This window comes from Varroa destructor, unplaced genomic scaffold, assembly GCF_002443255.2.
Source record: "Varroa destructor unplaced genomic scaffold, Vdes_3.0 BEIS01000003.1, whole genome shotgun sequence".
NCBI lineage: Eukaryota > Metazoa > Arthropoda > Arachnida > Mesostigmata > Varroidae > Varroa > Varroa destructor.
Window position 1 is genome coordinate 49,213,492 of NW_019211456.1, and position 144,179 is coordinate 49,357,670.

Genomic DNA, 144,179 nt, shown 5'->3' on the forward strand with positions numbered 1-144,179 from the left:
TGCTTGTTCCGACCCCGAAGCAATCAACTGCTTGCGACTGTCATCACAACCTTCAGGGTTTTCGATTAAAATCCAGGTTTTGAGTTCCAAGCAATCGAATTTATCTGGGCATTCGACCTTTTCCCATGCTTCCCGCTACAAGAGCTTTCGACCCTATCGGCTATTTAAAATAGAGGTTATGTCTTGCTTTTCGAGTACGTTTAAGGCAAACAGGTTCACTCAGTAAGGAGCCATTTCCTGGCAGACCACTTAATGTTCTCACATCGGAAGATGCGAGCCACTTACAAGACGACTTGTCAGAGTAGATTTCTCTCGTTTACTTTCGTATTTACATCTTTCGCACGCACCTCTCACTTGTAAAACCGCCCGTAATCAGATTACATGATAAATAATTAATCTTTAATTATAGTAAAGATAATTATATAACATTTCTCACTGTTACTGTGTAACTAAGAATATTTTTAAAATAACATTTTTTAGCGTTTTTCAGAGCTATGTTTTTATACGCTACAAAAATAAAATATTGATTAAATTTTTTACATAATGGAATTGAAATAGGGAGAAGATTAAATGTGTATATATATATATATATATACATTTATTTTTTATAGAAATTTTTGTAATTTTATTAAAAAAATCAGAAAATTCAGTATAAATGTCATACGTAGATTAATACTTTCTAAGAACCATATTTTGCTTAAAAATCGTTTCAGTTTCCATGAGACCCGTATAACTGATTAATATTGAACGTAATCCAAATAATGTCCAAACTATGGACAATTTTCGCATATCATGAGCAGGCTTACACAACAGTTAGGCAACGCTATTTTTAGTCTGCCCATGACATAATCTATTGTAAGTATAACATGTGTAGACGTAATTTTTCGTAAAATTTTACGTGAATAAATATTATATAAAATATCACATTATCTTCATTCTAGTCTTCTTCATCTTGTTGGGGGAAATAAATCATTTTACCCCATAGGTCTTCATCAATACATTCAGGAGCGCACTGATCATCTATGATATCGCACAAAAGGTTCGCTACAATCACTTAGTGTTAGAAATTCACTATATATACATATAGAAGAATCATTCCCTGCCCGTACATTACCGAGTTTCGTCTAAGGCAATGTGCTGGTACACATTGGCTGGCTGCGTCCCCAAAGAGACAAAGTGCATGTAACATTGGTAGATTTTTGCAAAAATTTTTCTACTAGCCTATTGACTGTTGACGTTTCTATGCAATCCGCACGATATACCTTTCGTCTTTCTTCTGAGCGTCCAGATAGAGCGCGTTTATTGCTTCAGTTAGCATCGTTGGACGTTGGCTGTTTTCCTCTAGTTACGGAGGCAAACCACCGTAACAAAAGGGTAGCACCTGCACAGCGACAGGAGCCTGCGGCTCAAGCTGGCATCGCGGACAACAGCGCGAGAAGCAAGCACGTTTTTTTTCTAATATTTTGCTTTGTTCTGTTTTTGGCCCTTGGTAACAGCTGTTTGGATCATAAGGAAAAGCATGATGTTTGCGTTACAAAGCAGTTTTGTAGGCAGCGCCACCTAAACGCCTACCGACCATGTCTGCGGCTGTGTATTGCAATGTATATATAGATATGCATCGGTTATTATATATACACATATAGCACTTTCTGTTTTGTTTGCCGGTGAGATCTCTATGGTGAACTTCTATTCGTCGTTCTTACAATTGAACACCGCATATGTAGTTCGTAAATTCCACATAAATAGACTCGAGTGGGATTACACAACATAATAGAAAAATAGGGAATATATAGGTAAATAAAAATATTTAAAAAAATGTAATTTTTTTAATGGAGCAGTGAATGGTATCACGCACTTTGTCATATCAAGTTCCGATACAGCTGTCGCACACAAAGTTTATTATAAGTGACGTTGAAGATTAGAACACGAAAGCGCTCAACTGATGACTCCAGAAGCTGGGGGGCTTTTAAAGGTGATGTAATATAGAATAGTATGCAGAAAACTCGCATACATAGGTAATATGTATAAGACTCGCCGTTATGTTTTTGCATTTACGTAAGCAGATCTTTTCAGAACCTACAATTCGCAGCTATTGTATTATTGGTAATAGAATTCTATGGCAAAGCTGAGTTTGTCCGTGCAGTCTGTGCATGACGTTAATAGTGCCATATTATTATACGATGGCACGGTACCTTTATCATCAATAGCAGGCGCACCATCTTCACGATCACCAACGTCAACATGACGCTTACGCCATTCATTTCAGTGCTGCTATCGGAGGTTATTTTGTTTCTGCTGTTGCTACCTTCGAAATAAAGGCCCAACTTGTTACATAGAGCCACCTACAACAGATAGGCTTATGTAATTAGATCAGTACACATTAGATGGTCCATGTGAAGGCTATGGTCAATAATGATATCAGGTTATGACTGTGTTCGGCGCAGGCAAATTATGGACGCATGGAATAAACGTCACTACGATCACTACTCAGCAGGAACGCCGCCTAAGCCGCTGACGCGACTACTGATGAAACTCAGTTGCTGGTCTCTCGAGCCCCACCTACGACCGCCCCGTCGTTGAGCGATGACAGAAAAGTGTTGCCGGCGGCGTGGGATCACAAACACGTGCCGACTCCACAGACATCAACCATTGCATACGAGCGTGGCTTTCTCGTTTGTTCGATCGCCGCGCGCTGTTTGCCGATGGTTCGAGTTACCCTTTCACCAGCCATTGGGCGTCTTCCTTCAGCCTTTTGCATACGTGTCCCGGTTGGAGCACACCGTATGCTTTCTATTATACACTCAAGCTATACCCGTCAACACGGCAGTCACACCCCCCACTCCCCACGGTGGTAATCCTCTATAAACCTATGGGAGCCGTGCCGGCTGTACGTTTTCTCGTCACTGTCTCGTCTCCCAGCAAGTAGGGCTGTCCGCCGAAGCATATAACGTCTACCAGCCAAGCGCAGGACCGCAAGGGACACCTATGCAGAAAAAAAAAAGCGAACAAAGAAACATCTATATATCGCTTTAGTGTGGATGGCACACCTTGTAGACGAACGTACCGGGACAATACGAGGTGCAGGAAAGGGATAAAGGAACGACCATGTTAATACTACAAGGAGATTCTCCCGTACATTCGAGAGAAGAGTGATGAGTCAGTGATGAACGATTCTTATGGAAGCTTTCACGCTTCCTGCTCTTTCAGTTCGCTGCGGTCAATAACAAGTTAGGAAAAAGTTGATAAAAAGCAATTGCTGGCAATAATATTTGGCAGATTCATTGACGCTCTAGTAGATTCTAGAGTTTTTCTTCTATTTCGGTATTGCATGATTTTACAAAGTTTCACAGAAATAAAATACAGTATTAAGCCATAGTAAGGACACATAGGGATTCTTGCCGTGGGGTTCTTGCGTCTTGGCCAACTTTCGCTGACTTCTTGACGCGTAGCCCTTTGAGGAAATCGGCGCAGCGGTCTTTCGTTTGCAATAATTTTTTCAATAGCAAAATTGATTTGGCCTAATCAGCAGACCGTTCATCGCGGCTTTAGATCGCTTTAAAGAAACATTGTGGTAAGATCGTGAAAAAAATATATAGGCGACATATATGCCTTAAAGGGGCTAAAGGTTCTACGCAAGTGTGTGAATACAAAGTTGTTGAAATGATCAAAAAAAAAACATTTATAGTAGAGTGACCAATTGGAATATCATCTGAAAGCCTTCGAAAAGCCTGTTTACTATTTTTTTTTTAATTACCCGAGGTAACGTGCTATCAAAATACTCGATCGATTTACGCAGCTATGTTGAATTTAAGGGTACTGCTATGATATAGACATAACGCGGTACAGAGTCAGGAGAGCGAATTACAACGTCCAACGTTGACGCATTACTCATAATGCAAAAATATAACATACGTTATATACGTAAAAAAATATATATATGCAAAATATAAAAAAGAATATAAAGTTGTATGATACCTGCTTGACAAGCGATAAAACAAACATTTTATTGTGTTTGCCTACAAGAGCAATTCTCTGAAACACTCGCTCCCCTTGTATATATGTATACAACTATCTACGGTACGTGAACAGCGAGTGTACTGATAAAAGCAGAGTTTGATTGATTCACGTTACTTCCTCTATCAGGAAATCCCTTTATCGCTGAACACCAACCGTTAAGAGTAACTATTTATGAACAGCACGCGCGCACATCCTGCGGGAATAGACGCCAGTCATTTTCTCATAGCGAATATTCCATTTGTACGATACATCAAAGCTTGATTTGCGGTAATAAGTTATACGACAGACGATTCAATGTCACACGGGGTGTCCCTACGGAGTGACACGTATTCACGCCATCTATCTACTGTAAGGCTCTATAAAATAGAAAGTAATGCTTGTAATTCCACTTTGCTTTTTTCATCGAGATCACCGTGTGTGTGTGTGTGTGTGTAGTTTACGGCACTTATGAAGCAACCTACCGGTTACGAAGGCAGATTTACGTAGCCGAAATCGCAGATACTCGGCACTCTATATTTATATTATTAAAATATGGCGGTATTGGGACCATTAATTCGAAACTAAAGAGCCTTTGGTAAGTGGTTCATGAAAGCTGTTCAAGTACACTCAGGATAGGTCTGCTTGGACACCGTATCGTTGTGCACGGACTAGAGTGTTGTATTGCACGCACGTTCTTGCTTACTGTAAGAAGCGAAGTTGATATACAACGACTAGCTTCGATACGTTTGTACAGGCGTCCATAATGCATAACTCGAGTAACAGAAAACAAAAAAAATATAAGCCCGCCATCGGCCACGATCGTACAAAATCAAATCCTACCTATTCAGCCTGACTGAATGCATCAAGCAGTGTGTACGCGCTTTCCATCTAATGACTATAGCGCTTGACCCGCTTAAACGTTCAAGTAGCGGAATATTTGGATTGTCTCGATTAGTGCTTCCAATGACGCCGGCACGTGGGTCGATGAGGCAACGAGTCCCGGACACTCGTTAAAAAGATGGCCAATTATGTAGATCGTTACTGACAAAAGTCTTCGCAGTAGCAGCGGGAGCATCAGTAGCAGCGCTAGTCGTGGCGGTTGAAACCCCTATTGAATCTGTATGCAGTGCAGATACGATAAACTCAACTGGATTTTTGCCCCGCGCAGACGGACGTGCCGCTCGCACAACCTGCCTAGTCGAGCACGCGTCCTCTGAACCCATTCCAGCAGGTAGCACCGCACAGGTCATCGGTTTAAGGTTTTAGAAACGCAGTCTCGCCCACGCCCTCAAATTAATGACTAGAATAAACTGAAGACTCGACAAAAATAAAACATATATAGAAAGCTTGCCTTAAGGCTTAAAGTTTACGATTGGGCAGCGCACGTTGCGTATAAGTTTCATAGCTGTTTCTGTGATAAACTTTTCAAGTTCAGCGAATGGAATTCAAACATTAACAGCTACAACATTCGGCTTCAACTACGTCAAAGATAGAACATAGGTTAGAACGGGTTAGAGATATTAGCTAGTTACATAGGAAATGTCGACAGAAAAATACATGACGGCCGTACGACTGCTGGAAGTAATAGGAGTATGTTTCCGTCCTTGACGTCTAATTGCTTTGCCGAATAATACATCGATTAACGATCGTTGTATCCCGCAGCGGGTATATTCGTTAGTTGCAAATAAACAGCAAAAGTACACTACGAAGAGTACGGCAAAGCTTGTTCAGGGAAACACACCATATCTTAAACAACAAGCAACACTATCTATGTACCGCTTTGTCGAAAAGAGATTAATGGGCCAAGAGAAGTGCGAAGTAGGCCGAAGTGCGAAGTAGGCCGAAGTGCTGAAAATAGCCGAGTCTAACATTCAGTGAGCATTCTCAAAGCATGTCCAAAGATTAGATCGAAAATAAAAAACTATAATGTGCCAATTCAAATTTGGCGCCCTTATTGTCAACTAGTTGTTATATGTACTGAGACGCTGCTCTAAATCTTTACAGGAGTAAGAGCGTCAACCTAATCCCTCGGAACAAAACTTGCTGTGTAGCCTATCCAAACCGTCAATATTTCACTGCGAAAGGGTCGTTAGTCTAGTTTTGTCTACGTTCAAATAGCAATATGGACTCAGATTGAAAATAGTCCCACACCCAGGTTGGGATTCTTACGCTGCAGGGTAAGTCGTTGCGTATAGACAGTACAAATGTCGCTTCATACTATTTGCACCTTACGTCTCATATCCATAATGTTAAAACGTATTACCAATGAGTCTAAAAAAAAAGGAACGTTTGCAGTAGTCAATGTATTAGTAAGATTTCCATTATTTTCATTCCTGACAGAGGAGCATCGGAGAGAATGGAGCTTACCTTCTAGTTTCGCCTTGCTCGAAGCTTTGCCATGTAGGGCCGAAGCTACATTTTCAACAGTTCAACCTCCCCTTTGAATTTTGGGCGTCCCATTGGGAATAGATGACCATCTATATTCATTTCCAACGAGGCAAGCTTATTGAACCAGAATAGACTTTTGAGAGAACCCATACCTAGCATAGTCTATCACACGTTTTTGTTGTCTCCTTATGTGATATTAGTGCAATATCTCGTGCTGAAAATGCCTCAGGTTTTAATAAAATTGAAATTTTCTTCACCACACAAATCTTACTGGAAAAAAGCTATTTAAGCTTAGTTCATGATAGCTATGCACACCCATGTGATTACTTGAGCAGGTGTCAATTGTGAAATAGCAGCATACGACCCTGTTTCCATTAACGTTGATGTTTTAGCCCTATTTTAGAACAATTACATAAGTTAAAGATATTTCCGCCGTTTGCCTTGCCACGTTATGGTTTAAAGTTTGCTCAAACTGTTTACATACAGACTGTGCGAACTAGAAAAACTTGAGATCAAAATCTGAGAAAAGCAATTGTCATACTTTGTTTATTTCTCTTAGTACGTTCTTCGCGTCCCTTTGTGCATCATCTGAAATTTTACTTAAGTTCTCATACAAATACATTATGTATATATTAAAAGTTTAGTTTGTGACCTAATACAATGAAAAACTTAAAATCGTTCGCCTGCTTGTAGCTCGTTCAGCTGAATAATGACTAGCTCCTTAACAAAACAGCTTAGTAATCTTGTCAAATAAACGTAACCCTAAAGCAATGCGCCCGTGTACCCGAAAGTGTAAAAATAAACAGTATTATTTGCCAACTGTATTAAACTGCTGCAAACGCACAATCAATGTACGAAGCATCTAGGCTATCTTATTCTTTGTCAATTTTCAGGCCTAACCGACTAATATATCGCTCTATGATCGCATATGCTACAGAATCAAACTAGACGCTCTTATTAAATAATATTTCGTCTCATTAACTGCTATACTTAGTCATTTATTCGGCAATTTTTCTTATCGTACGCAGGTAATATATTTCAGTCATATAAAATGGATAATCAATTCTTGAGGACGTTTCGTCCTCACCATTGGAGTAACGCACGCAGCGCAGTGAAATTCCGCCAGGTAGGGAAAAATTGTTTACCGAACACTGTAGAGTAGAGAGAGAGAGAGAGAGAGAGAGAGAGAGAGAGAGAGAGAGAGAGGGGGGGGGGGAACAGATATTTTCGATAATACTAAGAAAAATTACGTGTTTTCAAAATGTTTTGAGTAACCGCTTTCTGTCTGTGAACTATATGAAGCTCTTGTAGATCTATCTACTTTGACAACGTTTACTAAATGTCAAAAAATAGGACCAGTGTCGTCATCCGCGCTGACCAGAATGCAGAAGGCATTCAGGGCCTGGGCGAGCATCGTTTGAGCAAAAGTTCATCCGTACACCTATTAACTGTCGTAGCTCTACAATGAACGCCCCGACAAGAGAATTACCCGTACAATTTTCGATTTGTTATTTTTCAACGCTTTAAAAACGCCAGTCAACTCTTCCAAACGTTTGCTATTTATAGATAATTGAGATTTCGTAGATGAATATTGGATTCTGCTAGTAAGTCTTTGAGGTGACAGTCGCAATCATAACGAAGAAAGTCAACAAAAAAGAAAGGATGAGTGTTATCGAGACAAGGAAAAAGAGATGTCGGAGAGCACATTGAAAAATTATACGTTTTCCTTTTTGCCTGTCTTTCACCTGTGTCGAACGAAATAAGGCCGGGAACTGGGCCCGACCATGGTCTCGAGAGACTTCTCACCCTTTTCACTATATAGCCGCTACACCTATAATATGTACCCGATCGGCTCCGTGAAGTTCAACCATCGCCCCCGTCCCCGCCGCCGCCGTCGTCGTCGTCGTTGTTGTTGCTGCTGTTGTTGTTACTGTCAGTTTAAGACGCCTTGTCGAGTAGAACCCGTCTTTCAACCTCTACTCCTCCACATATTATCAACTTTCATGATGCGAAAGGTCTCAAGTCTCAATCCTCGGCACACGTTAAGCCTTCGAGCCATTCCTGCTGCTCATCCAAAATAGCGAACGGATACAGGTACGTCAGCCCTCGATCTAACGTCTTACTGCATGATCGATGACAGCGTATGAGAACGGCGTATGTACACTGCTACTTCGACTACTGTTTATGAATGGCGCCCGGAACCTTGCTCATAGGCGTTCCTCGTATACGATGATCGGCCAGCAGGCGATCGGGACCTAGTACGACTTGTCTGTGTCTATATTTCTGCGTGTGTGTGTTTGTGGTCAGACCGATAGCTGGCGGATCGGAACAAGCATGAGCTCTCTTCACTTTTATTCATGAACCTCGACGGCCAGAGGAGCGCTTCTTTTCTAACCAGGGTTATATAACATTGCTTGTTTCCTTTGTTGGCTCTTTATATAAGACTCTGCAGTAAATGCCAGAAGCAAGTAAAGGAAATATAGGGTATTCGTGTACTATTATTTTGAACGGCAACAGAATGAGCTTTCGCGAAACTGCGCTACTTGCAGCGTTCGTATCATTCCTCAAAGACACGAAGAGGTATTCTACTGGCCAATGGGAGAAGGTTTCAGTAAACAGCCTTCGTTAAATATCCAAAAAAATGCTGGTGTTTCTCATCTTCGAAATTCTAAAATTGCTACGCCAAGCTGAAGCCACAAGATGCAGAAGTCCTTCTACCCCTGTTTTTCGTATAGTTTCGTAATAGTTATTTGTTACGATGAGTAATTCAAGTTCATTTAAGTTCAAGCATGAGAGGGACATTTTTTTCGCATTGAATCAAGTCATTTTCACGTTGTGCGAAAACGAAGCTTCCGCGATCGTCGGTCTTCCTTCTCCCAAGGTGTCATCCTTACGTTACAAAGCTTGGACTGAGCAAACAAAATGATGAACGCCTTATTATTTGAAGTAACACTTACTTGCATTTGCATAAACATAGGTAATTAAAAGATCATGACCCTACTTAACCTTTTATTCTGGCGTATGTACATGTACAATGTTAAACAAAGCACGATATTTGTTGTATAGATGAAATTAGGACAAAAATATTTTTATCATGCGACCAATAGTAGCACTCTATATATTTGGAGACTAATGCCAAAGCTCGGCATACCTGCACGCATATATATGTTTAGTTTATCTGGTAATTTCATCAGATGAAATTAAACGTTTTCGTTGATCGCTCGAATATATATTATACGGTTCCACGTTAGAGCTACGTTTTAAAATATATACTTATATTACTAATCCTAATGTCCGCTCTGCAGAAGATCAAAGACAAAGAAATAAAGCAGATTCGCGTCACGTCACGAAGAGCATGACCGCTTCTCTTTCGCTCAAGTCGTCATAATCGCAACCTTTCCGACAACACCTGCCACCCTAATGTTGGCACTTGTATATTACGGGTTATATATATATATAGTGTTTAAAGAATGTACGGTTTTTTTTACTAGGGTAAGCTTACTAGGGTCGTATTCGTAAATTATCTACCCGCCAAAAATTTTGTCGACGCCAGCGTTCGTCGATGTGACCTGTCCTTTTGTGATATTAGTGCATGTATAAACATACGTGCTCGTGCTGTCGGCAATTGAACACTAGACTCTTACAATTTAATGAAAGCAATTAATGTACATAATATGGTCCAAACCCGACCCTTTTATCTTCATTCATCAAGGTATAGATAAGTTTTTTTATATCTGAAAACATATTTAGTTACCGAAATCGATCCATGAACAGCCAGTTGCACCAGTCTTAAATTGCGATCAATTGCAAAAACGTTCCTTCGAAGCGTTCTTCGAAAGGTGGTGACTTGAATGGTTTTTCCGGAAGAGCTTCTCGGACTCAAGTTTGCTTAGTTCTAAGGATGTTGTTCATTCTGCAAGAGGATCGTAGCGTTTAAGCATACTTAAGCATACAGTGTCGTTAAAGCTTTCTGGGGGCGTTTGGGGCTGGGGATGGGGTGGGGGCAACCGTGGCAAATAAATTCATCCCTACTTTTTACTGTAACACGTGGTGGGTGTTATCTTGAATTATTATCTTGGCGTCCATAGCTGACTATGGATACACATAGTAACTGGGGCTCATCATTATGTCATTTGATAGTTCTCGATTAACATTGCGTTCGACGTTCTGGACCTCAGAATTTGTAAGTATTTTTAATCGCGGAAGCCGGTTTTTAACCCTGTACTACTTTTCTGCTACGACACAACGAACCTGTCAATAGATACATTTACACACCGCAATTCCTACGCACTACTGTCGCTTATGCCACACCTTTACGATAACGCCCAAGAGGCCAAGATTAGAAAATATCGCTATTGATGATTAAAGAAATTGATAGTAGGATGACTTTTTTCCGTCATATGTTGAACAGCAGAACGCTTGACCGATGTTATTATTGGGCCTATGGAGACCTGAGTGTACCTGGCATTTCTAATCTTTTGCGTTTGATAAATTGTTTTCTGCCTGTCAAACCATCGTCGTATTCATTAACGTCCTAATTGCCGTACTATCGTCGAATACGAAAGATAGAAGTGCTAACACGTTCAAATGGCTGATAGTGTTTTGAAGCACTAAAAGTTCTGGAGGATTACCTTACATTTTATTTGGGTAGTTAATACTATGTGACTATACTTACCGTCCTGCTGGCCGACGTACACGCTCAGTCCCACGTGGCGACACTGCCGTTTATCGGCTGTTGTTGTTAAATGACAACTTGGGTCGTCAAGCGAAACATGAACATGTCTAAACTCCTGGGTACGACAAGTGCGTTCGAGGCTAGCGTAAAGGTAAAATTGGCTAACTTTAAAATCATTTAACTGTTAATATTATAAATAAAATATGCTTAATGGAGCAAAATAGGCTGATTTTCAGATCGAATCGTGCAATCCATCAGTGAACCTAACTAGGGTTAGAAAACAGCGCAATTTCCTTCTTCTCGTTTTATTGTGTGCTATATATAAGCCTGTAAAGTTTGCGAGGATGAGCAGGCTTTGCATACGGATCGAACATAGATAAAGTAACGTTGAATAACCTTAGCAGCAGAGTTCGTCTGCAAATAATCGTGTTATAGCGCGATTATTTAAAATGAAATGTACGTGTTAGACTCGGACGCCTGGCTAGCGTATCATTGGACCGGCGCAATCGCTGCGAACAAGCTTGACCTGTTATGAATTTTGAGTTCACTGTTAAAAACATACATGAGAAAAACACAGCATTGCAGAATAGAAATACCTATAGTATAGAAGATACATTATATACTAATACGCCAATCCTCAACGCTTCACTTTATTCATTGAGTAGAAATTGCGTTTTCAGATAGCACAGTCTCTTGGACGGTCAGTCTAAGACGGACAGCTTAAAACGGTCATCGGTAATCAAAACAAAACACAATACCTGATTTTGAAGACACGATGATATTTCTACTTTATTCTGTACGAGTTGCCCGAGCGACTTACGCAAGAACATAGATTAGTTCTGAAATGGTGATGTTTTTTTAAAAAGGGGCGCTGAGCACAAGGAATTCGTCTGTAAAATGCTATCACGAGTTAAATATAAGACTACTCTGTGACAACTGACCCTGTGCAAATTAGCTATTGTTAGAAAAGGGCGGGCTTTAAGATGTCGAACTTCAACAAGCGTTCTATATTGATTTTTTCAGTGCTAATGATCGGGTGTATACGCGCCTGCATACGCACCACCTTCCCGCATGGGATCTTTCCTTACCGTAGCTTTCATCTCTCCACCGATTGATTATTTCCTGACTATTAGACAAACTCTCCCATCGTCCGAAAACTCTTAGTCAGTAACTTAATCATAACTTATGCTACTTGTTGTTTTCTTTATTCTTGCCTTAAAAGTCCCCTTTTCATTCATTCGGATACAGAAAGGTGCACTTGAAAGGATTACTAACCATTCGTCCTCTTTGCTAAGACCAATATTTTCTTTACAAGCAAAGAAGGCTGGCAAAAGAAAAACAGAAATTTAGAAAGGAGAACGCAGTCAATGCGTTCCTACCATGGCAGTCTCACGTGCATCATCGTCGTCGTCGCTACCGTCGCAGTATTATTATAACGATTTGCTCATCGCCTCCTCGACTCGTACCCCTTTTAACGCTGTCAAATTGTCACTTTCGATCACGTCTCGGGCGAGAAATCGAACGGCCATTTCCTCAACCGATCGAAAACTCGGTGTAGATGTAGACCTATCGATCCTTTTTTCCGAGATTACCGCCTATTTTTAACGTAGTCCCTTTTGGCAAAATATTACCTAGAACAACGCTAGTTTTTTTTTTCATTCTTGCTCTTTTTCGTCACACCATTGTTTTGCTTTGAACCGTTGTTGGCTTTTCCGCCCCGCCCTCTCTCCGTGACCACCTTCCGTTGCCAAAATTGTCATCGTTCGTCAAAAGACTTGGGAATTGCAGCCACACAAGCGTTCGCATAACCGCCTTTGCGGCAGCGGCCTCGTCCATACTGCTGCCATCAATTTGATTTCATGCAGTTGTTTTTCTCCGATCAAACAACGCGGACAGGGAAAACGTTTGTCTTGCCCAGCGACCCAAGCGGCTCGATATCTGCGGTAAACAACAATCAGTGCATTATCATTGCGTGGATGGTGAGAAATATAAATCTGATCTACCATTCAAAAGCCAGTCCAAAGGTCCATTCAATCCATCTGGGCTTCTTTTCGACACGCGCCCCTAATGAAGGCTGCTGCAAGGAACCATTTCTATATCAGGCTTGCTTGTATAGGATTCCCGAAAGGGTAGCTGGTTGGCTGGTTGAAAGAATTATGGGTAGCGGTAGAAATTCTCCTTTAGACGTTATAGCTTCCTTTCGATACGTCCCAGGTTGGTATCTTACTACATGTTAGTTTCAATACAGCTTTCCTACCAGATCAGGCAATTTTTTCCATATAATCTTTATAAAATGTTCATTATATCTAGTACCCATCAGTAATATTGAGTAGTTCCAGTATTACTTGTCTAGTTGCATATGCCAAATGGCAGACAGATGCACCGCGTACTACATCTCAGGGCCTTAACATACACCTTTCCGTACCTGTTAACAGTTATATCGTTCACATGTATTATTATGTATATTATGCATGAGGTCTCCGTTTGTGACTGTGCATATCTGAAAGAAAAAAAAATATCATTCATATGGAGACTGCCTCAATTGATCTATTTCGTTATAGGTGCCATCTGCACTGCAACTGGTTTCTGGCGCATTTTCCGGTTATTTCTGTTATCTCAGTGTTGAATACATGTTGTGAACGTTTTAGTCGTGTCCAACTACAGGGGGCGAACAGGACCGAAAGGCCAGAAAAGGTCCAATTTTGTTCGTAAGGCTTTGAGACAGCCGTGCCGAAAGAAAGACACCTAACAGTAACGAAGGAGCCACCGCGAACTGGCTGGTGAGCGAAAACACTATGTACACATATAGCAAAGCACGGTCATTCATAGTCACTCGCTGCCGCAGGCCGGAGGGACACTCAGTTAGGGGCTCAGCAAACGCAACTTGGCACACAAGTAGATAGACGTAAGAGGATACAGAAACGTCAATGACACTGGCATACCTTGCGTGTATGACGTGTGCGTTTGGGGTGGGGGTGTGTTCGAGGGGGAACAACGGTAGCGTGAGTACAAGGTTCAACTAAAATAGCAGCGAATAGCAACACGCTGAGTAAGTGTATTGGCTGGATCGCTGGCCGACTGACTGGTATATCTAGCCAAAGAATCCCTTTGTCAGTTATAGTATCAGCAGTAGTCAACGAGAGCAGACTAGAGGTACTCCATGTTAACGAGTGAAATCATTCTAAGGAGGAGGAATAAAAGAGTCGGAGAACGTCAAAGGAAAAAGAGATATAGCCTGGCACCCATTACAGCAAAGAGCCCTCGAGGGCAACCCATTACTATGGCTGGTTGCTCGAGAAGGATGCTAGCGCCGCATTCACCAACAGAAACAACAAAAACAATATGTGTCTCTCTAAGGACAGCGCATGAGACGCTGGAACATTTGTTACACATGTAGTTATTTACGGCATCTGAAAACATTGAAACAAGTGGAAACATCTGCACTAGAGTTAATATTATTATTCAATAACGGGTAGGACATGAAGTAATAAAATGACACTGTTCTATCATTGCCAAACGAAGTGGACTGGCGAGCGACAATGTCCTAGGTTACAAACAGACAGCTACTGGATTAGAATACACTAATTCTAACAACAAACGGCTAAAAACACTTTTTTCCATTTACAAAATAGGAGAAAAATGTTACTTTGAAAACCAGTAGCAGTTTTCCGCATGATGCAGCTCCGATATGTCTGATAAACTAATCAATGTGATACTTTGAAGAGAAAACGAGGTATTTATATCAGTGTCTACGAGAAATGATATATCTAATCATATCGTTCTCAACATAGTACCATAGATACCGTTTTACCATCCAATACAAACGGCTATAGGTACTTATCAGCAGAATACATGTAGAGAATATAAAAACTGCTACCCTATACTTCTCAAACAGCGTGAATACTATATTGATGATAATGTTCTGTTAAAGCATGGCCAGACGGACCAGGGCACTAACGACTAACAAAAAAACACTCCATATTTACCCCCAACAGCCGTTACCTCATGAATGGGATACGCAGAAGAGCCAGATGCGTATTCCAGCCGGCAACAAAAGCGTTAAGATGTCATCATTGTTCAGGCACGATCTGATGAAAAAGGCAGGAATGAAACAGACTGTCGCGTGCGTGGGAGGCGCCTTTAATACTACCGTTTGTTTAGTCAGACAGGGCAGCAGTTCGTTTACAAAATACTACGAACCGTGAAATTACAAGGTATTTTAATTTATTGTCAAGGAGAGACTGGAAAAGGTATAATTTTTTTTATTGCAGTTCTCGTGCTAACGTACTGTGCTTAGAAGATATTGCCTGAGCACACTCAATATTTTTTATGTTGAGTGAATTGAAATGAATCTTATTTCTACATTGCTTAATTTATTTGCGTAAAGCAGATAAAAATACCTGGTCAATTAAGTGTTGCATTAATTAGTTGTATTGCGAAATTGGCGAAAGGGGTACACCACTTAGAGGCAAGTGGGGTGATTCAAGAATAGTCTACCAAGGATCATCTTTCTGAAAGAGACTCTTTATATTAAGATTTAGTAAAAAAAGTCAAGCATAGCGAACAAATCGCAAAACCAATAGTTTTACACGTTATTTGGCGTGTCTATGTCAAGCTTTATGGTGGATAACGTTTTTTCCAAAATCAGCACAATTTTTAGATCGCTATTTGGAGAAAAACGTTATCCTTTACAACTGAAGTTATCTAAGATTTAACGTTGTGTGCTTCGCCATCTTTCACCCTTCCTATGTTTGTCGCTACATATAAACATACGGTGTCTTCTATCTGTTCTTTCAACACTGCGCCTCCGGTTCACTTCCCATTTTCTCTATTTTTTACGCTAACTTCCGTACGTCAATTACGATTTCAACTACAATTTCCTATCACGTCGACTATCGCCTCCATCTCATCGTCGGCTTGTCTCGTCACACGGTTGAACCAGTTTACAGCTCTCAAAAACACGTAATCCACGCTGTCAACGAACGGAACCCTCCCATTGAGTTTTCGTTCACTTACTCACTCGTGTGCGGCGCCTACGGCGAAGTCACTTTTCGAAGCGACGCAAAACTCGTACACACATGACTGTCGCGTCGCGCATACACACAGGCATAGGCGCATAATCGACGCAATGTGTTTCCTTCCCCTAGGCCTGGCTGCAGCAAACCTATGAGAGGCGCGACCAGTGGTCCCCCTGCCTACCGCCCAATGCGACGCGGAGGCGTGCAAACCTCAAGCGACTCTGCCGGCTACGCTCCTGTCCAGCTGTGTGACGCACTCGGCTGTAACTACTAACGACTGATCGTCGGCGTTGTTACAACTACTGTTACTGCGAACACCGCTACACTGCTGTCGTATTTGAAAAGCTCAAAAACTCCAACAGCAGGCGCACACAATGACTACTGCAGCAGCGGTCCCACTGGGGAGTAACGGTGAGGCTAAGCGACAGCATTGCGAGGCCGACTACCCAGAAGGAATAGCAGGAGCGACAATCAACAGCTATCCATTGGTGAACGGTGAAATAACATCCTGTTTAGATATTGTCATTATCGTTGTTACAGACGTTACGGCTGCAGTCAGGAACATTCGCTATAAATAGACGGGGCCTACGCGCGCTCCGACAGAAATACAATGACCACGCGCATGGACCCCGAAACGCGTCGGAATGAAGGCGGGAACACAGCATATGTATACATACATAGATGGAAGGTTATTATGCAGTTTGTAGTAGTAGCGGCAGCAGTAACAGTGATCAAGGTAGCTGAAGCACATTCTTTACTATAATTGGCCTTATTGCAAAGTGGAAACGATAAACTAGGCCACAGTAATTGGCCAGCACTTGCTGGTGAATTTCTAACTTGACCACTTTTCGTAAACCTCCCTCCTCACAGATGTAAACAATGCTACATTCAGGCGGGTAGCTTTGTTATTTGTTTTGTTGTATGTCGTGTCAACAAGAACCCTAATTGATAACAGAATACAAAACTATTAGATACAGAATGTCGTGCCGGGAATTGAATCCGCTCGAGTCGGAGTGACTAGAGCTGGGCACCTTTTCCACAGATGTTTTGCATAGACGAGGCTTGGTCATGTAATAGCTCAGTGGGTACCGTATTTGCATGCTAATAGTAGATATACTAGGGTGGTCTGAGCATTGGCACACTGCATTGCGCCAGGAAGACCCGAAACATAGAAAGCTATAGCAAGGTATATGGAAACACATACAGTGCCTAACACAGAAGCCGAGAGTATAATTTTGTTCCTGACAACTGACCAAGAGTTAGAACTATTGGCGTCTTTTTTTATGCTTATAACAGCAGAAAACGGGCCACCTTCGGGTCTGTTTGTAATGGCTCATACGGGTGCAGTTATTCCTCTCTAACTACCTGCTTGTGGCTCTGACTACGATCGATCTATGCGTGTATCTGCAATCCGCGCTAGTGACAACAATGGTAAACTGTCATTCATCGCACGATATATTGATAACTTTTACTAACTCGTAAGTTGATCAGTTCTAACATCTGCATTGTCTAACTAAGTTAATGAGAGTTATAGTTGAAGTACTACGCTTAGTTACACTTACGCTTAGTACTATACTTCTATGATGTGAAGGCACGTGACGTCCGTATTTGGCAGAGACAATTCTCAAAACAGAATCACTAATCTAAGTTAAGTGAGCATTTCGCTGCTAGCAGGAGCTCGTTTATAACAAACAATGTCGGCCGTAACCAAAGTCCATGAGAAACTTTAATGTGGGCGTTGAGCATTTGGCAATTAAGACGAGATCTCTAGAAAGCACGCGCTACAGTCAACCCCTCTCGGTTCAAATAGAAGCTATGTAATTTGTCTAAAACACTACTTGCACGTGACACACATGTAAAATAGCAGCAGGACTCATACACGCAAGATATCTTGCGTCTTTGTTATGTTTACAATGTAAAGTTTTCTGTCATCGAACATCTGGATCTGCGCCACAATTCTACTATAAAAAAAATTTTTTTTTTACGTACATTCTACGTTTTCTAACCTGTAATCAGTCTTAAAGAGGATGAGAGAAATTGTCTGATTGCACCTAACTTATTATATGTCTGGCCACTGTTAGTTCAAGCGCTGACTAACGCGCTGAGTAAGGCTACTTACAAGTTATTGGTAACCCGCGTATTGTAGCTCTCGGTAGTACTGCTCAATTTAGTACAAGTAACATCGGCAGCCTTCTTCTGTAACGTAAAAGCCAACATTATACAGCTTCTATTTTTTTGTTGTTTACAACTATATGCGAGAACTATGGGTAAAACTTCCCGACCGCAAGTAAGCCAGATGTTCAACACACGCTGATTCAGAAGCTTCTATATATTTAATTAGGCATAAGCATAAGCTACATATGCCATATATATTTTGACCTTCCCATCGTTTTCAGTAGAGCGCAATGAAGAAGCCTCCGAAGCTGGCTTGTGCTATATGTTTTCTCTTGATTTGGCGCCCAGGATAGCTACATACGATACGACAGAACAGTAGCACATACTTTAACTGGCAGAAGGCTTCTCTTTAGATAAGATAATTTTTGTGTAGTCTACTAATCCAGGTGCTCAAGCAATGTAACTAATGATCATATTGTTTGTTAATGGTACAATTATCTGTGGCTGACTTTTAGCCTTTGCTAGATCTTAGGTAAACCATGGACCTTCGACGGCCATGCTAAGGGGTCCCTTCAGAAGTCTTAGTCTTCGATACAGGAGATATCGTACGGTATTGATCACAGACTATTTTTTACATTTTTATTTATAGTTGATCTAGCTAGCGGGTTTGTTAAAAGGATTTGCATTGGCGCATGATAAAAGTAAACCTTAGTCGATTTTCAGTCCGCGATACATTCGTTGCCCCATCCGTCCCGGGTTTTAGAGAAGACTTTCCATAGTGTATACTGTATATTTGTATATGATTCAGGAGACGTACGGTGTCAACCACGTTAAATATGTGCTTGATCAATGTCCATAACTAGCTATCATCTGTTCCGCTTCCGCTATTCTAATACTACTGAGAGTTTCATCTATCTTTAACAAATACTTAGTTAATCTGAGCCTTTAAATTGGTGAGTTTTTTTGATAATTTTTCAATAAACAATTTTGCCTATACATTTATTCGTCGCAATGCTAAGAATGGATATTAGTGGGTAAAAATGAAGATCATGCCTTCCCAATAGTGACTCAGTAACACGTTGCTCTTCAACTGCCTGAAACGAAACCCATTTAGATATATAGTGCTTCAGTGAACGACATATTGGAGTACATATAAAAATAAAGAGTACTGACCTATGAATTTTGAAATAAGAACAAAGATAATAGAGCAAAGACATCAGTTCTGAGATCTAAACACATGCTGGATTGATCATTCACTAACTTTATTGTTTGGTTACTTCAACCAATAGTACCTCCAATTGTTTTCGACGTACCAGTCGTCTGCGATCATCCGCTGCTATAGCTAGCTACAATCGATGTTTATAGCCGCGTATCCTTGCATCGGAAACCGCCAGGGGTCAATTCGGTTCAGTTGCCGCGAAAATTCAAACAGATCGACTAAATTGATATACTTACGAATCATTCCGAACGCCGTAGACGGTGCCCGAACGTGTGTCGTCGCTTGTTGGCATTTTCTTTTTTGTTCGCGCCGCTCCCTTCAAGACAATCTTCAACCTGTACTCGTTGCGATCGCTTTAACAGCGAACACGTTACGCGACATACTGTGTGACATCGCTTGGCTATCATTCTCCTGTCTATAAACGTTGGATTTCGCGGCTGAATCGGTCGACTTTTTATCCAGTTTCTTGAACCGTATTTTTTTTCCCTTGCCTTCTTTGGCTCTCGCATCTAACATATGACATTACACACATTTTGAAAATAGAAACGCGACAGAAAATCATTTAGTCTTTCGTTTTGTAGAATGTTCGAGTTCCTTTGCATAGCTTTCAATTAATGAAATGGACTGTTGTTATTCTGTTTACTTTAGCAGCGACGTTACGGCCAGACATTAACATACGTTAGGCTAACTCTCTGAATCTGTGGCTCGGCTAGTTTAATGGAGTACCCGTTGCCAGGTATGTCATTGGGGGTCGTACTATGCCTGAGGCAAGGGACCTATAAGGAAAAAAATAGGCAAGAAAGACACAATAACCGCAGCGTACAGTACCGTCTACGAAGGCAGACATGTGTAATTCAACATTTTTTCTAGGCATTTGATGGAAATTCACGTTCGTCCACATGAAGCTCCCCACGTAAGGACATTAACAGCACTTCAAAGCATGCCCTATCGGCACTAGTCGTTTAGCTTTGTAGCTAGTTAGTGGGATTAGATGATCTTTTATAGAATGCGGCTTGGGTATGACTATGGTAGATTAAGGATAATGCCTTCGGATACGGCCACTGGATAGCGGCGCGTAAATCGTTGCAGACTCTCAGCGCTTAGAAAACGGTCCTATAAAAATAATAACAACGCATATTTAACGAGTACTAATTTTAATAGGGAGTGCCATGTGAAGGTGGCCGGTAATAAAAAACACACGCATATTTCACATTGATCCACGGTCGACTTTTGTCTTTACGGAAAAGCCGTTTATCCAGCTGATATATTGATAGGCTATGCACACAAACATAACGGCGGCATAGTCAGCCGCTGACATACTGCTACGGAAATAGCAGATCGTCAGCTAAAGAGGGAACTCGTTTAATAAAGACAAATTATTTCATTCGTTGTACGTTAAATACCTAGCAGGTTTTACTAGTTGTGTCTTATAGGACACTTGAACGCCGTCGGTGATCCTTTGCACAGGGCAAAAACCTCTCAGCACCGAAAACGACGATAAGAAACATTGCGTACGTTCATTTGCCAAACCTAACCAGAACTCTTAATCCACAAACTATATAGCCTATTGTTTACCTGAAATAGTCTAAAATGGAGTGATTAGCAAATATCTGTAGAGGCATTTAACAGTTAGTTGTAATTATAGGGAGATTTCTATATCGGCAATATCTGTTTGACGGCTGGTTTTCGCACTAGCCATCGATCAACGTTTTTAATGATTCCTAAATATACGTTACCATCACATGACATGTTATGTAGGACTTGCGTAACACCTGCCGTTTTCCCACTCGTAAACATTGTCAATACCCGACAGCGGATAAATAATCCGCAAGGAGCCAGCCAAACACAAAACGAAAGATACCACGGTTGCATTACTCCCGTACAGGGTCACCGTCGTCGTTTTTATTTGCGACACGGTCTAACGCCTCCGTCTGTCATCTTCGTCCAGCCATTTCTTCTTTAACGCCAATCACAACCATATCAGACCTCAACGGAGTCCAGTTTACTTGCCTTCATTGCAAATGATCCCTCTATGCACAATAACAATAATACGTAGTCATGGTAATATCGCCGTAATGCTATAATAGAACAGATGGAAAGCATTCCGTGAGAGACTGTTGTTGAATGGGATGAACGAATACTACTTTCTGTCACCGCCTTACGGTACTTTTCTTTTTTCAATTGCGAAACTCCAATGTTCCCTGAGCTCGTGACTTATGGCGTGCGTATGGTAGATGTTGTTGTCGTCGTTGAAAGGGGAACGGGGGTCTGACTATTTGTTTGGGGTTCGTCGGTTGGCTTGCTTCATTCATAAACTTTTTTACGTTAAAGAGCTCCGCACTAAAAGTTAGTTCGGCTCTCCGGGACAGTAAGTAAGCATTAGACTGGATCATTTGTGCTTAAAAAAACAGAGCAAATAAAGAGGTATCATAACATGACAGACTTCAATGTATATGTTAAATGTGCTTTAAAATAGTATGGTCCGCTCAATACCGTGCCAATGGCAAAAGATAGGCTCTACCTGTAGGGGACATTCAAAATGCCCATTTTGCACAGCAAAGCAAATTGCTATACTTCTGGTACTTATAAGGCAGGCTGTATGGCTGTCAGTAATCTTCTATCGTGTTTTCGCTCTCGGCTGTTAAGAAGTACCGATAATTGACTATAACAGTTAGAATTTGTTCCTACGTCATTCCGCGATAATTACGAACGATTACCAGCCGCTGATTCAAAAGACTATCATCTACGTGTATCTTCTTGAAGACGATATGAAGCAAAAGCCTACGGCTGCGTTTAGAGATACGCGTACTATAGTTCCGACAATAGCATTTCGAATCAATATTACGTACGTATTTTGCCGTGGCGGGCTATCGTTGACTGATAATATACATAACGGCGGTGTTGAACGCAAAAGTCGCGACGATCACTGATTTCGTTGATCATTGTCTCTCGTCGAAAGTCCATTATAAGTAAAACAATTAAAGAGCAGCCGCATGGAAAAATGGCCGTCTTTGATTTTAGCCGACTTCACGTTTTCGTTTTCCATCGTTCGTTGATATGTTGGGCAAATATTATCGGGGTAAAAGTTTATCTAGAGCCATCAAGATAGATAGATTCCCCATAGATCTCTGACCAAGTCCCATCGAGTTGATTTAAATCAAGCATTAAATATGCGCATAATGGAAACTAATTGGAACGTAAATGTAACAAAAAATTATCGAAATACTGTAAACGTTTATGCGAAATACTCTACGAAACGTAACCACTAGTAAAAGAACGTGTAGAGTAAGTTGCTCCGGATATGTTGTGCTAGCAGACTCAGAGTCTATTTGGACCATATTCGATATTATGAGGGATTACTACGAGTTCTCAATTTGAATAATGCATTTTCCATTTGATCATCTAATTTACTCTGATTTAGTGTTAGCTCGAACAGGTCTCTGATACGCGGTTATAGATGAATGGACAGTCTTGTGTGTCTTACTATATATCTAAATTTTTCTTTATTTTAGTCAACAATTGCGTTACGCATATATATATATATATATATATATATATATAATTGTGTAAAAACGGTCGACGCTATCTAGTGTATGTTAGGTTCAATTACCCCTTATATCATTTGTCCGTTAAGGTCATAAGTAGGCTCGTCCAAAAATTGATTGCCCTAATGTCATAATTACATATTTTTAAAATTATCTGGAAGGAACCTTGAGTAACATTAACCAAACTGCTCATGCTCGACCAGCTCTGATATAGATGTATGTATTGATCCAGCTGCTCTTAAAAACTTCATTGAATAGTTAAAACGTAGAGGATGCAAAATGTGCCCGAACGTCAGCCATACTTCAATATAAATTTATTAGAAGGCGACACTAAACACTCTGAAAAACGGGCCCAGAAATCAATTTATCTTCAAATCAGCCGATACACATTATTGAAACATTCTACCATGAGTTATACACAAAATCTTCGTTTACAGCTTAGTGCTCCGCTTTAATGTTGGACCGCCCCGTTTGTATGCAAACATCTATCCCAAATAGATTACCGGCTTTATTTAAAGATGAATTAGTGAAGATATCGGCACAATCAAACTAATTCAACTTAATTAACTTTGTTTTTCACACAATTACGACAGTTATGTAGTAATTGCCTTTTTACTTACCACACACCGATTGCTATTATTTATATAGTGACTGCTACTACCATTACTTGTCGGTTTTGCTTTACCGCTGCCTTTGTGGGTATGCCACGAGTATAAGTTATTTAACAGGAAATTTCACAATACCCATACTCGTGCGTGCTGTATTCGAAGCTATTCGTACCATAAAGCGTATCATAAGTTTTTCTCACCAACCCGCTGTAGCTTTCTACATAGCCGCGTCCCTGTAACCGTTAAATTAACTAGTCCGTCAAATTTTTGTCTCGCAGACATACGGGGGCCATTGTGCAGTACTATAGTTCGTTACGTTTTCTCTCCTATCCTAGTGGCTCTTTGTACTTGAAAATACCTGCATGTATTTCGCGAAAAACAGATACGCGTTTCCCAAGTGTTTTTTTTGTTTTCCTTCGTAAGTCAACGAGCAAAAATCAACGAACATTTATACGGTTAATTGCGTATTCCCGGCGCAGCAGCCGAATGTAGGATGCCTAACCAATATTGCCATTTTACAAGGCCTCATCGTTAATAGCTTTTGTTAGGTAAATAGGCCGATTTAATAAAAGCCTGTTAACAGAATTGTCTGATAAGCGTATTTATAGGGACGCTAGCGATCGAAAAAAAAAAAAACCACTTGTCAGAATATCAGTTCCTGTTGTTGAACAGTGATGTCCGACGCGTTTCGGAACCAGAACAACTGCCATCATTCCACCACAGCTACTCCCAAGACAAATTTGAAGTATTCTATATCAGTTTTACATAGCGAACATGAAACATGTAAGATACTCTATCCTTCGAATATCGCTAAATTTGCAAAAATCAATTCGATAGCTAAAAATTAAATTTCAATCGGACCCAACTAAGCTGGGGCCAGCCTATGTAAGAAAATTTTCATTTTTAAAAAAGTCGAAAAGTTATAGTTAAATCTATGAGGTTGCCCACGCTTGACGCTGGACGTGAGAAGCCGCAGTTCGATGACCAGTCTCCTGTGTGTTGCATGCAAGAAAAACACAGACCAGATCTTCCTAACGATAGCAGTTCTACACCTAGCAAAATTGCTTTTAGTTTCCAGCTGGATCCACGGGGCAGCTGCGTCCGAGCTCGGATTCAGGATTGATTCGGCTGGCCAATATTATATCGCCAAGCGTTACTGACCAGCAGCAGCAGCAGCAGCAGCAGCAGCAGCAGACGAGGCTGAAGCTGATGGCAAAAGATGACCTGTGTTGTTTCGTTTGTCTTAATAAAATCGAACAGAAAGACTTCTAGAAACTTTCGTTTCGAACTTGAGTGACTCAAATGGGTCGTGTGAATCATTATAGAAAGAGTACGATAGGAAAAAATCAAACTAACTAGTTTAGCTGAAGTTGGGATTGCCTAAAATAACCAAACGCTGATCTAGCCTGCTTTATTGAAGCGCGTGTATTAAGGACGCATAATCTCGGACTCGATGAGTGGATCAGGAATATTACCCTGACAAGGCTATACGCAAGTTCAGACTCGACTTCACAGTAGACATCGTATAATGGTCCGAAAAGTCGAATAGATTTCTCTTGTTATTATATACACACGCAGCGCTATAAATAATACTCATTTATTTCATGTTTATTTTGGCACCACTGGCAAACTGTCATTGGTATTCGCCACACCCAATAATAGTTCGATGGGTGGAAAAAAAAACTCAAAAAAATCACAATATATATGATCACACGCTTATGTTCCTCATAATCACTATATATCGACAGGCGAAAATATAATAAATGTCGTTATGGAGAAAAAAAAAATGTCCCAGAAGTACCAAAAGGGGTACCACCTCTACAGATATGTTACATTAGGCGGAATATACGTGTTATCATGCGATTATTGGGCATGTTTGAGCTTGTACTTGAGCGCTCGCACGTAACAAGGTATTTGCCAACGTTTTTTCGGTATGATTTTTCATTTTTTGTGAGCGATAATCTTTTCAGAAATTCTATATGTATAATAGCGGTGACAGATAATTTTCGAGCCCGATTCAATATTACACGAATAAAAGTTATAGTAATTAAGTAACAAGTAATAGAAGTAGAATCTTAACTCTAGAAAACTCTGGAATGGTTTGTTTTGCATACGATCGATATTGCTCACTTACGATGGAACTACTTTCGCCCGACACCTTCATCGGGCAATTAAACGCTGCAGTACAATCGAAGCCTTTTTGCTGAACGGCCGCCACAACAACAAACATCGTTATGGCATCAGGCCGTGTTTCTAGATATACAGACGATAGCTAGACCATAGACAGAACGTCATCCAATAGATAACACTCAACTTGAAACAAATAACAATGCAAACAGTTATTCTACTCCACAATAAATTATTGTATGAAGAGAGATACGCGCTCGAAGCGACGAGAGCGGTCGGACCCTTAATTAAGTGTCTTCATACACGTGCAAAGAAGAACGTATGCGTTTGTTCTTCCATATGAAACGCTAATCGCCAAGTTGTGAAGTTGCCAGTGGCAAAGTGCGGGCAACGCTTTTTTCCGTTGCGAACCTTTGCCGTACCATACAGAACCGAACTGACCAGGAGACAACACAAACGTGCCCGTTAGCTTAAAAGGTCTCGACACGAACGTCGCTGTTTTGGAAAAATCCTAGCTTTACTTACCTGTTTTCATTCATTATTATTATCGGCCACCATTCAGTTCTGTTTAGCCTATTTTATATTTAGGTATCTTGTTTAGGTCTCGCCAATACTTTACAGAAGCGCGAACAAGCTATGGCAGACTAAGGTACAGGAGAGTGTTGGCGTTCCCTTACAGTTTCGGCTTATTTCCTCATTCGTAGTATTTGCTCGAAAGCGCGCACGAATACGTACCGGCATTACAATGCGATTCTCTCATGACGTTCCCAATATAATAGAGCACCAAATGTATGGGGTGGGGAAAAACTACACATATTTTTCATGAGACCTTTTTCAGACTGTTAAAATACCCTCCGTAACAGAGAACATAGATTATTTAATACGTACAGAGCTTAGGTGAGCTAACGAATCAGCAATGGCGTTTAATAAAGCCAATGACATTTTATGATGATCTGATCATATAAGAGATCTTATATCGAAATAGGGAGTACGCCACAACTAGTCCGGGCGCCGCACGCGTGTGTATGTTCACGGTAAGTGACTATTTAGATACTTGAATGTCTACTCCGTGATGAACAAATCTCAAATCTATCAGTTGCTTTTGCCTGTACGTAGCAGAAGTAGTAACCTATTATAACGATGCCAGAGTATGGTGCATGTGTAGATTAGCAAACCAAAGAAGCACAGAAAGGCGACGCAGTATCTACAGACTGACTGCACCGGTACAAACCATTGTCGCTTACAGCCGACAAGCAAATATTGTTTCCACACGTCTAGTTGTCATCCGTCGATGGATGTCATCGAGTGGGGTTTTCTTTTGTGAAATCCCCATGATGAGATGAATTGATTTGATCGCTCCTCGGCCCCCCCTTTCGGTAGCTGCTGGGGCTGGTTGTGGCCGTTAATGCCGAAGTCCATTTGGCGATATTATACTTCCATGATGGCTTAGGCGTCCTTGTGAGGCAAAAAGACAAAAGTAGCGCCAGATCCCTTTCGCCGGTATAATAGCCGTTCGCTCTCAGTAGCTACCTAGCCATGCAGCAAGCTGCTGTGCCCAGCTACAGATCTGGTGGCAGACCTGGACAGAAGACAACAGACGTCTGCCACTGCTGCACCGGGGTAATCCGCTGAAGGGTGGTAACGGGACGGGGTAAAGAAGGAGCCTGGACAACTGTCATTACCGATGAAGTCAAAATGTGCTATTTCGTAGAATTCATCCGGACGCTGATCGGGCCAATGATGTTGATAGAGAAATCGACCGAGGGCAGGTAGAACTACCGGATATGCGACTACTATGAAGGATTGTGTGCAAGTAAAGATAAGGAAGTTGGTACAGAATAAAGGCTACCCCCAATTTTGCAAGGCACTGTAAAACATTGCTTGATCGTAACATCTACTATGTGGATTTGTCCATATGTTTCTATAAACGTGTCAGCAAATAGGCTTGCATACAGCACGCAATGCACCGACTATAGATCTAAGATGAATATGTTAATACGTCTCTACGATAGCGAAGCGATTGATGGTATACACTTACTATTATTAGGCCGATCAACTTGAAGCTTTAGGGGCGTATGTCCGGCCGCAGGACCAACTACCGCACATTTTCACTGTTATTTCAAGATCATTTTGTTTATATCTGACGAGACGCAACCTGAAAGCTATCAACCTGCTGCTTGAACCATGTAGGTCTGTCACAGATTTTCTGTGAGCCTTACAGATTCAGTACGGCGTCATCCTGAAATCGTTAAAACAGCGTTAATTTTCCATATCTTTGCGAAGCCTTTCGAAAATCTACGAAGCTATGTTTGAATCCTTCGAGCTCGTAGTCTGCAGGAGGCTCCGGCGTGAATCGTTCGTTATCAGACAGCGTTGTATTTACAAACCTGTCTCTTTGTTCGAGTTGCTGAAATGATGATCTGGCTGGTATTCGAAATTCGGCCAGGAGCGCTATACATAACTAGCTTAAATCGTTATAACTGCTACCAATCAGTATTTGGTTCCTTTTGTCCTTCGACAATTTGTAAGCTTAAAATATTTTACTCGCTGGTAACTGTGCTCTATTACAGTCTGTTCAACTATACTAGCCACTAGAGCCAACAGTTTTGTGTTCTGTCACACAGAATAGAAATTAGCCTGCGCTTTACTGTACAAAAATGGCCTGCTTTCCAATTCTAGCGTCGGCCACCTATTTATGGGTACGTAATTTAGCAAAGGCTAAATATACAACTGATATATGCGCAACTAGCCAATCTCTAGTTTGAAGGAAATCCGAGTAACTTTACGACAGATCCAGCGTGTTGATGCTATCTGTATGCGTAATATGCATCCTACTTCTTCACGTATTCAAGTTTCGTGCGTGACTTCTAGCGTGACACATTCTGTCACTGTGGCTGGTCACCACGTTTCACGTGAACGCCGCGGACATCGTACGCTGATTATGGGCAATAATATTTTACTACGGAGAGCCTCTGTCAAGCAAACTAATCACAAGGCCTCTCTTCTTTCTCCGGGTGAAGTTATGAAAAAAACGTTGGATACCAAAAAGAAGCTTGCGACCTAGATCAATCCCGGCGAACTGTTATTATTTTATTATAATAATTGTTATTACTAGTAGTTTTATAACTCTTTTATATGACACATAACAACTAGAAAGTAAGCAGACGGATAGCATTCGTGCCGAACGGGAATGATAATTCAGCCGTTGTTGCCTTGGGATTCATTCGTTCGTCGTCGTGAGCTCATTTCACGATTTGGCAACATCTGTTGGCCGACGTGGGATTAACGATGGTAATAATGGGACACGTGGAGAAAATTGGGTCCAGGCAGCCCCATGAGACAAAGTAGAAGAGCCTCAAACATCGAAAGGAGTATGACAAAATCAACGGCTACAGTATCGAAGACAATTAGCCAAGCTATTATAACCTAATAGGTATCAAGGAGAAGGGGCAGCTCGTTCGTAAAAAACGACATTACTTAATGATTTTGTCACTGATGTACTGGAATCATTATGCTTAATTAGTACGTTATCTGCGTAAACAGACTTGGTCCCTGAGAACTTGAGAAGAAAAAAGGCTTAAATAACTGTGGTGTACTATAACGCAGCTTATCATGGTCCAGTCAAATCAAATTCTTAGTGAGTTGAAATTAGATATAAGAAGATTTTTATGGACTCGTGTATATCTTCGTACGCGTCAGAATTGAACTACGTCACTTTGTACTGTGTATAAAGCAAAGACAAACCAATTTCACTTATCGTACACCTCTTACTGCATCGAAATTTCTTGAAAGCTCTGAAATGCTCGGAACTAACAGGTGAGCTTGTTGTTTTAGATTGATACACGTTACTTTCGACGTGAACTTAGCAGAATCTTAGCAGGTATCTTAATCATGTCATAGCTTGCTCCGGTCTGTCCACTAAAATTTGTAGCCCCAATCCAAGCTTCCGCTTAGAGTTTTCATCTATAATTTACCTAAAATGCACAGTACGGTGTAATAGTGCCATTTTTCCGTCTGTGGGCCAAAACTTTTTGCACCGCCTTCCTTCGATGTATCTCTGGGCCTGCGTGGAAAGCGACCCACGTTTACAAACCCGCACTGAAGTAACTTATTTCTTCCACAATCGCAACCTAGCGCCGATAGGTACTTATTTCCCCGTACCTGCTATCTTCACCGGCAATTGCATTGATGACGTATTGTTGTTATGGTTGTAACAACACACGCATCCAGATGCATACGCACCTGTTTCGAAACATCAAGTATGGACTGTTGCGCGGAAGATGTCTCCGCAATTAGTTTCAGTCAACGCGATGGACGAAGGGAAGGTCCCATTTCGTTCAACGATCGTTCGTTTGACAATACTCCTTATGGTATCTGTTCGACCAGCCAACGAGCGGGAAAGCTAACTCTGTCTAATCATCCATGTCCGTTTAGCGTCCGGGAACGATGAAGAGAGGAATCGTAGTCGAATTATAAGAGAGGTCTGAGAAAGCATAAAAGAAAGATGAAGATACAAAATAAACAAATGGTCTATTCTCTATTACTGTTGTCTTTTCGAGGTGCGACCGATAGCCAGCTATCGGCGGCCCCCAGTTGCTAGCAAAACACTGCTGCCGCGTTGTCGGTCAACGCAGAAGCGGTCGTAAAAAAATGAAATTTATGAAATATGAAAGCTAAGAAGCCAACAAGATGAAAGATAGTCGTCATATCATATTATGAGGAAATGGACATAATCAAAGGCGAGGAAGTAAAAGCGAGGATAGTATACGCCAAATTGATGCTTCTCATTTGTCATCCGCCGTTCGAAGAACCACCCTTAACTTGTGTGAAGACAGAATCGCCTTAGACAACGATTGCTACTTAAGAACAGATTCGACTGAAAAGTGGGCTAGTAACAAGTTTCTTTCTATATTATTAACGAGCTTGGCTACTGAACCATGATGTCCCACTTCCATTCTCCAACTGCGTATCGAACTTAGAGCTACTCGGGGCTTAAGTTATAATATTTCTATAAAATGCGATTCAGTATTTTGCAACCCGGAGCCTTTCGATCTCTTGCATTAGCTTTTTGCTAACGCCCATATACGGCGACAACGGAAATGAGCTACTACTGCTTCCAACGAGTCGCCACTTCTTCATATGAACTTTCCATGGTCAACAAAATACGTTACCCATTAATGTCACTATGCTCTAAGTAGGAAGGAACGCCTCTAAGTGCTGCACGAAACAGAACACAGTCACCTACGCATTTTGGCGAACACATAGATGCCCCTAAACAGGACTTGACCATCGTATTTCAGTCACTGCCTTACCGTATTGTAATACACTTTTGTGAGCCTCACGTTACTTTTAGTAATGGGTATCTGTAAATAATTGAAACTATTGGCATTAAATACTTGCGTTGAAGGTGCTCAGAAATGCCCTTGTGCCCCTGCAAAGTGTGCACGAAGCCTTTCTCGCCTATGTTGTAAGGTCATTTTTGATAGCATCTGGTGCAGGTTGCTGATCGTCGTCGCCATCGCTATGTACGGTGGATTCGTGCTTATAGCTAACTTTCCATTTCCCCGGTGGCTCTGATACGGCTACGCTTAGCTGGGAGAAAACCATTTGTTTGGCGCCGACTATAGAGTTGGAGCAAGCGGTGGGAAAACCGGGGCGACTAGCACGTTAAAGGCCGACGTATAAAAACACAGCAAGGCCCATTGCACCAGCATCGTTTTGATGCCATACCCCAGAAAAAGCGGCCCCGACCTAGCCTCTATGTGGTCCTACAGAAACGATCGAATTGGACACTCTTAGAAGAGCGATGAACGGACAGCTTATACAAATCTGTTCTGACTGAACAGGAATACGTTTACAATAACGTAATTTTTTGTGGTACTAAATCCATCTTATGCCATACGACATCTGGTTTCAACTGCACGGCTAAGTGGATCTCGTTGTAGGGCCTCACTTATTTTAGTCAACTATACAGTTCGTACATACGCCTTTACCGTTCGGATGCGTACATTAGATTTTCGCAGAAGCATAGACCATTCGTTCAGCTAGGTGACTTACGTACAATGGTATCTCACGTAGTACAAGTAGCGTTGGTGTCATTTGAAGGGCAATAGTAAGTGCGTTAAAATTGTTAAAATGCCTATAGTCAGAGTCAAGATAGGGTACCATGAAGATGAGTAAAGTTTCCATGAAGGTTCGTTATATTTTACCACGATAAAGGCATCGGCCGGACTGACGCCAGAGAAGTGATACTAACGTGTCCGGTGGGACTGGAAAAGAATCGCATGTTATGGCCGCTATCGGCCGGCAAAGCGATTTATTCGCAACTCTACTGCCAGTAATTAGCAGGATTGCAAAGAGTCGTTTGGAAAAATCCACCGGAACTAGTCATCATATAAGACGTTGTCTCCTGCCATAACAGTGCCGTGCCTCACACATATTAAGCTACCCGGTGAAGATTGAGAAATTTTCAATGAGGGATTCTTTTGCGCCCGTCATTTGAGCGGGGTCTTGCGCCATCAGACCCTCATCTATTTTCGGACTCTGTAGAACTCTTGAATAGAATATTCTAATGGTAAAAATTTAGTTTCAATAAAAAGACGCAAAAATCCTATATCGCAATTTTCCTTCCACAAGGCATGTTTTTATAGCAACGAAAAATTGCAGAACGCGATCGATGAAAATGGCGCATATTTAGTTTTATCATATTATTCTCACACTAGCTTAAGGATGGTTGATATCTTTTCGACGATAAAATGTATATATCTTTGTATGAAAGAGTTTTATGTCTCAACCCCTGGGTGGGTGTGATAAATAAGCTGTGGGTCCAAATAACATCTTCTAATGTTCCTCATTTCATCTTCTGGAATATACTTATTTTTGAATGAATTCCGCCTGTACAGGTCGACCTTCATCAGGTTAGGTTTGTCAAACATTCCAAAACAGTGTCTCACCTTCTCTCGGATTGCGACATACTTCTTTAAGTGTAGGCAACGGCCCTATATCACGGTCCTCTGTATCCTCTTTCAGCAAACTAATACAACATCACGTTGGAATGCCCTGCAAATTTAGGGGAGTTCGACAAAGTTATACCGATAGTTTCCTCTACGATGCTTTAGAAATCTATCAATGAAACTATTCGCGCACCACTGGCCACTCCGACACAAAGGAAAGCCCATTTTCGAATTCCATAGGAAAGGAATAGGCCGAGAAGGCGTCTGGACTTCGGCTGTTTAGTTCTGCCTTTAGTTAAGGCGGTCAGAGGCACAAAACAGAGAGAGGTTTTGCATCTAAACCCGGGATGACACAGCTGCCCGCAAGCAAAGCTTATTTAGAGCTGGCTCACTACAACTCAATGGATGCTGCTCTCTGAAGAGGCATTCAACTGGGCAAAACTCTACTCGTACACTCTAACAGCTCCATTTAACAAAATTTCGGTTAGATTTTTTAAAAAGTTCGAGTTTTTTTTTTATGGCTAGGACCTGGAAGTTAAAGTTGGTTCAAAGTTTTTAATAGTCAAAAGCGTTATGTTAGGTTTTTATGAACGGTGGAGTAGGACGCAAAGTTGTACTCGTTCTGAAACAACTGTTTATTTATCGGAGCCTAAAGATGCAACGGGCGAATTCGTAATACGTATATTTCCCGCTCAAACTTAAAGCATTCTCAGGCCATTTTGTAAGGTTTAAACCGTTAACGTATAGTTTAGGCGGAAAAATTGGCTGAACTGGAAATAAATAAATATATGAAAATGTGATCGTGTGTGATTTTGGTCGCTTCAATTTCCTCTTCTGCGGAGCTGGTAACAGGCTTAACTAACCTTAAATGTAATTGCTAACAGGTACAAAGGGCTTGCTTAAAAAGAATTATTTTAGCATCCCGTGACGTTGTAGTATGCAATAGTATTCTATTATATCTAGGAGCGCGTGCCTACGTCAAGCGACGGTTAGAATTATCTTGCGTTCGTCTCATCCAGTCGATATAATGGGTGGGCGCGCAAATAGATCAAGGTTCCTGGGTTTGGGCAGCTTGAGGGCACTCTGGCTATGATGGCCACCGGTTCTAAACGATCCCGTAGTTATTCCATAAGTAAAGTTTCCTAAACTGAAGCTGCAACCTAAAATTTAGTTAAATGCCATAGCGTCATACGTGCTCGTATCACATCAATGCTGCTTTACTCGGGACGCAAGCTAAACTACTATTAAAAACCTATCTTCAATTTTGCGGAGGCTCTACACATGTATTTCGAAACAGGACCGGACTGGCTTTTCTTTACTTCCCGAAATAGCCTAAATATGTACATTTGGTGCTTATAGTCTATTTGTCGTCTTGTTTCGTCACTTATTGCTTGTTCTGCGCGATTTTCATGCTAAAATTGCGCACGTATTTATAACACAATAGAATCAAAGGGTTTTTTAGATTGCTTTGTAGATGTCTTTTTTCATCATTGTGATAAATGTATTCGTACAATAGAAAACGATTATAAAAATAGTTCCTCTTCCATTAAACTACACTCACACAGCGCTGTATTAAATTTGAGAATTACTTAAATTGAGAAATACCATTACGCACTCAGGCTTACACAGTGCGGATAATCAGTTGATGAAACTAGGAAAAAAACCATAAACGTGTCACTTTCTCTAATCCTAGCGGTATCCTCAACAACTATTGCAATTTGACTCGAAACGCGCAGACATAATCGTCCTTATCGCCACCATCTCCGTACAAATCGGCTACGCTATTTCTTTTGTCCTAACTTTCTTTTGATGGAGAGGACAAAGGTGTTCGTCCGCCTTCTCCACGTGTCCCAGTAAGTAATCCGCCTCCTGCTCCTGAGTTTATCGACCGTCAGTTCATATCCACTTCAGGTCAGCCGTAGCGTCCTCTTTCCAAGCCGATTTTCGATTCCCCCGGGAGAGCTGTCGTTCCTAAAGGCCAACTTACGTCATAGGCAGTTAATAAACAGCGAAGGTGTTTGAAGTTCGATTGAACGTCGACGCAAGTTTTTGTCTCTCGCCTCCCGAAATCGAATTACATTGAATGAGACCGCAGTTGGCTTGGTAAGTTTGTATATCAGTGTGTGTTTGTGTCTGTTTAGGTGTCGTTGAAAGGAGAAGAAGTGTGGAAAGGCTAGAAAGAGCAGGTTAGAAAAGAAAAGTGGAACCGGCAAACTGATATGGGCATGAGTAGTCTAGGTCGGTTTGTATGCATGTATACGTAACGGCACCGCAGAGTTCAATGTCATTCTAGATATAATATCTCATATATTGTAACGCACTACTGTTTTAGCGAGTACAAATCTAAGGGAAAAATAGACCCTCAGATAATACCTGGGCAGCGTTTGCAAAAGTGGAAAAATACGGTGTTTACTTTGTCAACTGCTTTTTCCTTTGGCGCATTAGACTAGAATTGTACAGATCTACACGTATCTATGAAAATTAGGCAAAGCTTCAACCGTAATACCAACAGTTAGAACTCTAAATCGTAGAAACTTGCATAACAATTAAGAGTACATAGCAATTGGAGTTGCGAGATTTAATCAATCAAAACACGTATTAAAATGCTCTGCGATCTACCCTTAAAAAGGCTTGGCTTTATATAGAACGTGAATTAAGGGATAGCATAATGCATCCTTTATACAACTGCTATGCTATAGAAGAATGGCTGTATCTGCATGTTTTAGACATATGAATTTATAGAAGAACAGAAAACGAATTTCCTCTGAAGTGTAAATTATGATAACGATGAATATTTCTGCAGTCAAACTCGATAACGCTTGAAGCCATGTTTACGACGATCCCACACAACGAGGAAGTGTCTCCATCAAGAGTCGCGTGTAACCCCCGAGATTCGTAAGCCAACTGCGCTGGTAGCTACAGCCCTGGGAATCGGAGCGTTTGCCACACCAATTCTTGCCTATAATAATCATGATAACGCAATATTTGCACATCCGTTTCCGGAGACGCTTGTGAAGCGCCGAACGCTTAAGCCTCAGTTGAGGGGGAAGAGATGGTTCCCAGCTAGATGAGCGGAAGACGATTTGCACCGCTTCGGTGCCCAGTTTTCCTATTGAATCTTGCATCAACGAAAAGCGGGAGGAATATTCGTTACGAACCGAACAGCGTTGTGGTGTTGCTGCGCCCTCATAAATGCAACACACCGTGTGATAGAGAATCCTAAAAGTTGCCAAATTTACTCTCGTTGCCGTCGCATACGTTCTACTATTCGTTGCGTCTAAATGGCAATACGTTAGTCGACATATTAATTGAAGCAATAAAACGTAGCGGCTTATTAAGTAGGATATATAGAAGCTATTGGCTATGCAAGGCTATTGGTCTTTGCGAATGATCCTTGCGTTCTTTCTCACGACGTGTATAGGTACAGCATCGAGTCATAATTTGTCGTCACCGTTTTCTTCTGTAACTATCTATTACATATTATAGTTCTATTAGAGTTCACCACGTCGTTATTAGACAAAAAACTTCGGTGGTATAATCACGCCCTATTCTACAGGGTACGCGGTTCCCGCTATATTTGGTGAAGAGCTCTGTTCTTAGCTGTATTGTATGTGCCCATTTTTTTGTTGCAATCTTCAGCATGATCCTTCGCTTTTGCTGGGTACAACGCATGCGAACTATAATGTATGATAGATCTCATATGTTGGACAAACACAAGGCTCTTTTGTGTCACGTCGCATCGCGTTACCGATCCAATTTTGCTGCCTTTAAATTACAATCTAAACCACTAAACGGAGCCAAAAGCCAGCCCGCTAACTACTAGGTAGACTCGCGACTCTCGTGTTTATTTAGCATAGACAAATACGCATATATACATCATATAGAAGAAGAACAGAAGTAAGCGAAACAAGCCAGAATAAAAGCTAACGATTCTACTCGTTAATAAGTGGAGTCCGTCGGCGAAACTGAATCAAGGAGACCCAAGTGGTTCCTCGTTGTAGTTCCCTAAAAGTCGATTTGTCTTGTCGAGCACCTGAGTAGAGTACTCTTGGTCAGTAGATAATGCAGATAAAGCTTTCTTTTACCCTTTCTGTCCACTTCTCGGCTACTTCTTTTTTGCTTTCTTATTTTTCCTTTTGCCTATAGCACGAACTATCCAATAAAAGTCATTTAGTGCTATCCCAGCGAAGCAGTGTCAAGGGAGCAACTGGGGTTTGCGTAGCTGAAGGGGGCCAAGAGCAGTACGTTGGAGATAGATCAGTTAGTTGCAGTAGCAGCAGCGGAGACTCCCATGGGTGGGGTTGTGAGCCCGATCAACCACTATTCCCTATATCTATTGGCTGGATCGTCCAGAAGTCTTCGCTTTAAGATAGCTGACTCGTTAATTCCCATAATGAGTAGTTATTGGGTGCTGGCCAACCTTTTCCACAGCTTCTTTTCCCCCTTGATCCTTTCTTGAACGAACGACTGCACACAGCTCCAGCACTGTGGAGCAATTCGTCCGTTCGTTGGCCGACGTTTTAAGCGCCCTTTTGATAAGGTGATTGTGATGGCAGTGCTCCTGCTACCTATTTTTTAAGCAGATTTTCACTCATACACACCCAGTACACCCTAGAGTGCGATACCCTTAATGAAATAAAAAGATAAAAAACAAAAAAACGTTCTTTCAATCTCTGCAATTGCGGTAACTGTTGGGATGCTTTAACGGCATTCAACCACACGAATGATTTGTTGATCGCAGTTTCTTTGCTTAGAAGGCTTCATGGAAGACCTGTGGCGTCTCGGAGGCCATGAAGCATAGAACGACAATGAGAAGATTTGACATTCTGTATAATGTTTTTAATAATAAAATCACTCAATTTAAGAAGTCGTTTGATTTAAGGACTGCATCCGCTGTAGCTATATACAGGAACCGGAGTTCCATGACAGAGCTTAATAGAGCGTCGTTTCGTAGTTGCATAGACCATATAAGAAGCACCGGGCAAGTGGATAGGTGGGTGACTGGTGGTATGGAGACGCGCGACAGAATTCAAAATAGCGGCGCCGCTGATGACGATGTTGACGTCGGCAATGCAGTAACCTATAAAACTGAGGTGATTCTGCCAACGAAGCTTTGGACCACCAAAAGATGCCGCCGGCCTGCGTTTTGCGATGGGTGATCCCACTTGAATTTCAAAACAGGTCTCAAAGCCCAGCACAATGTCAAGTCATGGTTGGTTCTCTCCTCCCCTTCCTCGTATATGCTGCTTGCTCAATCTTCTAAGGCTTGGCGATCAAAAGTCTTATAGCAGACGACGACAGGGTTCGACGACGCCGACAACGAAGCACGAAGACGGAGCTGTCGCGACTGGGAAAACCGAATGTCAACAACGGGTGGAGCTGACGAGATAACAGCGGCCTGGTTGCAAATGGCGAGAACATGAAAGCCCACGAAGGATAGAGCTATGTCTTTTTCTTTTTTTATCTTAATAATAATATCACACTAACAGAACCACTAATAGAACAAGCGTGACACGTTGACCAAATGTCACCGTAAGGTCGATAGGTGACTCTAGCAATAAGCCCTCTTGTCCTGCCAGATTAGCCTGAAAAGATCGTACATTGATGCAATATTCTGGGTTTCTGGAATAGGGCCCATTCGGGTGGACCGGGAAGATAGATCTATTCCCAAGCGCATGACAATACGGCAGACGATAAGTCAAGCTGTCGGCTGTAGCAGTGACCAGGCGATGATTAAGATCACGCCATTTAGCTTGTACAATTTAAACCACATCCTGCCACATCAAATAATACTCACATCTAATCGGGAGGGCATTCTTATTTAAGTCGCCATTTCTCTTATGACTAACTTATTGTAAAGCTCAAAACTATATAAGGTAGCTACAAATGTTTCAATTAAAGTCGCTCCCTCAGATTTTCGCCACGAACTTAGATGCATATCTGAGCTTTTTGTCTATATAAGCACGTCGGTCTTTACTGATTTATTTTGCGGGTCTAGATTAAAACACCGATAAACAACCGAAAAAACAATGTAAAGATGTGAGAGCTACGCTAATTCTATAGGACCAGCGTCAACATCGGTCGTATGGTACAAAGGTCCGGGAAGGTCTCACTGGCAACAGCTTCATTTCATGTTTGGACGAAGCATTTCTGGCTGTCTATTGACGTTGAAACAACGGCCGTATCCATAGTAGCATTAGGAAGCTGTACATTGTGCGTTGTTGACTATAATAACACTTATTATCTTGTTCGCAAGTCAGCCAGAGCTGCAACAACTGTGCAAATCATAATGGTGGCGACACCAATAGTATTATAACGTTAGCAGCTCCCCGTATAGGGGGTGTATCCCCGTCTAGATTCGTAGTCGCGCAAGACTGCGCACGTTCGAACAGCTCCTTTCTCGCTCCATTCTCTGCCTTTCACCGATGCAAAACGTCTTGAATATTTAATAACACCGACAATCCGGTGCTAGAGATTCCCGTAATAGCAAATGCGAGCATATCAATGATAACGTTTCCCGTTATCTCGCACTTTCCCTCGGTCGCTCTACGGCTGTTTTGACAATGACAGGCAGGTAGAGCACTGACAAGCGCAACCTCTTTCCTATGAACTAATCATACCTGAAAATAAAAACCTGTCAATGTTGCTGATTGAAGATTTCGTCGCCACCTACGACATCCTTCTTGTTTTGTCTCGCTGTCTCCCTTTTTTCTCTGCTCGATGATGAATTTATCGCTGCACACAGTGTCTTCACGCTATTCTGCAGGCTGCACGGAGTCAGGTACGGTGGCGTGTCCTACCAGGGACACGGTCGTGGCCTCCATATACCCGCATTGTGGCCACGACGGCGCTTACAGCAAAACTCAACGATGACAACTACGACACTATGGATAGCTGTGATGATATCGGCTGTGTAGCAGCGGCGATAGGCGAAGACACCAACGGGGGCTGTAAGGAAAAGACGGCTTTTTCAAAGTCTTCGAATCACCTAGGGGCGGTCTGCGTAGCGCCACCGGCACCCAATAGCCGAGAACCACAGTTACAACCGCCCCCCTAAACACGTGCAATGTCACTCGGTAGGTACTGCTAACAAGTGAGGGCTATCGAAGTAGTAAGGATATAATAGTTGCATAGTAGGGGGCACACTACTAGTCACCTAAACTGGGCGGATGCACTGTAGACTAGGTGACTTTATCGCCAAGATGTTGCTGTTGATATTTACGGCATTGGACAGAATACAATAAAGAGTATAGTTTTGCGAGAAAATTTTTACCGAGGACTCGACTTACATGCAGATTAGACAGTGAGACGCTTTATCAGACAGACAGTCCCTCTGTTTCCAAACCTTCGGATCGTGTCAATATGAATGAGATTTAAAAATAGTCTTGAGGTCAATGAAGCTATTACTATACCAATAACTGTAATAAATATGCGTTTTATCCCTCCAATGAAACGGATGATGCTTCGTTTGCCCGTTAGACGCTAACCCATCTTTAAACTAACAAAAAGCCCGACAATTTTTGCGTTTAGACATGAATCTGTAAGCTAAGGTTCGTGACACTGAAGGACTGCAAGACAAGCAACTGTTGGAAGGGTCGTGCAACTCCATGACACCCAAAAAAGTTTGCAGCATTCATCAATAAAATGTCGATATGGTTGCTATTGTGTTTTCAAGCAAATTTAAGACTAAGGCCCATAAGCGATTCAAGCAAAAAAAAATTTCTCATATACATATTAGAAACTCTATAGAAATTTAAAAAAATATATTGGCTTTCGTTAACATTATTACATGTTCGTACTGATTATCAAACTTACAGCAATCATTACCTGTTACCATGTTAGCAAACCTAAAATGTTCCTCATCTAGAACCTTAGTTAGTGGTGCATCAAATAGAGTCGTGGTCCAGGGCACGTAATGTGGCAGAATCCACCAATTTAGAACATCACAATAGACTAATCAGAATACGTATGATATGCTTTGCTGGTTTCCTTCCAAATGATCGACCCTGGCACCTTCGACGCCTAGATATAGCGTAGATCTATACACGTAGACTGATGTGCATGTAGCTTATGTTCAAACATACGAGCTATGAAAAGGTGACGCCGGAAACCTTGTCGCCTCCTACGATTCCTCACTGATAGCTTCATCATGAGATAGGTATCGTCTATTGAACGATGAGGGACGACAATGTGTAAAAGGTGACAGGACTGACAAAGTTCAGGTACCGCTTCGATAATGGTCCGATATGTGACTGTACATTATACTAGCGTCTTACCCTTATTACGAAATACGTAAACGACCGATTCATATTAGCTGCGCCTTGTATATACATAGATATATATATATATATACGCCGCAGTTCGGCTAAGCGGCATCATTACTCGAATAGGCACATTGTGGGTTCGATGGCACAGTCCTTCGTGCGGTACGCAATACGGAATACTTTTCCGCGGTCTCCTATCAGTCGAATGACTGGACGAATGTGCATTATACAATGCACATATGCACAGCCAGACGAGCAGACGTACAAATACTCGTATTCACTGTTCAGCACTGTATGTAGATACGCTGATTGTTACCGTGACTGTTAACGGTCAATGTTGTTGGAACCGTCTTTGATATAGGCTGGCCAAGTCCTGCATCCGGCTCAACTGTCCGCATCACTTACGCCTTGACAATTTCAAATAAACTTTTATAACTATAAATGATATCGTATGCTTTTTGCACTTAGAGTTGCTGTTCCATCGTTCCGCGGAAGAACTCCACCCGCCATACGGTCAAGCAAGTATGATTAAAATGTGTTTTTCGAGCTTTTTTCTTTTTTTCCCTGTAACTGATGTTCAGATATTTACTGATACACGACAGACTTTCTCATCAGACAGTATTGCTTCAAAGACTTATCCGGGTAGGAAGCTTAGTATAAGCAGTTTGTAGCACGTAGTTGAACTATATTCATTATCTTTTATGCTCTTTGGAGAAACAAAACAAATTTGTGTTTCGATTCAAACATAGACCAGCTCTCTCAAGAGTGTTCTGACGTCTAGCAAGCTCCACGAACTTTTCAGAGTTCGTCAGATTTTAGGTCGTTCTTGCTGTTTGACTGTCTAAGTATACGGTTATAGCCTTTGATCTAGCCACTGTGGGGTACACCGAATGCAATTCATTACGAGATACTATGTAAACGGTTTAATTGGGTTTCAAATTGTCGGTGGGCATGCCCACTGCTGTTTGTAATACGAATTATTTAAAAAAAAAATACTGTAACATTGTTATATAAGGGATCCGAGTTGGGTTAGTTAGTCACTAGAAGATCATTCAGCATAAATTGAATATTTAGTAGATAATGGAATTGGATGTTATTACCAACGATTATTTTCTAAGTATGCAATTTATACGTAATGAGAGAAAAGCCAAACGGTATCAATGTGTGCGTCAATATGTTTAAGGCCTATAAATTGCTACTGCTTGGGTAACAGGGTGTCTTTACTTTACTATCGACAAGTATTCAACGCAAGTCTATTATTCTAGCCAACAAAGAGTCATCAGCGGATACATCTGCTGCCTCGACTCTTTTCGAGCATCTACAGGATCCTCTCGAATGCTATCAGTACACCATAGGAACAATGACTGAAAAACAAACTATTGAATATCTACTCTTATTAGAGAGTGTGGATAATTAAGTGTACACATAATGCGGAGATGAAGCCTGCGTACGAAGACTCCGCATAGAAGTAAAAGAGAAGAGCGCAGAAAAATAGGCCCACTTATGGTCGTTGTTGCCAATGCTTACCGGTATACGTGGGTACATTTAATAGTGAAATGTAAGGCATAACTTCACAGGCGATAGATCAAGTACAAGTCAAAAATAATGGCGGCAAAATAAGACTTTGTCAAGGGGTAACGTTGTTGCCCCAGTTCGAAAGATCGTTTACTATGATCAATGAACAGGTCGTTGCCACAACTGGGCAGAAAACGAGATCAGGGGCAATGGTATTTAGGTTTTTTCAAGTTGAAAAGTATATTACTCACTGGATCAAGGTCAGCTGAAATGATTTTTAGCTCCGCCTTCAACCTGTTTGTGGTCGTGTTATCCCTTTCACAGGAATTGTGCCTATCCTTCTTGTTGTAGGGAAGTCACGCGAGCTTGTATTTAACGTTAGGGTGTCGCGTGCTGAAGATACGTAGCGGGATCATTCGGATTTCTCAGACGCCCACTCATGATAGTCGGCACCTCCCCTGTGAGCTTACCTATCCACGTGGTGTGTATAAGCAGAGCACGACGACGGAAAACATAACCCTTGGGAAAATCTGGAGAGGTCAAAACTCGAGTTTACCTCGTATAGTTGCTATAATCTGACACATTATCAACTCTATCAATTGTTGCCCTTGTAGAAAGTTCGATTTAAGAGGAAGCACATTCTGGCAATCATTGATTTGGTCCGTCATCTCTTTACAGATACACATCGTCTGTTAGTTGTTTGTTTCAGTACCTTACAAATTTCGAATAATTCGCAATTTTCTGCATGCCAATCAGTCAGGTTACAGGAAGTAACATTAATTCCGCGGACCAATTCCACAGATCCTTCAGAGATTTTTTCGATATTTCTTTTTGGCCGTGGTCACAAAATTGTACACGATCATTTAACACAGCACCCCTCAGATAACGATCTCGTAGAACTGGCTAATCATTGTCCTTGTTCCTGATGATGGAGAAAGGGCAGTGATGTAATGTTATCACCTCAGGTCACAGCCTGAGTAATCCGTGGACAGTAAACACACACAGTGAAGAAAAACTGCATATGAGCACCCCACTCTAAAAATATGCTTATGCAAAATTCTTACGGCAACGTATACGAGAATTACAGACAGTAGCCGTTGTTTCTAAATGAATAAATGTAGATTGCAGTAGAGTAAGATACTGAGGCAAGCCTTTAAAGCTGGCACTCAGACCTCGCCTTCAGTCAAATCATAGAGAAATCAAGCTTGAAGAATTAATTACTATTTTTTTTTTTTAATAGACACAACAACTCGCATAGATTACGCTTAACCTGTAGTAGTATAGTAATGAAGAGACAATGACGTAAAAACAGATAACAAAGTTTTGATTTATATTAACGCTAGGCCTAGCATAGGCGATTAGCCTGAGCACAAAGTTTTTTTTAGATGTTCCTATATCTACCTATACCGTCCCTATACCCAGACATCAAAAATTTATGTTTAATTATAAAAGTAACAATTTCTCAAAAATCGATTGTTCCAACTGAACACGCTTCAAGTAAATATACGTCAAGGGACATCCCTATACGTCTCTTGTCTATGTTAACAACGACATAGTAAAAGACGATAATTGTTTAACGGCTTTTTTACGTGCTTGTTATTACTCTACATATGTCTAAGAGTAGCATTAAACTATTCTTCGATATAACTTTATTGAATGAAAGACTTTTTGATAACTTATGCCGCTCAACCAATGGTGCTGAGTGACGTACAGGGTATTTCACCAGTTTGGCAATTAAAATCAACCCGTATATCTTTTACAGCAGGCCTTGGCTGGACGCTCGGTGTCCCTAAACATAGCTAAAGTGCCGTATCAGTCTGCATATATTTCATAGTGGTTTTCTCACACACATATATATATATATATATCTATGAGCGTTTGTGAACCGTAGCTTCTGTTCAAAATAGAACACGACGTTGGAGGTATTCGTTTTCCTAGTCGGAGACATTGGGACTAAAACATGTCCATGATGGGATTAGGGCATAACGCTGTACGCGTCGAGGCTGTCGAAAGATTTAAGTAACCGCTTTATAGAATTTGCCAGTGGACGCTCGGGCACATTCGTTACCGTGTGATCGCCGTAAAATTCTGATTAAATTTAATTGGATAAATGTGCATCGATCATGTGTCGTGTGGACCTAAATCACTGACGGTATTCTTTCAAGTTGGGTCGTCAGATTGTTTCTGCTGAAATAGCTCATATCGTCATAGATCAAACATCATCGTAACTATTCATATTGTTTATTAAAAGAAGGTGGGTCACATATGATAATCTCCTTTATGGCTGATAGGAAAATGTTACGTGTTCCAAGGTTTCGATATATCATGCCTAAATATGGTGTATCAGCTTTTCCGGATCTGTTGGGTATTATTGTAAGTATGCCTCTTAAGATCGTAAGTAAATCTTGGCGGGAAAGAAGTGATTAAAGTTGGAATTTCCCAAACTTATAATTGGATAGCTTGGACAAGCGTATGGTTTAAAAGGAAATGCGCTTTCGAAGAATAATAGTAAACCAAATGAGATAAGATAGAATAAACAAGAATGCAATTCACGAGATAGTTATGGGTAGCTGGAAGATTAAGGAGCGAAAGTGTAAGCAAGGAACGTTCCCTTGAAGGGCTCTTCGAAAGATGGCGTTGGTGTCTTCCTGTTTGACGTTCGCTTCGATAGCGCAACGTAATAGAAGCAACAGAACAGCAATAAGTATGAACAGCCGAATTTTCTAGCCGAGTGTTTGCATGCAATATTTCAATGACAGTAATTATGCATACTATATAAGGGCATCCTGTGTTTGGACTATAATTGCCCCTTGGAAGGAATATCGCCTGTGAAAAATACTTGTATTTTTTTCGTCAATGCCTCCCCCAGGGCTCAGCGGCCGCCTGAGAAATCTAATTTTTACCATTTTATGATATAAGTGCAAGATATATTTCGGTGGAGCTATTACTATAGGCCATCCCTAGTTCCAAAAATATCTCAAATCCGGTCTATTATTTGTTACTTTCCTTTTTTTCATTGGCACCTGAATAATTCTTGCTGAATCATTCGTAGAAATGTTGTCCAAGGAATATGTTTGAGCCGGATGTTGACCGAAAAAAGGGGGTGCAGCGGATTGCATAACAACGGTAATGTACGTAGCATGTCCCATAGTTAATTGTGTCTCTCGGACCTAAACCCAGTTTCGAGTTTATCATAGGAAGTCGGATCAGTAAACCAGTATACCCTTATAATCCTAAGCCAGCTAGGCTTGACGCTCTAACTGCAAACTTACTGAAAACTTCGACATTATGCAAAGATCAGATGACGGTCGGTCCGCTATTTACCGCTTCTATCGGCGTGTAATGCATTTACGCTATACCGAGTAGCAACTATACCATACGTAGTAAGCGGGTAAGTAAGTTTAAATTTTAAACGAACGTTTTATTTTCGCTACCCAAATACTCGCATTGCATGAAGGGCACTGAAAACGTCACACACGAAAAGCCCAAAGCAGCGCTAAAAAAAATACGCTGACTGTCTTTGACAACGAAGGCAGTCGCTTGAAGTTACCAGCCAACACGAAACGAATGCAGCTAGGGTTGCTGCTACCGCCGATACTTCGGTGAGTCACATCCCAGATTTGGTCCTGATGGTTTGCCGCTGCTTACTAGCCTTCTTGGGGATGCGGCTGAGCGTTCGTAGCATCGCCAAGAGCGTCATCGATACCTCAATGCGATCGATCACTAGCACGTCAAGCCGAAGAATAAACCGACGTGGCAGTCGACTGCTCGTTCGCCTTCGTGGCCATCCTTTCTCTTCACCTCGAACATCGGTTCATCATTGTTCGAACGGCAAAAATGCGAAAGGACCTGATCTGTAGCTTTATGGTATCCTACGCTGGGTATTAATACGTTCATATCAACTTATTTAATACCGAATTGAGTTATTAATAGTTCTACCTTTTCGATAGGCGGTGATGCGTCTGCTTGAACAATTGTAATACGTCGGCCGGCAGGGCATTAAAAAACGACCTTCTGGTTAAAATGTAAACTACATTGAAATTTACTAACGATGATTTGGACCGTACTTATTTCTTGTTATAGGATATCTGTGGCGGCAAGCTCCCTATCTCTCGAATACGCGCTACAAGGCCGATCAGGTTATTTCGTGCTCAGGATGAAAGTATTTTTGAATCCTGTATACTGAATTTTCTAAATGGTTCGATTTGCTATTCTCGCCCGTGGTGTTGCTTAAGGCCTCGACACTCACCAGCGTTGCCTTTGTTTGGTTTCCAAACGTAGTCCAGATATATTACAGCTAGAAAATATGATATTATTGATAGTCAGCCAGAACCATCTTCCGACAGACCAACAGAGTAAAAACCCATTGATTTTTGTCATGGATTTTTTAGCTAACCGTTTACGGTCCACCGCTGATATATCGGTATTATAAGAATACGGTTCAACTTGTTTGCAGGATATAAAAGCGGGCATTTTTTCCCCCCGTCCATATCGTGTCGTGGTTTTTTTTTGTTTGTAACAAGTCGAACTATATGACGTTAAAGTAGTTTGATGAAATTCGGTCCGTTCTCACGGTAGTACTACTAATAAAATGGCGATAATAACAATGTTTGGGCTACAGCGAAGTATGCACGAAATGTGAGATATAATGGTAGTGAAGTACCGAATGTGATCTTCTAGCAGCTGCAGTGGTAACATTTTCATTCTGTGAAGATATGTCTGCTAGCTGACGCTGATACTCAGATACACTGTATGCATGAATAGAGTGAACGCGTATCAATTCTGTAAATAAGGAAAACTGGTTCAAAATATTTTCCTTTAGAGGTCTCGTTGTCTTTTAATTACAGCAGTATGTTGTATGTATGCATCTATCTTTTGGCGTGCTTACTGCTAAATAGCCTAACGGCTAAGGGCAGGATAGGCACAGGGTGCCTACGTAGTACACCTGGTTACGACTGCAGCGAACAGGATAATTGAAGAAGCATATTAAGAGATGAGCCTAGCATCCGAAAGCGGCCTACGAGTGACAGCCACTAATCGCCACATAACTCAATCCTGCGTAGGCTAAAAATCCTTTTACGGGTGAGTACATATTTGAGCGTGTTTTTAGACCGATATACGTTATTGTTATTATTATTATTAGCGATATATTAGTAGCGGTTTGACGAAAGGCTTCTCTGTAACTTGACAACTTACAAAAGATGCGGCAAAAACTTTTCTTCTACCTAAAATACTGAAGCTTGTTATTAGACATCAAGCTTATGACATAAGATGTAACAAAATCTATATCGTGTATTTATTTTTGTAATAATGTGTAGTTTTATGAGCCGTTCACCGTACCATGATGATGAAGCTGATTGGTACCGATTGGTGAACATGCACGTACATACGATTTGCCCATGCATCGATTAAGGTTCGCACAAAAAAGCATGCCAGCAGATCTTATTTGCAAAACAATGGTTGTTGGCTAGTTGTACTGGTTTAAAAGTCAGCAGTACTTCGCAGCCGTTATTTAATACAAGAATAAAATGCTTGCTGAATATTCAGCTTCAGGATAACTAAATGATTGTTTAACAACTTTCCTATAGAATATAGAATATATAGAATTCGTCATATAGAATGTTCATAGAACTTCGCATGATCAATAATCCTATCACTGTTCGACTCAGCCATAGTCGGTCCGACCTACTCAGCCTACTGTTTTATTGACCTTTGAAATGGAACTCGTTCGACCCCTGTTCACCTTATAGTTCCTCCGTCAGATCCCGATGTAGCCGTCACGTTTAACCCTCATTTAGGCCACATTGTAACAAGCCCGCCTACCGCTCAGAACCTCTTTAAGGCTGATGTAAATGGAAGGTGTCGCCAACGTGAAGTACTATAATTAACATTATCATAGGGCGATGCGTTTGAGCAGTTTATTAGCTTAATAGACATAGCGTGCGCTGTATGTATTCATATATCACGTCAGAATCATATAGCTCTGTAAGAGTAAGAACATTATCGAAGAGCAAGAAGAAGATATTAATAGACACGTGTTATTTTACTGCTTAACAATTTGTGCTTTGTATACCTATCTAGCAAAGGACTGATCTAGTTCATAATCGTGAATTACCGCCTATCGTTAATAGATAATTTCATAAAAGCTCAAGCTCAAAATCTATGTGACTATAGGGAAGCCAAGGTTGTTTTCGTCATATCACGTTAGTTAGTACCGTATAGAAAGCGCAATAATTTCGCCTTGACTTAGGTATTGCGTTACTCCTGAAGTGGCTTTTCATGTAAACGGCACTTTTGCACGGTACGCCCCGGTATGTGTAATTTTCCAAATACTTTCACCGATTTGAAGTAAGAACCAGGGACGCTTTGGTGTCCAGCGTCAGCTGCCAGCTCGACCAACGACTTGCATAAGTTCCAGGATTGTTCATTCACAAATGAGTTGATAAACTGAAATGACCTTTGTCACTATTATTGTTACGGTGTAGGTTAGTCAGGAGTTAGTTAATCTTTATTAATCTGACAGTACGTTGCTCTCAAGGCTTTATAACGAGAATCGATAGGCAGTTCTAGTCCTTCACACAGTCCATACGCATGCGCTTCCCTGTAGCGAAACATAGACCGAGTTAGTAGAGAAGATATGCAATTGTGTTGTCCTTCCTACGGGACGTCGTTCCGGCCAGTCGGGCTTTCTGCCCCGTCCTGGGCCTCTCGGTATAGTGATTGAGACAAATGGCAGTCCTAATGGCGGACGGGAAAAAGGGACGGCTCGCTGTTAGCACACTATAGGCTTTCGTTCTGACCTGTCTGGAAAAGAACGTGAATACGAATGCATATACGCACACGCAAACACACGCACGCGGCGATTGTCAGAGCATTGACTCACTGAACTGGCATTGGACTGCTGGACACGCTGAGAAGGGAAGCCGATCGAGACGTTCATATCCACGCAGTGGAGCTGGAAACGAATAATAGAAGGACGGACAGCTTTCTAGCAAGAAGTGATAGTCGACAGGCGAGGATACGACGGCAAGGGGGCGGAAAGGAGCCGAGTACATAGCATGCACAGCAAGCGCATATCCAGTGATTAAAACTCCCGACGAAAGGTACTAAGTAAACGTGTGCAACCTATCTTCGATAAAGAAGCTTTCTTTCGAGTGTTTAAAGAGCTTCGTCTGTTTGGAGCTACTTCGTCCTATATATACAAATTACGAAGAAGCCGCTAAAATACCTATCATAACTTGCCAGCTGGATATATTGATCTATAGTAGTTGTATATAAACAGGATATTGTGTCTGATTAAAGGATACTGCTGCTCACAGTATTGACTTCAAAAAGCCGCTAGCTGCTATTTAGCCACTGCTGCGTATAGACAAACGTTGCTCCCCTCTCAATAGCGTTTGGGCTCTGTATTGAAGAAGATATCGGCTTACAGATGTATCCCTGCTACATACGGTTACGGTCCGTACCAGCCATTAAATATTGGCTTAACAAATATCATTTGTGCCGGTGCTAGTGCGTCGTCATTGCAAGCCTAATTAGAATAAACGGTAAGTAATTAGATTTAGAAAGCTAAAGTACACACAAGTACTTTATTAATTCTCCAGACTGTATCAAAACAAGTACCCCGATTAGAGAACGATGTAGCGTTTCGGTGCGACAGGTAATACGGTTGAAAAAAATACGCGAAAATCTATACGGGACGCCGCTAGCAATGGCCTTTTTGGCTGTTGACTGTCTGTGCATAGCTAATCGAAAAACGTAGAAAATCGTAGATAACTACACATAGCTTAACTACAAATCCCTGTGAAAAAAAACGTTCCAGAGGATACCGTCGTACTAATTATTAGGTACTATCTGCTTGCTCTAACAGACAGAAGAGATAATACTGATTTGGTCTATCTGTTTCACCATCTTGGAACAGCTAGTCTTTTATATTTACGAGACAGGCATATATTGTTCGTTCTTTTTCCGTTCTCCCTCTGTTTTTGACCACTCTGCCCCTTTACCCCGACCCCGTTGCTCCTAGCCAGCGACTACACGCCCGTATTCCGTTCTTGTATTTCGCCTTGGTTTTCCTCTATTGTCCTATTTAGTCGGTGGGTTAGTGGACGCCTGTCGAATGGTGCGGCTATCAGGAACAACTACGATGATCGCAGTTTCTCCAACTGAAATATGTCGTTTCTGTTATTGTCGTTCATGCTGCTGCCTCTGCCGCTGCTATTTTCTATTGATGATGACGCCGTTGTAGTTGTCGCTACCATCCATCGCTCGCTGGCATCGTTCAGAAACCATGACAATGCTTGCCGAGTCATTGCTTCGTCGGCTTGTGGCTTCTGCTGTAGTAGTAGTAGTAGTAGTAGTAGTAGTAGTAGTAGTAGCAGTTGTTGTTGTTGTCCGTAGTCACTTTTGTTTCGATCGCCGGTAGCCGTCGTCGAATCAACGTTGGCGGAGCCGCCGTTCGTTGTCTATGTCCCCAAGAGCGTCGGAGTCCCCGATCGTCCTGCCCCAGCCACCGCAACGGGAGATCGACAATTCCATGGACAATTTTCTTATCTTCCTTTTCTCTGTCCTAGTCTCTTTCAGCCGCTGCTCCTTCTTCGTTTGTTCGTGCTCTATTCCAGCGCTGACGGGAGTGCTGCGTCGATACAATCCGATTCGATTGTCAACAACAAAGTGGGTCGTTGTTGTCACAGGAGGCAGAGAAGAGATTGACGAAGAAGACGAACAGAAACTTGGAGAACAAAAGGAGCGGCCTCGAGTGAAACGGTGAGCGCGTAACGGCGGCGGCAGTGCCGATGGCCACCATCGTAATCCATCCTATTTTCAACTGGTCTTTTCCTTCGAATTATTGCTTCTGTTGTTGTAGTAGTATTTGCTGGTGTTTTTTGAGATGATATTGCTGCTTCGTTGCTTTTCTTGCTAGACAGAACTCACAAGCTTACGAAGCATACGCTATTTATAGTAGATCGGCTGTAATCCATACGACCACTTGTACCTCGTTAAAACCTTTCGAGTAAAATCAAATAAAAAGAAGAGCTATTTATATACAAATTCTGCAAAATGACTGCAGTGTTTGCTGAACCATGTCAATTTCTGCCACGGGTCTCCCATTAGGTCGCATATTCACTATTTACATAGTATATTTGCTGAAGAATGATGTTCTGGGTTTTAAAGCTGCAATTATGGGCTGAGAGGACGGGATTCCACAAGCGTGGCAACGCCACAGATTGCGCAATGTAGTTCTTCGGGTATAATAAAATACTACGGCAACCGAAAAATCCCATTTGCTTAATATCAATTTAACAATTCAGGGGTTGCCTTTTTTAGCAGTACTCCGGGTGAATGATGAATGCATTACATTATACAATCCCGTAATGAACTGCCTGTGAGAGAAATCGTGCATTAATTATTGTCTTTAGAAGGTTATGGGATATCATTTACTGAACATAAATAAGTTCACCCCTCGTGAAAAATTATAAGGTCCCATGTTAAGTTTAGTATCGATATCTAATTTATCTAGATTCTGCTCATTTACGAGCTACCTGAGTCACGATAGTTGCTTAATATTATATCGCCATTCAAGAATGGTCATAAAATTGCTAGTGTTTACCAGCTTCCTCGTTCCTGCTACCCGGGCCTCAGGCCGGATGTCTCTGATATCCTAATTCGTAGAGTTCGATGAGAGCTTTTATGTCAACCGATAGTAATGATGGTCGATATTTACTTTTGACTACTGACAGTGCAAACACTTCTAAACGGGAGAACGAAATAGGGCTGCTAAGGCGTTATAAGTAGGAGTTGAATTGGTCACAGGCCACATTACTTCCAGCCTAATTGACAGTATTTCATTCATTCGTCTGGCCTGATTCAAGCGAAGCTCATCGACCACTTCGCTCACTAAATTTAGCTATCTACTTCTTTCTAAATTGAAATCTATAGCTTCCATAGATCAAGCTTACGTAGACGTATTTCGAAAACTATTACTATGTATCCTATCTTCATGATAGCGTTGCCCTTGAGTTCGTGTATGACATAACTGTAAATATCGCCTGTCTCTCGTCAATACGTTAACGGCTCTTATTAACAAACCCACCTGGTCAACGGGGAATCAGTAAACAACTAGCAAGCAACTTTATGTCATATATCCAGCCCTTTACCTATTTCATTATCTCGATACACGTACATATATATTCTACGTAGACGGAAAATAGCAGAAATGCATTGTTTGAACCTTTTATTAATTTACAATTAGTGGCGACGACCACAACGGCGATAATGACAACTGCCTCCATCTCGCTTTCAACATTTGTCTCTCCTATGCCTTTTGTGACCGTCATAATTATCATTATCATCATCGTCGTCGTCATCTTCCGTTTGTGTGTGCGTCCCCGTTGTGTTTTTGTCTTGTATCACAGCTTACAAAGTCAATGTACATTCGGCCTTCCGCTGCACGCGCGCACCACCTTTCCGAGATGATGGCTGCACGACGGAGCCGCGACTCTGCACCTCTTTCTTCCCCTCTTCTGCAGAACAGCTTCTTCCCTCGACCCAATATATACTCGCGTTACGCTTTTCTCAACTGGTCATCCGCTCTTCGTTCATTGCTACTACTACTACTACTACTACTACTACTACTATATATATTTATATACTTCGGTGTATTTTAATTCATCATCAGTTCACCATTATCATTAGCATTTAGTTAGTTCTTGATAATGTCTCCCCGGCCCTATTCTACAATCGCATTGCGAGAACGCGTACAAAATTCTCTTGTTGTCTTTGTCATGACCGACTTAAAAATTTCTACTCTGTTTCTTCGTCTTCTAGTTCGTTTAGTACAGTCCATCGTTTACTTCGCGTCAATGCCTTTGTTTGCGCTCGCGCAAGACAACATTCGACAATGTTCTCATCCCTATCCTCGCCGTCGTCATCATCATCATCATCATCACCACAGTCATCGTCCCGATCTTCCTCAGCGTCATTTCCACCGTCAGAATTAGTGGAAGGAACGTCTGAGGGAGGATCGTTCAGCAAGTAAACAATCAATAAGTCGGTGCAATGGCGAGCGTTACTGGTCTAACTATGGCTGGCAAAATGACAGCAGCAGAAACCCGAAAAAATGGAGCAGATCCATTTTGACCGAAATCGATTCTCGGGTGGTCCATCGCTGCCGCCGCCGCCGCCGCCGCCGCCGCCGCCGCCGCCGCCGCCGCCGCCCCTATAGCCACTACGACGTATTCCATTAGAAAAGAAAAACGCACGGAACAGTAGTAGTAGTAGTAGTAGTAGTAGCAGTAGCAGCAGCAGTAGTGGTAGTAGTAGGAAAAGTGATAGCAGAAATGACACAGGAGAGGGATTTCTGATGCGCAGATGGACGGAATAAAAATCGAGTAGATTGTGAAGAAAAACAGCAGAAAACAGGAGTATCGAGACGAAAAAATCGTACGCGCATGATGAGTACATTCATATCTACACAGCTGTCGCATAGACGGCGGCTTCAATCACTGCACGAACAGGTGTCCATTTCTGACGGATCTTCTACGATCGGAAGCGGAGCGCAACACAAACGCGACGAAGAGAGCCATGACTATCGATACTATACGATAGGTGTTGTACGCGAATGGCCGCTGAGCAACAGCATAGAAAAGCGGCAAAGTAGAATATTAAGGCAAAGTTCACTAGGGCCTCTGAACTTAGCAAAGGTAGACGCAAAACCGTTGAAAACATTCAACAAGCTCCACAAATCGACCTCATCCAAGCCCCTATTATCTTGCGACAACAGTTTTCCGGCGGCCGTTACGCTATCGTCGAGATTTTTTCGTATGCTATACCTCGAGCGTGGCGACAATTTAACGTTCGCATACACTCGACTTTGCAATTATCAATTACTACACAGTTATTCATCGTTTACAGAAATCTATCGATTTGTTGAGATATCTGTAATTAGTTGTGTGTCTGTGCCTCGGCCTTCAAACGATTTGCAATAATAAATACAGTCATATAGAATTCATCCCGTATTGGCTTGTTATTTTCTCTCTGTTACAAACCTTGTCGACCAATGCCAGCGGGCGTTTCTTCCAGCTCAATTATTATTAGTTATACACTTTTATCATAAATGGCCCAGTCGTGGCCTCTGTTAGTTGATTACGTTCGTCCCAAGCTTTTTTTTTTTACGTGAATTCTTGCACTTTTTCCATTCCCTGCCTTTGCGTCAACTCACAGCTTTTGTCTACTTCACTAGTTCTACGAGACGCTACGAGACTACGTAAAGCAGACGATTTTTGTTGGTACTGTCCCTTCTTCCTGTTTTTACGTCCGCGTTAAATCTTTTACAAAATAATGAGAAAAACCCATATTTACATATGGTACAATAGGTAACAAAGATAACACGGTCATTATCGTCGTAGAAAGATGGCTGGAACAAGAGAAACCTAACAATAATAGGTTTTTTTGTCGCCGAATCGAGAGAAAATTGAAGTAACTATACGAACACACATGCCACTAAATAGGTGTAGCTGTGAAAGTGTCATCGACCATTTTTGCTCCGTCGTATGCTGTGTTAGGTGATGTAATGTGTGAGATTGTCGATCAGACGAGTTTCAACGTACGAACCAAGAAAGTCTGACGTTGAAACAGTCATTTCGCACTGGTATACGACATGGTCTCTTCTATGTGTCTGGGAGGAGAGGAACAGCACAGGGCCTTAATAGTGTATACAGAACATCAAAAATGGCTTATTGGTCACTATTTACTAATTAATGATGAATAGGAAAGTGTGTTTTAGGTAGGTACAGACAAGAGAGTGACGTGATTACGGGTGAAAACTAAACAGGGGACACGAAGGGTAGTGGCTAGAGAGTTTGACTTAGATTCGGACGTTCGTTTTCTTTACGTAAAGACCTACGTAGTCTTTGCAAAGCTACCAGATGCTTCAAAGGAGCAAATGGCGGGCTAGGAATAGTATAATATTAATTCGTTCGTGTGTTCGCACAAAGGGCCCGCGTGCCCCTTGGATAGAACAGCGAAACACATATTTCGTTTTGTAGATGTTTTTGCCTCCCTCAGTTGGTTAATCAATCATCTTGGAGAGTACGGTTTGATACAATCACCATCATCTTTGTTGTTATTGTTGTTTTTGTTGTTTTTGTTGTTGTTGTTGTTGTTGTTGTTGTCAGCACTTTTGGACTACATTTGATACAACGACTATGTACAATGCAGGAACTCGCTGGCCGGGCGTATGCGGCGTCTTAGTAATAAATTACGCAATCAATTATTATTATTATTATTACAGTGTGTATGAATATGGATCTGTGTGTGCTTTAACCCTGCTGCAGATATCTCTGTTGTTGCTGTCATCTCCTGTCACCCGTCACGTGTTCACTCGTCCATTCATTCACTTATTCACGTATTCCAGCATCCTTCTGATAACAGACCACTGTCATCACGTCCGCTTCGCGACCATGGCGACTCTGACCATCCCAGACCCTACGCCTATGTATCTCTCTCCCTGTGTGCACACTCGTGTACCGTTGTCTTCGTTATATGTACAATGTGTTCACTCATCTTTCTTTCTCATATTCTTGCTGATTTGCCTGATCATAGCATCTACCCGACCAGCGTAGCTATTTGGCAACTGAACGCCGGGCGCCTTTCTGTCGACTGACATAGGTATCGTCTCTAAACGGTCGCTGCTGAATACCGCGTCGACGTCGGCCTCGGCTGAAACAACGCGATCGCAATCTTCTTTGCGGTAACTTCCAGATCTTTTCACATGATCTTAATGTGTGTCTCACTTTGTGTGCATCTGTGTCTGTTTATATGTACCCGTGTCAGTTAGCCCACTATGATTCGCCATTACCATGCGTATATCAGCGTCAGTGACTAACCAAAGACTTCTTCTTTCTTGCCATCTGGCTTGCTGATTTTTTTTATGGCTAGCTAGCTTCGACTTGTTATAAAGGCACTAGACGAGCTTGACAGCGGAGTGGAGTCCAGTTGTTGTGTTATAGCGATGTATCGTGGCATCGCTTGGTAGCATCACCTGCTGGCCGTGTGGGAGCATGACCTGCTGTTTCCGAGACGACGCCTGCGGATCAGGCAGGGCATACCGTAGTTTCTCCCAGAACCGTTTTTCGCCCCATTGGATTACTGGGGCGCCGCGAAGGCTCAGACGAGCCTCGGCGTCAAGGAGGCGCATCGCACCCTTATCCAACACGATGACGACAAGGGAGGAACCACCGTCGGTGCTGCCCCGCACATGGGCATCGCGAGCCGCCGACTTAAGCTCGAAACGGCACCACTCGCTGCGTAAAAACTGCTCGGACAATACGACAATTGATCGACGGCTGCATTCGATGGCTTCGCCGATCGCTTCGGCGACATAGCCCGACATTGGCAAGTCACGGTAGCGAAGACACAGCCGATACGGCGCCGTACCTCCTGCGCCACCGCTACCGCACTCCAACTCAGGTGCCAGAAGCTGCGCCACGAACGGCTCATCCTTCTTGCAATACGAAATGAATGCATCGAATAGCTTCTCGGGCTCTTCGCGCCGACGCTCAAACAGACGCACACCATAGTGCGCGTATATCCATACGCGAATGTCTTTGCGGTATGCAATACAGATAATCAATACCACGACGATGAGGAATAGGATAAGCCCCACAATGGCCCACCCAACTATAGGCAGCACATCTAGCTTCAGGTCAGGAATCACTCCTCCCAAGTAGTGAGAGTCATCGGCGGCTTCGATTTGATTGACTCCATTGGTGAAGCCACCAAGTGCATTGCCGTTGGTGGTACTGCCAGTTACCGCGATGCGGTTTGTTGCGCAGGCGGTGGCATTGAAGAGCGTTAGGGGTGGGCCGAGCGTGTCATTCCCTCTACACCTCGTGGCGCTCGCGTCCTGAAGAGCGTTAGCGCCAAACATTTGCGCCCAGTCAAACAGAGATTCCTGAAAGCGGCACTCGCAGCTCCATGGGTTGTGACCAAGTCGAAGTTCGGTAAGCAGCGGATTTTGGCTGAGAATCCATACTTGGAACTCGACAATGTAGTTGTTGTCTAGGTGCAGTACGCGAAGCGAACGCAGCTGCGAGAAGGTGACATTGCTGATGAAATTTAACCGGTTGTGGGATAAATAGAGTTCTCGCAACGTTGTAAGGTTGTCGAATTCATGCCCGTGGAGCGCGGTGATCTTGTTGTGGTCGAGGTGGAGAGCCTGCAGATTCGCCAGCCCGGTGAAGGTTCGATTTCGGATCACTTGAACATTGCTGTTATTGAGGTACACAACTCTCAGTTGTTTTCGACCAATGAACGAATGACTAGCCAGCTGAGGCATGTCGTTACCGTCTAAATATAGCTCGGTCACATCCATCGGCACTCGCACTGGAATCACGCTGTGGCTGGTGAAGCTGCAGTCCACCACGTTTGAATTCCACGTCGAATCGGCATAGCAACTACAGCCGTCGGGGCAGGTCATCTCGCAGTCGCACGCGTCGAATTCACAGCAGTGGCAAAGGGCGAAGCAATGGCTCTTATATTTGCAAAGAAAGTCTGATTGGTTTGCCTGCAGCAATGGTACCTTGGTTCTTCGGCGCGAGAACGGCAATTGACATTCAAGGCGATCCAGATCGACAACCCTTGGGTATTGCCTTGACTCGTCAAGCGCGTTGATCTTCTGCATCCACTCCATCGTGCAGTCGCAGAAGAATGGATTCTCGCTGATACGGAATTCAGGCAGCCGGTTGAGGTCTTGCGTAGCCTTAAGACGCAATGCGTTGATGTCAATATTTTGCAATCGATTATTACTTAGGTCGACTCGCGACAGGTTGGCTTTGAGCATGAACGTGAATGGGTGAATCACGCTGATGAGGTTGTTCGATAGGGCGACGCTCTCGACGCGGTGAGGGATTGATGCGGCGTTGATCTCGCGCAGGCGGTTATGCGAAACGTCGAGAATCTTTAGGTGCATGGCCGACTCCATTTCGAAATAGTTGCCAAGCACTTCGATTTCATTCGAGTGTAGGTCGAGATGTTTAAGTGCCGCCGGCACGAGCGCGTAATCGAACCACGTGATAGCGTTGCGAGAAACATTCAGTAGCCTCAGATGCGCAAGATTCATGAACAGGCCATTGATGTCGCGAAGCAAATTGTCTTGCAGCTGGATTGTATTTAGCGCGGGCGCATCGTCAAAGATCGCATGGTCCAATCCGCCAATCTGATTACGAGAAAGATCGAGGCGGCGTAATGAGCGGAACTTGGCGAAGGTACCCTTCGTCATGTTACCGATGCGATTGCGCGCCAAACTTAGGCTATGAAGGTTGGTCAAATTGGCACTGGTAAGGTTGGTGACATCGTCGATCAGGTTACCCGACAGGTCTAGTGCGCGCAAGAACCGCAGATGTTGAAGGCCACGAGGGATCTGGCTCAGCTGATTCTCAGACAGCTCAAGATCTTGCAAACTACTGCAGTTGCGGAACGCATCGGGATGCAGCGACGACAGAAGGTTCCCATCAAGCGCAAGATTGCTTAATACATATAATCCGTTGAAGGTAAATGCATCTAAACTCTGAAGTCGATTTCCACTGAGAATAAGCGTGTGCAGGTTATATAAAGAATTGAACGCATTGTCGTCAATCGTCTCGATCTGATTCCCATCTAAATGTAAAATCTGGAGGCTGTATTGGGAAGCAAAGGCCGTGGCATTAATATGCCGAAGTCTGTTGTTACTCAGATGCAGCACAACTAACCGGATCAGATCGGCGAACGTCTCGGGAGCAATCCATTCACTTGAAATTTGATTGTCACTTAGATTTAATACCACGAGCTGTTGCAATCCGCGAAATGTTGTCGGTGATAGCAATCCAATACTATTGTTCTGCAGATAAAGTTCCTTGAGGTCAGCGGAACCCTGCAACACTTTCGGTGGTAACGTATTCAGCCGATTGTTCGACATATCCAGAAGCTGAAGACGCGATAAACCTGACAGAGCTGTCTCAACCATTTGGGCGAGTTCGTTGCGTTGTAGGTAGAGCTTCTTCAAGTTGGACAAGTTCTCAAAGGCGCGATCATCGACGTACCGAAGCTTGTTCGACGATAGGTCTAACTCAAGTAAGCCGTTCAATTGGCAGTCGTCGCTGCTCAGGCCCACATTGTTTAGATCCGTAAGTGAGTTGTGCGTCAGATTTAGCGATTGAAGCGATTCCAGCTGGCAAAACGGTGCCCGCGGAAGAGCAACCATATTATTATGCGCCATATCAAGGCGTTCCAATGTTTTCAGGTGGTTTAAAGCGCCTGGAGCAATGGACAACGAGATGGCACCCCACTCGCCGTTGTGCGTACGTACTGTCAAATTGCTAAGCTCGGTGAGCCCTGAAAATGCGTGCGATGGCAGTTCTTCTAGTTTACACCGCTCGATGCTGAGGCTACGCAACTGTCGAAGCGTTTCGAATGTACCATTCGCTAGCTGGCTCTCGGTGAAGAGAGCGTCACAGACGACGCTCATTGCGCGCGTGGTGTCTGGCTGAATGAGGGAAAAGTTCGTGGCGTCAGGACCCGCACGAAGCGACTGGAAACGACAGCGCATGGCCACTTCAGGCGCGCCTGGCGATAACGTTTGCCAGTCGCAGTCATCGGCGCTCACGTAGCGTCCGACCGTTGGCGACGCTATTAGTGGGAACAGGACGATGATGGCCGACACGACGCCGGCCAGGGTGAGGTTGGCAGGTAACGGAGGGGAGGCCATAGCGGCCGTGGGCGAAAAAGGAAGGACTCCTACTCGCCCCCACTAGCGCATCAGAGCAGCAACAGCAGCAGCACTCACTCTGTAATACGACAAACAGAAAATAAAACATTTCGTTAATGGTCCAGCTAAATACGTGGCACTGTTAATTGTCATATCGCACTCCTATATTGTCATATTACGCTCCGATTGCTAGTCCTTACTCTAACTGAACGCTCAGATGCCCCGGGGGGCTGCTGTTACTGAAGCCGTAACCGCAGCAACAAGCCACAATAGCATGCGCTGTCGAGACAGCGAAGCATACCACTGAATTAACATACAACATTAAGGCAGTGTCAAGGTTGAGAAATACACTTATCACTATTGCGATGATGATCATCAGCCGATGTACCGAATTATCATTATTCAATGGAAGGACCAGTGAAGGCAACGCTGGTGAGAGCGGGCCCAGAAACAGGCGAGTAAAAAAAGTGCACAAGGGATGGAAGTATTTTAGGGATAGGATCAATGAGCATACGTAGCGGCGGAAAGGTTCCAATCAGTTGACGTTCTGCAAATGTTCGGGGAGTAATAGTGAGGACCAGCTTTGAGGCAGCTTACTATGACGCGCGAGGGACTGGTTCTACCAATTCCTTCTCGCGCTTTGCCCCTTTTGCCGAATCTTTTTATAATAAATAGCAGGAAAAGCCACCTCTAACACGAAGCCATTGGGATCGTACACTGTCAATCCGTTACAATCAACAATGTCAGTACTAATTTTACGCAGTGCAACGTACTTTTATTTCTGCAACGGCTGTTATTACTAGGTTCGTTCATTGCAGACGCTTTTTTAACCTAAGGCTTCAGCGCACGATGCGTCGCGTCCATCAGATGAACGGTTAACAGACAGCAGTCTGAAAGTGAGCTCTGCACTCCAAGCAATTAGATAGTCTCCTTCGTTTGACGCTCAGTGGCGAGGAGTACCGCGTGTTCAGTCGGGTACTTCATCGAGCAGACCATTCAAGCGGCTCCTCTTATCGGAAACAATCTCGACTATGGGTAGAAAGTGACCGAGAAGACTAAGGGGAAAATTGAACAAATCTAAGAGATCTTGGGCATGAAAGACTAAGGCGCTGGAGCGAAGGGACACTGGGCCATTAAGCGAAAAAAGCCTAATTTTCATCAGCGACTTTGGAGCCATCCTCATTTTATATCTCTCTGACGCTGGTCGTCACTCAACGCTCTCGTCGCCACTGTCGCTATTTTTCCGTGTACGTTCTCGTTCCTTCTCAATATCCGGCGGTCAACATTACTAATCATACTCACGCAAGACGCAAACGAACTATAGGCCTTGAGATGAGGTTCGAGTATTTCACATTGCTTGGCCGGTAGCTTGGCCAACCATGCATCGACACAAAATCCCACTCCAGAGTTTTATTATCCACAGACGATATACTGTTGCTATATCTACCTATTACAAAGTTGTCATAGTCTACTTTTCAATGTGTTTCATCCTACTGCCGTATTATGACCCCCGCTGGTCGTGGCCGCGCTATCTCTTCCCAAGACGGCGGCTCGGTGTACTGAACAAATGACACCGGCGGTTGTAAATTCGAAGCTTCTTGCTACTTCTAGCACAGCTGCAGCAGACGAAAAAGCACTGCAAAGCAGCCGTCGCCGTCGCCATTCAGAGAGGGACAAAAAAGAGCACAGACGAATCAGGGCGTCTCAAGTACCTGACTACTGGCGGCAGCTGATCGCCAGCGACTTCTTGCTTTTCTCTGATTTCTGTCCCCAGCGAGCAAACTGGGTGGCCAGCCTCGTCTAACCTGAACGATGGACGAGTTAGACTTTTTTTTTATAGTCATTAGGTGTTCGTTAGGATCAACTAGACTTGGAACAGATCTGCACCATTATTGCTAGCAGTCTTTCTATCTTCAACTAGATTTGCCGCCTCGCGAGAAACGTGAACGGTGAGAGCGTACGAATGGCTGAATTTGAATTCAGCTATATCAAATAAAATCCTAGATCGCGATCCTACCATCGTTTTAAGTTGTTGTTGTTGTTGTCGTGGTTGAATTCGTTATCGCAGGAACGCAACTCATGACCTGGCTTCCGTATTCCTACATCTGCACTGTCTGATCGCCCTCTACGTCGGTCGAAATGTCGTCATACGGCAAGCCAAAAGGGCTGCCTGCTTCAATTTCCTATCCGTTTTCATTCCACATAACTAAACCGGCCACCCTGGATGGCGTACTGCGATGAATTAAGCCTTCAGAAGACTTTTAGTCAGCATACGGTAGATAAATGTAGGGACTCCGTTTCGGGTATTGCATTTAGCGGACGCATGTCTTTCCTCGTTACTGCGGCCTGCATCGACACTACCACTCTTACCGAAATCCGGCGATACATATGAATGTCTCCATCGACTCCGGTGACGATATCGCCTGGATATGACGCCACTGTCCGTAGTAGTTACCGCTTGTCCTTTTGTACTGGTAAGAAATACTCAAGGATAGCATCGTCGTCATCGGAGATTATGTCGCGCCTGCCATCGTCTTGTCTGTTCCGTTTTCGTCCAACGTTGCCGCGTCGACAAGTAGTTAAGGGCATAAATTTTCCGTTAACAATACGAAAAGGGGATAACTGAAGCGACGAGAGACAAAACGTTGGCCTTTACTTAATAGTCTGAACATTCACACTCCTTATATGCTGTTAGCTGAATTACTAACAACAGAATTAACGATCTGACAGAATTTAGCTCGTGGACGCGCGCAAAATAGTCTATAATACAGTTACAATTGGTGATCGGGAGCGGCCTGCTGCAGCCACTACCTTTTACATAGCTGGGCCGCTATTGGTAGTAGTACAAACATGTGCGCTATGCTGATGGATCGGTGTTTCTGCCCAAGTGCACGTGTTATCTGTCTAGTCGTGTGTGAGTGGTGAAATGTGCTGTTTCTCCGTCTCTCGGTGCGCTGTGTCGTCGCGTGGAAGATTTTTGTGCTTGAACGGCCAACCCATAGTACCTGCTCACAGCAACTTAACTGAACGGGTACTTCGCGCCGCCGTTCTGCCCCTCACATACTCGCGAACAGGCGTGCACCCTCGCAGATCGTCACAGACGCACACATACGTATGTAGATGTACACGTAGATATCACACAAACACACGCCCTTATTGAAATAACAACAGTTAGTCAACCAGTCAGTAACACCCACACCGAGGAGTGGTCCGCTGTTCGGCCGTCCAGCGGGTCAGATCGAAACAGCGGCTGCTATGACGTGCGCGTCCATTAAAAGGGAAACAGGCCGGGCCAAGGTCCGCGTTCCTTCGTCGTCATCGCTTCACATAGCATTGTCGAAATAGCAAATGGCGAATACCAACCAGCGTGTTGCTAGCTCCAGCGCCGTCATTAACAGAATCATAACAATAACCATCGGCATAACCATCATCATCACCGTCGTCGTCGTCGTCGTTGGCGTGCCATAAATAACCCCATAGGCACACTACAAGTCTGCTTCAGCTGCTGATGCTGTTATGATCCGGATCCAACACGTACTCGGAGCAACAACATCAACATCCGAGCCTGTTAGTTCGCCATACTGCACATCGTAGATGTACGATAGGGCAAAGGAAAACGTCGAAGAAGTCAACTGTGCTAGGAATCGAATTAGTCGTAGACATGAATTCACAAGCATCTGCACACCCACAGGCACACACACATGTCAATATATTATACGAACACCGACGAATCCGGTGTCAGACGACCCTGCCCTTCGTTCTACCCCTACAAGTTCGCCATACAAAACAGATTTCGTAAAACAGCTACAAAGGCGGGAAGAGACAGGAAGTGTTTAAGAGCGGTTTGATCATTTCACTGAATCGCGTTTAGTTAAAGGGTTACATCCTTGAAACTTCCCACTTCGACGGGCTATTTCCCCGTTGGAGCTAAATGTAACAGAAAACCAACATCATAATTACAGACTATTTGCTCGTATTACTTAGCATTTTAGGTTCTCACGCGTATTCTCTATCAGGTTTGCTTAAAGCCATATAAGAAAGATTGCTCATAGTCGATCAGGGGATTTTTGAAATCAGTCGCGTGACACGAACGACTCTCTTATCATGCACCTATAGTTCTCTGGGTGAGATTTCAGGTTTTTATATAGCATGCAATATAAATAATAGATCACTAGCGCACGACTTGCAGGTCAGTTTCTCAGATCACGTTGATCAGCTGGCCCGCATGTCCTTATTTCTTGACAAAGATCTTTCCATCTGAAAGTAACAATAAAATTTAGCCCTATCTTGTTAGCGTAAGAAGCTGGTTTTCATCGACACTGAGAGACGAGGTACACTTTCCTTAATTTGTAGCGTTAGTTTGTTCGGTGACTGCCCACTTTCCCTTTTTGGTTTTCAGTCCTTAAAGATGCCCTACGTCGAGCGACGCCCGATACGTCGTACAGCTCCACCCAATTCACGGCCGAAAAGAACGTGACTCTATAGGGCCTGCCGCTGTATTATCATTACGAAAACCACTACGGGGAAAAAAGTGTTCAAATAAACGCTCATCGCGTCTTTTCCTCCTTCAGATCGTTCCATTCCACCTCGAATTTGCCTGTTGATATCTCTGCTGGTGCTAAACGTCACAGAATCTGCTTAGATATTGTTGGCGCCGCTGGATCAGTTACAGAGCCAGTCAAGAAATCGGTGGTCTGCCTGTCAGTGGTGTTTGGTCTAGTGATGCGGCTTCGCTATCCGTATCGTAGGGGTAGGAGCCGTCGTATAAACGCGGGAGGACCAGCCGCACAACTTGAAGTTGGACGACTTTCGGCTGCTACGGCATGTCGATGCTTGTCGCCGTGATTTCGAGGAGACTACGCCCTCGACCATCGTGATCATCATCATCGTCATCGTTACCAGCATTATTTGTAATGATGATACGTGAACGAAAAGCTAGCGAGGAGTTGCTGTTGGCATCGTTGTTGTTCCCTACTCTTCTTTCCACGTTCATCGTCATCATCAACGATGAGTGGTGGCAGTAGGAAGCTTTGTTTAAACTGGCTGCAGTGGCCGCCATAGCAGTGGCGAAAGCCGACTACAACCACAGTTCTTATGAATCAATGATGACATCGATGATGGCGGCAGTATCTACAACGCTCCAAAGCCAGCCACCGCCCATTCGCTCAAGCAGTCAGCTAGCCAGCCAATGGCTTTTGCTGCTACTGGCGTCGTTACTTAAAAACAATCGTCATCAAATCATAATAACACAACGGCTTCTATTGTTGCTACAGTTAATGTCGCTCTTCGTGTTGGTCCGTCCGACTAAAGGAGCTAGAAAGGTCAAAGAAAGATGGGAAAGAGAAACAAGTCATAGGTGAGTCCACAATCAGACCTACGCCGATATCGTACAGAGGCCGAACATCCCTCTGAATACAAGAACGCTACGAATACTCGCCTGGCCTTTCGTTTTATATCGCTACCGATAAAACGGTCGATCTTTTTTCCAATATGCTTGCAGTCCTGCTTCATATCTCACTTGCCGTTCCCTTAAGAAAGTCTCAAACGAAATATATGACAACATGTTAGCTATATTGGATGATAATCACGCGATGACTTTTTCCATCAACGGCACACATATTACAGAATAACGTCGTACAGCCATTGTGTTCCCGTGAACAATTGCGTTCAGTATAACTTTTCTCAATCATCGTTGTAGGCGCGAGAATCGTCTGGCTTCAGGCAGTTCCCTTATTTTTTTGTGAGACTAAGGTGAATGCATCGGCCGTACAGAAGACCATAGTTTGGTCGAGCATCCCTATTTTGTTGCTTAGCGAAGGCGCGCAACTCATATCTCCTTTGGACCGCATCGTGTATTCGGCCTTCGCCGGTGACTAATACAAGTGTCTATTACACACGCCTCGTTGTATGTCAACAATGCCCTGTTAATGTTTTGCCCCAGTCCGATTTTATGTTAAGACTGAAGCGGAGCAAAACGAAAAGGTGAGATTGCCGTCGATAGCAAAGGGCCCGGGCGGTTGATCAGTTGCCCACTTGCAAACCTTGTAGCGATTGCTGGTCGTCGATCGATAGGATCTAACAACAAAACAACACGGAGCAAGAGACCGCATAGAAAGAAGGGTAAAGGAGATCTATAATAGGCAGAAGCAATTGATGTCGCTGATCTTGGCTATAGACGCACACATATATGTATAGAAATATATATATATATATTGAGAGTATGTATGTATCATACACATCGTTCAGATCTTTATCCGTCCGGATATTTGTTTCAACAAAACTTTTTTGCCTGTTATACTTTTGCCGTGGACATCTTCCTTAGAAGCATGGCATCCGCACAACAATAACTGTTCGCTGCCATAAAATTCAATGGGACTATAAAAGATGTATAAGCAAACTCCTAAAAATATAATTATAGCGTTTGCAATAGCAAAAAGTAGAAAGAAAGCGATCGGCCGGGCATAATGGTCAAAAACGACGAGTCTGAATACAACCGCTGAGGTGGTTGACAGCTGCATCCAACAACAACATGTCGTCGTCTCGAATACAGTGCAGTCGGCTACGATGAATTCAAAGAGTCAAGCGGAACGACCGAGAAATGGCTTTTACAGCCTGTGTGACGGGCACGTAGGACAGATACGAGTACAGACGTTTGGCAGTCGTTGCGTCCTTTGTTTGCATGCCGCGGCCGCCGGTGTTTCTGTTCGCTCCACGATCAGCTGGCATAACGTAATAGCTCCCGCGGCGGGCGAGGCCACCGCTGTTGATTATGATGATGACTTTGCGGAGAAGAGCTCCGATCTTCATTGGCTATAGAAACAGGTACAACTCGCTCGAGATAGTTCGGACGGGAAGAACGAAGAGTAAGTTTGATAGGAGCCCGATGACGACGAAAGATGGGGCTGCACGTATGCCTAATGAAACTATCACCGTCACCGCTGTGGTGCCCGTCCGACGCTGGTGGCGTTGGCTCACCCATCACCAGCAATTCTGTCGCCGTTTCTCTATCGTGAAAGACACTGCTTCCACCGAGAAGTATGCAACGATTTCACGCAGAATATTTAGCCACTATTCGCTTAAGACGTCGTCTCGGCATGTTACTTACTGTCTATTGGCTGTAGCCGCCACCGTCTGTACGAATTCACTTCTGTCCTAACATGTATGCATAGATAAGTAGCACAAGGATAACTCTACACGAGACCTATTTACTGCCGAGAACGGAGATACAGAGTTGAGGTCTTTCATAGGAACGATACCGAGCCCACACTGGTCCAGACTTCGATTGCTCCCCGGCCGCTTGACATTTGGATGAGTGACATTGTCCTGAGAGTTAGCCGGCCGTCAACGGTACTTTGCCCGTCTGTGTGGGCAACGAGACGGTGCCGTGCTTAATGGGGATCGCACGCGAACTTCGACGAACCTTTTTGCAGAGTCTGCTTGTTAGAGTAGACGAAACATGGATTGACGCGGTAAGATATTTGAAAGCTTTGTAGATGGGCATCCTGTCCTATAGTTCATGGTTATCACCATTTTTATATTTATATCGAATGGTATCAAATATAACTAACGTATAAAATAATACGAAAATGCTTAACACTGAACGTATCAGTGACATACGGGTAGACAATAGCAAGCGGCGGACGTTGCTGCCATCACAATTTGGGGCGCAGTAGCGGAAGGTAGAAAGAGATGCAGTAGCGCCACTGTAGGAAAGTCACATTGTTACATCGCAACTTTAATAATAATTAAGACAAACGGCCGGGGGACCCCTATTGCCATCGGTTCTGCTTGGTGATGCTGCCTTCGTCATCGCCGTCAGGATCTACTCGTTCTGGCTCGAAACTGCTTTAAACGGCGGAAGCGATTAGCCGCAGAAGTAACGGCTACAACACGAGTCCAACACGGTTCAGGGGCGCAAAGTTTGAAACAGCGTCAAACGCAAAATTACCTAACTTTTGGCTTGGCTTTAATATTATTTAGCTGCCATTTGTTCCCTTTGCTAAAGCTTCTAACGCAGTAGGTCGCGGTACGCTTTACCTAACCTCTCCGTATAGATCTGTATGTGTATCTGCATGCGATGCTTAGCCATTCCCTGCAGACCGCGCGTATCTATTGAATCGATTGCCAGAATGAGTCGAATCACAAAACAGGTTGGCTGACATTGGTCGACGACTCGGAGGACTCTGTGGATGCAACCGTATATCGGTTCAGGCGCCTAGGTGTCTGCTGACTTCTGCTCCTCGTTTTAGTGGACAGCGGCATACGTCAGTGGCCACGGCCGCATCAACATATGAGACGACAGGAAGCATTCTGCAGAGAAAGCAGCTGAAGTAATTCTTCTGCAAAAGCACATGAACAACTCTGTCGTGTAACGTTGTTGCAACATATCGGTAAGTCAGCAGTGGCTCCAATTCGACCATAGCACTACAAAAGCGTGCACTGCGACGTGACCACCATTGGTGCCGCCGCTGTCCGCTCTACAAATACAGACAGACCAACAAATCAAAGGCAGTAGCTGCAAAAGAAAGCGACGACGAGGAAACGTCACTGCAGAAGTACTAGTAGAAGCACAAGATGTACGAGATCGCGGCGAACGAATGGCTATGCCAACAACAACTAGCCAATGCCTATAAGCATGCCTTGCATTTACTGGCTAGATGGCAGTCTGTCCGCCCGCAGAGCACATTAAGAAACGTGCGGCGTGTCGTAATGTAGTAACGCTGCATGACGTGGCCTGGTTTGCTATGCTAAAAGCTATAGCAGGCCAGTGTAAACAGGCTAACCGACGGACCGAAAAATGGAAAGGAGTAGGGACACAAGAAACAGACAGAAGAACTAGTAGCTAGCGACAGTCTGGCAAGCCTTTTTGCGCGCTCATTCGTTCATATTGAATGGCCGTTAGATGGACGGTGGACAAACAGATGGATGGATGGATGGATGGATGGATGGATGGTGGCGGCCCTAGTAATGGCAACAACAGCGGTGACGAGAGACATCGCTTCTCGCGCAGACAGACAGCCGCACAGCGGGTGGTACTAGTAGTATGCCAACGCTGTAGTGGTTGTAGTGGCAGCAGTCACAGCTGGTCGGAATATTTGTCAAGTTGACAAGCCCCTCCCAACACGCGCTCCCCCCTTCTACCTTTTTGCTCGTCTGAGTTGCGCCAAGCGGGTAGAGAGTAGACCCAAAGTCAGTAGTAACCCCGAGAGTAACGACGTCGGCTGCGATAGGAACGGCACATTCGATGGTAACATTTCTATATTTCTTTTCGTTCCCTATATGATCTTCTAGCTCCCCTATCCTATAGAGCATGCCTAGCTAGATTGAGTCTAGGCAGAACCAGCCGCGTTCGCCCATTAGATGAAGAACAACCCCTTTCACGACACTAGTAAAGGCGATCTCCTGTGTTAGCTGTTGCTTCGAAAGCAAGAGATACTATATCTCCAGAGTGTGGGAACACTGTTGGGAGTTAGAGCGTTCGTGTAGGACAGAATCAGATACGAAAAGGCGGCAGATGCTTTTCCTAAGTAGAACCAGTGGCGTCGGTAGTTCCAGCAGCCGGAACATTATAATAGAAGGTGTCGTTCAGAGAGATAGTTCATTACCAATGTACGCACACATACGCGCACGGGTTGTTTTGGTGCCGCGAACGCACAAAGCACCACAGAAACATTAAAAGCTGCTAGCCGCCGCTTTGTAAAACCTGCCCCTCCCCACTGGCCACCCGTCTCTTTTTGAACCAGTGCCACAGTCATATTCCAACTACGACAGCTACTATTTCCAACAACCGGTACTAGGGTTTGCGTCAACATCCGCTTGTAGAAGCACTCGTTTCCGCCACTTGATCTACTTTGCACCTACCTGATCACTTTGAAATAACGGGCAGGAAAAGAAGGAGACGAGGCAGAATCGGTGAATCGTTTAGGTTTTGACACTCATTTTTTAAACCCAGTTCCCAGCAACAAAGCCGCTTTATTCAGCGCTCTTCTAAAGATACTCCCGAATGGATTACCTTCAGACAAGATAGCTACAACTATTGTCATAGGGCTCGGAAACGATGTAATGTCGCTCAACATATACCTCGGATCGTGTTTGAATATTATTACCGTTATAAGGAAAAAATATTTAGAGGCAGCGTCCTTAGACAAGTACATTATAGATGACCTGATGAACCGGTACACGATAAGATTGGAGCCGAATCACCTTCGACGATTGGCCCAAGTTGGTTGACTTCGCAGTTTTCGAAAAATATTTCACCACCTTCGAGTAACCACCTTCAGAAACGTTTTGAAGGCCACACAACCAAAGCAACGCGAACATCCAACTATTGCCTGCTGCTACCTGACCAATCGTAGTGAACACATTTTGGTCTTTTCTGAATATATGTTTATAGACAAAATGTGTGGCGCTAATCGTAGGGAACTTTGCTGCTTTAGTCAGAGACCTCTATAAAGCAGATATGAGTAACAGACGTTTGCCGCGAGACTGGCGTGAAATCAGATTGGCAGGCTCAACAGCCTAACTGTCATGCCTTCCCCTTCTTCAATTAGTAGCACACAACAAGACCGCTTGTCCACCGATTTCCTTATGAACCTAAACGAAATTTCAACGAAAAAGCACAATTTCCATAGTTTTCTCGCAGATTATTTGACGCTTGCTTGTCGTTCACAGCGATGCGTCATTCCGAGTGGAGGAAGGGGGAACGGGAGGTCGGTCGACACTCGAAAACGTAGTAAGTCACGATAACGCCCACGTTAGCTTTCTCACACAGTCACCAGAATCCAGTAACAACCTAGAAGTCTCACTCGGTGGTGCATTGCTACCATGAGGAAAATTTTTAGGTTTTAGATAATGTCCATCAGATTCGTAATATGCATGTATGGCATTACCATAAAGGCTCTTTCTGGCCTCTGACACACCACAATTTCGCATGAATCACTGCGTTGGCTTGACATCGTCAGTTTTGCCCCCGCTTTGTTAACAACAGCTGCAAACGTAGCCGATAGAAACAAACATCGAGTCGTTTATACAGGATCGTAGAACGGGACGGGGAGACGTAAAACTGATCGAAATCAAGACTACTAAGAAAAACGCATAGGATCATTCAGGGATCGAGAAGATGAAGGGAAATCGTTTGGGAAACAAGTGTAGGCCAGGAAACTATTGGTGCCTTCTGTGACGTTTTAAAATGATTGTTGTTGACACTGTGCCTTAACAGACCTTGCTGTTTGAGACAAAGTTTCCGCAAAATCCGCATTGTTGTCCTTTGCGGTCAGTGTTAGCAGCGGGTGCTCGTACCTCGAATTTGCCTGCCCGGCCTGGCGCTGGCGGAGACGATAGTCTAAGGATAAACGAGTGTGATGGGAAAAGAGCGGGCAAACGACAGCACTTCTGCAGGCTAACACCGCCACGAATTAGAAGATAGGATGGTTCCATGGCGTAACAGCTAACTCCTGCTAGGGTTCGTAATGGCCGCATTTTATGTCGTAACCGCACCGGTTCTGCAGCTATTCTGGCTGCCACCGATGCAACGTAAGCCATGTACCGCCGCTAGAAAATGCATGGACAATGATCGCATCAACAACAGTAACAAGACGAATTTACATGACCAAATAAAGTCGATACAAGACCCGATTGGCTACCGTCAAGCGTACACGAGATTTTTTATTCTGTGATCATGTCATGGTTTTCTATTTGTATTTTTCTGAAGAGGGCTATTTTTTCAACGAACGATTTCGTTATCGCTACCGTCAAAAATATCTATCAATGCCAATTAGCGCGAACCGTTTACATGGGCCCAATCGTCGCGCCGGCTGTGTCTCTTGCCAACGGCCGAAATTCGAATAACAGCTACATGTTTCTCACATCCATCGTATCCTAAGCTATTTACAAACGCGTATCATAACTACGTGCATATACATACATACGAACATGTGTTTGCGGTTGGAAGCCTGAGCATCTCCGCCGCCGTCTTCATCACAGTGCCCATAGCCTTGGTTATTATCATTGATGATGCTGAGGCTTTGCTAGCTCTTCCTCAATCGATTATCAACGTATTTCTATTACTATAAATCATGGTATTTATATACATACCGAGTCCGTTGATCGGCTGCGGTCCTCATCATTACATCACCATTACGACCAATAGTAGCGGTATATATGTGATCGCTGTCGGCACGATCGTCTTGAGAGATTATCATATCTTGCAGTATCGTAGCGTGAGATAGTGTCGATTTGTATCATCAGTTCGACCCAGACACCGAACAACAGGGCGGCGCCGGTGTCGGCAGCCACTTGTCAAGCGCATGGTGCGCAGGCAACGCAATAGATAATGAAACAGAAAGGTAAAGGGACAAGTAAGAAGCTCAGATGTGTCACTCTGACGAAAGGAAACGTATACCTAGCAGAGAATCACACCAGCTCTGCTTACCGAAACTGGATCACGATATCACCGTGAGCAGCAGTGCTGCCACGTAATTTACGTGCGTTCGTCTCTCAGCCATGCGGGTATATAATGTCTTGATCTGGCTATCGGCCCCATTTTTGTATGAATGTTCAAGTATAAACGTCTTCTCGTAGTATTAAACTGCCAAACCACAGTGTCGACAATGACGATCACGCTAAATACTCGCACCACGACGACGTCTGTGCGTCCGTCTCCGGAGTTGACTGAGCTTTGACTGTCCCGATGATGGCGCTTGTATTAACTGCATGCGCTGTCCATATGTCGTGGACGACGAGAGGACTAATACATTTGCTAGCCAGCCACGACGAAGCCCACAGCAGCAACAGGCATGCAACTTGATGGACGAAGAACCAGCGGCTTGCGACCGCCAAGCACCGTCGGCAGACATTTAAATTTCCCGCCCCACCTCCGTCACCCCCATCTCTTGCCATTCTCCATACACATAGTGCGGTGGTTTTACTAGTATTAGCTAGTTCTAGGAACAGTGAAATAGTTTGAGCAGATAATTGTGGTCGATAATGCGTCCCGCGCGCTATCATCCTTCGCTGTTTGGTTTACTTCTGTCCAGCGAAGGACTATAGCGAAACATTTCTCGAGCTGTTGTTCTTTATATTTGGTGGCCAGTGTCGTCCCTATACGTTGTAAAGCTCTGTATCTATGCGGTAAATCAGCAATACTTAGCAAACTTGAATAATTGCCATTGCGAAATGAAAGCAGGACGACGCCAGTATCTGCCGCCCTTAGATGAAATCGTTGTTTACAACTGTAAAACCGCGTAAATACTATGAAACATGTCGTTGCTATTGTATGGTATTCCGCCACCTCATCACAGCGAGGCCGAATGGCTTCAGTAGAAAAAAAGCGTGTCCTTGACAAACAGCGTGGCGCGAATCAACGTTCAGAACACTGAGTTCCGCCGAAAATGACATCAGCTAATGCAAATCGATGGAATATGCTCGTACCGACAAATATGAAGAAATAGAGCAGAAGGACCGGGTGCAAATTCTACCGAGCGCTGCGGTTCAACCAATATGTATATCGTGCATTGTATATTAGTATAAGCTCCATTGACAGACACTCTGCTGCCTCTGCGTGCTCTCGTCAACTGTTGATCGTTCATCAGGGAGCAGGCGCACAAGCAAGCAGCCGAAGTTGTTGGCGCTGTGGCCTTCTTTTGGCGGCCATCTCGCAGTAGGCACGTACATCAGGGGACGTCGCCTCCTTTTCTGTTCGACTCGCAATTCGCTTCCAGCAGCAGCAACCACAGCCACTAACCGCCGGCTAAAGTTCGAAAGAAATTACGAAGGGGAGCTATAGCGGCGCCCATCACTCTAATGGAAACTGACATCTGGCGGAGCCAAGAGGCGCAGCGTTTTGCCGCCCCTTCGTGTTGAGCGATCCCTTCCTTCCGCCAGTGCTCTGTCTGTTTCTCCCGGAGTGCCACAAGGACTAATGAAGCTAGGTAGCATGAACAACAGCAAACATCAGGAAAAAAAGCGAGTATCTATCTCGTCGGCAAGAAGAAAAGGCGAAGCCATGAGTTCTCTAACATTACAACGGAACTCCATCTCGAGGTGAGAGTGAGCCAGTACGAGAGATAAAAAGACCAATCTCAGCAGAAACTCAGATACTGCTCCTAATGCCCCTTCGGACAGTGCTGCTGCTGTAGTAACAGACGTTACAACTCATCTTGCCGCCCCTATCGGCACGGTCCAAAGACGTTTAGGGGGGTAGTCTAGCAACTCTGAAAACCTGTCCGTTTGGCGCCTGACAGATCAGTTGACCAGTGTGACACTTGAGGATGCAGCAGCACTAGTGGTGGCAGCATAGCCAGTAGTCCCCTCTTCTGCTTTTTCAATCACTTTAAAAAATTCTAAGGTCATTCAGCTGAAGTAACTTAAGATTATCAGCATTATTACACTACTTCAACTTGAGTTCATGTCACCCATATGCGAAGCCTGTACACAAAGGCCGAGAGTGCTTATTTCCAGTTTATCGTCCGACGTAATATTCATGAGAAACGCGTTGTGGCAGTATTGACGAGCTGACGCAGCGTCCTTCACAACGAGGTGCAGAAATGTGAATCCCTGTCTGAGTCGGGTGCGACCTCTAACTATAATAATAGACAAGAGTCCTTGTCATTGCCGTCCACTGAGCTTAGGCCAATGGCCGACAGTCAGTCAGCTAGCTAGCTAGCTGACTAGAATGTCTCAAGTGGTGGCCAGCCATTCGACGTTACACCAGAATCTCAGAGCAACAGCCGCAGCAGCGACAGCCAGCATTCAGCAGTAGTAAGCATCTGTATGAAGGACTAGCTAAGGACCACCAGCTGAGCCTTTCTAATCCGCGAAGGAGGACATATTCGCTTCTGCGTTCCTGCAGGTTATCGTCAATAATTTTAGACTCCCATACCAAAACGCATAGCAGTGATTCGTCGACTTATGCACGAGCAATAGAACGAGATCGTTGCAGCTATCGTTGACCCACTATAACTACAATTACGGTTGTGCAGCGCCATCTAATGTGATCCGTTTGAATAGTGTGTCTCTGCCTTAATACCTGATATAGAAGCACGAACAACACCGACGACAAATGTTGTACAACTGTACATCATTCGCAGCAGAGGAATGCCAATCGATTTCATTAAACGGAGATCACCGTTACGTCGAACGTGAGCGGTCGGCTACAGACCTGTTAACCTGCTGCCTCGGGCAGCTTCGGCACAAAATATCCGTAGCTCAAAACTAGCCAAGTGATTTGAGCGATGCGAGAACCCATCGATATCGAGAGCAGGGCAGTAGAAGAATAGAGCGCGAGGGCAAAGCTCGACAAAGACTGTTATCGTCCTCTTCGGAGTAGTGATAGTGCTCAGTATGGTCGATCCTACTTATCTTTACTTGCTTGGCTTCATCGACTGGCAGCACTTCGTAAGATTGCATCGTTTCGACTTCTCGTAGTTAGCCTCGTGCCTCGATGCTCGATACGCGTATTAGTCATTCTTCTCTTTCTGTGTTTGAGATAAAAGCGCTTGGAAATGATCAGCTTCTCAACAGAACACGACTTGCCTTTAGCGAAGACGACGTGACCAGCTGATTAAAACTAAGACAGAAAAAGTAAAAAAAAAAAGAGACGCTGAAAATGACTACGACACCGAAACTGAACGATGAGATAGATAAGGCGAATTCCCATCCTGCTGATGCATTTGCCACTGGATTTTTTTCGTTTGCTTAACCCAGTTTGAGAGGATAGCCATAGCACTGCTAATGGGACCTAGCGAAAGAAACTCAAAGGTAGCCCAAGCCATAACAAAAGAAAGTGTGGAAGCACATCTATCCTCTGATAGGGTCCTACGACGACACAGTCTTACTTGCTTTTGGCGCCTACACAGCGGGCATTAAATCGGATTGGAAGCAAAACCCGGCGGAACCAATGACTAATGTCAAAAACTCGTCACGCCGCTTCTTCCCTTGTTGCTGTTATTTCTTATTTCTGTCCATTTTTCCCAATACATGCACTCTGTGGCCTTGTCACTCTTTGGCCTACTATTTCATAATAAGTTTTCTTGAAGCGGTGAAGCAAACGAGGCCAAGCCGACTTTTGGGTCAGAGACCTTATTAGATTTGCGTCGTCCACATTCGCCCCCTAACTCCTTTCCACCTTTATTTAGCAAGTCAGCTGCCCCTTCGCTCTATCCGTGCCGTTTTGCAACAAGCACCCACACATCCACACACATACACACGGATTTGCAGCTGCATACGCCCCACATCCATATGTTAGTTGAGAGTGGGTCAGGCTTGGCGCCCACGCCGTTGAAGAGCATCTGTTGCCTTCGCGTCCACCCGGCGCCAACTGCTTCACAGGGTGTTTACGTTCTCTTGGCAGTCAGCTATACCTTATTCTCATGTCTCCCTCCCTAACCCCGTGTACTCAGTGTTACTTCATCCTCCTCTTAAGTTCTCGTGGAGTAGTTCGAGCCTCATTTTATCTTTGAAGGAACTCGGCCACTGTTAGTTATCTTTGCCTACATCTCCGTCAACGAAGCCAAGAGCCGATGGTTGCACAAGCAAACACCCTAACCAATGTTGTTCTTACATCATCATCATCGTCGCGTTTAAAAAGCGAAAAAAGCTTCTGTTTAGTTCAAAAGGAGACTTCTTCAATGCCGAGCAGAGCGGGTTGCCACCTAGATGGATTCAATTAGTACGCAATGGCGTACATTTCTCTAGGCGGTGTCCGTAATGGCGGTTATTCCATCCGGGACTGCTACTACGGCATCTGCCAATAGTTTAGCCAGATCAACTGAAACGTCGGCTGGGAGACAACGCTAAGATCGACGAAACATCTCGCCGCTCCCACCCTATTACCATTTGATGTCTCTGCCTATTATTTGACGAAACCGTTGAAAACATGTGTACGTGAAGAACATCCATCTACTTGATTCCTGCGCCCTAGACAAGTATTTGTAAATGTTCACATCTAAATACGTATCCGAATGAAAGGTGTAGGCAGAAAGTGAGATGAATCGACGACGGCGATGATGATTATGATTTTTAATATATTATATTATTTGTAGTACCCCAGTAAGATAACTTGGCAGACAAATATCTTGGCCACAACTTTTAGACTTTCTAAAGTCTCTAGTAGAACCGTTGCTGTAGCTGTTTTCAATACTTATCTACTTGATATAACTATGTTGGTATTTCAATTGTCATTTCTCGTGTTGCCATTGTTGTTATTTGCCGTTGAACAGGAGCGCCATCGTCCTTGCCGTCGCTGCTTGGCCACTTCTAGCGATAGGCTCTGCAGCGAGGACGACGGCCAACGACAAAGTTGAAATTAGATGTTGCCGCCGCCAAGGCCTTGTTAGTTTCCCTCGTGTTCCTTCATTCGCTACCAGATGCACAGGCCCCTCGCCATGTTAGACTTTCGAACAGCTGTTTTCGTAACCCTGCATTCGTCGTTGGTTCAATTTGAGTGGAAACGAGTGTGCTTTCTCAGAAGCAAGAACGAATGAAGAAACGAAGGGTCTCGAAATCTTCGCGCTCTGGTCGTTCAAATGGCCCTCCCGTTTAGTTTCGATGTCGCCGCGGCTTCCTTCACTACAGTCCTGTGTGTCCTCCTAGCCGTCAGATGAGATTTAGAAAAATGTCGTCAAAATCATGTAGATTTTTCTTTGTGCACTACACTATTCGAAAAGAACACCGAGCCGACAAGCCACCCAACTCAGAGTTAGCGAAGCCTACGTTTCCGTGCCCCCTTTGGTCCAGTACAGCGCCAAAGCTAGCAGTCGACGTAACAAGAGTAACAGCAGCTTGTTCGCCCTGGATTGACAAGCCAGCCAGCCAGCCAGCCGTTCTCACTCGTCTTAAAAACGATTTCTAAGCGACTTTTCTCACATGGTCGAACGAGACGGCGCCAGACCAAACGAGCCGAATGTAGATGGCATTTTCGGTCCGGGGAAAACGGCAGGGATTCTGGGGCAAGCGGGGGGGGGGGGGGGGGGGGGGTGCGAGGTAAGGGGGGAGGGCTAGGAACTGAAGAGAGCGAACAACAAGAAGGATAGCTGGAAAAATCGAATTCGGCGTTCTCTTCTGAGGATCGGGAAGGACAAGGCAATGGACAGGAGAATGGAAGAAACGGCAAGATGGCGAAAGAGGAAGGAGAGGCGACATCGAGCGCCATGGTTTTTGTCGATGTCGTCTCTTGTCACTGCGACTGCTGCCGTCATCTCCACTGGAAACGGAGTGAGAGGACATTTTTGGGAAATTCATGCATTTGCTTTCATCTCCTCCTCAAGACAATAATGGCGAAGAGTCCGCCTTATTCTGTTAGTTTTAGTTCGCGTCAAATCAGACGTGTACAATCATCGTCGAACTCCTATCGGCAACAGTAATTCTATCTTGGTGTTCAGTTATTTACCGCGCTTGTTTCTCGTTACCTGAACACTGAAATAATAACGGGCGACGCCACAGATGTATTAAGATTTATTATTCCGCAGATTTTCTCTTCGTACTTTTGTAATCTTTCTGTTTACGGTCCATCGAACGGCATTGAACAGTGTAACAGTTAAATCAGTGACACCGGAAAACATATATATATAATATATAATTATCCAGGTCCTAACTTGTAACCGCGGCGGGGCATTGAAGAGATGACGGCCACGACAACGCACGGCTGCAATGCGAACGGCAATAGATTCGGAAAGCACCGTTGCCATCGCAGGCACCCGGCCAGTGCTTCCTAAATAGGGCAACTCCGTCGTCGGGCATAGCCAAATAACTCTGACGAGAGCGGCTATGATAAAAACAGCAACAATCACCCAAGCAGTTACGATGCAGTCCAGCAGTCCTCGACGAACATGGCTGCTCGTCCTGAAAGCTCCAATCGACATTAGTGGCTACAAGTGTGTAGCATCTGATTAATATGTTAGTCATTCAGCTAAACAGCACACGTTACCAGTAAGTCTTAATAAAAATCCTTACGCATTTTCGTTCCGTAACGCTACCGGCTGTGCTTGTGCCTGATTTCTATTTTTGCTGCTGCGGTAGTCATAGGATAATAGTATAATTTATACGGATAGTAGTAATCGGTGAAGCCTCGCCTTTTTGTGCAGTTCTTTTCCACCGCACAAAATAATAGTGCGTATAGGGTCGTATAAGGAACAGGGAAATGAATAAGGCGGCAAACACCCTTCCTCCTATTTTCAATAAAGGGGCATCACTTTTTCTGCGCAATGTTTTATTGTTTGTCCATTGCGTGTAGGTACGACATAGGGTTAGGTTATCGTCTGACTCTTTCCGCTAAAAGTATTACAGTACATTACACTTAATCCATAATTCTAGCACTTTTCTTTTGGTTCGACGGCATTCTTCTGGTTTCCTGTTTGTGTTTACAGATGAAATAACACGGAAACTCTTGACAATATTGATGAAACCCGCTTACAATCAATGCAGATGCTTTCACGTGAATCTCTGCTGGCTGTAGTTATAATTTAACATTTTATCAAATGTGATTCTGTGGTTCGTTCGCGGGAAGGGGATGCAAGGGGGAGGTTGCGAGAAAAAAGACAGCATAGATAATAATAATTAAGGTAGATAACGGTCGTGTAAACATCAAGTGCGGTGTGGGTGCCTTCTGCGCGTAACGAAAGAGTGGAGAAAACGAGGAAGGAAAGGCACTGAATATCAGTCGGTATTGCCAATGATCATATCGTTGCTCGCGTCTGACGGCTGGTGCGTGGTTATATTTGCCGAACAGTAGGAACACATGCAGGAGCGTTGGTTAGTCACAACAGCTGCAGTTCATCTGTAGCAGTAACTACGGCTTAGCGTGGGGCCAACCCGGGTTGATTGGTCCGGGTTGGCAAACGGCAAAGGAAACTCAATATCAGGAGCAGCCGCGGTTAACAACAGCAGTAATTTACGCATCTAATTGCCGAGCCGTTAGTCTCGCTAAGGTACCCTAATCCCTGATTAAGGCTGTGATCACAACGCCACTAGTCGTTATAGTAGATATAGTAACCCTGCTTGTAAAGAAATAGTCATTGCCGTTAACAAAATCTACAAGAATCTGACGTGAGTAACCACTGTACCCGTTGAAAAGATTCAAAGCAACATCAAGCACAACCAGGCAATAGGATCTGGCTAAAGCAATGCACGGACACTATTTCTCGCTAGTACATCTATACATAATTAATATCGGCGTTAACGCTAACAGCTGAAAAATAGAAGTGGTCATCAGAATTTGGGTCTGGCACTGGCGATAATTTCATATCTTTTTTATAAAGATATGAAATCATCGTATCTATTGCAATGTAGTGCTGACCAATATGATCGGCAGCCGATTAAGCTCCTCGAAACGAGTATACAGATAGTAAAAATTAGCATCTCTACGAAAGCCCCTCAACACGGAGAAGTAACAATTGTGTCTCATCAAATTTGTTCATTGCCGAAGGGGATGCGTTATACTTTCACCGTACGTTTTTGCTAACGTGAAAATTATTCTAAAACAACTTGAGGAAACGAGTACGGTACCATTGTCTGCGTTGTTTTTCGCTTTAGCACGCAACCATCAAATGGATTTGTTGCGTTTTTCGTACTACGATGTTTGACGTCTACGTCAAAAAATTCAAACACCCGCATCACGCCGCCGTCGCTGCGATTACGGGAACCGAAGCAGTGAGAAGGCGCTGAGACGTAGCCGTTCCCGTACACTGCTGCCGCCAAATGAGGAATAGCAGTAATGGTTTGTTTCTTTGAGTTGTTTATTGTTTAAATGAGCCTGTTTATCCGCCTATATATATATATATATGTGTGTGTGTGTGTCTGATATGTATTCCCTTGTAGCTTCCACCTAGTGAGGATGAGTAGATCGTCATTGTGGTTCCTTCTGCTGCTGGCGTTGTAATTTTTCCGCTTTTTTTTCTTTGTTATTGCTCGATTGCCTAATCGTGAGAACTTTGCTTGAAGTAGTTTTTTAGTCGTGGGTCTTTGTGTTTGCATGAGGCTGTTGTTTGTGTGTTACGGCCAACGCGTCTTCGTCGACTGCCCGCCTCTTGCTTCGCGACAAACGGCTCCGACGCTGAGCACTCTACTATCAGCCGACGCCGCGATAGGCCGGCGGGCGGACGAATTGATGAACAACAGCAATTCTCTTCGTCATAGAAGTGATGCTGGCAAAAGCAGGTAGGATTGCAGCGGCCGTGGTTAGCGGTCATTTTTCCTCGAAAGAAAAGCAGAGAAAGAATCTGAAGCTTTTCAGCGCCCAGTGCTTTCTCTGTCTGTCGTACCTTTTTTCCTATACACATGTACTGCAATAGCTAGCTGACGGTTCTGCACGGCTATGCAGTGATGTTATGCTACAGTATTGTGAACCAGCGGCCGTCTTCTAAGTTCTTGCTGTTGCTTGTTATTGCCACGACCTCAATGTGGCTCAGCTGATTTCTTTCCTTATCGCTCACTAGCCCTTCACGGAGTCGTACCGAACGGGGCAGCGTGCAGCTGACATGCAAGTTGGCATCACATCTCGCTCACGGCACCGGCGCTGGCGGTCGCGACCACTCATCAGCGCCACGAGTGCAGATGACCTCGTCTGGCGAAACTGAGCCTGCCCGACCACTCTCTCAGTTATGTCAGCGGCAACAATGGGTGAAGGGCCGACTACTGACAGCCACACAAAAGCCACGACCCATCCATCTACGGCCATAGCTGAGCCTTCACCGGCCACTGGTTAAAAACCACAACGACAAATAACGATGGCAACAGTCACGAGCGCTACCAATTCAGTGCAACGAAGCGGACCGCCTCTGCAGTCACACAACACTCGTTTATTACATATACAGAAAAAACGAGCAGCAGAAATCAGGGGATGGCTCACTATAGCATCGGTAACATTGTATGGCGGCGACGGCCAGAAATATATTGGCGTTTACCTCAGCCGACCAACCTCTATCAGTGATATACATACAAAGGCCCACAGTGATGGCACAAGTCACTGGTCCTCGTGGGTACTTTCGAAGCGGGTTAAACGCCTTGCTGATGACAGACGATTAGACGATGTGGCCGCGCGGTCAGTCTGCCAACCCGCGACCGCCACGCTGATGATGACGACACTTACATTGGCGACACTCGACGGTGACGCCTGCTGTAACAACACCAACAAAAAAAAAAAGTCTAAAAGTAGCTATGCAACGATAATAGTAATAGCAACCTGCACCACCATGATCACACTCATCATCATCATCCTTATAAAGTAGGTATCATAAAGAAACAACAGCGAACGTTACTATGACATATGTACTGTCGCGTATTATTATATAACTGGCTGACCACAGATTCGCTATTTGCTATTATTAACACCACCGCAAGGATAATGACGGTTAAGTTTACTTACATGCGGCTCTTGCCCCTGCTACTCACGGTAAGACGTTGTCCATCCTGTCTGTATCGTTCTTTCCGCCAGCGTTTCTTCACACTGGCAGAAAACTACCGTCACAACAACCATCACGTATTTCTTCTACTAACGCTACTGGTATTGTTGTTACCGCGTCCCGCCGAGGTGGGTGCTATGGCGTTAAATGCCGCGCTCACCGCAACAAAAATGACACTGTCGGCCCGAAAACGATCCACAAACATATTATTATTCTGGCGGCTATAAACGCTCACGTCGTCCGACCAATCGTCGTCGTTGGTTCCAGACTCTCGTATGACGCGTTGGACTATAAAAGTTATTTTGTACGTTCTGCGCATCAGAAGCTAAACATTCGTATCTCCAGATCATCCTGGTCAGATTGGCTAAACAGTGCAGCTGAGAGCCAGACCAGTCTCAATAATACGCCCCCCTGCAGGATCGGCGGAACCCTCAGGACGTGTGTCATTCGAGTCTTTCTGACATCTTAAGGGACTTTCTAGAAGAGATCTTGCGTTCGAGCAAATAGTCACTACACGCTGGATGACTCGGGATAGAATGGAGCGATGAGAAACGTGGACAGGGTTTTCAAGGCCGATATCTCAGCAAAAGTTAGGTTTCTCTGTCATACGACCCCGCCGTCGCCGCCGCCGCCGCCGCCGTCTTCGTTCAGCTTCAGGGTGACCATCCTTTGATCGGCGATGGTATACGCCTAAAGTTGCGCGAAAATGGGAGAAAAAGGCGAGGGGACAGTGACAAGCGACATGCTCGGAGTAGGTAAGAAGATTAACATTCTCCTTTTTTGGGGTTCCTTTACCTTACACCAACGACGCCCAGCGCTGTGCGGCCACACTCACCCACGAATGCCGATTACCGATTCGTCGTTTGCCAATTGGCATCTAGTCTGTCTGTCCATTACGGCGATATCTATCAGGATGTGCAGGAAATGGGATTAGTAGTGTTTCTGGTGGAAGAGAAGATTCGATAGCCTCGTTTCGCGCCGGTGCTGTTGTAGCCATGCGTTACCGCGGATCATCCTGACTGATACGGCGCTCCAAGTAACAAGCGCGCAAGAATCCTGACATCACGTCAAGGATCGCAACAACAACAACAACAACTAACAATAACGCCATTATTGCTACCGCTGCTGGCAGAAAGAAAAGAATTCACGGTAGCATTTAGCGCGCAAATCGTAGTTAGTAGCAATGCAAGTCAATAGTCGTCGTTACTGGTAACAGCCGCCGGTTAAATAATCATCAACTGTAGAAAGTGAGTATTTAATAAGGCGCTGTGGGGCTGTACATGGGGGCTATCTTTCGCCAGCTGTCTGCCGCCTATGGACGATTTCTGTGATCGTTGCGCGACCAGATCGAATGCTGGATTGCGAAAATTGTATGTTTACCAGGTTGGTTAGGTACAATCTTTCATCGCTATTGGAATCAGCTTTTTTTTTAACTCAATTCCATCCCATCAGTAAGGACACCTCGATTTTGCCGATGTAACAACATTCACAACAAATGTAGCTGTTACCGCATACGGCGATGTTGCAGAAGAGAAGTAGTTTCATTTTGCGCGTATCTATGCGACAGGTATCTGACAATGTTGTTGTTGGTTTTTCTGAAAATTGGTCTTAAGTTACTCGGTAAGTGACAGCGAAGGTAATTTCGACCGACACGATCGTTTGATCAGAGTCGGAACGATGCAAGGAGTAATTATTGCACAAGAACGGTAGTTCGTTCCTGTTTCTCTATCAAACACAAGTTAGCCCACCGGGGCGCTATGCTATCGTTTACCTTCCCCCACCAGAGGATTATGTCGATAGCACCACTATAGTGTGCCGGCGTATGTATGCTTTCGATTTGAGCATTTATATTGTTTCGTGCAGAAAGTGTATTATTCGCTGATATTGTTGTTGTCCGGGCTTGTTTTTGTTGATCATTGTTGCATCTTGAGAAACGACTGATTTATTGTTCCTTTCTGCTTCTGTGCCGGAAGTAACGGACAATTTGGTTGCGCGCATGTGGAAGAGATTCCCATAAGCAACTAAAAGTAACAAGAACGCCACGTTCTTTGCCCCCCAATCTGATGCAGGGCATGCTATCTTTATTGTTGTTGTCGTTGTTTGCTACTTCTTTTTCGTTGGTTTTTCTGCCGAGTGTTTTCGGGCCAAACGCGTGCCGTAATAGTTAACAATCGCGCACCGGGATTAGCTCTTACCTGAAGCTCCCAGCAACTCGAAAGCCACTACCGCCACGACTACGATCGCTACCATCCCTGCCCCCGATAACACCACTAATAAAGGCAGCAACAAGTACGCAGTAAGCAGAAGACATTCCAAGGAAAATTGTCAACATCTCATGGCCCGTTGCCCCATCTGGACTTCCACTTATTTACGATATTCATTGGACTGCTGCGCCGTTATCAAAGATGGAAATGAATAATAAAAGAAACAACATGCTCTTATATAAGTATATATATAAGTGGCGTTCGTACGTGTGACTTCTCATATCAAATCTCAAGTATACATGAACCTTGATGCATGACGTTATTACCCACAGAGAGAGTTTTCCCTATAACAACGTTCTTTTATATGCGTCTATACTTTTTGGTAAACGTAATGAATGTAGGTGCATTATAGTTACTCCGCTCCCACAAGCAGCATGTGTATCATACTCAACGGGAAAAGAAAAACGGCCGTCTGGCGCTTATAGGTCCATCACTAGTTTGATGTTTCATTGTTGATGTTGTCCTCGACGTCGTTGGAACGAGCGTTGTATATATATATATATATATTGCCACAGTGCCGCAAAAGTTGCGTGATCGTCTTTATACGTCAGCGCCTCGATACCGGCATATAGAACACATAAATGCATTGTTTACAGATAGTAGTGGCTGTGATAGTCGGCAGGTATACCAATATTGTATTGGTAAGGTACCCTGCACCAGGGATGGTCCTGCGTCAAAATCCACCAACACAACGAACAGAACGCGGCGAGTACTAACAGCCACATCATTATAATCACCAGCAGCAGCAATGGCGAAAGCCTAGCAAAGGGCTACTAAGTAACGAAGAATTTTCTTTTTACGACAGCCCTATTGTTGTTGCTTCAGCGAATGCTCGGCTGGTCGTTCTGTCTGTGCGTGTATCTGGTCGTCGACGGTGGTGATGATGATGCGTGGGGCCATGCTTGCGTTTGTTTGTTTTGGCTGTGAGCGCGTTTATTACTGCCGGTCGGTCAGCTGGAGGCTACACTCTGAGCCTCCTACTTCTGCCGCCGGGTTTTGTTCCCCGCCGCTGCCATCAACAGCTATTATTAGTATTATTATTGCTTCGGCCAGAACGTCTGACTGACCATAGATCTTTGCTGGGCTGCCCACTTTCGGCTGCCCAACTAGTGGTACGATATCTAATCAGCAGCAGCCCGTTGTGCCCGACTTGGCCTCGGTATGACTGTAACTCTTTTCTGTCCACCTGATTACAGCAATAGCAATGAAAATAGGAACAACGACAATAGTACCCCGTTTATCCTCTGATCGCTGGTCGGCGTTTGCCCGCTACTGCTGCCGTTACCGCAACCGCTCTATCATTTATGTACTTACGTATATTTAGATGTATACATATGTATATTGTATAGCAGTCGTACAAACGGCGGCCCGCCAGTCATCATAATCAATTGGGATTTTCGTCACCATATTCTTTGTCATCACCATCATCATCATCAGTACCTTGTCTTCATTAAGCGTATCATCGTACCGGAGGTGGTCCGTCCATATTGCAGTCGCACCTCTCCGATATAAAAACAAACGTGCACATATGAAGATAATGCAAAGCCAAGTAATGTGTTCATCATGTCAAGCCTAAAAGTTCTCATTTTTTTTTTTAAAATGCCACGCTGTTACAACGATGTCATCGCCGCAGTCGCCACTTCAGAACTTTATCCTTCTGCAGGCGCGAATGTGCTCCTTGAAAGGCTGTACATCAGCAATTGTACAAGAACCCGTATCAGTTTATAGAGGCTATTGTTGTGATCGGCCATTAAAATAAAAAGTGTAAAATAATCTTGCTGTGCGAAGTTACCATGTCAAGAAGCTGTGAAGTTAGGATGATTCAGTCATGAAAATTTGCCATTGCTTTAGCTATCCTAGACTTCATTCGTCCACGTGTGTTTCACTCACTTTGATAATCGCTAGTGCGTCTTTCGTCGGCTGTTATGGCAGCGCTTTGAGCCCCGCTGTTGCCGGCGGATTGACCGCAATTGATGCTTGTCGTGATGTGAATAGAAGATCAATCAATCAAATTGGGGCGTTGTCGGCTCCCGGTAACGTAACAACTTAGGCGGCAGAAAGAACGGTAATGACATCGCCGTGGCTAGCATCCGTAGAAAAAAATTATGGTCTGCATTTACCCGCTTGAACAATTTCCAACATTATGCTACACCCACCATCGTTTGAGCTATTGCTATGACGAAGGCCCGCCGCCTTACTCGTTACACAGCCTTGCAATAGAATATAGTTGCGTTTGCCAATTTCCTTCCATCTATGTGTGTACATATTTTTAGACATATTTACTATAATGATAGGGGGAAAGAGAGGGGCTAACAACAACGAAAGACGAGGCTGAAGCGCCCCAAGGGAGGGGGCGATGGCGGTGGAAGATTTGGTTGTCGCGTAGCCTTAGTAGTAAAAAAAGCAGTGTCTGTGGTAACGTGGATAGTTTCGATGGTCGTCACAAAAGTAGGACTAATTGGAGACACCATTGAAGAAGGTCCATCGGTGTTCTGCGGCAGTGGTTCGCGCAGGGGGACCGTCCAGGTGTCAGATCGGAGTTCATCTTCTGTAATTTATTTTATTGTTACTACCGGGCTCCTGAAGCAGCATCTGCATCAACCATATTACAACTATCGTCAGATGGAAAAGCGTCATCCAACCAAAGACAAGGGGAGAAAACAACACGATTATTATCCCATCCTGCTGCTGCGGCGGCGGATGCTGTAGAGGCAATCGTTGCCCTCATCGATCAGGGGCACTTGTTACCTCTACGTCAGATGCTCGAGCGGCTCGACCGAGGACAATCCCCAGCCATAGTCAGCATCGTCAAAATACCGCCTAGACGTATTTCGAACTATCCAAAGAGTAACTATTCGCTGACGCTGTTACTTCTTCTTTTGCTACTGTTGGTTGTTTTCTCTTTGCCATTAATACTATATTCTATGACGATGCCGTTGCCGTACCTCTTTATCGATGTTGCTGCTAATGCTGAAGCTGATGATATGCCTGGAGTTGTGGCTGTTACAACTGCAGTAGCCGGGAGCCATTGTTAGTCATCGATATGAGAGCGTCATGAAAAAGGGATATTTGTTCTTACCACAAACGCCGCAGTAAACGACGACATCGGTGGCGGCGATAGTAGACTTCACATCGATTACAGCTCCAAGCTACATACATTTCTACAGACAGATGTATGCACATGCACAGACATGCACATAAGCTAAAGTATCAGCAGTGTTACTGGCATAAAAAGGAAAAGAAAAACTCGAAACTTCAGGCCGTTGTAGCAAGACTGCAATGGCAGCGATATGAAGGCTGCGGCGACAACGGCACAGAACACGATCACGAGGGTGACCGCAAACTTTACTGCATCAGCGTAACGAACAAGTTACAATTCAAGCTGCAAGCTACTTTCTACAGCATCAAACTGACCGGACAAATGGACGGCCCGCCCGGCGGCCGCCCAAGGAGCTTCGAAACAAACATTGAAGGAACGCATCTCCGTCCGGCGCTGTTGCCGCTGCCGAAGCGCAACAACGGCACAGACCAACCGAAGGCAAATTTCTTTACCACCATCATCAATAGCGTTTCTTTTAGGCTTCGGCTGTTATTATTATTATATGCTTGGTCACTACAGCAGCAGCCGTGGCCTCCCCTTTTTTTTTAGAATTAAAATTATGGGAATGAACAAAAATACATCGATTTACGCGTAGGTAGACAGACGGATGAATGGATGGCTGTCCTGGCAGAATTGCACAGATAAATTGCATTCTTATAGTGACACAGCGTTTGGTTTGTTAACAGAGGCGGCAAGGGATTTTTCGTTACCGAGAAGTTTGAGCAGCTAACAGAGATATGCTACTCAGAACAGGGAGGGTACATAATTTGCCTTTTCTCCAGCCTCCGTCGGTCTTCCATTCTCCAGCATACCCTGCATGCGGTATCAAAAATAGTGCTAGAAGCGCCGGAAAGGGACTGTGAAGCCAAGATCGTCAAGCGGCGCCACAGAACAGCGATCATGCAGACCAATAACCCTGCCAGTAGATTTGTAAGCTAAGAAGTATGGTACTGGATACATATGCTGCGCAACAGATCGGATCCTTCTTCTCGTTTCATTCCCGTCAGCATTACCGGCACTGCCAATACCACCCCTTTTCGTTCAGGCTTCTTTTGTGAACAATTGAGAAGCTGGCAAAAAAAAACGCTTATCCACGAGCTACTTGTTGTTTCACCGTATTGCCGTTTGTACTAGTTGTCGCATTATTGTTGTTGTTGTTGCTGCTCGAATGAAATGCCCTCTTCACTCATTTCTCACAATAAAAAAACGCAGCGGCTGGCGCTACGGAGATGCAACCGAGTAACCGTCACCAGCATCAGGCAACATCACACAAACACACGATGCTGCCGCTCAGGTGATGCGGTGCATTGCACGATGCGCATCAACGATATAGAGAAGTGCACGAAGCGTGCGTACGCATCGAGCGAACGAGGGGACAAGCGATCAGACAGGGAGTCAGGCCAGGTTGTTTTGGTGATATTAAATTTGAAGTCACGACTGACGCGGCGCGGTCAATAGGATGGCCACGTACGGCTAACAGACGGCATCATTTTGATGTTGCTTTCGATAAAAATGTCCAGTGAGCACTACCAAACAGTACAGGCAACAGGTGAAGCAGTAGAACTTACAGCAGGAATAGTAACAACTGGCGAATACCTGTACTGTCGTCAAAAACACGAAATCGTTCATATATATATTATATATACGTGTGATAGATAATTCCTAGCGGAGAGAAACGGCCGTCGTGGTCATCGTAGTTTTGTAGCGCATAAAGGTAGCGTTCTTGAATTGCGTTCATAGACACTGCCAAGGGCTGAGTTTCTAAAACGACGTACAGCTATGGCTGAATAAGTGTAGACGCTTTTATTCAGCCGACTGTTACTCATTTTTCAGTTCATAGAAGTCAATATAGAAAACCAGTAACCACCGGATGATGCTTTGTTTTGTCCCAAAAATAAATTACGTTATTTCAGACAAGGTTGGCCTTTCAAACAACAACCTTCTCGATCGATTTCGGCTTCGCCAAAATCAGAAACGCCAACCCTAGAGCGTATATATATTCAAGAAGAATGAATCTATGGCTAGGAATACTAAATTATATCTTATTATCATTTGATAATCTATCAATACACCCATGCGATCAACGATTGCTAGACCACCAGTAACATTTATCATCCGTCTTTTTCTGTACTATTACTTTTATTGCTACTTCATCGTTGTCGTATTTGCATGCGGTATGCGTCCGCATATAAAACTGTGTATGATATCTATGCGCGCTTCTATTCATTAATTATCAATTATATTAGATTAATATAGCACAAGGATGACATTAGCAGGAGAGATTTGCGAACGCCCGTCCCCCGCACTGGAAGTCATGCAGGTTGATCGGCCGACCGTTTAGCCGTAGCTAGTATCATTTGAAAACTACATACATACATACGTATATAAGCTATACAGACGGTTAAACATGTATCGAGCTATCAGTCAACACCCGACTTCGCTTGCATTTTTTATGACTTTGTGCCATGCCGTTGGTGTTGTGTTATCTAGGAGCCGCAACTCGGGCTCTGTCACCTCTTCTCCGTATTCCATACCGACTTTGGCCTCTGCCGCAATGAAGTCCTGCTGCCCCAAACCAATAATAACGGCACGATTTGCCGTCGCCCCTCTCACCTCTTTCCTGCTCGGTCTATCTACTCACGCAGAAACCCTCCGTGTAGCCCTTCTCTGTTCGGCTACAGCACGACTACAATTTGCCTGTGCCTGCTCTTCTCCGGGTCGGACGAGCTGCCCGAACCACGGTCATCCATCGATAAGGACACGATCCTCTTCCTACAGACACTTTTGGGGGGGTTAGAAAGCTCAAAAAATGAGATAGACCTCCTTGCTTGTAACCGCCTAGCTGACGACTGCTCAGTTCAGATAATAATTACATTGAGGGGAAACCGACGTCTGACGCACCCTCATGGTAAACATCAGCGTCACCCCAACAAAAGCATCGTACCGCATCCTATGGCCTCTCTCTCTCTCTCTCTCTCTCTCACACACACACACACACACACTCTCTCTTTACCTCATACCTTTCCTTTTTTCTTCAGCTTCCCTCAATCTCTTTCTCGCTTCTCGGATCTCCTTTTGTCTTCGTCGCCCACCGCCGCCGCATTAACGTTCTTGTCGTCTTCGTCATCATCATCATAGTTACCGTCGTTGTTGCCGTTACCATCATCATCGTCTACGTCGGCGTCGTCATCGCTGTCGTCGTTATTTCTTCCGCGACTCTGTGTGCCAATATGAGGAGACCCGATTCCTTCCTGCGACGTCGTCACGATGACTCCCTTCCTCTCACTGTATTCTTTACTCACACTTACAGACAACGCTGGCAGGTAATAGGTTGCTGATGCTATTTCCGTGCTGATAGCAGGTTAAGAAGGTTGTGATCAGGGCCGCTTTTGGCCTGGCTATAGCTATTGCTGTTGTTTCTATCAACGTAAGTTGGCTGGTTGCTCATCGGGCGCCGGTTGAGGGGGGCGCCGTATCCGATGTTTGTAGTAGAGGAGCGGTAGCCGTAGTAGATAGCGGTAGCATCAGGAACAACGGCAGCAGCGTTGGTTCCCACAGTTCGACAGAACGAGAGTACCCGGGCGAACGGACGGATGAACAAACGGTCGCAGCTCGGTCGGCAGCTCGATCGTTTGCTCACCCCTGACTACGACTAGTAATCGCATAGTATTAACCAGTACGGGCAGTCTGGCCCTTTGGCGGCCGTAGTGATCTTCGCCTTGGCCCCTAGTGCCACCCCTACTGCAGCCACTGGCATTCTAAGCCAGTCTGCAGCGGCTGCATCACTACCTTCGACACGATCACCAGCAACGTCGTCATCATTGGGGTAGATTATAAACGGCAGGCATCAAGAGTTGGCCATGCTCGAAGAAATCGAAAAGAAAGACTTAAAAGACAGCAATAGAGGGAAAAACCCAGCGAAAAGAAGCAGTGCGAGGACGCTCTTACGTCGCATCTTCGCGCGACTATGCGAAACTCAGCATGCCAACCTATAACTCTTCTCCCCTTTCCGTGCTTGACTCATAGGACAACAGCTAACCACATCGTCTGAACTACAGTAAATTTTGTTGTCTACCTGTGATCTCCACCGTAGCGTTCCTTGATCGCACTGATGCTTTAGTCGTCCATGAATGCTCCGCTGAGTTTCACGATCGTATCACGCACACTCGTTCATTCAGTGTCAATATACCGAAAAGATTAATTGTATATTATATAAGCTAGCTTCATTTTTCATAAGTTATTCCGTATTGTGTTTAATGTAAATATATGCACGTTGCAATAGCCAGGACAACAAAGCTGACGGCGATGGTCTCATCCGCTGGTATTTTTTTTGCTTTGCGTTTATCATGTCGGCTTAGAGGTCGAAACTATTCGATACCCTCTCCCCCTTCGTCCCGTTTTTGCTCATCGTTGACCTTTCGATCCTAAGGCGTAAGGGCTGAAATAGCCAACAAAAATACGGCGCAATAGAGCACTGCTCGAATAAACGTGACGCTTACATTGCCTTAGGGTTTGAGCAAGATGACGCCTCCGCTATAATCTATGATTAACAATACCGTCGTCGCTGGCGACATACCGTTTCAGTATGCAGGCCACATTTGGGACACAACTAACCCAAATTTCATGCATCGGCAGCAACAACAGTAAATTATCATCTCCCTACTGACCAATAATTGTAGTAGCCTATCTAGTAGACACCTAAAACTAAATATCGACTCGATCTTTATTTTTTTTTCTTTGCCGCCACCACCCCATACCCCTATTCCGATGGTTCTCGTCCGTAAATAAGAGCGAAACACAAAGCATCCGCAATCTGCAAACAGGCGCACCGTCGCTGGGGCAGTCAGTCAGTCAGTCAGTGACGAAGAGGATCTGAAGGAAAAATTTTTGGCGAACGTGCCTGTAGTTGTAACGCCAGCCTTCAACTGGCAATGGAACTTCTAGCGAGCGATCAACGATTACCACGGCAGAGGCGCACGCACACCATCTGGAGCACATCCAAGACTTATTCGTGATGTCACTATTATATGTACGTATAAAAAATGCCAAAGAACAAGCGAATACGTTTATAATAATCAGCGTAATTATTATTCTAAAGCTTGGAATTACTTTTTAGCTGCACAACAACACTGTGTACCGGCCCATATGGCGCTGCTTTCCGCCAAACTCAACACTCACCAAAATCGAACGATTCATTGACGCTTAATTTTTATGAACATCGTGAACAGCTACGGCTACAATCTTTAGCGCATCATTTGTTCGAAGTCTTCATTGCTAACTAATCATTGGTTCATGGTCAGCCGCTTATTACTCGTTCTTCAATCATCTCTGCATTCGATGTTTCCGATGCGCTTCTACGAGTTTGGCACTTTATCTTCGTTCGTCGTCGTGCTTCTCCCCCCCCCCCACCCCTCTCCCCTTCATGCACGTAGTATAATAACTGCAATAACTTCTTGACTGCGCTACGTTCCCCTTCGACGACTATTTACCACAACTGACGGGTCAGTCGGATCATTCATCAAATTAAATCACAAACAGCAGCCGCAGCAGCAGCAGCAACAATGACGTCATCGCTCTTTCTTGATTAGTAATTACATTGTTGTCGTCTGCTCTTGCCTTTTCCCCATCATCAACAGAGACGGCGTAATCGCCAGCGCTACATCGTCGCTTTGTCTGTTTGCATAAACGGTCGGTCGGCTAGCGTTTCGCGGCAGTCGTTCGCGGTGACGTTGATCGCACAGAACTTGAGACAGCCGAAATAGTGGTGGCAGTGGCAGTATCAACGTCAGCAGCGTTGACGTTCGAATGAGCAACGAGCAGCGAGTAGAATCCCGCGATGATCCCGCAAGAATGAGGTAACTGGCATCTTTTTTATCCAAGGTTTCCTTTTCTTTATTGTCATTGCCGCCCTTACCATTGCCGCGACAGCCACAATAACAACAACAACAACAATAGCGACACACCAACTGTTCCTGCTGCCCCTTTGTCGTGCTGTTATCGGCATCAACGTTGCTTCTTGACATTATTAAAAATGGCCGCGGTAACCCAAAATCGAACAGATCTTTGAATCTTCGTCCATTATAAATGCGACAGCCGCCAGCGCCGCCGGTCGTGGCTGCAGTTCTGCCACACAGACATCTTTAAAAATCTTCTGCAGCAGCTCTGTTTGCGTGACAGGCAAATAATCAGACGCCTTTTCTTGCGTCAGTTTCGACTTTTCGGTATTTGTTCAATTGTATTTGAACGTCTGCACAAACAAACACAAAAAAATACCCAATAAATTGATATAATATCAGTCTTGAGCAAAGTATCGGAGTCTCGTCACTAAAATTCTCGTTAAACAATTATAGTAGACATCGCGGAATTAGCTGAGTGATGTTACGTTAAAGGTGACGATCCGACAGGCAAACCAATACCTGCACCAGACGTTGGCTCAACCGTTTTACTTCCATGCGACAGACATAGGCCGAAATCATTTCCGAATTACACTTCATACGAAATTAAACGTCTGCTTCTTCGAGCTTACACGATGGTTTCGTCAGATATTATTTTTTTTCTCTCTCCATAGTTTTGATCCTTTCCTGACTCCGTACCTAGGAGTTTATCAAGTAATTTCATGACGCCACAATGCACGCCGCCGTTCTCCGTCTAACGACGTGTTCCGGTGAGGTAACGGACCTGTGAGAAGCTTACGCTGACATTATCTTCCAGACAGCCATGATTGGCCGTAGCATTAGTGACTAGAACACCTTTGTCGACCAGAAGACTTCGCATCGCCTGCAGAAGGAAAAGCCACAGCTCGTGAATGTCTCTTGGGAATGTAGCAGCCATCGTTTGTCAGAGCTTCGAAACAGATACAGCTAAATATGTTGTTGAAATCATTACACCGTAATCTTCAGAAGCAACGGAGTCCAACAAAAGACAATGTCGTGAGTCACCGCCTGAGGATGTACCACGTTTCGCTTTAGCCGTTTTGGACACGCGCGAAATAAGGTATTTATGCATCTACTAATATCGTCTGTGACTGGCTAAAGGGTTTTGTAAAGCATGTAAATACTAGCACTCATTCTGTGCGTATGGTCAAGGCTTGCCAACATTCGGTATCGAACTGGCAATTTTTGCGTGTTGGTCTGCTCCTGCAAAAAGCGATCTGTATGGCTGCATTGTATCCAGCCCTAGTTCAGCCATCTTTAATCTTATTAAGCTTATTTCCCTATCTAGTTACCTTCGCCGCGCTGTTCACTTGCTGTCATTACACAGAGCTCTGCGCCGTTCAATTACGATTGTTATAGCTCGTTTTTGATACGATATTGTTGATTTTAATATATGTTGCTACTTACCTCGACTCCGCATGACAGCGTCAGAGAGATCACCACCGTGCAAGGCGTCTGTCACCTGACACAACACAAAAACATGAACATTTTTTAGGGATTGCGATATTTCCCAAAAAAACAATCACACATACAGGTCAATCGGTACTAATTAAACATAGCAGACGACATTATATTTGAAAACAAGTATCATATTAAGCTACCTGCTAACATATAATCATTTGTAAAAGCTACTTTGAAACTTCACGTTACCGCGTATGCAGTATCTTCCTTCGTAAAATATGACGAGTTAATCTGAACTGCGCAATTTCGTCACACACACCGCAATGCATGCGATAATTCCGGTACGTACATACATAGTCGCATATACATCCGTAATGGTCGACTCCGACTCGCTCTCTCCCCTATACTCACCGATCTATCGTTTATCGCTCTACTGTGCGTTCGCTCACATATCATCTCCTTTCGCCTGCACGATTATCGCTAGTGCCACGACGGGCCGTAGTCGGGGCACCCAGGTGGGACTGTGGCGGAGAAGGAAAATTAGCGAACACCCCTAGCAAGCACGGCCCAGCCCTGACCTTTACTAACCCAACAGAGTACATATAACCGCACACACGCGGCTACAAAGGACAGGGCGCCCATCATGTGTTAATAGAACGCTTACACTATCAACAACAACAACACATGTGAGAGCCATGTGGGCTGGCAACAAGCGCAACACCAACGACAGCAGCATCATCAGCAGGCATGCTGTGTGACATCGTTGAAAGATGAGATTGATAAACGTTCTTTTAGGAGCCTCTAGAAGGCCTGTGTAGGCGTCGCACGCTCGGGCGGCCCCTTTAAAATGCGTTTGCCAGTCGAAACGCTGTCAAGTGGCATCCGAACCTACAACAGACAGGTAGCGCAGAAAAGTAGCGTAGTTGTACTGCTTGTCTCATAATCTCATACACCATCTTGGTATATGCACATATATTATAGAATAGCAGTGAGCGTTAACATCACCAGCACAGAAGAACAACAACAGACAGTTCGAAGCTGCTACGGCAAGGGCACTAGCCGAAAACGCCATGTATATGATACATTGTGTTTATACAGTCAAACAGGAACCGTTCGTCTGCCTGTGCTCGTTGCCACATCGAAGAGGTACTACTTTCAGTTACTGTTGCCAAAGTTGGCCGAAGCAGCCGTCATCATTATTGCTATTATTGTTAACAATTAGCGCAACGGGGCTGATGCGAAAACAAAAGAAAGGATTTGGCAACAGAAACCCACACAGACAGACAAAACCGTGCATAGCATAGACGACTGCCTGGGCGTCGAATTGAGCCGGGCGAAATCTCCTCTGTCTGAGAGCCTCCGCTTCGTGCGTGTACGAACCGAATGCCATAAGGGAGTACAGCCAATGGAGAACCTAATGTGACAAGAGCCTGTGAGGGTTCAACGCGGGGGCGGAGGGGCCGGGTCGGAGGAAATAAGTGGCAAGGAGGCGAATGAGTAAAGCGAAGCACGCGTTTGGAAAGAATTAGCTAAAAATACCTATGATAGGAAAAACAATAAGCAACTAACGACTAGTCAGTCCCCTGTCACCACAGAAGGCACAGCGGCGGGCGTCACCTTTTCGACAGGCGGGTTTCCCTGCTAGGAGAAGCTGCTGTTTCCGTTATCTGGGTTGAGAGAAAAAAAATGTAAAAGCAACAAAACGGTGATATTTTTCAACGCTTGCAATGTGATGGCAAAAGACGAAGGCCGGTCGGGTGAAAGAACTGATAGCTATGTGTTCATAGGTAGATGTGGTCATATTATGCAAATGGCAAAGGATTCCTAAGAAAGCTTTTTTATTTCCCATTTTTCAGGTGTCCTCTCATTCAGTTACCGCTACTACTTCTTCTTCTATCGCCAATGTAACCGTTCGCGTTGTCTTCATATAGTCATATGCATATGCCGCCTAACTATGTATTCAGCTCGCCAGTGACGGACCACTCTGTTTGGTTATTTTTTATTCCAGCCGACGCTCCGTTCATGGTTTTTCTAGAAAAGTTGAATCAACCGAGAAGAGACTTCTATATTTTAGTAAAATGCACTTTTTATCTTGCTTAAAAAGCTGGCTACACGACAAGGTTTAAGCCGCAAGTACTTATCAGTAAAACTCGCCCAAGTATAGCTCAATCTTATCATCAATATTAACCCTAATGATAACTATTTGAAAACAGTGATGATGTGTACAATAGTCAGCTTTCGACGGGTAAGATTGTTATCCGTCGAAACAAAAAATGAATTATATTAAGAATGATAATAAAATTATTAATGAATATCCGCATCAAAAGCTTTTTGCAGGTCGATCGCCGACCTTTATATATATATATATTGCTGTGTGGAGTCACGGCGATGGACGGATCGCAATTGATAGGTTTCAATTGATAGTATGGAACATGAAGAGATGGGAAATATCAAATGCTAAGCATTGAGCTCCCGAAAATTCATCTGCTGTCCTTGAGTCCCGGATGATTTTGTTGCTTTTTGCTTATTGTGTTGTTATTGTCGTCGTTCTCAATACTGCTGTTGCAGTAGCTATTGTCGTAGGTAGTCTAATGTAGGAACGAAGGTGATTCGAGGGGCCCTGACCCCCGAAAAACTCGACCGGGATAGACAATCGCGCTCGTTCTAGCGATCGTACTGTCAGCCCAGATCCGCTAGAGACAAACCAGAAGCAACTAATAGCGAGTAACAAAAGAAAAAGCCACGAACCGCACTCTGCCGATGACCAGAACAGAACGACTAGGTAACGTTGAGGTTCGACGGACAGCGCGAGAATAGTTGCAGTAGACCATAGCAATGGCCATAACAAAACGAAACGAAGCGAGCGGCTAAAGAAACAGAAAGACAAAGAGCAAAAAGCCGATGAAACAGACGAAGGAAAAGTACAGAAGCATTCGATCGAGTGGTCGGCGTTTGCTGACGCTGCCGCGGCCGCCTATTAACAGTAACGAAATCGCCAGATACTAGAGCTAATGTCTCAGCCAGTCGAATTCGACTCAATCAATAGAGCTGACGATGATCGAGTATATACACTCACCGAGTTAGTCAGACGTTTGCATCTAATCCGATCAAATCTACATCGGGATATGTAACGAGGCAAGCTTCACGTTAAACAACGTTTAGCGGAGCTGCTGCGGCAGCCTGAAAAGCCCGATCTAATTTGACGCTTTGTTTCTTCAACGAATAAATGCCTTCCCCGTTGCTGTGCATTGGCTACAACGAATTTTATTGTTGTTGCCTTCGCCCACTTCCTCCGTGTCGAACTGAACGAAACTACTACTCGATTAAGAGCGACCCAGACAGAATAATGCGTCCGTCGAGGGCGGGTGGTTGAAGCGCCATTGTTTTTTTGTAGCTGTCGTTGCTCCTGTGCGTTCCCATTCTTCTTGTATCAAGATTACAACCACTCGCGGAGTTCACGACGTAAAAACTTTAAAAAAATATGACAACTGAACGTCACCCGCTAGTAAATCTCCCAACCGCTTGACAAAATGGATCTGATTACGGAGAATGTTCAATGTCCTCAGACTCGGTCTTTTGATATGATGGGCAACCTTCAAGCTGCGTAGAAAAGTTCGAAGCAAACCGCGTTGTCTTGCCCGTTCGACAGAGCAGATATGATAAGTCCTGCAAGACGGCGTAATATAACATGCTGTAACGAACAAGTTTAATAAAACTTGCTTTCTATTTTTCTGGTTCCATTTCGATTTCTCTGTGTTTTATATTCACACTTTTCGCTTTACCAGTTACCAAAGTAGTTACCACAAAACGGTGGCTGGGCTGGTTTTTGTAGAATGTCTTATTTTTGGACGAAAGCGACGCGCACAACCAGAAGTCGACAGTGAAAATGTTTCCCTTCCGATTTGGCCTGGCAGCTTTTGGAAGGCGTCTCTATAGACTGACTTCCACACGCGCGATGCTGCCGCAGGTAAGTGGAATAATAGCCTGGACGGCTCACCCCAGAATAGGAAGACCTGCACGGAGCACGAAAGCCATGTGTGGAAGAGAACGGATTGAGGGTTGAGTTTAGGATGGCGCGTTGAATAGAGGAAGGAGCTGACTCGCAGGAAACGAAGCTCCACTCGCCGAAGTGCTGCTCCGGCTGCTGCTAGAGTCGTCAGCAAAGCACACCACAACCCCACACACAAGCTTGAAGCAAGACAGTAAATTCTGAGTCCTGTGGGTACTGTTAGTCCCGCAAGTCAGCCTTCAGGAGGCAAAAAAGGACTACCGCTTGCAGTGGCTTTGCAGCAATGGCAAAGCCACTGCCGGGTGGCAAAGATAGGATCAGTCCAGCAAAACACGAAGAGACCGAAAGGGCCAGAGAGAGAGATGTAGTAGATGATAGCGAGGGGAGTGCGGAGAAAGAAAGTTAAATCTTCAAATTCGCTTGGCAAACATGCCTCAAGCGAAGACAGGAAAAGGAAAGAAAAAGGACGGCAACCAGGACGAGAAGGACGAGCTACCACTTCTAACTCTCTGCTTAGCTGCTACTCGTTGGATGGCTATCTGAACACTCGCTTTGCTATGGCTCGGAACAAGACGACGACCTAACGGATGGACGGAGCGACCAGCAGGAGCTAGCAAGAACTCCACGCTGCCACTGTTAATGCTGTTGCTGCAGAAACAGCTCGCGTCTGAAGAGACAGCGAAGGCGAACGAACGTAGCCGGAGATAGACTACGTATGATATAACACCAAAGTTAGCAGCAGTAGCATTGCTAGAAGACGAAAAAAAGAAATTCAACAGGAAAGAAGACGAGCAGGCAGTGCGGTGCAGCGTCAATGAGAAAAGGAGGGAGAATTGGCGGAAACGGAAAATAAAATGAATTTTTCTGTCCGAGAGGGAGAGAGAGAGAGAGAGGGCGAGGGGCGGGGGGGGGGGGGTAGATAGATGGACAGACAGAGAAACGACTAAGAAGATAACACTTCGGGAAGCTGAAAGCTGAGAAGAAGCGCACCGCTGCCGTTTCCGAAATTCCCTAGTACCGCCAAACCGCCTAACGCAAGCTTTTACGAAAGTCCCCATGTCCCCAAAAGTCCACAAGCCATCGGACAAAAACCCTGTTGGCTTTTTCAATTAGCTCTCGCGCGACGCGTCACTGGCGATTCAGTGGGCGCAAGCGGTTGGAGACAGCAGTCGAGACGATTCAACAGAAGAAAAACACCGGCGCAGAACCGAAAATATTCTAATGAAAGGCCGGTTAACGATAAAAATGGGAAAAGCCACTATCAGAGAAAAGTTGTGTTTCGGAGTGTGAACAAGGAGCACTGCGACTCGGGAAAAACCCGTGACGACGACGGTGATGGGGACAAAATATTCTTCAAAGACGCTTTCAAAAATGTTAATTTCAACATCTCTATGCTCATTTTGACATCAGTATGTATAGATTCGTTGCACAATGGATTTACGCGTAATCCGTACATCGAGAAAATGTGCTTCATTCGATCAATCAAACCAAGTTGACTTATTTTTATTATAAAGTTCTTTTTTCAAGTTAAAAAGCAAATTACATCGATGATAACATTAAAAGGGCTTGACTACGCTTTGCCCAAAGTTTATCTGACCCATGCTCGTAACTTTCATATATCACGTCCACATTTAAGCGTGTATGTGCCGGGATGAGGACGGTCGGGTGAAACCCAGCGTCCAGTCGAGGCAAACCAACACGATCTAGAGGGAGGAAGTAAAGAGGGAGGCAAATGGGGAAACGCTCTCGAAGAATGGAGACGACGACGACGATGTCGTCGACGAAAGTAAGAGGATACAGCGACATTGAAAATAAACGACGATAAAGGAACCCCACCCCGGAAACACACATTCTTGAGATGAATTGCGTGAAAGGGAACAACAAAATAGTGGTGGTCGACTGAAGTGTCGTAATACATCCTGATGGAGATGAGAGATGATGCACAGAGAAGTGAAACAAGTATCCTAGGGGTGTCACTTAACTACCATCGTCACAGTCAGTTTCCTGCGGCATCTTCACCCATTTTTTTATGAACTATTTTCACGGACCTTTTTCGATCTTCGAAACATATCAATAACATAAGCATTACAGAACAAGCTTATGTGAAGCAACGCAACTTGCCGAATGGAGTGGACCATTTCGTTTGGGCAAGTGGAATTTGAGTCTGTCTCTATATGTATAGCTATATCCAGAACCTTACGCAATGCAACGGTTTACTTTTCTACATTGTTTCTAAAAGAGCCAAATGTAATTATGTTAAAGTCTATATAGCAACGTAGAAAAATGTCCGAATTACTTAAATAGCCGCTTCGACTGGCTAATCAATGAAGATACGTGGTTTTCCCAGGACTTTCTTTAGAAAAATGAGACAAGTTCAAATGAATCGACAATTTACGACCCGTAATATCACGGTGGCACTGGGGATGTCCGGGCAACATTGGAAAATATATTTGATGGTAATACTAAAGATCGCCGTCATGGAAAAGAATGCGGTTCCGAACCGCTGAACGAAGACTTGAGATAAATACGCGTAATTTCGGTTGAGCGTATACAAGTAGATATAGTTAGAACAATATATATTCAATACAAATGATTTTTCCAGGGCAACATAGATCAAGCGTAATCTATGACAGAAGGATGACGTAGTGTCGATCTACACCAGCTTTCACCATCACATTAGCCCAAGCTCCCGTATAGCGAGACCAGCAAAGGGCACGAATCTATTTCGTTGACTTCTTCCAATCAGTTCCCCCTCCCTTGCAACCTTTTTGTTTCAAGCGGAGGTTCCAGTTCCATTGATCGGGCTCGTTCGCTGCTCGATTGACCTGGGCTCGATTGCCTAGACAGACACATGAACGTATCCTAGCCCGAATACGAATCACGACTTTGATCATCGAGCCGGCAGCCGGCGTGCTACTCCGAGCTGATCGAAGTGCAAGACTTCCAGTTGTCGGCAGCCGTCAAAATAGCGCCGCTCAACGCGAAAAGCGCCGACACGACGAGAACAGACTGACCACAATCGGTTGTTAGCCGTCTCTTTGGACGCTCAGACCAAAGGCACACGAATACACCGAACGCATGCATATGATAATGCCGTGAGTCGACGTTGGAGCCGTCATCGCTGCTGCCACCGCCACCGTCGTTACCATCGAAAGGATCAAATACTCCCGCCGCAGTTGCTGACGTTGCTAAGAGTGAATTTTGTCACGAAGGTCCTGGGCGCTTTAGCTCCTAATCATCCTGTTCTCCATTAGTTCCATTCTTTGTTCGGTGACGATTATGGCTATGATGACGCTCTTGTAGGTGCTGATGATGAACGTGATTAACGTGTCCTGACCGTCCACAACGCGATTGGTAAATGAGTAGGCGAGCGACCGGTCAAACTAACGTCACATGCACTCCTCCTCTGTTACGGTACCCGTTAACGTTATCGATAAAAATATCACCTATACATAGATATACTGATTTATGAAACAAATAACAGATGCCGTGATTCGTTCTGTCGGTTACGTGAAGCAGCAATTAATTATTAAATTTCGAAAAGCTTTCCAATAATATGGGGTAATTCGCCGGATCGTTCAAGCAAGCAGATAGGAAAAGCCCCAATACATCAAGCGGGCTTCCACTATAAATATGTCAAATTCTTTGTTGCAGCTCGAGCCACAGTCGCGTGCTGACAGAAATATCAGAAACATATTGCTTTCCTAGGACCCTAATCTTATCCGAATCCCTATTGTTGAGGTCAAATTAAAGTCAATACGTCAATCTTGATCTTGGCCCTTTTACTAATACGAAGACAACGTCAAGCGCCCATACCCAATACCCGCCCACATACAGCCACGCCACGACTAGACTTCTGAAAATAGCTTCAAACATGGTCGGTCTCCAACGGTAAAAATAAACTTGCGTAGTAATATTGTAATGATCTGAGTATATCCACAGATAGCGCGCTCTTTTCAATGGAATCTGTCAAAGCAGCCCTGTGTGGTGCGGAGAAAACTTACAAACCGGTATGTTCCCCGGCAAACGTACCATTGTAGTTCTCTTATTTACCGTGTTGCAGACGCCTGTCAAACGCATCACGATTGTAGCTTTGAAGCAAACTGGAAACCGAACAAACTGCCCATGGCTCAACTTTCTTTTCGCTAAAGTTAAATAAAAATGAACATTGCCAAAAAGAACTCCCTCTATATAGACATGTATATTCAAGCACACTTTGTCGTCCGTGTATTGCGTTTCAACCAGGTTCGCGCGCAGTTTCACTTGAAAGTGTCTAATTCGTATGTACACCGCTTTCAGTCGCCAGCTAAAGGCACATAACACATATCCTGAACAGGCCAGACCAGTGATCTCCATGGGGGCCATGGAACTCTACCGCAGACGCGAGGGTCGCCGCTGGTCCAATAAGTGAGCCAGACAGGCACGAAAGCAGGCGGTTCTCGAAGTGTGCTGCTCCCCGGATCATTACCCTCAAAGCTATTGCTCGTACTGCCTACGCTACCGGGGTAGCCAGAAAGCGCACCCTTCTTCATGCGGGCGGGTAGGGGGGTGCAGACCAACCGACGTTTGGGCCGAGCTCTAAGATCTGTTGTTGCTACGGCACAGTTCGCTAGCGCTACCATCACCGAGTGTCTGTGTATATCTGTGTACAATCGCGCGGATGAAACACCGAGTCAGCAATCTGCCGCCTCTGTGTGATGAAACTTGAAACGACCGGCTTTCCCCTTTGACGAGCTCGTATATCGCACCCAAAAGGAGTCACATGTACACAGAAAAAAATATTAAATCGGGGGCAGGGGAGAGGTACCAAAATCGCGTTAGATAACGCAACACGATCGCATACAGCTATAGATGTTCATCAATATGAACATTCGAGTAAACACGATCGCCCCTCTTCATCGGCTTACTGATTTTCTCAATTTTTTTTTTTGATTAGCTAAAGCTTTATGGTGTAGCTATTAGCGAGGACTGATTGGCTCGTCTCGTATTGTAACAGTAGGTATATGCGCAAGATGAACGTAGCAGCGGCCCGTAGCGCGCAAAAATACAACAAAGAAACTAAACAGAGCAAAAGGTAAATAAATCGTATCTATATAATTTTGCTTGCTCGCTAAGTTAGCAATATTATCCACTCATCTACCGTCGGCCATTCGTCGTCCGTCGATATTGTTCCGTATCCTCAACGCGTCAATAGTCTAAGCACCGTCGTTACAACTCACCAGCACAGTCGCGACCGTGGCGCAGTTCCATACAACGTTTGCCGACCAAACGCACGAAGTCATACACTGATTACCACTCTAACTGATATCCGTTAAATCTGCTCAACAGCAGCGGCAGTACTCTGCATCGATGTTTTAGGTTGCATACAGATAGTGTAATAGGTATCCGTTGGCGGTCACAGTCACTGCGTTTCTAGAAATATATTCGCGTTGATTTGATATAGATCCGCGGGCTGTTTTCCTCGCGGAGTGATGATGTAGCTTACGCGGTCATACCAGTATAGATAGATACGTCAATATAAAGTATCCTTGTTAATGCGATGGCGTGAAATAGCACTTGACGACACGACGTAACGTGACCTCACTCCACAAACTCCAACTCCGTTCTGACACACTATCTGCCAGTGTCCGCCGAGTAGTCGTGCTGGGAAAGGGAAGCCAGCCAACCCTCGCCGAATCGTCGCTTCCCTCGCCGCCAAACGAAAAGGAAGGATGTCTACATTTTGGGTCTGTTGCTAACAGCAAACATAGTAACAGACAGGAGCCTGAAGCGAAGCGCCCTGTCGAATTCGTGCCGGACCAACCGATACGTTGTCGGTTCCCTGCTTCGTGTCTTCTTCTTTCCTCCCTGTTCTCGTGCTGCGGTTTTTTCGGCGGGAAGAACGCTGCTTTACGAGCGGAGCTCACATTCGGCCAGCTCGTTGCAGTTGCGTCCTTTCTCTGATCGAAGGTGTAGATGCGTACGCTAAAAAAGAGCACCCCCAAAGAGCAATGGGTCTCCGATGGGGCCAGCGCGCAGCGAAAGAAGCGATCTCGAGAAAAAAAAAAGTTGCAAATTGTATAGACGACAAATCAAGGAGCAAACGAACATCGGGGCCCAATAAAGGATGGCTATACGAATGGACCAATGTGCTAAAAATAGAAGAAAGCCTGTTTATTTACTGCACGTGTATAAAGAATATGGTTATGGCAAGCGATACCTGATCAAGATTTCATGGATATTAAAACACGCTAGTTACGATTATGAATATTTACTGCGAAGCCAAATAATGCGACCTTCTGCTGCAAGTGCTCAACTGAAAAGCTTCCATCCCAAAGTATTTGATCATTGGCTAGTAAACATTCGTTTGTACTATATACCACAGTAAAAAAATCGGACCGAGCAGTTATTATTTAAACTCTATGTGGGAGAAGTGCATATGGTGCAATAGCACGATAGTCTATCGCGAAATTACTTCGACGGTGAGCCTACCGTTGCTGGCCATAACATCTCGATAAGGCAAAACCTACTTCAGCTAGTGCAAGTCATCCCGAGGACCATACTATCTACCTATATAGAATATAGGTATATTCTGCCATGATAGCAATAATATGGTATCACTTCGCGTAATTAGTATAAAAATCATCGTTGCTTTTCAGGTAGGCGCGCTATAAGGCGATGTACATACACACAAACTGTATTGCATATAAAAATGGAAGGCAGTTATACACAGGTACGTGAGTTAACATCCTGTGCGGGCTTCTACGAATATTTTCCATCAGTCCTATTTTACGACTCCGGGTGGACTGACTGGCCTTTTTGAGAATAGTCGGAGAAAAGCTGGCTAACCGGACCGGTTAGACTAACCAAGCAAACTGGGGAGATTTTATTCTTTGCTGGACTCGAGCGAGAGAACCCCCAGAAGGGGTCTGGACACGCTTAGAAGAAATCCGGGTCTTGGCACCCGTCAGAGTGATCGGCTCGTTTATTTCCAGCCAAATGGAAGGAACCTTTAGTTAGAGTAGGAGGAAATCCGCTTAACTTGAACCGGCGTAGTTACATGTACAAGCACCATAGACGATAAACTACACCTTACGATAAGTTCGCTTCGTAACGAATCACTGCAATAGCGTACTAAACCTTTTACATTATCGCCACTACTTTGTAGGAAGTATCATGTTTGGGTCAATTGAGGCGGTTGCAATTTTTCGAGAAGTTCATATTTTCAACGTTATTATATTGTCTTCAAACTTTATGCCACCCGGGCATCTACGGTAATTCAACTAGGAACTATAACTCTTTCAAGAGTCTGTTATATTTACGGGGCACGATTGGAGCAGCAATACAACAAGTGATGGTAGCTTTACGGTTATACAATCGCGTCTGACTTGGCCTCGTGCAATCTACATCATACAAATTTTATAACGTTCCCTTCTTAGAGTGTCGAGGTTTTCTGACGTTCTTCAGGTTTATAGCCTAAAGACAATGATCAAAAACAATTGTAATTTCAATTATTCAAATATTTTTTGCCATCTGCCGGGCTTCATCACCTGGGTCTAAGCAGCTGACCCTCAAATGTTTGCGTATCTGGCAAAATAACAAGTGGACAGAATGTTGCTCCGCCCTATCCTCTCTAAATGCAAGCTTATTACCGAAAAACGACGTTACGGTTATCTCCAACCGCAGCATGCCGTGCGTTTTGAGAATGTCGGAAAAATCCAGGTAAAATAAATAGATTCAATTAAAAAATAAATGCCCATCTGTTGTACCAGCCAAACTTGAACTTTATAGGCTCTCGCCAGCCGCAACGCATCAGTAAATGGCCGGTTGTTCCCAGGTGCCTAGGCTCAAATAAGACGATGCTCGTGAACCTCGAACTAGCTACTAGGCACATTGCATAGATTTGAAGGTAATACAATGCTTAAGGAACATACAAGTACGACCTTAACACTTTAGGTACTTGAAAACTTTACAATCTCCTATTCGTAATGATCAGATAACTAACTAGTATTATTATACTCATGAGTGTACCTATTTTAGGCATTATTAACAAGGTGATAGATAGGCGCGCAGTGCGACTCGATACGTGAAGCTCAATTAGGAAGCATTCGTTCCGTTTCATTATATTGGCCAGGTCCTGTTAGGCTCCGTTTGATGTAAAACAGCGGCCACGCTGAACAAGGATACTGCTGACATTGGAAATAGGCACGGATGTTGTTGGTACAAGATAGCAAAAGACCAATACCATTTATGCTATCGTCTTTGAGAGTGTAGCCATAGCTCTGCAAGGTTTGCTGAAAATGATTTAAAAACTGATTTAAAGAAATCGTCGAAATTCGTTAATACGTGGCACTCATGTCGGATCGATAATCCTCGAGTGGTAACTTACTACGCCAGAAGCAGGTCTAGATCGCTCCATATACCTTTCCGAAAAATAATCCTCGGCAATATTTAATAAAGCAACGGTTTGCTTTGCCTGATAGAGATCGATAAGAGTTGGAAATAGTGGTGACACTGCGGTGCCCTGGTCAATACTCTCATGGTACCTCTAGATAGATTCTGTCCTTATATCTTCGCTGGTATCCGATGTTAACAGCATAATTTCTATACTTAGCTATACGCAATGACACTATTTATTATGTCTATCGTTATTCTGCTAATTATGTTACTGTTAGACGTCTCTACCGGACGTCTCCTTACGGCAAGTAACTGTGATGCCTGTGTCTAGATGGCATGACACGGCAATGCCATTTAGTTCTTAGTCACCTGCCAGTAGCTTTATTTATTCGTATCAATTATTTATCAAACTTAGGAACTCACTTCTAACGGGTGGTGGACGGGTCGGGGGGGGGGGGGGTAGAAGGCTTCCACGAGGGACTTTAGGTTCAGCAGCGAATAGTAAAACTCCAAACTGAAAAATTTACCCACAGCTAGCCGAGACCCAGCCTCGCCTACCATTACGACAAAGCATACATAGCTAGATTGGATTACGTCTTGTTGTTGTCGTCGTTAACGATGATTGTGAGACTGAAACTGCCCATGTCTGTGTAGGGTATATATAGTCTGTCCGCGACGTCACTGCTGATTTCGTCGCTTCCAAGTAACAGTTAAACTGAATGAACTGTGGCCTAAGTTTGCAATTTCCACACTGTGGACGCTGCAAGTTTCTTATTTTCAAGTTACAACTAGAAAAAATTTGCAAAACCGTCTCAGAATTCTTCACTGTTTGATTAAATTGTCTAGACGACTGGTAGCTTTTACTGCCTAGCCCACGTATAGAATGATATTGTATAGAATGATAAGCTTTCATATCATGATGATGTTTTATATCAGCGAAACAGAGACTTTTGTTTACCTACAGCTGTACGCATATATGCCGTGCAAATACTCCAGTTAGTCGCCATCTTCAAAGACTTAGAGCCAAGTATACATTCGCTATCGTGGACGGTTGGCGTCGCAGTCGTATGCGCTCTATAATCGTCGCACGATGGCCCATTGCGGTCGCACGCGTCCACATGGATGTAAGCAACAACGGCACTGGTACTTCATTTACACAAACTACAAGCGAAACGAGCGGAAGGAGAAACGGAAATAAGAGCTGCCATTTTCATTGGCTTAACGTAATCCTTAGGCTTCCAATAGAGACGTCGATCGTGTTCAGTAATCGCCCTTCTGTTGTCGCCCGCTAGCGTACTTCCTTCTATCTATAGACCGCTCTATTTGGTGACGATGTCGTAGACGACATCTCTGTAGTTTCGAAACATAAGTACTATACGTACGTTCGATAGCTACGTGGCTGGATGACTCCGGGCAAGAAAGGACGCGATTTCTTCTTTATCCGTACGAAGGTGAAAGAGCGGTCTGCACGAAGGAACAACATCGATGGACATCCTGCCGCCGGGCAACGAAGGGCCAGTAGCTGAACCCGTTTCGCTTTCTCTTTTCTCTGTCCTCTCCGAGCACAGAATCTGTGTTGTTCTTTTTCTTCAATGATTGTCCTATCCTTCGCGTAGCTAAACATAGGCAAAGCCTTGCTCCTATCTTGTATTCTACTGTCTTAGCTACGTTGAGAAAAAGCACAGGTTTTCTTGACTGGGCCAACATCTTGTGCAAGCTTAGGTCTCTAGTTTGGTGTTGCTCGAGTCACGTCTGTGAGCTTTGTCTCTAGGGTACACGTTGTCCGCCACAGTCCTTGAGCATCGTCCGACAGCCTGACGCTGATACTGCGTGACGCGCATAACCCCTCTGGCTCCGTCACGCTCATGTAAGTTTTCCAGCTCGTCCTTTCATAGCCGCTCTTCGGCCAGTGTTAGACTATCGAAGCAGAGCGGCGTCATACGAAGTTGTCTCTTATTTTGTGAATGAAAACCACTGTACTATATACTATGGGCTCGTTGCACGTCCGAACACCAGAACACGTGGAAGTAGTGCGAACCCCTACCGCAGTTATTATGTGTTTAAAAATGTGTTCCAACGTACATATGTGTTTGCAAATTTTCACCATATATGTAATGTAGAAATATATTCAGGCTTACGTATAAAAGCAGGTGACTGCCAGGAAATATGGATAATCGAGGCATCGCAAAAATCACTTGTACTGTTACTAGGTTCGTAAATTCCGCAGGCATATACCGATACAGCCGCTTACAAAACAAGCGTATGGCTGCAAAGCCACCAACTCAAAAAGCCTGATTCTAAAGGATCGAATTCTGTTCCGCCGTCTGGGGAGGTCTAGGTTCTTCTTTAATGTTACCTGAATGAGTGGGGCCTCTACTGACTGATACACAGATAGTGCACTCGATACAAGCGACACTAGTGTATGTCCCTCTATTACGTTTGGGTATATCGACTCCAATGTAGTATATAGTGTAGAACATGACGCATGAGGGTAGCTTCGGCAGCTTCGCCGGGCCGGATCTGGAGCAACGAAAAATTGAAGAAACCAACCATCCTCTATTATTCTCAGCATTGTATAGGCCTTATGATAATATCGGCTAAGTATGGCTAGCTAAGCGACAGTAGCTGCTTTGAATGCGAGCAGAGGAGACATCAGCGGGTTCGGCACTCGTACCGGAGTGATAGGCGACCCGATCCATAAGAAACCAATTCATTTAAGAACCGTTGTTGATCGAGAGAGCCCGGTTCATCCTAAGCTCACTCTGACTCTCTTCGTTTCGCCCGCTCCAAAAACCTTTGCTTTTCTTTCTAGCGCTGCTACTACTGGCGCCCAAATAGGCAACGAAAAGGCTTTCAATATTTGTGCGTAGCGCATCGACTGGCACCAAACGCAGAAAACCATATATATCCTCAAGCTACATCTACCTATGTGTGCCTAGTCTGAGAGGAAGTGCCTTGTGCAGTGCGTCGCTTTTTGCTAGACGAGGCGATTTATTACAGTACGAAATTTGCGATTGACGCTCTTGCTAACACAGAGGCTCTCAGAGATGCAGAACATGGTAGATACAAACGCGCACGCATATAGTCTTTGAAGAAGGATAACATAAACTCTATTATGTTTGACTTGGGGCTATTGCTAGCACCATTGTCAATCTATACAGTATCTATTTTTCTTTCGAAAAAAGGCCCATTGCATCCCTGTCCTTCGGACAAGGAATCTGCGCATCTTCAGTAGTTGCCATGCTGCTTTTTCAGCGCCTCTACATCGAGACTCTTCCTGCCGCGGTTAATACTGCTACTGCTGCTGCTATCATTGCAAACAAGTTAAGGACGCATCTTCGTCGCGTCGAGGAGTCTCGCAAAAGCAGGCGACCGACCTGATCGACGACTTGATCGTCTCCTGATGTCGCGATATTCAAAGTCGCGAAGGGCACCTAACATTCAATTGGTGCCACAACTCACGACGACAGTGATGTCCCGCTGTTTAGGAAGTTCAGCTGCTAACTTCTAGGTGTTGCGTTCCTACATACAATACACGAGAGTAGCCACGTCGATGTGAAGACGCCACCCTACGATATCAGGACAATCGTCCAGGGCACCCATGGCCGAAAGAGGACATCCTGACTACCGCGAGACAGTGAACAGATACAGGATGGATGGTTTCAAACTGGAGGTAGTACGGGAAGATGAAAAGTCGATCCGAGCGTCTGCTGTTGTGCGCATCTGTTTAGTTTGCTTGATACAACATTTATATATGCACATCTATTCTGTATATGTGGATTATGGCCAACACTATAGACGAAGCTAAGCCGAAAGAATGTCGCACCTTTCATGTCGGTACTTCAGCACTTATTTTCGTATATTCTAATCTGATACCTGTCTGCTTGCCAGTGCACAATATCGCGGAAAGAAAAAAAAAAGCTAGTCTTGTATCATTCTAATCTGCACGCACAAACTGCATGATAATACTCCCTTTTGCGAAGAAGAGAGGATTGTACATGTACGCCATCACAGCGCATATTCGTATAGTCAGAACGATATAAAACTTTCTTTCATTAAAATTGCATACCGACTATTAGGTTAGCGTCAGAGCTGGACCTGTCACCTAATGAGGTTGTTCAATTAGAATCGACGAAATTGAGAAAGCAATGCCTGAACAGTCTGCGCCTATCGTTGTATCGTGTTCATGAGCAGATTCTTCGCAACGGATCTCATATCTTATACAATTCTGGTAGCATTTGTTAGGAGAAAATTTAATGTAACAGCTACCATATTCAATGACTAGCGCGATATCAGTGACTGTTCCAACGGCTGGATGGCGCAATGGCAAACACGAGCGCAGTGCTTGAGCGTAACCATGGCCAGTCAGCGACATCGTCATCTTCACGAAGATTCCTGACGAAAAACAAAAGCCGAGGCCAGTATGGACGACCAGGGTAATCGGTCGACAGCGGAGAGCACTTCACTAGCAGAACTAGCATGTTCTTGCAGCTTTACCTCTCTGCTCCACTTCAGAGCAGACATCAATGACAGTCGAGATGCAATTGCAGACACACACATTCACATTCGCATACTTAGACCAGATAGTCATGCAAGACAGCCAGTCTAAAAAGGCACCCCATTGTTCAAGGCTGGTGGTGACCTAGTATCGTACTTTTTCTGTTCGGGTAGATCTGTATCTAGCGTACGATTTGGCATACGATCTGGGGAAGAAACATTCCTATCTTGGATGAGCTATCCGAAGACTTGGATGATCATTTCTCTCCGTCTTGACTATCTGTTTGAGCTGTCCTTTTGTCCTTGTATCGGTCCAGATTGCTGAAGTAGCTCGTGCTCGTTGACTAGGATCGACATCATTGGTGCTACTGGCAGTGACTGTGTAGTTTAACGCTGTATGCGAGTTTCTCTCTCTCTCTCTCTCTCTCTCTCTGTGTGTGTGCTGGTTTCGTCCGCTCTTTGATGATGCGCACCGCTGGACTATTGTACGCCCGTCTGTCCGATACTTCCACCGACTTTCGTTTCAGCGGCCCTGTCGAAGGGGTGCGCACTGCCAATGTAGGAGCGAAACAGACGAGGCTGCCTGACTGTCCCATTCGAGCTGCATTCGGGCTCGGAAGTTTCGAATCGCTGCTTTTCTCAGGGTCTTGAGCTTGCAGAATTGCCGCCATCATCATCGTGAAACCCACGAAACCGAAACAGAACTTAGTCTACGGCAGATCAGCCAGCAATAGAGGAGCAACTTTAGGACCACCGCTGCTCATCACCGCCCTCTAGTTTTGTTGCTTCGCTAGTTCGTGCGGGTTACTTGCTTCTTTGCAGGCTTGCCCGCTCACTTGCTAGGCCTATGAACGGGGGAAGCTTGAGCTTGCCTGCTTGCCAGCGGACAGGGGCTTCGTTGATGGCGGTTTGTTGGGCAAGAGTTGGGCACAGGGCCCGGAAAGATGCACAAAAGGGTTAACAAGCCGGAAGTAAAAGAATCCGCAGCCCTATGGTTCATTCTATTGAGATAGGTAGATAGGGGCCCATGTGGCCTAAAGATAACGCTCGGTGGCGCAATGCTTTGACGGATATATAGGGAAACAAGCCGCAGAATGTCGGCCTGCTTGTTCATAACAGTGAAGCTTTTCTTCGTCTAGGGAAACCCGATAAGCGAGATTCAAAATAGCTTTCTTCAATCATCAAAACAGTCACTGTTTATCGACTAACCCACAGTCATTTGCTGCTTTGCCTTCCTATTCTACTTGAATCGTGTCTATCGTAAAAAGGCATATCCACAGAGTTGAACAACTGAGATAATGCAGCATGCTAAAGGTGAAAACGATCTAAGACTGGCAAACAAGGATATAAAACGAAAAAGCAAAAGAATTTTAGCTGCTTTGTTGTTTAGAGTTCATGAGGGCCCTTTGAAAGTTTAGCTATGGAGCCGATAGTTGATCTGCTGTGTACTCCGGCTCACGAAACTACGGCCCGATGTCCTAAAAACTCCACGATGAGCTTTGATGAGCTAAAGAGGCTCAATGAAAAGCCTCATTGTCGTTGTAACGAGGAAACATTCTGAGGGGAGGTGGAGAAGACTGGCTTTGAAAGTAAAGTCTCAAGTGCCCTCTCGTTCTGAAGTCGTACCTCTAATCGATAGTGACATTTGTCACTGATAAAATAACAGGGCTGCTCATAAAGAATCGACTCTGAGTGTGCTACCATCATTGTGAAATCGTCGAGTGACGACTCACAAGCTCCCAGAATGGTTCGCTGGTAGGCCACCTACGAAATATATCGAGAAGACTAAGCTATCTTTCGGTTTGAAGCACCAAACAGTCCGAAGCAGCAGGGAACAAAGGCTCACTCTAGTAACACCAGCTGAAGAAGAAGCATCTGCCTCAATGTGGTGCATCAGGCTGCCAATATGACCAGGAACAGAAAGCGCGACGCGATAGAATCCAGGCGCCAATGACTGACTGCTAGTTGTCTTACGGGTCTTCGCTGCTGCTCGATGCTAGTTCAGGGGTCGTATCAGAAGGGTATCTGTGAATACAGGAGAAAGTATCGAGCAGCATTAAAGCTAAAGTTGTCAATGTCTGCCGCCTGATGGTCAGTCACAGTGTGAGGAGTTCGGAATATTACTACTGGTGATAGTGAGGATGATACGCGCAAAGCTCGATAGAAAAATACCACCTGCCCGAATGGGTGGTATGGGCGAGAGTAATCTCTCGAAGCCTGCACGATTTAGCCTCGATAGCAGTAATCGACTGCGTGTACCAACTATAAGGCAGCTCACGCATCATGTCTTCACGTCATGGGCGACGATTATCAGGTCGAAGGACGAAACCGCCTCAAGCACCGTTCTCATTTTTGCTATTTATATTGTGGAATTATCACTAAATGCTATATGTGGGTATCAATGAATGGTCATATCTTAGGGTGCGTTTTCTAATAGAAGACCTTCCGTGACTTTGACTTGTTGGCGCCCATCCTGCTATACTTGCCGGCCTAATATCTAAATAGATGAAGGAAAAGTTTCTCATTAGAAGATGATAATATTTAAATCCCGTACGATACGAAAGTTGTTCAATGTTGCTAACAAATTTGACGAGCAATGAGAGTGCAGCCAAGCTAATATTGAATAAAGAGACTCAGAGGTACATTAGAGCCTCACGAAGCACAATAAAGTCTCGATGACCAGGTGGCGGGTGCAGTAGCATTTCTACAGTGAAATTCTGCAGCCACTGTAATCTTATGGGTTAGTAACTTTCCTTTGCTCCTCCTATTTAGCAGAGCTTGAAAGCTTCTAAGCTGAGATACTGTCATCACGCGTACTTACGATAGTAAAAAAAAAGTGCCCTGCTTCACCTCTACTATTGAATTCGTACGGATAGACGCTATCTGTTTCATTTTGAGATTGCCCTACGATTTCTGCCTCTCTGTAAATATGAAATGGAATACGTACAATACATTGAACTTGTTAAGGATTAAAAGGTAGATGACTGAATTTCATTACGAAAAACATTAAACAGAAGTCTTTGGGAAGGCAAGTTATCTGTACATCAATTATGAGTTGATCACAAGTTACTCGCCATCGTTGGCCAAACACCAATGGATCACTCAGCATTTTCGTTTAACTCGACCAGATAACATAGAGCGAAAAAAATCACGATAATATAGGAACGAGTTGTTTTTCGTGGGCTGGCCATCTGCGGAATCGTCTAACCGGGGTCATAATGAACGCTGTCAATAGCAAATAGATTAAGAGATCGATTGTTACAATTTCTAGGGGCGCGTAGCGTGCCCATGCAGCGTGAACACGATCCCCTTTAACGGCAACACTTTTCGTGTAATTTAATTGCCATGCATATTAAGATAAAAGATTATGTTTATTGTTACATTGATCGTACTCGTGTACGTTTGCTCAATATTTATTTGATAATATAACTTTATATGTTATATCACTAGGTAGAGGAAACTTTTCGTACCAGAAACTACAGAGCCACTTGCTTTTTATCACCTACTATCCTATGACCCTCCACAGCATTTATAATTCAAATAAACGGTCCGATCTATATTCAACCGATACTCTGTGCACCGAAGGGCGTTTGCTTATCGATATGCAGTTTAGTACTATTCCCTGGCCTTTAGAAGGGTCGGTTTTGTGTCGTACGTAGTCATAAATGCATTTGAATTTATATAGGCTTATTACGTACGTTCACGGGGACATGCGCGTAGATGTATGAAGTTTTCTAGCCACACAAGTTGTCTACCTGTTAAACGTATCGTTTCGACCACGTGTTGTCGTTCAACACGTGGTAGGACGTCTTTTTGCGACAGATAACGCTACTTGCAGGTAACCAGATAGAAAGCAAACTTGTGCAAATAGTGGCGTAACGCTTGAGTCGTGAGGAGCAGTTAAAGCGATTTGGAGTAATCTCCTGTCTACGGTCGGTCGGCCTTCTTCGTTTAGCGTTATTCACGACTATACGTATGTATATGACCGATGTTATAAGCAAATTCGTGCCGGCAATACCGATATCATAAGCTTTACCCTTGGGTAGCCCTGCGCTCGATGCCATCAGCCTTGACAAAACGCTAACACTGTCGCCTGGCTTCGTGCGCCTACTTATTTTTCCCTGTCTCGCCCCTTTCAATAAACTACATCCAACTTACTACAGCGTCGATAGCGGCAGCCGCAACAGCAGCAGCGACAACGGCGATATAAACATAGACAACACCAACGACAAGGAATCGCGCCAATAGACTCTCGACTAAGCGACAAGCCTGAGCTTTTTCAACCACCTCAAGCGTTCTCTGGAGTGGCTTCTCCATATACCCCCTCTTCCTTACCCGTACACAGGCGTATCTGCGCTCAACAACGGCCCGGAGACAACGACAACAATAACAACAACTAGCACTGAGCACGAGTTAGGCGTGCGTCCTTGTTACGACGAATACAGTACAGAACAACTTTATACACTGCTTCCTGGACGCAGTCAACGATGGCAACTCATCGCTTTTCCTTCGCGCCCCTGTGGCCTGCCCACGGGTTACACTGTACTGACTGCTACGCCTTCCACTTTGTAGGCAGTGTCTCCCTAGTGAAGCACAATCACACTCTCCCGCTTTTTCTTGCCGGGGGCCAGAGGACGCGAAAGGCCTGCATCTGGTTCGCTGTCATCTATCTCGTTGGAAGCGTTCCAAGCGTTCGTATGCCGGCCAGCACGTACATGAGCACACCGCCAGAGATCGAATGCACGCTGCACGGTAGCGAGGATCAGAATATCGCCTTTGGCATTCTCTTCCATATCTGCTGCTCTCTCTACCATCCTGTTCCTTTATTACCTCCTCTCCCGTGTTCCTTGTTTATGTCGGTCGCTGCCTCCACCTCAACACACTGCTTTTCCACCCTAACATCCTTCTACCTCCCCGCCTCCCTTTCTCCCCCACAGCTTTCCGCGACAACAACACTGTCCTTTCTTCGCATATATAGCTTCCGATAGCGCATCGCGTCGCATAGTTTCCAAACAGAGGATTGACTGCAGCCCAAGAAGGGAGAGGATGGCATAACGGCGTCATGGTGCGAGCTAACCGGACTCGCGCATCTGATCACTCGCTTTCTCGCCCGCTATTGAATTCCGAGGAATTTAAAGAATGTTAATCGGTAGCGGCAGCGGTAGTAGTAGCAGCGTCGGAGCGCCAGTCGCTTATGGCGTCAGTCGCCGTAGACCGTCAGGGCTTCAGAGACGCCAGCGCAGAACTGCTTCGAGAGAGAGAGGATACTCATCTGGAGTCTGTGACATGTGCGCGCTTGCCACGCAGGCGAACAACAACGGGGAACCCGTTACCGTTCTAACGACGCTGTCCTAGATGGTTTGCTGCTACCAGTATTTCCACTCCATTCCAGACATTCACATACGTACCCACCTCACTAAGTCATCCGTTCGCTAACATCGAAAATCATCCCTGAGGCTCAGGAGTAGCCCGGATACGTAGTTTATGTCTTCTGTGATTTAGCACGCTTTACTCCGTTTGTAATACTGCAGCGTGTTTCGCTATTCATTCGCGCGACTCTATTTGTGTATTTTCAGGCAGGAACACAATCACCAGCTGAGCTATTATAACAGGCCCTGCTACGGTTAGCTTCAACGCTGCCATAACGGCTTGCTCTAATAATTCTATGTTGATCATCACACTTTATAACGATATCTTTTAACGCGGCCACTGATTGCAGGACGACGCCATCTTGCAGCAGATATGCTAGAAATAATGTGTATAGGGAGTAAATGGGTCGGAAACTCTTCATGTGACTGGCGGGGCATATTTTAAGCGAGGGAACGCGGCGGCGGCGGCCTCGGTTAAATAGAGCAGCGGATGGAAGAATCCTGCTATTACGATGAGTCAAAGCAGTTTTGCAAGAAGTCATAATACAGCGTAATGTTATGTAACAATAAAGACAATGACACTACGAATTTTATATTAGACCCGTTGTTATTGATTACGGAGAGTCTATCTCTTCCGTCCGCTAGGGCTCGATATTGAATTATATATACATATATATGATGTTTGCAATCGCTAGGAAAAGAGTGATATCGCTGGAAGGCAGAATTTCATAGGGTACCAGTGTAACTTTGTGAGAATGGAAGTAGACGAGTTCGCTGCCATGTTTTGTTGTGCTGATCACGCCGATGTTCTTCTAACAGAAGCAAATAAGCTTGTTGTGACAGAAACCGGTTTTAAATTTCGCTTAATATGGCAGAATGTTTACCCTATGCATGACTGGCATACCAGCTGTTTTTGTCACTGTTATCCTTCGTGATGTCTTGCCGCAGGCAAACACATCTGTAGACCGACGTTGCTTTTGGTGCATCCTACCAAACGTCGTTAGCATATACACAAACAGAGTTCAAGGATATCAGTAGCAAATAACTCAATAGGAAAAGTCGCAGGGCAAGATTTGAATTGCACGTTACAGGTGCACTACTTGACAATTCCTACCCATTTAGTATCATTAACTAAACAGTATTAAATCAGTCATTTTTTTTTTGAGATATAGGTAGAAGATTATCTATCGCCAACTGTGGCTCCTGAACATCCTGACATTTTGAGCGAAGGCTAATGGACACACACAACATTCAAGAAGACAATCGCGGACTTCGTATGAGTGAGCAGTCCGATCGAAGATAGGCGAGCAAATTAAAATGCGAAAGGCCAATGACGACATCTGAAGGTGTATTTGCCTTCATTCAGCTTTCAGTCCGTATCATAGTACGTACGTGAGAGGAAGCGACAGAGTCCGACTGGGCAGTACTTCGTAAATACGTAGAAAAGAACATTTCCTCTTTGAAGCGTGATCCATTGTTCATAGAGGGCAGCACGATGTGGTGTTATTTGTGCGCGATCAAAAGATCGCATGATGATGTGCTGACTATTGCTATCGGAAGTAACAACGGCTCAACGGGTTCTATTTGAATAGAGTCTTGATCTTCGTACCGAAATAGAGGGGTTTCATGTATGTGTCCCGGCCACTCTACGTTTGCGCATTGAGGCTTTCGAGTTGGGTCTGTATGGGCGAGCAAGCTACTGATTTGTGGGCGTGGCTGTCCTTCGCGGCTTCTTAACGATGTTCAGCACACGCCGTATGCGGTGGCATGTTCTAACGGACCACGTCCGTAAGTAACGCTAACCAGCAATTGAGAGGTATGCTTTACGTCCATCTTTAACATTTCCGGGTCTTACTCAAGTAACCTGCTATTTTAGAAACCGAGTACCTGCCCCTCTAACTGCTCCATACACAAATGGTATAGGGTAGACGATAACTGGTTAGTTGAATACAAGAAAATTCATCTTTAACCCGCTTCGCCCAGTGTACAACTAGGCTGACTCTGATACTATTTTGTTTGATTTCGGACATTTGCGTGAATACCCACCTATTATTAAGTGTGTCTCAGTCCATTTCGTAAAGTATACTTGTGGAAAAAAAACAATTATAACATGGCTGGCGTCTACCATAAAACAGGACCACGTTATCCGTGTGAAATTATTCTGTTATGCTAACCTCAAAACACATTGAGTGTTTCCAATATGAAACCCGATAGACGATTGCCGTTCAAGTTTGCGGGCACGAACCGTATAAACAGTACGTCATTTCCAGGGATAACCGGGGTCCTAAACTGCTGACCAAGATCATGTGGCTTCGAAGATCTCACAGCCATACGAAGCGGTTCCGGCATAAACCGCGGTGTAACCACAACGACTTTTCAAGAAAAGCGATCTCTATTCCCTTTTCCACTGTCGTTAACATTGATTTCGGTCCAGCAAGGACATTCCTCAGAGAATCTTTACGAAACCACAAGTCCTGATTCCGCAGTTAGGGACCACACGAGCATTCGTTTCCGATTTTAGCTTTCGATTGTTAGCAACCTATCCGCCCGTCTTGGCTTTGGTCTATCCCAATTTTTCTGCCATAGCATTATTTTGAAGCTTTCATCTCCTGAGCATCCGTTCACCACCAACGTGAGCATCAGCGACCAGTTAGTTGCGTCTCCTGTTTTCGCAACCACAAGACAGCTCAGGGGGTGGGGGGTGGGGTAATACCAATGCTGAACTTTTGCTGAATATCTAAATTCCGCTTATTGTTGCTAGAAAGCGTTTCGAACGCGTTCGCCTATGTCTAATTGCAAGCTTTCCGCCGACTGTCAGTAGTTAGTTGTAGTTGTGGTTCTAGAGCTTAGGTTGGCTCTAGATGGTGTTCTCGTATGCAATAAACGGGGTTCAAAAATGGGGGTGGCGGGAAGTTTGTGGGTAGATTATTTCGCATGTGGCGATCGTCTATAGTCGCCGCATCGTTCCAGTGGCCAGATCCCTTCTTTGTTGCTTTCGCTGCTATTGCGGGAGCTGCGGTAGCTAGTGTTGCAGTAGTCATAACACTTGAGAGCGGCAAACGGTGGCCGGAACTGTAGCTTCGCTGCACGGACACGACCACAGACCGTCAGCGGCCCGAGCTCTAGCCAACAGCTGTGCACGTTTCAGCTTCTGCCTTCCTCCAAGCAATCAGCCGATCATCTCGGCGCGGCCGACCTCGTCCCTTTTACATCGTTGATCGGTTTCGGCTTGTTCAGAGAAGTAAAAATGAATTAAACTTTTAATTTGCCTCGAACGCTGGCTGATTCCGCGCGCGATGTGGTGACGCTGGTGGTGAGTTGTTCTCGCTGTTGAGTCCGGTTAGCTGGTTTTCCATTCCAATGGAAAAAGTACAGACCCGGGAAGGCTGAAGGGCTAAGGTGTGCGGGGGGCTTGGCAAAGGGAAATGCTGGGGAAACGATGAGCGCTAGTCTAGCAGAAGCAGTTCCGAAGGCCCGGAAGGGCACCAATACTTCGAGACGTTATCGATGAGCAGCGTTACGCAAGCTCTGCCGAGGTAGACGTAACACATAGCGAACATAACAGTGCCAACGAACTATGCCGTAGTGCTTGTTGTAGGATAAACCGGACTGATTTTTGTGTCGAAACAAGGTCGGAGCTTTCGCCTGGTGATTAACTAATCGTACGCATTCTTAGATCAAAGGCGTTTGCGGTGCTCGTATGGGATGACAGGACCAGTCGATAAACCGAAAACGTTTAGCAAACAGAAGGGAACATGGTCCTTCAATATTCGCAGAACTCTATCCGATATGTGCAGCCTTTGACGTTATCTTTTTCGACTAATGTCTTCTGCTATTTTTGACCGTTTCATATTTTCGGTCTACATTGTGCGCTGAGCGTGGATCTCGATTCGAGTGTTAGAAACAAAGATTACCGTTGAAAATGAATCAGAATTGATTATACGAAAGCATGTTCAACAATATTAAGTATTTCGAATTCGGTCTAGGCGACCAATTGACGACGATTAACACACAATCCAAGCCTGTTTAGATCAGGTTAAATTTCGCCCATAGAGGAAATAACCATTCTCTACGCAAGGAGCTGAAGTGTGCATAAAATTATCGGACTGTCGCCGCTATCGTTTCGTAGCGTGACAAATCATTTGGTAGAGCTGTCATAGAAAACGGCATGTTTTCGTTTCGTCGGCCTTTTCGAAAAAAATCTTTCACCATTTCGAAGCGTTTGTTGTACATTCGCTTTGAGTGTCTAACGTCGCTGGGTGAAGCTGACTGAGACCGACCGGCCTGCCTGAGGACAGCCCCTTTGTAGCATTAGTTCTAGCCGCGGTAAAAGCCTGCAACCGGCCCTTATCACTATACAAAAACATCGGTGTCCTAAGCTGGTTTAACTTTCCTTTGTTTTCCTGCGGGCCTTTTCATAAATTAGGCACAGCCAAACGCAATATTTCATTATGCTCCACAGCTTCCATTCCAGCCTTGCTTGAAACTAGCAAGCAAGACGCGATTCTTCTAGGCGGTTTCCATTAAAAATCAGGCAATTTTCAACCGTTCATGCTACGCATAGCATTGGACTTAATGCTGGTTAAGCCAGAACGCGGTTCGTTTGATAACGAAAATGAAGCACAAAAAAGAAAAAAACATCGAAAATAGACGATATGGAGAAGCTATAGGCAGTCAGCTCGTTTGTGCTAAGATCCATCGTGTACTGTCGTTGCTTAAACAGCGTTCTGGTCTTTTTCTCGGCTGTGAAAGAAGCGGTGAACGGGTTACTGGTTGCCCATTATTTATTCGGTAAAGCATCAACAGCAGCGGTAGTAAGAGATGAAAGCTAGCGACCGTGGCTGTTACTGGTTGGGGCAGCCAATGGCCCCGAAGCCATTATGCTTCAAAGTGGTGTTCTGTTTCCAGTTCTGCAGCGTTCTCAGTGGCCTCATTGATACTGACACTGACGGTCTGCGAAGGAGCCGCGGTTGGAGCCGGTGCCTCTCAATGATACGTTCGTCTCTACTAGGCATTGAGCGAGCTGATATGCGGCGCACTCCGTTCCGCGAATAGTCATAACTATTAATTGGTCGTTGCTGTTGATCAAAATATATATAGGTAGGTAAGAGTATAGTCGAGTTCGGGAAGGGCGAGAGTTAGTAAAAGCTTCCTTTTCGCATTCTGTAAGTTGGATACACAAAAGCAGGGTAGTGCAGGACTTTGCGCAGAGCAGAAATGTATGTAGCACCATCGATGGGTGGACGGCTGGTTATGTGCACAGCTGCACGTGCATACCCACACCCATACATACGATAGATAAGCAGACAGACCGACGGATAGGCATTGCAACAGTCTCCCGACTGCGCCGCTGTGCGGTTGTAACAGAGTAATAGCTTGGCAGCTCATAGACAATCTTGTACAAAGCATGTATGTCTTACTGCTGCTACTTCGCTACCAGAGTAATACATGTCCGGGCGCAGCGTAACGAGTTTTGGCGGCGGTAGGCAGCCGGAGATGGCGAACGCCATCGACAACGTCAGCTACGGGCAACGCGAACGACGGCGAGGGAAAACAGTGAAGTCGGACGGTGAGTGCGAGGAGGGGGGGGGGGGAGAAGTAAAGAGAAAACGTCAAACGTATCCGTATTACGTAGGGGAGATATTAGGGGGACAGAAGGGGTTGCGAACGCCTAAGGAGCACCGCGACGATAGCCACCTACTGCATGATGTTCTACTCGTTCTCGCAAGAGCGAAGCGGAGTAGCGAGAGAAAGACCAAACGAACGTCAAAGTACAGCGGCCGTGGCTTCGGGTCTGCTGCGGTACTGCCCGCAAAGGGCTTGCGTTGATCGTGACGATGTATTCCCGGTGCCTCCTCAAGCGCTTCTCCCTTGGCGTTCGTGTTCGTTAGGCTACAACAAGATAGGCATTCGGAGAGGGTAGTAGTGCACGGTTTGGCCTGGCTGTTCGCCTGTCTTCCCACACGCTCGTCCGTTTAGTTCTAGTGCCGAGACATAGCCGTGCTGTTGTTGGGGTAAATATTATGTTGCCTTTCTTCCAGTGCTGTTCTGTCGCTGCCAGCCACTGCTGTCCCCCTTCCTGTGCGGGATAGACAAGAGACGTGAGAATAGAAAATAGCGAAAAAGAGGGGTTGAGCAGCGGCATTGACTGTAGATGGCTTTGTGCAGCTGCAACGGGCCGTCGACTAAACAGTGGGCACCCAATACTAGATAAATTGCGGAGTAACGGCTCACGCACTCGCCAACACCCACCACGACGGTCGCCACTGCTGCTAGTCCGACTTGCCTTGGCCGGGCCGCCGCTCAGCTATCTGCTCCTTTACCCTCTCCTCTTCCTCGGATCTGCTCCCCGCTTCCTACCCTCGTGTGCTTACATTCGCTGCTCTCCTCAACTCGCGGTTGTTCTTCACTAAAATGTTTCCGCGCCTGTTTGCCTCCATTCGCCGAAAATGGGACAGTGAGACGCTGGCTGGCTGGCTGGCTGGCGGGAAACCAGGCCGGGGAAGAACGAAGAGTGAGAAAGACTAAGCTTACGTCGTTTGCTCACTTCGTTTCCTCATCGTCGTAATTCCCTCATTCCCCTTTTCCTGCTTTGTGTGAAACCCCGACAAACGTTTAGCCGCTGTATCCATGCCTACGTACTCTATACGGTGGCAAACAAGGGTTCGGCGTTGGTTGCCTGGGTTGCTACATGTCGACTGCGTCGGTCAGAAGTAGGCGTTCTACAACATATCCTACATCCGAGCCAACATCTCCAGAAAGAGAGGGAAAGATTGAGTTTGGCTTCTTTTCTAACCGCTTGTTTGCGCCGCCCACTTTAAATTCAACTACCTTCTACGACGATGCGGTATTCTATCGCAGCGACCAAGTCTTTAGGCTGCAGACAGCGTAACGCTGATGGTATAGACAAGAAGAACAGATAATGCATCAACTGCGCAGAGATCCAGCGGTATGAAGGGTAACTCCTGCCTACTAACGATAACGGAAATATTGAATCTCGTTACAAAAAGATATAAAAGATCACTTTGTCCTAGATGATACTTCTAAAAGTTAAGCAAATTAGGACTATACAAAATGAATTTCTTGTGTTGTGCATATATTTTATTTGAGTTTCAAGCATGTTAAATATTGTTGTGAACAAAAAGTTGCCTGAAAACGACGAGTTGCTATTTAAAATGCCTGGACCTTATGGTACAATATGACGACTCCTAGATGAACCTTTATAAAATCGGCTGCATTTATGGGTAAAAGGCGAACTTGGTACCTCATGACACTGATTTCATTCGACTTCTTCCAGCCTGAAGCCGAGTAGTGCATGACTGCCGACCGATGACGAGACCGTGTAGGCATCAGAGCGCGAGGGGTGACGAGACGGTTATGGAACGCGTCATTGCGCACAGACGACGCGAAGCAGGACTCACTGAATCGGGTCGATTTTTCTTTTCTTCGTGACTTATTTGGGTAGGAGCGACAATGTCGAAAGGATCATTGTGAGTATTGTGGACATTCAGCTAAAAGCTCGTGCGTGCAATCAGATAGGTTAAACCTGACTCTGTCCGGCATTCTATCGTGCCTTGTTCAGGTAATTCTCTCCGGTGCTCTGACATTTCTGAGAGACGGATAATGTTGCGACGAAAGCATTATTTCTATCGCCAGATTCGATTCAATATTGGGAACAACAGGACACCACTTGCTGTGGCAACTGTATAAAGGCAAGCGTGACTAGATGATGCTACATCATACATCGCACCGCAACATTAGCTTCTTAAATATTCTCGATTTCCTGTTTCTCTCTTTAGATACGGGAAACCTTATATAGGCACACACACACACACATATAGGCGTCCCAATGTGGTCGCCAGTGTTTAAATGCAAGAAAAAAGCTCTAAGTTCCAGGTACGTTGCACTTACATTAACAATTATACAGCTACCTTAAACCTTAGGCAAACCTCAAGTAACAATCGAGACTTTTAAAACGGAAGTAACCTATATAGTGTTACAGTCAAAAAAAGGGTCTTATACTGTTCTATTCTAATTCTAGCTGCTGCTGGTAAACTATACATCTTTACAGTTGGTTCACGCTGAAACTGCCTTAACAGGAACCAACGAATCATACCCTAGAAACATTTATTAGCTATAGTTTGAGGCTAACCTATATAAATCACATGTTTGGTCTTTATTGTATCATGTTGGTTCTGCTATATATATATATATATGCAGAGACGCATGGATTGCACTCACAAATGTCATAGACATTCACAGTTCGTTCCTTTTTTGCCTTCGTCTTGCTCCAAGATTGCGCAGCGAAGTTCGCTGGTGTTTTCCTCAGCGCCAGCACGCTGACCAGGAAGAGAACAATGGCAGCGATGCTTAATTTCCGCGTTAAAAGTCACCCTAAATTTTCCCGAAAACCCTTTGCAACAGCGATAGAGGTAACAGCCAGTGTGTTATAGCATCGTAGCAACAAGACCATGTCGGGTGGGACCATATATAGGTGCGACCTCGGTCGGCCCAGCTATGAAACGGAGCCGCCAAACCGCGAAAGTCCTGCCCACAAGCAGGCATGTTCAAAGGCACTAGCACAGGCAGAGAAAGCGGGAAACCGGGACCAGCATCAAAATTGGTAGTCCTTTTTCACAGGCCGTCGAAGCCTTGTGTTAGTTACAGAGGGTTATACGACGAATGAGTCTGGCTGGTGTACAGAGGGACATCGTGGTCGCGCCAAGAGCCACGATTCATAATAAATCTGTCAAAAGCAGTATTTGCCGTCCGGATACAGATTTTTGCTAGTAAAGCAAAGGCAAGAAAGCGCTAGCGAAATGACTTTCTGTGTTCTATTGCTAGAAGAACACCACAGCTCACACACGGATCCACTTGGGCTTCTACTCTTAAACCTAACAGTCTGCAAAGCTGGATCGTGGAGGCAAGATCTGTGTGTGTGTGCATGAATATACACTAATCCCAAAAGGATTATCATCTCGAGCTCAATTGTTGGTTTTAAACAGAAATGGAAAAATGATACAAAGAGAGATCGAACTCGTCGTTCAACTAACTAGATGCATCCATTTTGGATTTGTCTCGTTTCGTAACCGTTTACTTCCGAGCGACCATGACACCGAAGTCACCGAAAGAAGGACAAACGACCCCGTACGTGTGGACGAAAGGTATGATAGTTAAACATGCAATATCTCACCTTTCGTGACTACAGAGTTACTTACAGCTAGTGCGACTGTTGTTGATAGCTTTCTGAAGAGAAGGTAGAGAATCCTTTTTTGGCTGGTATAGCCTCTTAATATATTCGGAATGTTTTTACTACGCATCGTCTGATAAACGTGAACGAGAAATGAATTAAAATGGCGACTAGCATCACCGTAACAGGAATTAATATGGCTGCTAGATTCAGCCAAGCTCATTTCAGTGCAGACTACGGGGGCCATACACCGATAAATGAATAAAGTGCCTATATAATTTAATCAATATCATATTTTTTTGGTATGTATTCAAAAATCAAGTAATTTACCACCATGATCATAATGACTGTTGCCATCAGACTTATGGTACGGACATTAGTACGAGCCCAAAGAGGGATGGCGTCTAAATAAATGCATGCATATATATAGTATGTCATATGTAATACATGTGTATATAATATACTTGGTTGAAATCTATTATCTATACGTTTATGCAGCTATAGACAGTGAAAATCTTCGTTCACTCTCTTCTCCGTTCTGAGGGCGCAAATCTGGATCTGCGTTGATATTTATATTTTTAACCACTACCTTAGGGACATTATCAGTATTGGTTCGCCGCAAACAATACATATTCGTACGGACTGCCTGCTGCAATCACTATTAATCGAAGGTTCTTGTCCGAGGAACAGCTAGGCCAGAAGAAAAACAGGCCACCCATATTTAACCGCACATTATTTACTTTGCGATCGATCGATCGATCGATCCATAAAGTCACAAATGAATCTCGTCATTTAAGCTAATGAAATGCTCCAGTATTTATGAGGCACTAAGGAAGTAGATAGTAATCTCCATCATTTCAGTACAAGCTCGACTCGAAAGAGAGCTTGTACGGCCGTAACAATAATATGAGCAATAACTACTACCTCGTTGGATATACAAAAGTGACTCTGATATTTCGAGATACCTTTCCGGAGAGCGGACCCCCGATATGCGCCCTGCCATCTGGCTTATTTTGCGTTTCTCAACCAGGATCTGTCCCCAGTAGAGGCGGCGTGGTATCAGTAGCAAAGGGACGAACAGTGACCGCAAAATGGTACTGCTAGGTTAGTTTTTATTCGGTCGAGATTCACATTTATTCGAGGGGACGACCGAAGTGTGACACGAAATTAGCTGGAGTAGAGGTTGAGGGCTCGCAAACAGACAACGCATATGATAAAAGACAAATATGTGCCATGGTTCTATTCGTAGTTACCGCAACGTATCCTACCTCCGTGCCAAGTCGAGGTACATTGCAAGACAACGTACGCACGTACGCGAGTCACGTTTGATGTCAACAAAGAGACCAATTTCCCAAAAGGGTTTGCCTCCTACTCACTCTTTTGCAATCGCGTGGCTTCCCTAACTACCATTGATTGTTTAATCGATATATAGGCACATCGGGAACGATTAGGCGTCATTAATCTATCATTTCGAGATCGGTTCAGAACTCCATACGATTTAAGATGCTTCCAATGAAAACAAAGCCAGCTTTTTTTTTTTTGTTTATTTAAGTTTTTACTTTTAAAAACGTAAGCGAGTTTGGCATTACGTTTCTGATATCGCCGCTTGTTTGGGTGGACTTAGTCGCGAGCGCACCGGCGTTAAATCTCAAATTTTGTTCCCACTGGATTTTGATGATATGTATTAGGGTGTTGACTTTTAAAAAAACAAGAACAGCTTACAAAGCGCAGACACAGACCTACTGTGAAAGAACAGGACAATTTCGGCTCTAAGAATACTACTAAAATTAGCAGTTAAGCCAGCTTGGCTTGTACGTATATATTGGTGACTTAGACCGTTCATAATTTTTATCTATATTTTAAAGATTTATGATTTCTGTCGTTTTCTCATACCTAGTAGAAACAATTAGAGTTGCTATTCAAGCACCGTAGATGCCGTGACTCTGAAGCTTTTAGGCTTTCGGCATATCTTAGAAATAACAAACTGTTGCATTTATGATAAGCTTCTGATCTGAACAAGTACAAAGCAGTAATGATTGTCATACTCAGATTATAACATGGCTCCGCATAGAGTCTGATCCATGCCAATGACCATTAGTGCTACAAATCCATTCTCGGTGCCCCGTTAGCCAGAATAATTTCGAACTGTGGTTGACCTTAGACCGAATCTACCGCAAGGGCCCATATCTCTGTATTCATTTGTTTGATGTCTATGTTATTGATGTTATAATTAGTTAATTGAATATGATATAACCCACCGTAGACATTATGCACTGAATAGACGTTTATACACGATATCCGACTTGGTCGGTCTGCGATGGCGGAGCACGAGGCAGCACGAGTATTTCCAATTTTGAGCAACAATTTATTTTCGTGAAGTACGCTGTCGTGCTGATAATGGCAATGAAAACGCGCATGACGATGATGACGCCCGTGGCGTGAGCGATCGTAAAGCATATCTTTTTCAAGTGCGTGTGAGAAGACGCAGGCTGGTAGGCCCCAAAACCAGCCGTTCTAATTGATGGTTTTGCCAGTAGTAGCTTTCACTGGAGGAATCGCGTTACCATTAGCAGCTATAAAACAAGTGCAATACAATTTTGTCAACACCAACAACAACGCGTCATACAAGAGCCATCTGAACACGTAGCGGTCGAGTGAGATCTAAACGTTTACTTAGTAGCAGGTGTCGTAGTTTCGCAGTGCGAAAGTAATGTTTCGGATTTGGTGGGTTCTATCTGAAAGCAGACCCGGGCACGATGTTGTTGTTGTTGTTGTAGTCATGAAGTAGGAGCTGGCTCGTTAGCCGGTCTAGAGGAAAACATGAAGCGTTCCGTGGGAACGAATCTCGCACAGGTGACGCGCCCGAGTGAATTTGTGGTCCACCAGGGTCTACTAGTTTTCTTTCCTCTGTCTCATTTCTCGCTTCTTGTCTCTTGCCGTTTCGCCCCTGACGCGCTGCTACCAGTGACGCTGAACGAGTCTGCTGCTGTCGTCATTGTTGGCAACACTAGCATCAGCCATCGAGATGTGGCGACGAATGATCTGATGGCGCCTGAGTCCCCTTGCATAATCGTGTATTAAGGACGTGTGAGACTGGCTAAAGCGACCGCAAATGAATTGTGCGCCGCCAATACACGCTATTACGATAATATGTATATTATAGTATAGTACAATTACTCGTCAGGCTGAAACTAATTTCTGCCGTTCGTGGCTGTACTGTTTACCACTGCTATGTCATAAGCTTCGGCAGAACTTTTCCGTCACAGACATAAGCTGGCCAGTTTGTGATAGCGCATAGTAGATACTCGTGTGCGTAACGACCTCAACCAGCCACATGGCCTATCGTGGTGTATAACGTTGTTGGTTGAATTCGTTTGTAATGTCGTATGGAATGTTAGTAATAACCGTGGGTATTCGGTGGGCACGCTCGCATGAGTGGAACTCGCAGCGTTTTGCTCGATGTACAGCTTTACGGGAATGCCGTCCCGAAGTGAAGAAGAGCAGGACGTTTTTTTGCAACTTGCCCACGAGCCTACAAAAATGAAAAAATACGTACAGCAACAAGCGTGAAGAGTATTTTGCAGCGATCGGAATGAGTTGTACGGCTGGGTCGGTACTATCAAATAACATGGGAACTTTTTTTTACCTTTGCCCGCATGACCGGCACCTATCAGTCGTAACAATGTGTGTGAAATGCGTAACGGCAGTTCGCGTAGTCGCACGAGCTCGCATTGTTATAAACGCAAAACGTAGGTATATCGAAGCGAAATCAAACCTACCAAGTAAATGAAGATAACTGGTTATAGGAGAAAAAAATAGAAGATCGTAGCCCGCAATTACTAGGCTAGTGTGCAAACAACTTGTTGATGATCACATTTCAAATATGACAGCGGAACCAAAAAAGATGCCATATTTAAATTGTCCAAACGTTGTTTGATTCTGTGCTCTCCGTAGAGCTGTTGCCTGTAAAAAAGATGAAACATAGGTCTGGTGCTCTTTTTCAAGTTTGCGTACAAGTCACGGATACCAACCTCCAAAATCCGTTGCTTTAATTTAAAATAGGCGCCCTATTAAAGTTTCATGGTAAACAGATGACCATCAAACTATGATACGAGTTCAGGCAAAATGCCATTAAGGCCAAATTCGGCCCCGATGAGAATTCTCAAAAAAAGGTAAAATTTACCAACTGTTAGGCAGATTTGAGCACATCGTCGTCGCTTGATCACTGTTGACCTCTCGTGTGTGGCACTGCCTTAGCGGTCAACAGTAGAGCGGCTGTTATAGAATTAACGAGATATTAGGAACAACAGGAGATAACTAAATGCGAATACACCGTCGTCAGACGCTCACGACTCGCTCTCCGTCTAACATATGCTATTCCGACATCGAGTCCGACCGGCAATACCAATAACGAGGTCCAATAGCGAGAGGAACCCATGCCAAACTTGATAGTACAAATGCGTTCAACCGATGTGTTAGCGGGTCCGTTGAGGACTTCGAAGTTGACAATAACGACTTCGTGGCAATGGCTGACGAAAACAAATGACGCTGCTTAGGACTGCAGACACTAGGCGACCGAATCATCTTCGTACAGACAAGGTGGCGACCGGTGAAAATTCGACTTCAAAGATGACAGCCAACGGCAATTTCGCTGCTGTTACTGTGACCGATGGTTTTGCTGACGCAATTGTCGGCGTCGCATCTGCGCGTAACTGCACTGAAATAAAGTGCGTTGCCGCCGTTGGCGGTCGCTAACGAAGTGCTATTCGAGCCATAGGAAAGCAATGAGCACTCTTATTATCGTGACCTATTGGAAGATTCCAATAATCAGTAAGAACACGCACGCACGCACGCACGCACACACACACACACATCTGAACAACACGAAACAGGCACAGGTACACACCCTTTCGACGACAGGGCACATCGAAGCATAAAACAGCATTCCTCTATGTGCCTAATTTTTTTCACTGATACATTCAAATGCGTGCATATCACGCTACATCCACAGATATTCAGACACAAATACACATACGTACATACATACAGCATGTATGTATGTGAACACATTGGTAGGACGAGCAGTACGTCCCTTAAGCCTCGACTACTATTATCATTGTTTCGTAAAAGGCAGGAATACGCCCTGTTCATAGATATTATTTTACGTGGTAGAGGGGAAATTTTATAGGTAGACACAACATTATGCCCGGAACAAGCTCGTCGTTTAAACAGCTGCAGTACGCCATTCTCCTGCCGATTGGATATAATAAGATAAATAAGAAAGATCACAAAAGAAACAGTTAGTAATATTGTGTTGCCCTATCAACCTATTACCTGGAAGCATTAGGTGGGAGACTTTGAACAAGATACCTTCAGGTTACAAATACATAATACCAAGATTAATCATTTCAAACAGAGAAAATCGCTATCAACAGTAACAGATACACAGACAAAATTAATACGAGAATGAGGCACCAGCGCACAAGCAAACAACAAAGTAACAAGTAGTCCGGATGCTGAATTCACAGTGCAGACAACGATTCCTAGAGTTTCCCGACCATATTTCATTTGTAGAATCAAATTTTTTTGTATTTCTACACGCATATGCCACAGATACATGTATTGCTTTACTTCCGTAGCGATAGGCAGTCGATTATGTAACAGGATTAAGTTCCTCTGTAGATTTCTTCTTGCGTAGTTCATGGCTTACCAAATTTTGATGTTTCCCGTCTAAACGCCTCGGTCTCAAACGGCTCACTTTTAATTTATTGTATGAGTCTAATATACAAGATTCCAGCCAAGATACTAGATTTAATCTTTCTTTATTTTTGCCACTTTAGAGTTTCTAGGGCAAAAATCAGCTTCTGCGGTTCGACTCGTACTGAACACCCACCCTCATCGTCCAAGTGACTCATTTAAAAACATGTTTTATTTTTGCTCAAATGTTTGTTCACACGCCCATAAACTTGAGTTCAGAAGACAAATGCATAATGCTTCTATCTAGCTATGTGATGCTGGAACGTTTCTATACGGTGATTGTGTGCCTACACCGTGCCTTCTTGGCGCTAATGTTCTCTTACCCTACTCGGAAACTATTTTCGTCTGCAAGCGTTTTTCATCATTGAAAGCTGGCCATTTGTACCGTCTCAACTATATCAGTAAGAGCCTAAATTATTTTCGTCGTTCACTGAAAACTAAGCTAAGGAAAAATTCTATGGTTGAACAGTCGTAGCTACATGATTGCTTCACTGCACTATTCAGTTCACTTCCTGCTGTTTCCCATGATTTGGCACCGGTAAATGTCAATTTCAGCATTTTTCCCAGTTGGGATCTCGAAAAACACTTTCACTACGGTTACAGAACACAATATTAGAGGTTATCGTTTGCCTGTTTTAAGTTACATGGATGATGGCGTGGTAAAAATAATTTCAAGGTATGCGTGGTATCTGTTTGTAACCGACTGCCGTATTTCCGGTTCGCTCACTATATAGCCGGCAATAACTACTCAAGCAAGAATACAAATGCGACGCGACGGTTTAGGTATTCGGCATCAGTATTGTCTACGTATTCTCTGGCGTTGAGTTTCGTTTTTTCTAACCGAAGCTATAACCTTCTGATAATATTGTATGACACGCATCCTATTTCTTCCCCCTTCTATCAGTTAGGTAGTCAGTTATAATTACAGAAACAATTTGACCAAGCAGTAAACGAGAGGGCCGCGCTTGCGTCGCTCTCCCTGCGAACGTACACTTGTGCTTCTAACCTGTAGACCATGTAGCGACGTTTTTCTTTTTGCTTTTCTTGTTGCGTGTCGCTTCCGGGGGCTCCCTAGCGCCTTTCCGACGCCGTACGATTAATATTTGCATAGGGCTGCCACTACCTCTACGAAAGCGCTTCTGTCGGCTGCCGTTGTCGCTCAAAGACAAATCGGTGAAGGAGTGCAACAATAAACATAGTTAAGAACAGCGCAACGTTCCAGTGGGAATAACAGTGGTAGCCGGTAAGTTTGTGGCCGCTCTGGCACTTGGGGCGTCGAAGAAACTTGATGCCGCCGCCGCCGCCGCCGCCGCCCCTGTTTCTGTTACACGATCACGCATATAGAAATAAATGTAGGTTTTGTTCATAAACAAAAATATCATAATTTTTGTTGTTTTCGCTATTGCTGCTGCTGCTGCTGTTTAGTAGGGCCCTTACACTGACGTCATTCTCTTCCGGTATAAAAATTAATAGACGCAATTTAGCCTTATCTTTATGACTGGCTAGTTATTGCGGTTGCAGTGACTCACTGGAAAGAAAGGAAAAAAGTCAAAGGTCGAATTGTGATAGCGTATTGTCTTGTGTCTAAAATTGTACAGGCATCAGCAACAGGAGAAGTTTCGATCAATATAATTCGATCGACGTCTAAACGTTTAGACAAAAGTGCGGTCATCACCGTCATAAACTGTGCCGACAAATAAAGGATTCCGCTAGATCAAAGTTCATGCATGAGTATAATGCTAGATTGTGATACGCGTTAAACGTAAGCTCGAGATATTTCGAGCCGTTAAAAAAATAGTATATTGTTATTATAGCATGCCAGCGGTCTAGCGTATTGAAAGCAAGCTTCGAAACAGTCTGTAGAGTGCCGAGACCTTTCTCTGCTTTTGCGACGCGTTATTTCGACCTGTTTCTTCATGCGCCTCTTAGAACTAAACATTTTTATAATAATTTTAAAGTTTAATAACGAAGTTATTATTTTCTATCGGCCTCATCAGGATACGTCCAAGAATGTTTCTATATACGTTTAGCGGGTCAGTGTCCGGTTAACATAATGATCCAATTTGACACACGCGCAAAATATCACTGCGCTGTTACTGCGTCTAGGTTCATGCAATAAGTGAACATTTTCATACTATGTTATAATGTTCGTGATACGACTCACTTTTCCGATGGGTCTGATCCGATCGCCCATATGGGTTCCGGATATTAAAATAGATGCTCGTATTTTGCCAGGCCACCATATGGCTAATAATAAAGCTAAAATACAGAAAGTTCGCATCATGGCAGTTGACAGGCGCAACTAGCTATATCGATGATAGCAGAATATAATGCCCCTTGAAGCACAATCTTGTCTGAGCTAGATTTCTCTTAGCGAGCATAGCATACTTAGAACTAAACAGCCAATGAAATGTCAAGAATCTGCAGTGCAACCCAACTAGATTTGGCCTGATCGAACGTCCTGTTTGATACACGTTCATATGTTTAGCTCAGGTATTGGGGCACTGCTTACATTGACGACATGAATAATACTTGGAACATGCCCTCCGTTGCAAATGAGAATATTTCACCGCTAGATTCCGTGTGTACCTTAATTTTATACCTCGAAGTAGCTGCTGGGTCGGGAAAACTCGTTGCGACAGCTCACAGCGAACATTTGTTTTAGGAAACGAGAGCCATTCTTATCGAGGGCTAACAGTGACAGGAAAAAGGGCAATGGTAAAGCGCCACGTGTATTATACACTTAGACTAGATGTTACGTTCCACTTGAAAACCGATTTACTGCTAAGCGGATGAGTGCGCTTCATCGACAACATGGCCGCCGACGTCGTCGTAGGTGAGGTTCTCGGAACCTAGGCGACTCAGTCAGCTTTCACGTCCTGCTACTAAAGCGAATTGTCTGTGTGAGCAACAATAACGTAAATGTTGCGCTTTTAAGCTCCGTACAAACATGTAGAAAGGGGAACATCGTAGAGAACGCCAGCAGTACGAAGGGTGTGCAGAAAACAATTAGCAGAATTATACTGAATCAACTGTGGCCTTGCGATTTCAGCGAGCTAATTCGACGAGCAGTTGTTTCAGATTGTTCGCCCACCCGGGGCGAGACACCTTATACTGCGACGATAAGCTTGATGGCCAGCATTTTCCACACATTTGATAATAATAATATATATAAAGATAAGCACATTTGAATCCAACTGGTCTAAGGCAATCTTTAACGATGATAGCGACGATTGATCGAAATATATGGGATAACGGATCTTCACAATGGCTTCAGCATTATAGTTTCTTTAATTCGTTTATAATATAAACTTTATTATTCCTATCTGAAACTCTTCCTTGAAAAGGTATAACAGTAGATAGAATTGGTTAGAGCAGAAGCGTTAGCCTTATTCCATAATCGTTTCTAATAAATGCAGACGTAATAATATCAAAATTGCTGCTCATTTTCCCGCCGCAATGGTCAAGCTGTACGCACGGTCGTCTAAGCGGGCCTTTAATGAACCGTTTGACACCTTCTGACGCACGTCTTTTGTCGGACCAAGCTGAACGACTAATACATAAAATATAATAGCATAAGTGTTTAAGCGCGTTCAGAAATGTACGCATGGTTGTCGACCACTCATTCTACTAATAGCACCGTTCGAAACCTATTGACCTTGGTGGCAATCAGTAGGATTCATAGAAAGCACCGACCGTGATAGTTTTTTTGTCCACAAGCTCCGAGTGCTGCTGCGTCTCTAGCATATGTTCATCATGTTATAACGCAGAATACAATGGCGTACATTTCGTACGACGCTATCGCTTCAGGATCATCGATTGAGTCGAGGCTACATGCCCACTGAGGCGTATGTGAATAGATTAAATGCCACTGCAAGTTCACAAAGCAAGCTGGCACTTTCGAGGGCATTGTATGCTGGCAAGAGCCACAGCAGCAGCCGCCAGCTAACATTAGGCCCCCCGATAACCAGTGAACCCAGAATCGATGTAGAGTTAAACGGCCGCTGTCGTGAGCGACACCTAGACCGCTAACATTGCGAGTGACTGCTCCCTTGATTTTTGGCCCGCAACCTTCTTAGTTTATAAACGAGATATCGTTACAAGATTGTCAGCTTGCGAACTATTACATATACAAATAACATCTGTAACTGCTGCACCCGAATTGATATCGATCCAGATCAGGGTCACATGCACGCGCACTCGCACGCACATACATACACAGTCGTACATGAATGCATGCGCCCAGACACATGTAAGCTAAGAGCAGCCAGCTATCCCACAGCGGTCTGCATGTACGATTTATTATTCTATACACAATCTAGCTAGCAGCTGACATGCAGAGGAAAGCCATTATTTAATCGATTCTCTAATTTTGCCGTGTGAACCTTTCACTGGTTCATGAGCCCCTCTCATGAGCTTGACATGTAGAGTAATAGACACGCAAGCGCGTTACTAGGTGCTTGACTAAGGGAATCTCGCCTAGCGAAATCTATCTAAATGCTGTGGTAGAAAACATCTGGAAGTAGAAGATTATTGCGTTTATTTGATATCGTTTCCGTCTCGGTTCTATTTAAGAAAAGTTTATTTATCGCTTTTGATAGGCTTCCGGATGCCGCGCTATTAACTATAGTGACTTTTTGCTCTTAATAACGTTAGGCTTTTCCAGGTCATCGCGGTTCAGCTTGTCGGATTCGTTACTTAACAAGGTCCCGAGGGCAAGCGGTCCAGTAGTATGGTGGCCCAGCGCCCCTTCCTTTGTGCATTACTATATGACCCTTGTCTCGCCATCGCAAAAGCCTCAAATCCACAATGATATTTCAAAGGTTCTTCTCTTCCTATCGTAGCGTAGACGATCTGTAAGTACGAGTCTAGCTGGGAGTTCTTCTTGCGCACATAAATTATAAGTGGTTTGAGGCCAAAGATCTAGACTTGTAGCCACATAAAATACCATATCATATGACAGATAAATGGGTGCTCTCTGAAGTAGTGTTATCTCAGTGTTATACCAAACTAGGCGGAACGTTCAAGCAGAAAATGATGTCTGAAAATCAATCCGAATATCCTCCTCGTCGTCTGAGCTCTGTTGACACATTCTTTTACGGCTCGCCTTTATTTAGATCACAGGCAAAAATAGTTAGTAAGTAAAATTTACCCTTTGTTATCATACCATTATGTCTCAAACGCGAACAGGTAAAAGGGTTTAATCTTCGGCTGCATACGACTAGTTCACTGTGTAAGTAAATAGGCAACTGGTTTATCAAATGGTTGGCAAAAAATAGTAACTGCAAATATTTCTAATGGCCTTTTTAGCTAATCAACTAATAATGTCACGATCCTTGGCCTCTTTGATACCAAGCAGTGCTCCAGCTAACGGCCAGCCAGTCTCTTGCTGGATCGTCGGTCTTATCTCATGTTTTTGTGGCCGTATCTCTGCGCTGTCATCAATAGGCGCACGTTAGCAGCAGTTATCGGACGGCCGTTACGGATCGACAACGTTAGCCAGTGATAACGGCGGCTGCCGTCGCCGCTGCTGCTACTCGCATAGAAAAACAGCAACAGACCTATCTGAATTAACTCTGCGCGAAACCTCCAAATCTCATCAGATTTGCTGATGTGCGGCTGCCGGCAGCGGCGCCAATCGTGTAGAAGCGAGGAGGCTCACTGATGGGGGCAGTGGCTACGACGGCTCATCTTAGTTATTAAGTTATCGACACCGTTACCGCTGTCACCGCAACGACCCTCGCCATGCTATCAAGTTAACATTTATCAAGTCGTCCGTATGCCGAAACCTTTGACGGACGTCGCACGCACGCACGCAAATGTAAGCTAGCCGTACAGCCTGTGCACATATATTATAACCTACATCTACAAGCGTCACGGTAAAGAAGAACCGTATCAAGGGGCGCAGATGCTACATTAATTTCTAGGCACAGTATCGACTGATGGTCGAAAACTTATCGTCATATGCAATCGATATAGCCTTTTCTTCGCCGACCGAAACAGGCCCACTGGGCCGCTCGCAGGTAAAACTTGTATAAAATATTCCACCCTAGTGACGTTCACTATGTCTATTTTACAGCTGAACGTAGTCATGTGTCTTATAGTTTGCCTCATCTGCGTTTGCTTACTTTGGTCTAGTGCGGTAGAAGAAAGGAAGGACCTGGCCGACATTAGCTGATCGTTCGTTCATCACTGCCTCTATGTCTAGTTATTTTTATTATAGATCTATCTGTTCGAATACATTTCTTTCCGTGCTCTGGCTACGTTTATTTGATTGACGTGTCGATCGCAGCGCTCCCTGTCGACAGGATCGCAGCGCTGCTGCAATCGCCGTGCGTACGAAATATTCTCTGTGACCGCTTGCTTATATTGACGTAGCGTTTATTAATGGTACTAAAATGAATGACGCAGCAACAGTACCGTTGTTGTTCGCCTTATTCACTTACCACCGAACACTGCTTTGATAGACTGGTGTTTTGGTCGTTATTGTTATACTGCCGATGGTTCTCTCGCCCCCCCGCCCCATACCGTCCTCCTCTGATCCGAGCGCAACTGGCGCGTCTATCAACGCGACTGTGTCGCTGCGGTCAGCCTCGAAGATGTCGTCTTCGGCAAAGATGTGAGCCATAGTAGCCAATTACACCCGCACCGGTCTTTCCGCTTCCTCGCTGAGACTCTATATAGCACTAACATGAAAAGGTACATCGCCTCAATGGATCGACGCGAACGTCTGAATTCAACGAGTAAATGCCATCTTAGAGAATACTACTAGTGTTCTCTAATGGAGAACTGGAATGAGCCATCTTGACCTGACCGGCAGCGTTGCTGATCTTTCCGTTAGTGCTGAAGAGCCGTATCGACGCAACTCTAGAGTACGCCATTGTTTGATATGGCCTAAAGGTCGCCCTATAAATTTAACAGTAGAGGGGAACTCTTAGGCCGAACTAAAATATATATTGGTGGTTAAGATAACGAGTGCGGGCGCTTAAAAGTGTCGTCCTGGAAATATGAGAAAAGCAAGCTGCTACGGTGTCCTGTCTTTCGAACCCAGTTATGATAATTCAAAAATACATTTTTTTTTTCCTTTCAGTTACCGCCGCAGGCTTACTAACAAGACATTTAAGCTTTCACCACTGAAACATGTCCATCTGTTTGTAACGTTTAAGCTAACGGTCGCACAAAGTTGCACGTCATCGACTGAACTAATTAGGAGCTAACAGTAACAATTTGCTGAGCTCATTTGATAAAATATCCTTTGCGAAACCTGGTTTCAAACAAAAATTTGGCCTTTACGTCTACCTTGTGAAAATAATCAACTAAGGTATCGGAGCATGTACCTATGTACTTGGCCGTCGACAGCAGGTCGAAAGACTGAGCGGCGTGTATCAGAAGTCGTTTAACTAACACTCGGAGGGGTCTATGTAAGCAACACTTCGAAGCTGATTCGAGCTATTCTACGTACGTATAAAGAAGACCTACATCGAAGAAGTCGGCCGTCAGGCCATCACCTAAGCGGAGATTGGTGCTTCTAAAGCAGTCGAGACTACTTCGCACATACAACTATGCCTTTTAAACGCCGCCGACCAAATAGAGCCGCCGTCGGTAGGGAAGATGCGGATTTCGACGCCGGTGACGAGCACGCCAGCTATATAAACTAGCGAAGGCTGAGATCGTTTATGCAACTATTGACGCCGCTATCCGCTCAGTCCAAAAATACGAGTTAGCTAATCGCGCCACAAAGCGAGTGGAAGAGAGGGATACGTAGAGAAAACAAAAGCTCGACGCAGCACCAGGGAGAGACAGAGGGGAGGGGCGAGGGGTAAAACTTCTCTTATCATGACAAGGAGGTGCGCAAACTATTGTAATGAAAAGGGGGAAGCATATGCAGATGATATGCAACTCGATACAAGCACATCCCTACAATAGTTACTCTGGGGTGGTAGTGGTGGGTTTGAAGGTTGTGGTAGGCACATAAGGCTAACATGATCTGAGCCCGACAAAGACTCAGGGACACCGTTCACGATGACAACAGAAGCACCCAGTTTAGGATAAAACCGCGTCCTCCGAGAATAATACCCTCCCTCTTTCCCGTATGCGTGTCGCCCCGCGCTCTCAGAAAATATACAACTCGGGCACACCCATTTCAACAAACCGCTGCGAATATGACGCGATTCCCTCCCTACCAATGCTTGTTGATTTGGTAGTTACATAGCCGGTTCGTTCGCTTGCTGGACAAAAAAAAGGTGCGTCAAGATACGGATGACGCTTGCTTCTGCTGCTATATATACATATATAACAGCGACCCCTAGTATTGTAGTTGATTTTGTTTCTAAATATCGGCCCTCCACAGGCCCCCAGGCTATGGTCATCTCCTTGAGCTCCCAGAGCAGACAACAATAGGCGCTTTCTCGCAGCTCGATTGCAGTATATTCAGAGAGTTGTAGGCGCTTCTTTCTTTTCGCGTAGGGGGAGAGAAGGGAAGCCCTACTACCATCTAGATGCACACACGAGCCTCCATCATGTATACCGACGTCGCGTTAGGTCACGATACTCGGCGGTATGACACGGGTTCACTAGTTGTCTGTGGCCTTTTTTTTTCTATTATGGCGGTCGTTTCCTTAATCCGACAAGGTCTGGCGCTGTCCATTCGAGTACCTGCAAGCCAGTGGATACGCTAATGTTACTGTTGGTGGCCTTACAGCGATTCCTGAATTTTGATTAGAGCTCACTGTACTCGCATTCTCACATAAGCATCTTTGCATAAGCATCGACTCGATGTTCCTCTGTACACTGTGGAAATATAGTAAGGTTGTGTATCGTACTTGTGCTCGTTCGTTATCCTGCTTGCCTGTTGATCCAAATACACGATACGTTAGGTCGAAATAAGAAAAATGTATTGTAGAAAGCTTATACTTCCTCCTGCTGAGCTCCAAGCTGGGTAACCTGGAGATATCAAGCATTAGATCAGGCCTAGCTGCTGTATGGATATCATAACGAAGAGGATGACAAAAACACGACACCGATGAGCTATAGGAAGGTCAATGTGCCTACAGTATTATGATGTGCTTAATGTAGTTACCCGCATCAAAACACGCGCCTAATCTCGCCTATTCTTGCGTCTGGCAAAATGAGAGACTTGAAATCGATGGATCCTAGCAAGAGCGATTCCGTCAAACCTAAATTCACAATCAATCCAGTCTCGTACGATAGAGTACGTTGCAGAAAGACTACATTGTAACCATGATTCTATTCTACGTAGGCCAGGAGGAGCCAACTGTCTCCACAAAAGACAGAGTCCCCCCTTTCGGTATCTCGTATTTGTGGTTGTTTAGAAGGATCAGCCAGCGAGGTTTGGGGGGTAAAAAAATCAACAGAGGTAGTGAAGACTTCCAGTTAATCAAGACCTGCTTTCTTCAGTTTTGCCTAGCCTAGCAGACACTGAGTTACAAATAAAGCAAGTGTAAATTGTCCGAAGTTATTATCAGTCACGTTGTTTAAACATTTGTTAAACATAGGGAAACATGTTAAATGGGGAATTATATAGTAAATGAATTTAGCGAAATCACTAATTACCTGCAGTCATTGTATAGCGCGAATGTACGGCCAGATTGCCTTATGCTTAAATTACTATAGTCAGCAATATCGACCTATAGAGCTAGGTTAATCAAATCTGCTCAAGTTTAAATTCCCTGAGGTGAGCTAAAGCGTTCAAATACGTAGACACATTTGACAGAATACATGAGAAATGCTTTCGGCACACAAAATGGTTGAATTGAACCATTCTTCGCGGAAATGCAGAGAGAAATATGTGATGAATATGTGTTAGCGTCTTTAAATTAGCATCACACACGGTTTCTGACGCTTTGCGCAAGGCGTCGTCGTTTTAAGCTGCTTCTGGATCATGATGCGTGTCCGGCTACATGGTGTACAATAATTCTCCACGGGAGCCACTTCACAGGATAAATCGCCTCGTATATGGATGCGATTTTTGTCTAGTTGCAACAATTCACTGTTTACTACGAGACGTCACGGTATGCCTGTGTGTAGATAATCCGTTCTACATGACGCCGCCTGTACACTGCCTTCGTTTGTGTAGAGTCCGTTTGAAAAATCTCTCACTGTCGAGAGGGTGGCAGATTATCCTCTAACGCTCTTGATTCGCAGCGGGCATTTCGGCGATAATATTATTGGGCTGCAGTGGCGACCGTCTTCCACAATGGTGGAGGGTAGCTAGCGGGGGCAGCGCCCCCCTATGCATAGACGAACTGACTCTCAAGGGTGCTCGAGGGTGAACTCAGCGGCTTAACGCGGACCAGCCGGACTCAGTTAGCAGAGGTCCCTCTGGACCTAAGAGCTGAATCTTACTATCGATGAAGTATGGCATTTGCCTGAAGGACGCTGTAACAGCCACTCAGGGCTTGGTTTCAGATACTCAAAAGCTTAGTGAAGCTCCGGTATCTTAAGGCACTGTGGTGCGCTCTCAAGTGTATAGTGTCCGGGTTGCATTGTGACGTCCCATAGAAATCCTGGAACGCGGTCAGTATCGCCGCTACCTATTGGACTTATTTCTTATTGAGCGACACTTGCTCATCAATCATAGGAAGCTGTAAAACGATGTAACAGAACTCGGCGTACGTGTACTTATTTTCTCTAAATGGACATACTTTAATAAAATGAGCAAACAATTATACAACTTTTCATAGAAACTTAATTAAACTTCCAAGCGTCAGCTGCCATGATGTTACATAAAGCTGAACTTGTCGTGTTGTCTTTTGTGGTATAGTTTATCATTGTGTATGAAAAACGTAATACGTACCTTCGTGGTTGTGATATTTGCAATAGCAGAATGTGTCTACAACGCTTTCTTTTCGGCTGTTCGTTGAGCGAAATATTGATATCTACAGATAAGATACGGTCCATGCCTAAATTAGAAACTACTATCCTGGCTATGGTTCGGCTTGCCAGGATCTGTCCAGTCACGTGGACAGAATGTCCCCGTTCTTTATATTGCCTCCTGAGCTTTCATTGTTTTCTTGATCTTGGCCCCATCGAGCTTGTTCATACTACACCCACCTGGGTAACTTCCAGATTCATTCAAGCAGGGCACAAGTTGCTCGTCTTAAGACCCGCGTCTTCAAATAACGGATTCACCGGCCCCTGGCCGACTGGGCAACTGTCGTAGTGCAAAAAAAACACTCGCGGCAAAAACGAGCCTTCTCTGCATCGTCTGACTCGGGTCGGCTTTTGGTAGCCATGTCCGTTGGCAGGCTGCCGCTATTGCTGCGGTAGATAAAATCGGTGTCTTTCGAGTCCTGAGCAGCGTGTCTTAGCCGGCATGCGGAGCGAGCATGATTGCCTTTAGATGCGTATGCTTGTGTGCGTCGGCACACGTTCGTTGTTTGTACCCGAATCATAGCTAGGAGCCACGTTGTGTCTCGGAGTCCCATCTATAACCTCCCTGGCCCGATCCTCGCAACTGGGGAGCCTGTATCATCTTCTATATTTACTTGCTAGAGGACATAGCAACGAGAAAATATAGTTTGCCTGAGGTTGGTTCAGCGGTTCGGTCGACTCCGTTAGGTCCAAACGCTGACTCCTTGAGAAAGGCAGATAAAAAAAAAAAGGATAGAACAACCTGGTTACCTGGCTGGCCGGTTGGATGGCGTGTGCAAGAGATCAGACGGTCTACTCACTCGGAAGTAACCGGATTCGGGGCGGTCTAG

At 44.3% G+C, this 144,179-nt stretch overlaps 1 protein-coding gene, 1 long non-coding RNA gene and 1 pseudogene across 17 annotated transcripts; 2 read left to right on the forward strand and 1 right to left on the reverse strand.

Moving 5' to 3' along the window:
* The first annotated feature begins 34,547 nt into the window (after nucleotides 1-34,547).
* LOC147757082 (uncharacterized) lies at nucleotides 34,548-40,308 on the forward strand. Its single transcript, XR_015324394.1, has 3 exons — nucleotides 34,548-34,747; nucleotides 39,390-39,720; nucleotides 40,175-40,308. It is a non-coding gene; the product is annotated as an uncharacterized LOC147757082 (long non-coding RNA).
* An 8,815-nt stretch (nucleotides 40,309-49,123) lies between these two features.
* LOC147757083 (uncharacterized) lies at nucleotides 49,124-97,695 on the forward strand. 5 transcript variants are annotated; one of them, XR_015322996.1, is made up of 6 exons: nucleotides 49,128-49,970; nucleotides 50,849-51,189; nucleotides 92,714-92,953; nucleotides 93,561-93,779; nucleotides 94,493-94,917; nucleotides 97,115-97,695. XR_015322996.1 is itself a non-coding variant. In XM_086982516.1 (3 exons), exons 2-3 carry the CDS (start codon nucleotides 50,891-50,893, stop codon nucleotides 52,897-52,899), a joined length of 360 nt encoding a protein of 119 aa, XP_086838642.1. In that variant the 5' UTR covers nucleotides 49,152-49,970; nucleotides 50,849-50,890; the 3' UTR covers nucleotides 52,900-54,433. The 5 variants fall into 5 exon arrangements, 1 of the variants encoding a protein (XP_086838642.1); XR_015322997.1 differs by having other exon boundaries at nucleotides 94,636-94,917; XR_015322994.1 differs by having other exon boundaries at nucleotides 49,124-49,970; nucleotides 93,561-94,917.
* Nucleotides 54,425-104,883, reverse strand: LOC111248291 (toll-like receptor Tollo pseudogene; annotated as a pseudogene). 11 transcript variants are annotated; one of them, XR_015322987.1, is made up of 4 exons: nucleotides 104,487-104,883; nucleotides 95,265-95,319; nucleotides 82,098-82,271; nucleotides 54,425-60,245 (listed from the first exon to the last, which is right to left on the reverse strand). The product of XR_015322987.1 is annotated as a toll-like receptor Tollo pseudogene, transcript variant X5 (transcript). The 11 variants fall into 11 exon arrangements; XR_015322985.1 differs by having other exon boundaries at nucleotides 82,098-82,274; XR_015322990.1 differs by having other exon boundaries at nucleotides 104,408-104,883.
* Nucleotides 104,884-144,179: the final 39,296 nt, after the last annotated feature.

Coding starts and splice junctions, on each gene's coding strand:
- LOC147757083 (XM_086982516.1), top strand. CDS start 50,891: ATGTCCCCAAGAGCGTCGGAGTCCCCGATCGTCCTGCCCCAGCCACCG. Junction 51,190..52,838: donor GAGCGGCCTCGAGTGAAACG/GTGAGCGCGTAA, acceptor CTTGTATCACAG/CTTACAAAGTCAATGTACAT.